The sequence below is a fragment of the Eptesicus fuscus genome, chromosome 6, assembly GCF_027574615.1.
Source record: "Eptesicus fuscus isolate TK198812 chromosome 6, DD_ASM_mEF_20220401, whole genome shotgun sequence".
NCBI lineage: Eukaryota > Metazoa > Chordata > Mammalia > Chiroptera > Vespertilionidae > Eptesicus > Eptesicus fuscus.
The window spans coordinates 55,866,740-56,010,918 of record NC_072478.1 but is presented as its reverse complement, the minus strand read 5'-3'; the positions used below and the strand labels follow the sequence as shown (position 1 = coordinate 56,010,918).

Below are 144,179 nucleotides of genomic sequence, written 5' to 3'. Positions count from 1 at the left end.
AGCCTATCAATTGGAAGAAAGATAGCAGAGGTTAGAGACTGGTCCCCAAATCTGGCTGTGTACCAGAACTAGAGGGTTTCTTAAACACACCTAGGCCTGGGGCCATCCCAGAGATGCCGATCCCATAGGACCCTGGAATTGTTTCTTTGTTTGTTGGTTTGTTTTTAACATGCAGGTTATTCTGATGCAGCCTAGAAGATTAGCAGCAACCAATCCTCTCTCAGCACCCTCAGCTCTAGGGCTGTAAAACATCAATGATGAGAGAGAATCATTGATCAGCTGCCTCCTGCATGCCCCCCACTGGGGATCAAGCTCACAACCCGGACATGTGCCCTTGACCAAAATGGAACCTGGAACCCTTCAATCCACTGGCCCAGTGGTCGGCAAACTGTGGCTTGCGAGCCACACGCGGCTCTTTGGCCCCTTGAGTGTGGCTCTTCCACAAAATACCACGTGCGGGCGCGTGCGTACAGTGCGATTGAAACTTCGTGGCCCATGCGCAGAAGTCGGTTTTCGGCTCTCAAAAGAAATTTCAATCGTTGTCCTGTTGATATTTGGCTCTGTTGACTAATGAGTTTGCCGACCACTGCACTGGCCGATGCTCTACCCACTGAGCCAAACCAGCTGGGGTGAGAGACACTTTTTAAAAAAGTCATTTCAAACAGCTCCTTGAGCCCATTTTGTGGAATCTGCGACTGGACCCACACTGGAGATTTAACTCCATGTTCCTAGTGCCGAGCCTGCCCAGGTGCTGGCCCCAGCCATCCTGCTTAGAGACCCTGGAGATGAGAGGCCCAGCCAGGAGAGCCAGCCAAACCCGCTGGAAGCTGGCCCTGCCACAAATGGAGCCGGAGGTGGGATTATTGCTGCAGGAATTTTTTCTTTCTGAGAGACTGGAATGCAGTAGGGATAAGAGGTTCTGGAAAAAAGACAGGTCACCTATAACCTATGTGACCACTACACTGTAATCATCACTTTCATCGTTCTGGTGGCGAAATTCTCATTGGAGATGTGAGTAGTGGTGATATACCAGACACTTCGCAGTTGATGCTGCCAACCAAGAAATAAACAATTGACAACAACAGATCGATCGCCCTTGCATGGAAATGTCAGCCGCCCTTGGTGTTTATTTTTGTTTGCGGTATGTGTGGCATGGGCATGTGGCGCTTAGGAGGGAAACATGGAGTTTCACTTCCGTTCCCGCGGGCCTGGTAAATACACTGCTGCGTTAGGTGCCACCCGAGTGATGCTGGACAACCCAAGTCAGTCAAGAGTGAAAACAGTGCAGTTTCTCCTTCCTTTAGGATCTCTGGTGCAGACACCTCGCCTAGAAGAAATCTGAATAGAAAATATTTCAGAAGGCTGTTTCCATGGATGGGTAGACAGGTATGTGGTAAGTCAAGTTCAGAAATTTATTTTATCACTGCAGTCAACTAAAGTAATAACATGCTAAGTCCTCTTTATTCTTCCCTAGTCTTGCTTCAATTTCCACTTTACCTCACTAATTTTATAAACTCATTTTAGATCTGTTGTAATTAAAATTGAGTCAGTGGCTCACACGCATAGAACATTCACTTACATAGACCACATATTTTGCCCTACATGAAAATAAAAAATACAATTGTATCAAAATGTGTGGGGTGCAGTGAAGACAATAATTAGAGGGAAATATATAGCATCCAATGCATGTATAGGAAGAGATCTAAAATCAATAGTCTAAGCTTCCATCTGAAGAAACTAGAGAAAGAAGAGCAAGTTAAACCTAAAGCAAGCAGAAGAAAAATAATAAAAATTAAACAGGAATCAGTGAAATTAAAAATAGGAAATCATAGAGAAATAAAAAAGCTGGTTCTCTGAAAAGATTGATAAAATTAATAAGCTTCTAGCCAGCCTAAGGAAGAGAGAGGGCACTATTAATATCAGAAATGAAAGGGGTCATCACAACTAATCCCATGTACATTAAAATAATAATTAAGGAATATTGTTAATAATTCTATGCTCAGAGATTTGATCACTTAGATGTAACATACTAATTCCTCGAAAGATGCCAACTCAAAATCAACACAAGGAGAAACAGATCATCTGAACAGGCCTACGTCTTAGTCAGGGTTCTTCAGAAAAACAGAACAAATAGGTGGTGTGTATGTATAACTTACATATATATGATTTATTATAAGGCATTGGCATAGATAATTATGGAAGGTGGAAATTCCAAAATCTGCAGGTGGGCCAGCAGACTGCAGACCCAGGAGAGTGTAGGCCACAGCTCTAGTCCGAGGCTGTCTGCTATAGAACCAGGAAGTGCCAGTGCTGCAGATGAGGTCTGAAGGCAGTCTGCTGGAGAATTTTCCCTTGCTCCAGGGTGGCCATTCTTTCTGTTATATTCAGGCCTTTAACCTGATTGAATAAGGCCCACCCACATTATAGAAAGCAATCTGCTTTAATCAAAGTCCACAGACTTAAATGGTAATCTCATCCAGAAACACCAGAATAATGTTTGACCAAATATCTAAGCACCCCCATGGCCCAGCCAAACTGACACACAAAATTAACCATCACAGTCTAAATGCCAAAGAAATTGAAATAATAACTACTAGCAATAATGTTGAAAAAAAGAAAGCACTAGCCCCAGATAGTTTTACTAGTGAATTCTACCAAACATTTAAGGAAGAAATAATGTCCATTCTCTACAATCATTTCCAGAAAATAGAAATGAAGGGAGTACTTGCTAACTTATCCTATGAAGCCAGCATTATCCTGATACCAAACCTTGAAAAGATATTCAAGAAGGAAAACTATATCTCTCATAACATAAATGCAAAATTCCTCAATAAAATATTAGTAAATCATATCTAACAATGTATAAAAAAGTATATGTTACAAACCATCAGAATTTATACCAGATATATAAGGCTGGTTCAATATTCAAAAATCAAATAATTAAACTAATCTCATCAACAGGCCAAAGAAGAAAAATCATATGCTCATATCAATTGATACAGACAAAAACAACCACCTGAGAATATCCAACATCCATTCAAGATAAAAACTCCCAGCAAACTAAGAATAGAGGGATCATCCTCAACTTGATAAAGGATATCTACATTATTATCTAAGCTGTTATCATACTTAATGATGAGAAACTAATGATTTCACCCTAAGATTAGATCAAGGTAAGGATGTCCTCCTATTCAACATCATACTGGAAGTCCTATATAGAGCATTAAGACAAAAGAGGAAATAAAAGGAATATAGATTGGGAAAGGAGAAATCAAACTGTTTGCAGATGACATGATTGTCTATGTAGAAAACCCCAAGGAAATTACAAAAAAAAAAATATATATATATATATATATATATATATATATATTTTGTAATTTCCTTGGGGTTTTCTACATATATATATATATATATATATACATATATATATACATATACTGGACCTAGTAAATAGTTACAGCAAGTTTGCAGGACACCAGGTTAACATACAAAAGTCAATTGCTTTCCTATATGCCAGCCACAGAATTCAAAACAACTTTGAAACTGAAATTAAAAATACACTACCATTTACATTAACATCCCATAAATGAAAATACTCATATATAAATGTAACAACAAAATATATCTAGAAACTATATAAGGAAAACTGCAAAACTCTTATGAAAAAATTAAATACCTAAACAACTGAAGAGACATTATATGTTCATAGACAGGGATACTCAATATACTGTTAAGATATCATTTCTTCCTAACTTGAACTAAAGATTTGATGCAGTCCCAGTCAAAATGGCAGCAAAGTATTTTGTGGATATTGACAAACTGATTCTAAAGTTTGTATAGCAAACACAATATTGCAAAAGAAGAATAAAGTCAAGAACTGACATATTATCCAACTATAAGACTTACTATAAAACTACAGTAATCAAGGAAACATGGTAAGGGCAAAAGAATGGGTGTAATAGAGAACCCAGAAACAGACACACACACATATAGTCAACTGATCTTTGGCAAAGGAGTAAAGGCAGTTCAATGGAGAAAGGATAATTTTTCAACAAATGGTGATGAAACAACTGAACATTCCTATTAAAAATAAATCTACATAGAGAACTTACACCTTTCACAAAAATTAATTCAAATGGATCATAGACATAAATGTCAATCACAAAGCTAGAATATATATATATAACTTATATTGCCTACTCTACAGTCCTTGCCACCGCACCACAACTGCCTCCCAGGTGAGCCAAAGAACAGACACAGTGAATCTGTCATTTTGCCAATTCTTCAAGAGGGCTTTCTTACCTCCCTTCATTTTTTTGTTAATCCTCACCCAAGGATATTTTTTCATTAATTTTTAGGGAGAGTGGAAGAGAGAGGGAAAGACAGACAGAGACCTCGACCTGAGAGAAACACATTGATTGGTTGCCTCCTGCACATGCCCTACCAGGGCCCAGGCCCGGGAGGAGCCTGCAACCAAGGTATGTGACCTTGACTGGAACCAATCCTTTGGTCCACAGGCCAACGCTCTATCCACTGAGCCAAACTGGCTAGGGATCTTACCTCCCTTTAAGTGAAGTTTATAAACACCCACTATGAGTCCAAAGAATGTCAGAGGATAGGGGGAAAAAATATCCTCTCAGACAGAAGACAGGTAGATGTGTTCTCCTGAATCAAAAGAGAAGAAATAATTAGGTTATTATCACACACCTTTATTCAGTTTCTGCATTTATTACAGTAAAGCCTGGAAGAGTTAAATCTTTCTTTCATTTCTTAGAAAACCCCCCTAACTAGTGGTATTCTTTCATAAACAAACTGATGATCAGAAGCCAAAATATGTGAAGTGCTCTGATTTCACAAAAGGAAAGTATTAAATTATTACACTGGAGTACTAACATTTTATTTTCTTTCTCCAAGAAATTGGATTGATCTTGCTCTCTCCCCTAAGTTTCAGATCCATTAGTCTTGACCATAGGATGGGCACCCATAGGCATATTTGTTGCTATTTTTCCTTAAACATAGCTCAAAAATCTAAATAAAGATTGGAGCTACTAAAGTCTTTTGAGTTTGCTTGATTGTGGATGAGTTGAAATTGTAGCCGTAAGTTCCAATTCAGAACCTGGAAAAAATTAGGGCAAATAAAAAATAATTTAGGCAGCAATTGAGATGGTACGTTTTACTGGCCTTTGACCATACTCTGAGTCAAACTGTCAGTGAGCATAACTGTTTTATAACTTTAAGTGGGCTCGATCGATGGGAATTCTATAGACAAATGAATTATTAATAAGAATTTGGGTTATTTTAATATATCAGTAAACTTTACGTTATTTTGAAGCAATAAAATATTAATTAATATTTCACAATTCTAATGTTTTGTTTAAAAATATTCTGCACCTTGAATATTCTTAAATCCAGTTCTCACTGCTCGCTTTATACATATAAAGACAAGGAAGCAAAAAGATTGTCCAGGGTCAAAGAGAAAATGTGTAGGCACTGAAATTGAAGTCCTGGTTCCACATCCGGGTGTCACATTACCAAACAGGGGGAGATAAAGATGGATACTCTATCCAGGCTGAGCTAGAAGGTGCCATTCCAATGACTGGGGAAGAAATTGAGTTTGCAAAAATCAAAGTAACATAAGAGGCAAGAAACAAGATAGAGGAAACTCAGTTTTCATTGTGCAGAGGTGAGAACACTTGGAGGGCATTTGAAGTGTTCTCTTAATATATTTAAGAAAACACCAATCTCAATAAGGACATTAAAACTATTAAAAGGTAGATCTCTATTTGAGAAGTCAGTATGTAAAGACAAGATAAATAAAAATTCTTATTTAAAAACTGAAGATTCATCTTTGTCAGACAGACTGGGTTCAGATTCCAAATCTGCCATTGGCTAGCTGTGTGACCATGGGCAGATTTCTTAACCTCTCTAAATTCTCTTACTAAGAGGACCAAATGTAGAGAAAGCATTTATCATTCTGCTTGGCACAGAGCATGCATTCAATAAAAGGTAGCTGCTGCTGCTACTACTATTACTGTTATTATTGTTCTCCTTCATTTCACCATATCCCCATTTGCCTATTTATATTTTCATCCCTCACATTTTATTCAACTACATTATAATCTAGTGGAATAATGGAGTCAGAAAACTGGCACACTCAATTCTAAGATCAAAAGTTTCAATTCCCTCAAAACCTGGAGTCCATGCTTTCTGTGATGTGTTTCTTATGAAATAATGGTTTCACTGGAAATGACCTCATCGCTTACTTTTCTAAAACGATGGAGCTTATCTGAACATCTGGTGTGAACTTTATCCCTTAACCTGGATTGGTTTTTTAATCTCTACAATTATCTTTTATCCTTTTATCTCAGAGAGAATATGTATTCTTCCTCCTCTGAAGTTACCTTTCCCTAAGATTCCATTATCCTTGAAAAAATTACTCCCATATTTTCCCTATTCCCCTTTCTAATTACTGTAAAAATATCGCAAGATGTCTTTAACATTAAAAAAAGTGGTACATACAAATATCCAAGTATCCAAGAATAAAAATTCACCCAAAATCTTACCACCTAGATTCGCTGTCATTAACATGTAACCATTATTTCAGATGTCTTTTTATATTTACACATAGAAAGAAAGAACAAGAAATAGATATAATTCCTAGAAAATTAAGCTACTAAGTTTATTTTTACTTGAAATCCATAGAAATATAAAAATGAAACTGAAGAAACTGAGGAACTTCAGATAGATGTTTCCTAACCAACATGAATGCTATTTCCTAAACAAACAAAAAACAAACAAAGAACAACAACAACAACAAAAAACACTCTACAGTTTTGAAGGGGAAAATAAGAGAAGTTTGAGACTTTTGCTTCTAGCCCATATGGAATTACAGGGCCTTAATTTTTCCTCCTGTCTTAAAGAAGAATGGAATGCAATCAATGAAATAGTTGATTTCATTGTCTTAGAAATCTCTCCTCCGCACAACAGGTAGAGCAGAGGAGCGATTTCTAAGACAATGAAAACAAGTAAGGGAAGTCCTATGATTGTCCCATCTCACTTCCTAGAGAGTCTCCGGTTCTCAGAACGATAGTGTGGACCCAAACAGAGTCCAGTAACCTCTCTGAGATGAGATGTCCGAGTTCATAGCTTAGGGAGGCCTAAGTGTGTAGAAGTCATGAGACAGAGTCACGGGGAAGAGAAATCTTCAGAGAAAAAGACTTCTACAAGGGATTCCCTTGAATCTTTACCTAAGTACTGATCAGTTCATGTGTTGAGGAAACTATCATGTCAGGGATAGAGCTACTAAAAAGGAACAGATGGAAAACTTCTTGAAAACCACACATATTTGTTAATAATTCATCTTTCCACCAGCCAGAGTGGAAAGACCTCTTAACCCTTTGCACTCGCTTGCTTTTTTCTCGATTCCTTTATTCTACTCGCGATTTAATATTTTAAATACCCCAGATTTTACAAAGCACGGCAGTAGAATAAAAAACTGGAGTTTCTTTTCATACAAACTTATTTATTTGGATTTTTTTATATTTCAAATTATTGATACATTCAAAGAGTAATTTTAATCTCTATAATTTTTCATGGTGTGATATTTTTTGAAACATTCACCCACATGAAGACCTGGCTTACATTCACATGTTTCGCAAATATAAATCGTCTCTCTTCTTCCTCCTTTGATTTTTCTGTTAGAACAAACAACACAATCTTTGTGTTTTTTTGTTAGGGTGAGGTGTGATTATATGGAGCTTTCCATCTAAACGTTGCTCTAAGTTAGTGGATAATAATCTACCCCTGGAAGTTAGTGTACCATCTCTGAATTCTCCAACAAGATCATGTACTAGTTTCCTAATAAATTTCACATGCGTTATCGGTTTTTCATTTTTTCTTTTTTGGCATCAGTTGAGACGGCATTTACATTTTACTTGTCCTTTCATGCTAATGAAAACAAGAAAAGATACTGGAAAAATAGACAAAAATCCTCCTTCCCCCCGCGGTGAAACTATGTGTCAAGTGTGGCTCGACGTACAAGCTGCTACTGATGCTAACCGTGTCGAGTCATACTCGACATCCGAATGCAAAAGGTTAACACTTGAAACAATCTACTAGAGCTGTCAGAGATTACTGGGCTCAATAATAGGGCCAAGGTAGCTAGAAGATGACCTCTAGGTGATTTAAATATATATTTTTCTGAATGCCTGAGAATTTTTTATTATGGTTGAATTGATTCAGTGTTGATTTTTATATGTCAAATTTGGCTAAAATATAGTATACCTTATCAATCTGCATACTATGTGTCTTCTATTTCAGGGAAATTCTATATTATACTAGTAGCCCTGTGCACGAATCGTGGGCCAACAGCTCACCAGTAGCTCACTGCCGCCCTCCAGTAGCTCTCTTCCTGCTGCCCTCCTGTAGCTCCCTCCCCCCACCCCCCAACCCTGGTCCCCCCACCTCATAGCTTGCTGCCCTGCCCCCTCCTGTAGCTCTCTGCCACCTGCTTGTAGCTCACTGCCCCACCCTCCTGGTGATCTGTGATCTGGTCATTATGCGGTTGGTCATTAACGCTTCACAGCGTAATGACCATTTGCATATTACATCTTTACTATATAGGATTGTGTACCTTCTGTATTTATCTGTGGGATTCTCTACCTCAGGAAATAGCTTTGTAATGGATCATTTTTGTCTTTCCTCCATAGCTATTATCTTCTCTATAATTTTTAAATTCTTTAAAATAATTTTTTTTTGCCTCTGCATTCATATATAGTAATTATCATGTCTTTTCTGTATTTTAGCCAAATCTATGTTATTCCTTGAAGTTACTAGTTTATTGATATTGAAATGGAGTTATTGTTTACTTCAATTTTTTCTTAGCTCTTCAATCTCCACTTGCAATTTTTTGTGTGCTTATTATTTGGATCTTGCATTCTTTGTTGTATTTATTCATGTTCTCATAAGGTTTTTGTACATCATGAAATACTTGTGGAGAATTACTTTCTGTTTGATAGGTTATGTTTTCATACAGATTGGGTTACTCATCTCTTTTGTGAATTATATATTCTTTTCTTCCTATAGAATGTTTGCAGGGTTGTGGTGCTGCTTTTTGTTTTGTTTTGTTTTATTTTATCTTGTTTTTACATAAATTGGGAAGCTTTCTCCAGACTTCTTATTTATTCTGGTGGTGAGTTCTACTTTATTCCCTTTGTACTTAATTTGGGAATTGTTTGTCTTCCCTTTTGCTTCCATCAAACACATTTCAGAAAACTCAAGAGGAGAATGATCTATTGTATTTACCCATATTTTTATTCTTTTTGTTGTTCTTTCTTCTTTTCTGATGTTCCTAACATCTTTTCCTTCCTGCCTGCTTTCCTTTCATCCTTTTTTCTTCTTTCTTTTCTTATTTTTGTTTTAAGAACTTCTTTTAGCTATTCTTTAAGATAGGTAAGCTAGTAACAAATTTTCTTTTTCTTTTATCAGAGAATGTCTTGCCTTTCCTTTATTCCTGAAGTATATTTTATTGGATAAAGAATTCTGAATTGGCTCTGGCCGGTATGGCTCAGTGGTTGAGTATCCTCCCATGCACAAAGAGGTTGCGAGTTTGACTCCATGTCAGAGCACATGCCTGGGTTTCTGGCTGGATTTCTAATAGGGGGTGGGGCATGCAGGAGACAGCGAATTGATTTTTAAAAAATGCATTTTATTGATTTCAGAGAAGAAGGGAGAGGAAGAGATAGAAACATCAATGATGAGAGATAATCAATGATTGGCTGCCTCCTGCACCTCCCCTACTGGGGCTTGAACCCGCAACCTGGGCATGTGCCCTTGACCGGAATCAAACCCAGGACCCTTCAGTCCGAAGGCCAAAGCTCTTTCCACTGAGCCAAACCAGCTAGGGCAGTGGTTGGCAAACTGCGGCTCGTGAGCCGCGGTTTGCCGACCACTGAGCTAGAGGTAATTAATGTTTTTCTCTCTCATTGATGCTTCTCTCTCTCTCCAGTCTCTCTAAAAATCAATGGGAAAAATATCCTCGGGTGAGGATGAACAGAGAGAGAAAGAGAGAGAGAGAGTGAGAGAGAGAGAGAGAGAGAGAGAGAGAGAGAGAGAGAGAGAGAAGCAGATGCCAACACAGGATTCAGTGTGCCAGAGATTAGCTGGATGGGTTGGGGAACACCTGTGAGAGAAAAAGAGGAAGCCAGAGGAGGCTGAGTGAGCCTTTTGACCACCCTTAGTGGTGATCCCTGTGAAGGAGAAAGGGAGGGAGCGGGGAGGGGAAGAGAGGCGTAAGTCAGACCTTAGACTGTAATGCACGTCTGAGAAAGTTTTGGCAAGCCAACACTGTCTATTCGAGGAGCCTCGAATCTCCATGGAATGAGTGTGCCTCAGTATCCTTGCCACACTCTGTCATTGACTGGGAGCAGCTAACAGGGAAGCATGGCCTCCTCAGACCGTATTGGACTTCAGAGAGCAGCTGGGGCCTTCAGTCAGTTATACTCCCTGCAGTAGGGCATCTGAGAAGTGCATCTCTATGGCTATCACGGATGGAATTGCCCATTTATCTCTGCTTTCACTCAAAACTTCACCAGAAGGATGGTAAATTCTGAAAAGGCAAACCCCCCCAAAAATAAAAGAGAATGGGAGGAAAAGGTGATTTATGTCAACAACATGTTGGAACTGGAAAACCAGATGATGACTGACCTAGCGGACCAGAGAAAGCTGAAACATGGGCCAGTATGTGCAGAAAGCTCACAAGAAACAGAAGAATTGCTCTCATGGAAACTCAGATATTGAAGGCAACAGGTAACTTTGAAGACAGAAGTGCAGGGTAGATTGAAAACAGGGAAAAGGATCACAAATGTTTAAAAAGAACAGTTAAATTCCTCTTCCCCTTCCTTATGCCAGACGGTCCTGAGACTTCCTCCTCTGAGCCTCAGCAGAAGGCTGGAGATCACCTGCTGGGAAAACCTGACCCAGACAGACTGACTGACTCTGGACTTGGGGTCATCAGGAAAGCCTTGAAGGTAAGGGTGACAAGTCTATCTCCTGAGAGGTGAGATGGACCCTCCAACTTTCTCTTCTCCGGTCCCAGAATTCTGCAACCACGCTTAATCCTTCCCAACCCCAACTCACAACTGGGGAATTTCTTTCAGGCGAAAGGGACTTTACGGAAGCCCCTAAAGAAAGAACTAAGTCTCTTCTAAAATTACTCCCCAGTGAAGCTCACTAATTTCCAAGCCCCATCAATGCATATCAAGTTCCAATCCACTTTCAGCACCTCACCCTGAAATCTGAACGGAAAGCAAAGGATCATTACATGTTTGAAGAAAGTCTCTAGTACTTAAGACAGAGAAAGAAACAAACTAAAACAACCATGCGAATAACAAAATGAAAGGAGCAGGAAAAAACTTTTAGACTTAATAACTCAGTGAAATAGGAGGATACATTACATCCATGAAACAAGAATATATACAGTATATATGTGTGTGTGTGTGTGTGTGTGTGTGTGTGTGTATATATGTATATATATATATATATATATATATATATATATATATATATATATATATATTTACACAGGGAACATTCAGAGAACAACAAAGAAGTCCTTCATATTATCAGATAGCAGAAAATAACATTTCCAAAAGAAGAATATTGAAGAAAATTTTCTCAAAAGGAGGGGAAAAAAAACATGGGAAAGAAAATGAATAGATTGTTAGGCAGTCACATCCAAGTACTTGATTATGTAAATAAGAAAAGGGAAAATGGAAGAGAGGAAATTGTTAAATGACTCAAAAACTTTTTCCCCATTATGAAGCACATGGTTTTCCAGATTGAAGGGGCCTAGTAAGTGCCAGCACACTAAAGGGACAATGACCACCCCTGAGGTAAATTGTTGCAAACTTCCAGAACATCAGGATAAAGAAGAGCTTCCAAAGTGTCCAGAGAGAACATACAAATGTTTGAGGATCAGACTGGCATGACTTTACATTTACATTAGCACCAGAAGACAATGAGGCAATTTCTTTACACTTCTGATGTAATCATTTCCCTCTTAGAATTATGTGTCTGGCCAAATGATAAAACGGTGAGGGTAAAATAAAGATAGTTTGAGAATACAAGGTCTCAACAATTTTCCTCGCAAGCATACCTTCTCAGAAGGCTAACAGGAGCTGTAACCTGACAGAGCGAGGACATCATCAAGAAACAGTGCAGGGAATAAGGGCTCCAGACGGGAAAGAAATTCCCAGAATGGATGAGGAAGTCCTAGACTGATTGCTGACCAGAGCCCAGGGTGCACACAGTCCAGGCGGGAGCAGAAAGACACAGGAATATAGGAGAGACATTTTCAAGAGGAATAAGTGTATAGAACACTTGATATGTTTAAATATATTTTAATGAGGTTTTCATTTCTGGGAAGCATTTGGAACTGCTACATAAAAAAATTATACAAAAAGGAAGCAAATTTTAACTCCAGAAAATCAAACAGAAGAAAACACAAAACAATTTGTTCAAGAAAGAAAATATAATCATTGTATACTATACATATAGCTCAGCTGTGAAATAGTTACATAATTATAATATGACCACTGAATATTGATTTGACTCCAAATGGTGAGGAAGAGGAGAGGAGGGGAAGTGAATAGTTGTAATTCATTTGTACATATGGATGATGTGTGTCGGAGTTGGGTTGTAAAAGAACTAAACCCTTCATTATAGTAAATCAATGCATAGTATCTATATCTGAAAAATTATGAAATATCATCTAATACAGAGATCATATAAAATATCTGAGAGTTGAAAGTTGCTGCCTCAGGGTAATGGGAATTAGGATTAGATGGAGCAGATAAAATTAACATTTGAAAAAAGTGAATAGTTTGAATATTTAGTCAAAATATGTCACCTACAAGAAGAAATCAACTGATGACTTCAAACCTCTCCATGTCAACATTTAGTACTAGAGGGAAATAGAGCAGTGCTTACCAAGTATTTAAGAAATTACAATCTAAAATTTTATTCCCAGTTAAACTGTCTTTCACGTATAAAGGCAACAAATAACTTTTTTATTAAGTTTATTGGGGTGACATTGATTAATAAGATTATATAAGTTCCAAGTGTACAATTCTGTAATACATCATCTTTATATTGCACTGTGTGCTCATCACCCAAAGTTTAGTCTCCTTCCATCACCATTTATTTACCCTTTTCAAGCTTTCCTCCCAACCCCCCGTCCCCTCTGATAACCACCATACTGTTGCTGTCTGTGTCAGTGAAGTTCTTTGTGTGTTTCCTTTGTTTGTTCATTTTGTTGGTTTCTGTTTTATATCCCACATCTGAGTGAAATCATGATCCTTGACCTTTTTCCCAGTAGGTATTTTTGAACATATAAAGACTCAAGGAATAAAGATCCCATGATTCTCTTGAAGAGGTCAAACTTCAGCCAATCAAATGACAAAGTAAAAACACTACAGTAAACAGATTGACAGAAAACATTCAATCCATCTAATTGGTAAAAACTAAAGCAAATTGAGAGGATAAAAGTTTAGAGCAGACGATAAATGTTATCAATCAAAGTATAAATGAATTAACTAAAAAAGTTGGAGGGAAGGGGGCAATACAATGAAAGATAAATATGCAGATTTCCCCATCTTGTATGACCAGGGGTAAAAAGATAAAGATAAATCAAGTAATGCAGGTATAATTTACTTTAAGGTGTAACAAGAAACACTAAGAAAAATAACACAATCACTTTCCTCTTTGACCAAACTTTAATCAGGCTCCTCTTTCTGACTAGTCCCTGATTTTGGACTCTGTGGCCCATTTAGTCCAGTTTCAGCAAGAATCCTGTTGGGTCAGTTTTGGGAAAATTTTACACTCTGATATCTGATCAAATTCTTCATCCCCTGTGCTTGGTATCTTATCACTCTGGCCTACCTTCAGCAAGAATCCTGTAGAGTTGGTCTAGCAAGAATCCCCCTAACCTTAATCTTTCCTCTTAGCAATTTTCCATCCACTAACCCTTTGCCCTGTTCCTTGGGTATCGGTTGCCACTTTTTCTTTTTTTTACCCCCCAAGGTCAAAGTTTCAAGTTATTAGTGTTCACTCAGCAATAAAAATTCACATGAAAGAATGAAATAAGCAGGGTGGAGAGAATGCTGCTTCAGCAGACAATCCATGCTACTCTAAGGGCAGCGGGAACTGTGAGAGAAGAGGTCAGTGTTTTCAAAACTTCATTCAGATGCTTTTCCAATCAGGTGACCCAAATGGCTAGCAGAGAACATTGGGCAGATCCACGCCAGTCTTATGGAAACATAGGCAGCTGGATGCCATCTTTCCTGAAGAGAACATCAGCTCAGCCCATTGTAAACCTAGAACTGAGCACGCCGCTACATTGCCACACTAAGTTCATGTTTCTCTCGTTTCTCCGGTGGTTCTGCCTCCAAGTCTGGATTCGGGTCTGGGTGGTGGATTTCAATGAGAAGAACATAGATGAGGCCTCCAATGGCAGCACCAACCATAAGGCCACAATAGGAATCCACCAGAAGTAATTTCCAACTCGGAAGACATCAAACCCCCATCCTGCCAAAGCAGTGAAAAGTCTGGAACTAGGGTCTCGAGCTGGATTTACGGCGCAGCCACAGTTCAATCCCAAAGAGGAAGAAAAGACAATAATCAGGAGGCCGACGGCAATGGGCTCTAGGCCTTTGGGGACTCCCCCGTTTCTGGAGTCAAAGATGACGAAGACAATCATGAGGAGGAACATGGTGGGCATTACTTGGTCTGCAAATGCATTTGCCAGAGACACATATGGAGCTGGGTACATTGCAAAAATGTGTGCTGATGCATTTTCTCCCATGATGAGCAGTTTCCCAACCGCAAAGGACATAGCCCATCATAGTAAATACCAAAGAGGATTGCAGACCCTACGAAGGCTCCCAGGAACTGGGCTCCCACATAAAAAGGAAATTTGAACCATTTCATCCATCCAAAGCGACACATTGCAAAAGACACAGCAGGGTTGATGTGGCCACCAGAGACACCCCCGTCACATAAATGGTTATAATGACCGCCATTGCAAATCCACCATTCACAGTGAGGACTCCTCCAAAATTTCCTCCACTGAGGATGGCTTGGGCAACACAGCCACATCCGAGGACGATCATTATACATGTGCCCAAGAACTCGGAGAGCGTTTCTTTAGCCAAACTGCTCTTCAACACCAGTCTCTGTTAAAAGCTTTTCCTCCTCCGTTCCTTCTCAGACTGCATCATGCGACTTCTCCAAGGACCACTCTTTCCACCAGTACCTGCTGCTTCTGCTCCCTACTTCACTCACACATTCCACTTTTTCTTACTGTATTCAGAGTTGAGCCCCATCTCTCTCCCCTACTACAAAATCAATTGTAATAGTCCCTCTGAATGAAGTCAGGCTGACTGTCTTTAACAAGTGTCATAAGTGATTTTTTCTTTAGTTGTAAGAGGTAAGGAAGGAGAGATAGAAAATATGCTAATTTTGCTATTACTTATAGTGGCTTCAAGCCAATTTCCTAAAAGTCATTCTGCAGATTGGCCTTAGAGCAAATTGACTTTTGGTGAATTGATACAGTGAATTAGCTTCGGACAAATTTACTTTTAGTGAAATGGCCTGCTTCTGCTAGATTAGGAAACCAGTAAATATACCTAAAGAAATACAGAGTATATATTAATATGTATTAATTAAATACATATATAAATACATACATTTTTGTACAAAATTGTAGTACATAAAAACCACTAAAACGAACACATAAACCTTCCAAGTAATCAGAATTATTACACACATACAAAGAGAGGAAATAATGAAAAAAATTTTAAGCAGTGAAACAGGAAGTACCAAAAATGGCAAAAGCAAACCCAAATTATATCTGTCATAGCAGAAAGTACAAATGGGCTAAAATATCTTGTTTTAAAAAATATGATTGGATTGAAAAACACAAACTAACTTCGGCTGCACTCTGGATTCAAGGCAATATAAAGGAGAGTTTATTAACAGTTGTAGAGCTAAGTTGCTTAGATTTAAATCTATGTCATTGCCGAAACCGGTTTGGCTCAGTGGATAGAGCATCGGCCTGCGGACTCAAGGGTCCCAGGTTCGATTCCGGTCAGGGGCATGTACCTTGGTTGCGGGCACATCCCCAGTAGGGAGTGTGCAGGAGGCAACTGATCGGTGTTTCTCTCTCATCGATGTTTCTGACTCTCTATCCCTCTCTCTTCCTCTCTGTAAAAAATCAATAAAATATATAAAAAAAAATTAAACCTATGTCATTTGGGGGCAACTTGCTTCATTTCTCAGTGCCTCAGTTTCCTCCTTGATTAAATGGGGATATTAAAGTTAACTCAGTGAATCATTGAGAAGATTTAGCAAGTTAATATATGTAAAGCATTTAGAATGGTCATATAGTAAAAATTCAATAAATATTGGCTCACTACATGAGACATATCTAAAACCAGATGATTTAGAAGGGTTGAAAATAACAGGATGGTCAAAGTCATATCGATGAAGTGCCAACACAAAGAAAATAATGGTTTGGAATTTAGCACCAGAAAAATTTGAAGACAAATAAGGGTACATTATAATGACAATGAGTGCAACACTAATATTCCTAAAGTAAAAAATACAGGAAATATAAGGAGAAATTGGAATGAACCAACAGGGGTAGAAACACCAGGTCATGATGATTTCAATGCCATTTAAGCTGTTCCAGAGCAAGGGAAAGAAAAGGTTTTGAAACCAAAATAAGTTCCAGATGAATCAAAGATCACAGTGTTCTAGAAGAAAAAAGAAAAAAATGTAAAAAATAATCTCAAAGTGGGGAAGTAGGACTAAATCCAGAAGCCCTTAAACAAGATTGATCATTTCAACTTCATAAATATATTTTTAAAATGTCTACATAGCAAAAGTCAATAAAACATGTGAAAAGATCAACGATTTACTGGGGGAAATATTTCCAATACTTATTATAGATAAAGGAACTATTTCCTTGCTAAGTAAAGTACTCCTACCAGTCATAAAGAAGATGAAAATACATTTTTAAAAAGCTGACAGTTGTACAAAGGATATGGATAGATAGTCCCAGGGAAGAAAACACAAATGGCTGTTTGTTAATATATGAAATGATGCCTGCCAATAGCTATCTTTGACCCAGAACTTTCACATGCAAAAATGACATATTTATAACAATATACTTGTTCTATCACTGTTTTTAAAAATAAAATAAAAAAGAAATAATGTAAGTGTCAATCAATAGGGCCTATAATTGGTCAAATAATGCCCCTCACCTCCTGCCAAGATGTCCACAGATCTAGGCATATCCTAATCCCAGAGTCTTTGAATATGTTACATGGCAAAAGGGAATTCAGGTTGCAGATGGAATTAAAGTTGTTAATTAGCTGATTTGAGACGGAGAGAGTATCCTGACTTATCCAGGTGGCCCCATGTCATACAAGGGTCCTTAAAAGTGGAAAAGGGCTGTAGGAGAGTCAGTGTTAGAATGAGAGCATGAGAAAGACTCTATTGCTGGCTTTGCAGATGGAAGGGGGTGTGAGCCAAGGGATACAGGCAGCTCCTAGGAGGTGAAAGAGGTAAGAAAACTGATTTCCTTCTAGAGCCTCCAGAAAAGAACAAGTTGTCCTATGACACCTCGATTTTAGCCTAGTGAGGCCCATGTCAGACTTCTGACCTCCAAAACTGTACTATAATAAATCTGTTGTTTTCAGCCACTAAATGTGTGGAAACTTGCTCCAGCACCAATAGGAAACTAATTCCCAAGCTAATTAAAAGTTATGGTAATCCATACAATGGAATACATACAGCTTTTACAGGAGAGTGAGAAAACTCTATCATAGAACAATCTCTGGAATATAATAGCAAGGAATGGAACAGTACACACAAGGAATTAGGAAGACTAGTTACTTTCAGGCAGAGAGTGTAGGAGGCAGGGACAAAGGTGGCAGGCAGGAAAACGTTTTTCACTACATATCCTTTTATAACTCTTAAATATATAATATTTTATTTAAAAACTAGAGGCCCAGTGCACAAATTCATGCACCAGTGGGGTCCCTCAGCCTGGCCTGCAGGATCAGGCCAAACCGGCTCTCCAACATCTCCCAAGGGGTCCCAGATTGTGAGAGGGTGCAGGCCAGGCCAAGGGACCCCACCAGTGCACGATCAGGGCCAGGGAGGGATGCAGGAGGTTGGCCAGCTGTGGAGGGATCGCGGGAGGGCTCTAGGGCATGTCCAGCCCATCTTTCTCAGTCCCAATTGGCCAGACCCCAGCAGCAAACTAACCTACCGGTTGGAGTGTCTGTCCCCTGGTGGTCAATGCACATCATAGAGAGCGGTTGAGCGGCTTTAGCATATCATTAGCATATTACTCTTTGATTGGTTGAACGGATGACTGGATGACCGAGCAATTAGCATATTAGGCTTTTATTATCTATAATAAGAAAAGCCTAATATGCTAATTAGACCAGACAGCTGAACGACCTTCTGGACGTCCTTCTGGATGCTTCCGGATGAAGCCAGGGCTGCGAAGGCCGAGGCAAGCCACCGCAGCTGCGAGAGCCAAGTCCCTTGCACGAATTTCATGCATCGGGCCTCTAGTATAGGATAAAATGTGATTTTATCAAGGAGGGTGTTCTTAACCCCTCAGGAAGGGTCATCCTTTTGTATGATACATCTGAAAACTTCCTGTGTTCTCCTTCATAACCAGATACTATTACCACCTTACCTTCACACTTTGTAACCATGTAATATACTAAAACCAATAATTGTTGGTCCCAGAGTTTTTACTTAATGTGTGTCTTACCCAGTAGACTGTCAGTTCCATGAGGGCTGGGACCAGTTTGTCTTTTAATAGTACCTAGGATAGTGTCTAGCATTTAATTAGACTTTAGTAGACATTTATTGAATAAATGGATGAATTAGTTAATACTAGTAAATGCCGTCAAGAGTAAGAAAGCGTATAATTTAATCAATTATAATTTCCAAAAGTAAACATAATTAGCCCAAAAATGTAAAATGAAAAACCAAAAGCATACAATAAAAAATATGATTCAGAAATATAGAGATGTCTAGCTATAGATAACTATTCTTCTTGTATTAAACTCTATAAAATCACAGCTACATCTCATTCTCTAGCTTTCTTTATCCAGAGAAAAAAGTTTCAACTATTTTTCAGCTCATGGTGTTAAGATCCCTGGACAGTGTTCACAGATTGAAGCCATTTAACACAGGGTTTGCCTTTTTACAGCTGTCTGCAGTTTCAGCTGTCAGTGGAGAGGCCTGTAATTCACAGGCATTCCCCGTTTGCTCTCTCTACCTCACTGTGTCTCTTACAACTTCTGCTTGTTGCTGCAACACTCAGCTTCTTTCTTTTTTTTTTTTTCATGACCAGAACATAGAAGCTGAGAGAGGGAAAGAGAGAGATTACTGTCCTGTAGGCCTGGTAACCTCGTGACTGCCTACAATCAGGAAAATTGTACCACATTAACCATTGTTTAGAGAGAATGCTGTTTGTTCATCAACATCATTTTTGTTTTCCTCCGGGGCATCCAGCTAGGCTATCTTTCCCATTCTCCTTTGCTGTTGGGTGGAGCCACAGAACTGAGTTCTGGCCAATGAAACATGGGTCAGTCGTGGGTCTAGTGGCTGGATGCAGAGACCTCATGAACTCCGGGCCCCTGGAGGATGGCAAAGCCACTAAATTGGAAGCAAGCCTGGGTTCCCATTGGAGCTGCCATGTGCAAGAAGGCTACCTGGGAGATCCATCCAACCACAGACACTGGGGCTCTTTTTGTTGTTTTTGTTTTCGTTACTCCTCACCTAAGGATATTTTTCTCACTGATTTTTAGAGAGTGAAAGGGAAGGAGAGAGAGAGAGAGAGAGAAAGAGAGAGAGGAGAGAATCAATGTGAGAGAGACATATCGATTGGTGGCCTCCCACATGTGCTCCCCCTGGGGCCCCAGGATTGAACCTGCAACCCAGGTACAATGTGCCCTTGCCCAGGAATCAAACTTGGGACCCCCTAGGGCCAACGTGCTGACCACTGAGCAATGCCGGCCAGGGCTAACCAGGGATACTTGTGTTGGATAATTTCCGGTCAAAAACTATTTTTTTATTCTTTTGAACCACCTAAATGTTGGTTCAGAAACTGGCTCCTTGAAGTGGCGTGCTGCCATATAGCAGACACCTAAAATAAGGTGGTGAATGGTAAGAAAACTGATGGTAGTAGCTGGAATGATGGATACTCTGCTATAAAGTGGCAGTATCACAGACTTTGAAAAATTGTCACCTGTATTATCTTGAAAGAAGACCATGTGCTTTCTGAATGGAACTTGGGGGAAGTGGTGGGAATTTGAGTGCAAGTGTGTGTTGACAATTAGGTGTCTTTGGTAATGTTTTATAGGAAAGAAATGAGTTTAGGAAAGAACTGGCGGTTTTCAAGCTGAAATGAAAGGGAATTAAAAGTCAAGAAATCCATAATTGTTGAAATATTAGGATAGATGATATCCTAATATCATCTATCTTACCGTTTAGATTCCCAAGTAGTAAGAAATACGTCTTTGAGTATTAAAGCCAGGGATGTTCCCCACGTAAACCAAAACTCAGCCTTGGGACAAAGATCATATTAGGAATGTGGCCTTCCTGTAAGTTCTACTAGATGGACATGGGGTAGAGGCCTTTAAATTGAGGGAGATTGGCTTATGGTGAGGAGACAAAAAATAAAGTTAGTGGTATGAGGAGCTAGCTAGAAGCTTATTAACTTTTGAAAGAAATTTTGTTGTCAAAGATATCAAGACCATCTTTAAAATGTAAAACAACTTTTGAGCCCAAAAGTTAATCAAACAGGAAGCAATCTACAAAACTGGGAAGGCCCTAAGGAGAGCCTGGTCCCCAGTGCCCACTTCAGATGTGGCCAAAGGAGATGATGGACAAAATGGGTGGAGACAGAAGCCAGGTAGAACAATGGCCAATGGCGCTCCCAACAAAAAGCAGAGTCAAGACGTAATCAAACAGGGCAGAGAGCTCTCAGAAGGTGTGTACAGTGGGGTTTTATAACTGTATGGACCAGCCCCTACTTTGTGTCTTCTTATCCTTTCCAAATAGGAGTATCTATTGCAGGTGTGCCATCCCTATCTCTTAATTGTTTGTTAGGGAGGGGAGAAGGACAGGGACAAATAATCTGTCTTTGTACAACCACGAAGAATTACATCTGCACCTGGTGGAGAAAAGGCTCGCATCACCAGGAGATCCTGGACCTTCAGCCAAATGCTAGGACTGGTTGGGATTTTGAACTCCTTTGAGAGAAGGTTGAGTATATTCTATGTATGGGACAAAGTTAACAGATCCTTGGTGAATAGAAAGGCGGTTCTATGAATTCACCAAACCTAGTTTTCTTTTCCTTCTGGACATACAGCTAGACTATATTTCCCAGCCCTCCTCCCTTGAAGTTGGTGGGGCCAGGTAATTGAGTTATGACAGTGAGATATAGGCAAACATTACCACTTCTAGGTATGGTTTATAATAATCTTCCATATAATCATTCTTCCTTTTGTTTGCCAGTAGCAGAGTTCCAAGGAAGGTCTCTGATACCCTAGGGCGGGGTTCACAAAGAGTCTACAGGCTGTGGTCTGAGGCTGCTCTCATGCTATAGACTTGAGTAGTTGTGACAGATACTGTTTGGCCTGCAAATCCTAGAATACATACTAGCTGGTCCACTACAGTAAAAACAACCACTGGATAAGAAGGAGACTGACTCCTCAGTCACAACCAACACTTTGGAGGACAGCCAATAGATCAGGAACCCCCGATGAACAGTTGCCTCAGCTAGAGATAGCTTTTGTTGTAGTCAGACACTGAGATTTGGGAGTAACAACATTTTCATTCATCCTACATACAATTATGAAGGTATACAGGTATAGGGTGGGGTGAAAATAGGTTTACAGTTGTGATTTGTATTATTATTTATGAATGATTATATAATTTTCCATATATATATATATATATATATTTACTAGAGGCCCGGTGTACGGATTCGTGTACTGGTGGGGTCCCTTGGCCTGGCCTGTGGGGATCAGTCAAAACTGGTAGTTCTATATCCCCCGAGGGATGTAGTAGTGTGCAAAGTGGCAGGTGGCTGGGGAGGAGCCTGAGCCCAGGCCGGGCACTGCGCTGCTCCTGCTCATCCAGGCCCCGCTGCATCTGCCACTGCCACTGCTCGGTAGGCTCACTGCCACTCCGCTGGGGTCTCCGGGCGCCTGTCCTAGGGTGATACCGGTGTGCCCATGACCGAGAAGCGGCTGTGGGTTGGCGCCCAGTCAGTCCTGATGCCGGTCCCCATCCTGTCCTGGTCTGGATCGGGGAGGGGCGCACAGGGGGAGTGTCCGCAGGAGAGGCTCATGCCGCTGCAGCTGCACTTGCAAGCCATGAGCTTGGTGCATGGCGCCTGTCGGTCAGCTGAGCAGCGCTCCTGCTGTGGGAGTGCACTGACCACCAGGGGGCAGCTCCTGTGTTGAGCGTCTGCCCCCTAGGGGTCAGTGCACATCATAGCTACCAGTCGTTTGGTCGCTTAGGCTTTTATATATATAGATTGATTTCAGATAGGAAGGGAGAGGGAGAAAGAGGTAGAAACATCAGTGATGAGAGAGAATCATTGATAGGCTGCCTCCTGCATGCCCCCTACTGGGGATCAAGCCCACAACCTGGGCATGTGCCCTTGACTAGAATCAAACCTGGGACCTTTCAATCTGCAGGCTGATGCTCTATCCACTGAGAAAAACCAGCTAGGGCCCCACCCTGTTTTTGTCTTTTTTTTTTTTTTTACCTTGCATTGCATAACTAAAATCTCCTCACTCACTGTGGTACGTTGGAACATGGCTTCTGCCATGATTCAGTTATACACCCTAGCATCTACCCATTGGTCTCTCCCCAAGCATTTATTGAGTGTTTATTGGGTGTAGGCACTTTGCTTAGGCACTCAGGCACTCTGACGAATAAAAAACACACTTGGACTCTGCCTTCATAGAACTTAGGGTCTAATGCAGAAGAAAGTGGGAAGAAAGTGGTAGAGGCTACCCCCAGTTCATGACAGCCCACATTGGGCCTGCTTCACTCACTTACCTGCCTGGCTCCTGTGGCACTTACAGTTTTTAACCCCCAAATCAGAGTAGGTGAAAAGACAAGGTGACTGAAGTGCAGCAATTAAAAGAGAGAGCGTGCCAAGATGTAGCTGAAGACTTAGTGAAGGGACAAATGTAGAAATATTAACTTAACTTGCCTACCAGGACCCATAGATGTCTCAGTAATCAAACCTCCCTAGGCCTTATCTTGTAAGCCTTTAGGGATCTTTTGACTTCTTGCCTACTAACTGGAATCTGTGGCATTTACCTTTCTGTATCATTTAAGCCAAAGCCCAAAGGTATGGCTGTGACTTTTTCTTCCTAGACCTCCAGATCTCCTACATATTTTTTCATTTTTTCCCTCTTCTCCTCACTACCAGCCACCATTGTCTCACACTTGACCTCCTAGAAACCTCTCTCCCTTGCTTCCATTTTTATTGGAACATTTCAGTCTGTGTGTGATTTCCATCAGCTCTTCCGGTCAAGTCAACACTTCGTTACTTGGCCCTCAGTGCCCTGCAGGTGCTAGCAGTTCATTTATAGAAGTAGTACACACTAGATATTAAGGATTTAAAATTGTATTTTCTTAAGTTTTAAACACTTGAAAAAGACTAATTTTTTTAAAGTAGAAACATTAGAAATACAAGTGAGCAAAAACAAAATATATGTTAAACTAAAACCAAGCATAAATCACTGTTAACATTTTAGTGCTTATCCTTTCAGATTTCTAGTCAAGCAAATGTGCATATTTTAAAAGATTAGATTATAGACCACAAATTCTCTTATAATCTTTCTATCATTTAATATGTTATGGAAAATTCATCAGCACCACTAAGAATAGAGATACAATATCACTTAGAATGGCCATGTAGTATTCCATTGTATGGATATACCATGATTTAACTAATCCTCTACTGTTGGACATTTGGAGTGTTTTCATTTGTTGTTAAGGTTAATTTTATGGGTCAACTTGATTGAGCCATGGGGTTCCCAGGTTAAACAGTATTTCTAGGTGTTGTCTCTGAGTGTTTCCAGATGAAATTAGCATTTGAATTGGTAACTCAGTAATGTACTAGTAGATTGCCCTCCCTAGTGTGGGTGGGAGGCATTCAATCTGTTGATGGCATGAAGAGAACAAAAGGCAGAGGAGGGAGAAATTTGTCCCTTTTTTTGTCTGTCTGCTTGGACTGGGACATATCTTCTGCCCTTGGACTGGGATTAATACCATTGGCTCTTCTGGTTCTCAGACCTTTGGACTAAATTATATCACCAGCTTTCCTGGTCTCCATATATATACTAGTATATATATGGCAGAATATAATAATTTTTACATATCCTATTGTCCTACTGGTTCTGTTTCTATGGAGAAACCCTGGCTACTAGAGTTTTTGTTTCTCTTGCTGTTTATGCTGCTATTTTAGACAAATTGTCTAGTACATATATTTCTTCCCACCTTATCTGATTGTCTCCTTTAGATGAATTCTTAACTCAAAGGGCAGGAATGTTTGTAAGGTTTTGCTTAATATTGTTTAATCAACTCTGAGACATAAAAAATAAAATAACTCTTAAGTAAAGATATATCAAAGTGACATCTACATTTCTGGCCAATGTTTCTCAACCTGTCATATCCAATTGTTTGGTTTACTTGAAAATGTGATTTCTTAGGATTGGCATCTTGCCCAGCCAGGTGGAAAGCTAGGGGTTCATTAGGGAAAAGTTCTCCTGTCATTCTTCCAGCTTTCTGACAGGAGCAGCCCCTACATAAATAGTGCCCAGCTTCTCACTAATATCCCCGGGGCACTCACAGTATTCCCAGCTCTGTTTTGATTAGTCAGCTATTTCCTTGAAATGGTATGAAGTCAAAGCAGGGCTACCAGGCTGCCAGCAGAGTGACAATAAGTGAAATCACCAAAGCTTAGACTGTAGAGCTGAAAGAGAATCCAAGAAACCATTTGGCCCAATGCTCTGGTTTCAGGCAGATAAGAGATTCCATTAGCAGAAGGGTTTCAGACCTAGACTGCTTTTGGCAAGGAATGGTGTCTCTCTAGTCATTGTGTTAAGATAAAACAGAAAAAACACGGTAAGGAAAACAAATGGCACTAAAGTTAAAGTGTTACGCTGTGAAGGAATAGCTTAGAGTAATAACCGCATCCATACAAAACGTTGCCCTGTTTTTAGTTTGCCTCCAGCACCATATTTTCCCCCCATAAACTGGAATAGTGATTGCCATCAATTCACTTAGCATAGAGCGTTCTGTCTATTACCACGGTGTTAAAATTTTTGTTTTTAATTTTATTTTCTCTACAAAGAATGTTTAAAAACAAGGGAAAACTACCATTGTAACAAATATCCTACCATTTTGAAACAACCACTTTTATCATCTTGGTGCATTTTGGTCCTTTTGGAGTATATTCCAAAAAAAAAATTGAGTTTTAATCATAATATACCTATACAGTAATTTAGGTTGTCTTTCCCCCTTAATATTTTTTTTTCTTTTTTTTTTTAATATATTTTATTGATTTTTTTCAGAGAGAAAGGGAGAGGGATAGAGAGTTAGAAACATCGATGAGAGAGATACATCGACCAGCTGCCTCCTGCACATCCCCCACTGGGGATGTGCCCGCAACCAATGTACATGCCCTTGACCGGAATCGAACCTGGGACCTTTCAGTCCGCAGACCGACGCTCTATCCACTGAGCCAAACCGGTTTTGGCATCCCCCTTAATATTGCTTCATAACAATTTTCACGTGATTAGTAATCTATAAAAATTATTTTTTTAATGACTGTAAAATACCATTATTTGCCCAACCATAGCATAATTTACCCAATCTTTCTCAATTTTTAGTTATAAATAACATAGTGATAACTTATTTAGTTATAAATAACATAGTGGTAAAGATTTTCATGCATGGAACATTTGCCATATTTTGGATTATTTTTAAAAGAGAAATAAGAGCCCGGCCAGCATGGCTCAGTGGTTGAGCATTGACCTATGAACGAGGAGGTCACAGTTAGATTTCTGGTTAGGACACATGCCCCGGTTGAGGCTTGATCTCCAGTGTGAGGCGTGCAGGCGGCAGCCAATCAATGATTCTCTCTCATTATTGATGTTTCTATTTCTCTCTCCCTCTCCCTTCCACTCTGAAATCAATAAAAAATATATTTTAAAAAGATAGATTACTAGAAATTAAATGTCTTGTTCAGTGTACATGGATGGTTAAATAGTATACAATGAGGATACTCGTTTCACCCCATAGTGGGGATTTTTCCAAATGATTTAATTTTAGGACATCGAAGAGTAGAAGTGGACTGGATTGTGAAATTATAAAAACAGAGAAATGGATAAACTTTCTGCATGATATTTCTTATTTTTAAGTAGATGTAGTCATAAATTCTTCTTAATTTGTTGTAGCCTCAGGAGCTGACTTAGTCCCTCTCCAACACTTTCAGTTGGGCAGGTAGTACCATTATTCCTTCTTATTAATTTTCCCCTCAAGATTATGCGACATACAAAACCATGCTGGTACTTAGTAAGTGATCAATAAGGCTCTGTTAAATGGGTGAATGAAAGAATGTGTATGTGCTTTGAACTTGAGCAGAGAAGGGTTCAAATCCTATTTCTGCCACTTACTAGCTGTTGTGCTTGTTAAACAAATAAATTGCTGTGGGAAACAATAAAAGCTGTGTTCTAGGTAAATTCCGCAAGCCAGTGCCAAGCCCTTTTGTAGTTTTCTTATGTGAAACCTTACATTAAATTCTTAAGTAGAAAGAGCAATGCCCCAAACATAAAATCAGGGCAAAGTTTTGTATGGATGTGGTTATTACTCAACATGAAATCTAAAGGCTATGATGTGATACAATGAGAGATTCTTTACGGTAGGAAACCACTGCTTGCTAGGATGATTTTTGAGAATCAGCTTTTATTTCCTTTAATTGTTGGCAACTCTTGCAACTGCTTAACCTTTAAATGCCAAATCACTTAATGACCTCATCTACTGAGGAAGGCAGTAGGGAGTGTGGAATGGACACCATGCTTGGTTTTTGATAAGATGAATTACCTTGGCTGGGCAAATAACTGCTGACCTGTGGCATTTCTTTCTTTCTAATATTTCTATAGTGTCAGCACTTTCAGGCACCTAACAGGTGTAGCAAACAAAGGCAACAGCTTTGATCCAACTCCATTTCAATAAGGTGAGTCTTTAATAGGGTGTGTTGTAGGGAGCAAGCATAGGAAGCCACAAATGACAAGTTATTTCTGGGTTCTAAGGTTATTATTAATGGCCCAGTGAAATGGAGCTCTGAGGGTTAGTTCACCTGCTATAAGGAAGATTTTCAAAGGGAAGAAACTTTATAGACTTTTCTTGGCCTTCAACCAGGAAAACTTCAGTTTTGTTTTAAAAAATTAGTGTTAGAAACAAATTCGGGAGCGGAGTTAGATGGAGAATAAAGCAGAAAGACTGTACACCTGAGGGTTTCAAACAGTGAAGTCCAGCCTAATCGTTTGCTAGTGGACTGCTCACCCCTTCCTACCTCGCATGGTTCTGTAGGCAGAGGATGCAGGGAAGGTGGCTTTAGAAGCCTGGGCAGAGTATGGGAACAGCACTGAAGTCAGGATCACATGGCATCTCTAGAGGCCTGATAGAAGTAAAGGAGTCAATTTACCCTCCAACCTAAGAACCCTTGTTGCTTTACTGGAGCAGGAAGCTCACTTATCTTGCATCCCTGCCTTCTTCCTCTAAGGCAGAAGCATATGTCGATGGATGTGCCATTCTCCCTCATGAGCATCACGCTCCTCCCACCCCTCACTTCTCCCACTTCCCTGCTATTAAGACCGGAAGAGAGAAGTTTGTAAGATGGTGTAACAGTCTGGGTTCTCCAGAGAACCAGAACCAGATATCAGAAACATAATCTATCTATCTATCTACAAACAAAGATTTATTTCAAGGAATTGGCAAGTCTGAAATTTGCAGGGCAGGCCAGCAGGAATGAGTTGATGCTGCAGTCTTACGGCAGAAGTTCTATTTTCTCAGGAAAACCTCAGTTTTGCTCTTTAGGTCTTTCAACTGATTAGATAAGACCCACCCTGATTATCAAAATAATCTCCTTAAAGTCAACTGATTTAGCCACATCTACAAAACATCCTCACAACAGCACCTAAATTAGTCATTACCAAGTAACTGGGTACTGTGACTTTGCCAGCGTGACACATAGAACTGGCCATCATGGACAGTCTCAGGAATATACATTTTTAACTGAGTTATGAGAGACATACTAAGTGGCCTAACAATCCTCCTTTTTTTAAATTCCATTATATTACTTAAAGAAGATAAAGTTAATAAGATTAATTCACACCAAAATGTAGTTGACTGATACCTCCTCCTGGAATCTACCAGAGAAAATTACACATTAAAAGAGTTAAGCTTATTTAATCACATGAATATTTGATTATGGAAGAATTTTAAGTGGTGTGATTAGCTGGAGGATTTCATCTGTGTCACCCACTGGCTCTTCCTATATTATGGGACATTGGGAATCTTCAAAGCATCTTAATTCTATAAATATTGAATACATTCACTGAATTCCTTGAACCCAAATCAGTTTCTTCAGGGTACTTCTTAGTGGACTTCCCCCCAGACTTCAGTATGCCAAAAAATGCCCTTGAAAAATGTTAACCTTGTTGATTTCAGCCCCTGCCCCCACCCCCCCCTTCCTAGCAATTCAGGGTTGGCAAACTTGAGTATGTCTAAGAATATATTTTTTAACAGAAATCCACCCTAGTTGACTCATCCTTTGAGAAACACTGTTCTAGGGCAAGATACAGATACTCCCTAGAGACCCAACTAAAGGAAAGGTATCCCCAGTCCCAGCTCTGCTGTGAACCTCCCTGAGGAACTGTGGTGAGATCAAAGAAGCAGCTATCAATTACCCCTCCCTCCAGGTATGTCAGGTGTGAAGTTGACAGACAATAGGTAAAAACTAGATGCATAGTCTAATATTTTTTAATTTTTTCTTTATTGATTAAGGTATTGCATATGTGTCCGTATCCCCCCATGGTCCCCCCACCGCTCTCCACTCATGCCCTCACCCCCCTGGTGTCCGTGTCAGTCTATGGTATGTATGGTTTATCACTTCTCAGCCTTTTGGCTAAGATCAAGTGTATGGTATGTATGGTTTACCCACCAGGGCTGTCTGAAATGTAGCCAGAGGTTATTGGGCCTTCCTAATAGGAAACAGGGATGTATGTATCTCATTTCTAAATGTCGTTCCGGCACTACCATTCATTCCAACCATCCCTGTGGGTTACATTTAGGGAACTTTTTCACTCAAAGATCTGACTTGTTGGACACTTGACTTCTCTGTTTGAGGGGATAGAAACCTTTTTAAGAATATGAACTGTATCTTCTTTACTCTTTTATCCCCAGTGCCCAACACAGTGCCAGGCATAGAATAGGAGCTCAAAAATACCAATATCTTCACATTTAGATGAGGAAGATAACGAAGGAGCATTTGCTTGCTGCCAAGGTAACATCTGGAAAGACCTCTGATGCAAATGGCACATGTTGATGGGAACCAGTCATGACCTCACACTTCATGGTATACATCAGGAGAAAGAAATTGGCTGCCTTTTTGCTCTTCCTAGAAATACAGGAATTGGGTTTAATTATTTCTGATTAATCCCAATATGTTGAAAAGCAGTATTTACTCAAACTTTAAAATGCCCGAGGAGGCTGACCTTGGAAAAAAAATATACAGGCATTAATTTCAATTATATCCATGAAGAATGATACCGCAGACTTGTACCTTCCCATTTGCTTTTAATGATGCCAGTGCCTCAACTTTAAGTCACAAAGGTAGAATTTTCACACAGAGGACTCTGGGTATAAAGACATATATTTTGCCAACATTTCCCCATGTTGGTATTTGAAGGAAGAGAATCAATTCTATAGTTGTGAGGAATGGGGCACTTTTATATGTAGGAAAGCATTGCCTAAGCAAGTTCTACAATCCCCAACATGTCCATTTTTAGCTGGGAAGGATAATCAGATGGAATATTTGAATTCTTTGATGACAAGGTGACAGGCCACATTTAGCGAGTTTCCTCAGTAACAAAAGGGGCTCCCAGGACACACAGCTGCTCAAGACAGCGTATGTTTAGCAAACAGTGATGACATTATTCTTATTTTTTTTTTTTTTTTTTTTTTTAAATGTATTTTATTGATTTTTTACAGCGAGGAAGAGAGAGGGATAGAGAGTTAGAAACATCGATGAGAGAGAAACATCGATCAGCTGCCTCCTGCACACCCCCCACTGGGGATGTGCCCGCAACCAAGGTACATGCCCTTGACCGGAATCGAACCCGGGGCCCTTGAGTCCGCAGGCCGACGCTCTATCCACTGAGCCAAACCGGCTTCGGCGACATTATTCTTAATAATAAAAAGTTTCTTCCTTTCTCAGGTGCCAAGAAATAGTCAAATGTTTTGGGCCAATTCCAACTCTTTTTGGTCAGCCCTCTCTCCCCCCTGGTGGATGTTCTTTTAGCAGCAATGCAAAACAAAACAAAAAAACATGTGGGCTGGGAGATGCGCCCTCCAAGAAGCAGAGGGAGTGAACATACCAACAGTTCCTCCGTTAGGTGTGGAGGCAGCTGTTGAGCCTCAGATACATAAATAAAGGCAAATTTCAAGATCAAGAACACAGATAGCAATGTATCATGTTCCCCCAACTGCCTTCAGTGTCTCCTATCTTATTCAACATCATTTTACTGTTGTTTCTTAGAATAAATGTAAAATGGCCTTGAACTGCACATGTCTGTTCTAGAGTAGGTCCCAGTTGCTGTCTTTAGGATTAATAGAGGAAATCCTTCTATTTTCCTCCAATCTTCAAGCATAAAACTTGGGTCTCTAAGATCCCCAGGAGTGAAAGTTTTATGCTTTGATCACCAAAACAAAGTTAGGCAAAGTTTATTTTGTGAAGTGATACATAATTATTACTTACACATGTATTTTTATGTATTGACAATTACACAATACTGGGAAAATGTCTTAATAATAAAGTATATTTTAAGATAAAGAAAAGAGTGATGAATTTTTCACAAATAGTGTGATGTCTTCTGGAAATGTGGACAGGAGAGAGTACTACTCCCATTTTTAAAATGGGAGCAAGGGAGCTTTTGTAATAGGAGATCCAAACCAATCCCTGAGGCATATCACGGGTGAAATTCCATGCTTAGCCATGTTGTCAAGGGTCTCAGGACACCTGGTGGAGAAAGGACCAGACCATACAGAAAGAGAATTAGTGGCCACATACCTGATGTGGTGATCTGAAGGGCCCTGAAGGACTGTCTCACCGCCGGCTAACAAAATACCCGTAGTTCCACTTTCAAAGTCAAACCATGGCCTCCAGAAAGACCATAATGTGCAAGTATTTACTTGGGAGAGGTGTTACATAACTTATTAATTCCACACTTGGCACGAATAAGATGAGCAAATTGTACTGTACCTTGAGAAATGGCTCAATGTAAAACGAGATTTTGAAGATGAGTAGGGGATCCTGCTTGAGTTGGGGGAGAGGCAGGAGACTGGCAAGTCAAGGGCCAAGTGTGAAGCGCCTGAACCAGGGTGGGTAGAAGTTAAGAGACAGAAAGGGTGAAGTGTCAGGACCCTGGCACAGTACTCTCTAGATCATTTGATGGTAAGTTCTACCAAGTGAGGGTAGAGGGTTTTAGAATTTGGAAACCAGGAAGACATCTCACCATTCAGTTGGGGGAGGCTGAAACAAAAAATTCACCTTAGGGGGCAGGAATGGTGTTCTTTATGAGAAGGGCAGCTCTGCCGTAGGGGAGGTTCGAGGGGGTGCATTTCAGTTCTCTCTGTTTACAAGTCAAGAACAATGTTTCCCAGATGGTGAAATATGATGCATTCTGGAATAGGATGGATATTTTTTTTAATAATTATATATGTTTAATAACTATTAGAAAAATGTAAGCATATCAAACGTATGACTTCATGAACATTACAACTTAGGAAGAAGCTGAAATAAAAATTTTAAGGAAATTTAAAGGAAAACATTAGCAGGTAAGAAAAAAAATCACAAAGACATATGAACAAGGTGTGTAAAACACTGTTTTAGAAATATTTAGACATATGGTCTCCTTAAGAATTATGGTATATTGATGAGCAACTGAGGGAGCCATTTATCTCTAATGTAAATGACTGGGAGGAAATGAAAATGGATCTTCAAGTGATAGCATTCTGATTTCCACACCATTTTTTGGAAGTAATCAGTAGGCAGCACTTCAGAGGCAGTATTGCAAGGTGTGGTCTTTGGAGTCAGGGTCCAATTTGGACTTCACCAATTACTAGGAGCGTGACCTTGGATAAGACACTGCATCTCTCTGAATCTCAGTTTGCTGACCTTAAAATGGAAATAATATCTCCTTCTCAGGATTATTATAAGGGTTAAATGAGATGATGAATGTGAAGTATTTTGCATGCCTGAAAAACAGTAAGATCTCAAAAATGTCCAGCATGGTTGTTTGATAGTCTTATCTCTTTCTTGCTTGGCCCCTTTTTTTCATTTTTCTTTTTTAAGTACCTTTAACTGTCCTTTATCACATCTTTATAGACATGTTATCTACTACTGCATACTTTGGTTTTAAATGTTATCATATTACTGTAAAAGATCAAGGAAAAGTAGAGGTTACTTTCAAAGGAACTCCTGATTGCCCCTCCCCCTGGGTAATGTAAGCATGACTATTCTCTGCTTTTTATGCATCTTTAACTGGTTTGTTCTACTTGTAGAGGATCCCACATAATCTACCTCCTTCTACTGCCAAAATTCCAGGAAGGCTTCATGAGGATCCTTTCCCCACTTGATACTTCCATAACAGCGAATCGACCTTGTAACTATGTGACACATTCTTTAATTTGTGGCTCATCCACCTCTTTTGGAAAGACATGTGAAATAGAGTCCTCTGTTTCTTTATCTAGATAAAGTGTGCCGATGGCTGGGGCCACCTAATACCAGGAGACAGTCAAAGGAGACATTCCTGAAACAATTCTTTCTAGTGCCAAATTGACTGGCCTTAGCTTTCTAGAGCTGAATCATAACACTCATTGTTTAATGTATTAGTCTAACCAAACAGTAGCCTGGATTACTAGATAACGAAGGCAAGGCTGTTCTATGATATTTTGAAACAGCCTTTAAAAACCACTTTACAATATACAGGTATTTTCAATACCAAAGACATACATCATCATCATCATGCTGACTACCACTGTTATGGTTTGGTCAGCAGAATGCTCTTTGTTGACAGCATGCTCACTGTGTGACCTGTGTACACTTATCCTGTTTCTCAGTTTCCCAGCTGTAAAACAGGAAGCCCATATGAAATGCTTGGTTGGGTGTCTTTGTGGTGGCCATCCCACAGGGATGGTATGCACTCCCAGGCAAAATTGAATATAAGCTCTGAGACTGATGATGCTACACACATACCCAGAAGGGATGAAAAGACTTGCTATAATGAGGTTTTTGGGGGAGAGCATGGCAGGCCTCCCAAGCTGGTCCAAAAATGTCTTGAGAGAACTGAAGAGTAGTGGGGCAGGCTGAGAATAGGACCTGTTGTGGTTTAAATCTTCCACTGGTACCAAAGTAGGGAGCACTAGCTTTCTTATCACCTTGCTCAAAAGGAGGACTAAGGCTTAAATGCTGTCAGCAGTAAAACACCAAGAAATGTAGTCAGATTCTTTATTACAGCCTGTGGCAGAGCAGGTGGTCAATGATGTCCATGAGCCCCTAAAGTTTTCCTAAGCATAAAAGAGTTTTGTGGCAATTTTGATCTAATAACGAGACAAACCATTTAGACTTAGCTGCTCAGTCTTAGCATATAGATTTGCTCTATAATGAAAATTTCTTTCACCATAACCTCACATGGCTACACGACAGATTCTGTGGTCCCTGGGCACCATTTATTGTCGTATAGAGCATAACGCTATATGTATTCACGTTGCTCCCAAAAGACCAACTCAGCATGCCTGTATGAGCACTTCATTAACAACGGAAAAAGCTAAGGAACACCCAGGGCCACTAAAAGCTGGAAGAGACGAGGAAGGATTCTTCCCTAGAGACTTCAGAGGGAGCACAGCCCTGTGGGCACCTGGGGTTTGGATGTCTGGCCTCCAGAACTGTGAGATGATAAATTTCTGTGTGTTTTTTAAAGCCACCTAGTTAGTGGTAACTTGTATGGCAGCCCTAAGAAATGAATATAGTACTATTATCCTTATTTTGTAGATAGTGAAACTGGGTGCCAGAGAGGTCAAGTAACTTTCAAGGTTTCACAGTCTTCCATCAAACTCGATTGAAAACACACACACACCTAAACCTGTTGTGGTTAATCATTACTCCATATCCCAACTGACACATGCTATGTGTTGTGGGCATCGCAGAAGAAGACACTGGTCTCCTTCCTCATGACTCTTAGAATCTTTTAAACACCATTTCTAAAAATATAGAATTGGGTGGATACCTTCATGTGGTTTCCTTCATGTTTTCTGCTAGGGTTTGTTGAGCTTCTTGGATCATTAAATTTAGAAAATTGTGACCATTTTTTTCAAACAACTTTTCTGCTCCCTTCCTTGATCTACTTTTTCTGGGAAAGCCAATTACAAATACAGAAGACTGCTTGACCTTGTTCTACAGCTTACTGATGCCACTTACTGATATTCATTTTTTTCAGTCCTTTCCCCCCTCTGTTTTATTTTAATAGTTTCTATTGCTAGGTCTTCAATTTCACCATTTGTTTCTTCTGCAGTATTTAATCTGCTATTAATTTCATACAACATGGTGTTTTTTTTGTTGTCATTGCCTCAGCTATTATATATTTCATCTCTAAGAATTGTATTTGGGTCTTTTTTTCCTCTTCCCTTTCTCTCCTCATCACATTTATGCTTTTGTCTACCTTTTTGAATATATGTAGTATTGTCATAGATGATTTAATGTCCTTTTCTACAAACTCTGTCATCTATGTAATTATATTTTATAATTATATTTTATCAAGTTTTGTATTTGTTTAAGGTGGGAAAGTAAATCTGATCCTTGTTATTCTATTGTGCTTACAAGCTGAGGTCTTTAACATTGTTGGGACAACAGTTGAAGAGAGCTATTTGCCTTATGTCACTGGGGTTTGGGCACTAATTAACCAACTATGGAAATATTAAAACTTATCATTGAGTTTATTCCAATTTGGTGAAAACTGATGTTGCATGTAATTGGGCAAAAGCTATGATTACAGCCCTAGCCAGTTTGGGTCAGTGGATAGAGCATTGGCCTGCAGATGGAAGGGTCCCAGGTTTGATTCCTGGTCAAGGGCACATGCCTGGGTTGTGGGCTCGATCCCCAGTAGGGGGTGTGCAGGAGGCAGCCAATCAGTGATTCCCTCTCATCATTGATGTTTTTTTTCTTTCTCCCTCTCCCTTCTTTCCTGAACTCAATAAAAATATATTTTAAAAATAAATAAAAGTGTTCTTTTAAAAAAAAAAAGCTATGATTACATGATTAGAACACAGACATTGACTATGTCGTGAGGGTACTAAATTTTTGTTTTCAATACTGTAAAACATTTTAATATCACTCTTTTTTTCTCATTTTATATTCCATGACAGTTACTAAATTCTCATAAGGTTGATGGCATTTCCTATACTTTAATTCCTGCATGCCTCAGAAATATGCCTCAACTATTGGAAGAAGTTTTAGTGTTAGCTCCTAGGTGTTCACATTTTCATTTGCAAATGCCTAGTATAGTTTCCCTACTGAAATCCCACAGATTGCGTTTCCTAACTCTGGTTAGTATCTAGCAAATGCTTAACACCTCTAGGCATATTCCCAAATTGATAAATGAGAAAGGACCTGAAAAATCTTCCCCTTTTGCATAAAGCTCTATTACTTGTTTATTTGAGATGAAAGTACTTGCTTATTGTTTGCTGTATGGTGACTCCTTTGGGGAAAGGAGTGTGTCTTGTGCATAATGTAACCACAGAGACTATGCTGGGTACATAGCAAGTGCTGCAAATATTAGTATAAATAAGCGAATAGACTGCTGTTTATGCTCAAAAAATGAAGTTCTTTGGTTAATTTGCCAATATCTCTCAGAATATACAAACCTGTTAATACATTTTCAGCTGAACAGCCAAAAAATTGAAAGGCAATAAAAGTGATAAAGTACAACCTCAGATGTTAAAGGTTAGATCGTTAAAATGTATGCATTGGGGCCCATCTGCAGTAGCCTGTTAAAGTCTAGATGCAAAATCTAAAAAGTCTCAGTTGCTAGCATCAGACTGAATTCCCAGAGGTGAATTCTTATCTTTAAAGATAAAACGTGATTCTAGTAGTATCTGTTTTCATGGTAGCATACAAATTTAGCATATCTTAATTAAGATTATATTCCACAATGAAGACTCTTTCTTATACATTTTGTGATATATATATATTTTACCATTAAATGTTACCGAGGAAGAGGAAGTACACATTTTGGCACAGACTTAAAATATTTGCTGAACTTTGCTTGTCAGCAGCTGGCTGTTGCTGTGTACTTTGTGTCCTGTTAACCAAGCCCAAATTTGAAAGAAAATAACAGATGTTCAGTTAATTATTTTTCCGTGTGTGTGTGTGTGTGTGTGTGTGTGTGTGTGTGTGTGGTCTGGCTACCTTCCGAAGACGTCAAACATAGGCATCGCTAATTGAGGGTCATTTTGTTTGCTTCCAGATTAATCAACTGGCAAAAATGGAATTAATCTTACTTACATGGCGCATTTGGAAAATAGTTTACAGGAAAAAATTTGAATAGCAATGATGATCAGGAACTAGACTATGTTTTGTTTGTGTGCGTAGGGTATAAGCAATGAAGCTATGTAGCTATGTGAATCTTAAGTGATTAACGTTAATGTGCTGTATGATGGGAAGTTGGCCAATTGGTCTTTCACTTTTGAAAGTTTGGTCCCAGTAGGTATTCCAGGTCATAGGTGTAAATGAACAAAATGATTTTTATATTCAATTTATTACAAATTGTCTGTTATGTGTATGACTCAGTTCTACATAGAAAACTTTATTTTTTACAAAGTTGTATGTCTTACTTAAGGTATATAGCTTCTTTCTCCTGGTGGAATAAATATTTTGGCAAATGTTGGAGGCATCTATGCAAATCTTCCAATTATATCCTTTTTACAACACTCACTTGATTAATGCCAGAATAACACTCCCCCCCACCCCCCACACACACTTACTTCAAATACTGGGTAACGAAGAGCCCTTGCCATCAAAACATTTCATTGCTATTTCATAGCTCATTGAAAATTAAGTTTAAAACCAAAAAAAAGCTGTTTTAAAAAGCACTGAGGTGCTGCCATCAACAAGAAATGTGATATATCACTTTTTAAAATGGGAGAGAGATAGATCAGAGGGAAGAACCACTTGTCTATAGTCACACAGCAGCTCCAGCTGGAACTAAAACCAGGCTTCTTGACACTTAGCCTCTTTCTTGTCTAGTAGCAATAGATCTGGGAATTGCTCTAATAATTAACTTTATTTATGAACTCAGCTGAATTTAAATTAGTTAGAATAACTATATAATAGTTATTTCTTCTGTTTCAATGCTAGAGAGTTGCATTAGTGAAAAATCTATAATAGTCAAACAAGCATAGAGAGTACCTACGTAACAAAATTTTATTTCAAATTAGTATTCAGAGACAACTAACTAGCTAATCCTCAACAATACACTCAACTATAATATTTATACAGGCAAACCTACTTGAGAAGAAGCTTAAATGTTTTGCCACCCTCGAATCACAGCTTGATACAGAGCAAATCGAGGTTAAATGAGCTATGAATGTGGTATAATGAGTCAGATATTTTTCAAGTAAGCATCAGATCTTATTAAAATTAGTGTTTGCCACTTTAAAGTAGGCACCATAAAAGACTACACACTTATTTCAATTGATGACACCATTGTTTGGTGAATTTTTGACACTTCTCTTTTGAAGTTGTCTTTGAAAATTACAAAATAAGCAGACCAGGATCAATATTACCATCTCACTTTTACCCCAAATATAATTAATTACCTAGATTAGTCACTCACACTCATGTATATAATGTATTTGTCTTAATCATATTCATCTTAAAATCTTGCCATCATTGAGCACATTATAAAGAATGAATTTTAGACACAAAAAAAGAATGAGCTACAAATTCAACAGAAATTTCTATTTTAAAAATTTGAGCATTGACAACATAACTGTCTTCTATAGAGAATCCCCCCCACACACACACACACTTTAGATATTTATGTTATAGTATTTTTAAAGTCATATATTTTATACCAAGCAATTAGCAAATATTTATTAACTATGCTAGAAAAATAATATGGCTTAACGAAAAGATGTTGGCTGTTTGAGACAGATTAATCTGCTTTGCTACAGATTCCATTATCTTGAGAAATTATTTAACTTTTGAGTTTCAGTTTCTTAATTTGCAAACTGGGGATGATAATACCTAATTTACAAGGTTGTCATGAAGATTAATAGAGATGAGTTACCCCCAAACATCTAGAACTCAAAATGTATCATAGGACAGTTGCTTTAAGAAGACCTTTCATTTTGGCCGGAAAACAACCCTTTCTAGCTGAGAACTATCATCTCCATTTTGCAGACAAAGAACCTGGGTGTCAGAAAGATTAAGTAGCTTGTTCAAATTTCCACAGTCATTGACCAAACAATCTGTTGTGTTTAATCACTGCACTATCCTCCACCTGATGCCTGCTAGGTTTGTGGGCAGCCCAGACAAGTAGAAGACACTGGTTTTCCTTATGATGCTTAGAGTCTTTGCCCAGCCAGCCTGCGTGGTTCAGTTGTTGAGCGTTGACCCATGAACCAAGAGGTCACTGATTTGATTCCTGGTCAGAGCACATGCCCAGGTTGCAGGCGTGGTCCTAGTAAAGGGTATGCAGGAGGCAGCCAGTTGATGATGTTTCTCTCTCATCGATGTTTCTATCTCTCTATCCCTCTCCCTTCTTCTCTCTCTAAAATCAATAAAAAACATATTTTTTAAAAAAATTAGCATGTTATTCAGTTTCTATTTGTGAATGCTGGATTTCAGTCTTTCTGGGGAAGGTTAGATGGAATTGAGATCCAATTATATCATTTAATTTGCCTGTAAACATGATACATCTATGTTTTAGCTGAGTTCTAAGAAATAAGGAGGGAGAAGAAAGATTCTACCTCTTTGCCTGTAAATACTATCTCTTTAAGAAACCCAGAAACTATTTTGTTCCCATTGCCAGGCTTGACTCACCTGTGTTGAGAAACACCTGTATGCCTTCAGGGTAGTCTCTTTTGAACACTTGTATAAATTAAAATTTGCCTTTAGGGATTCCAAAGTTGCATTAAAGCAGAGAGTCTCTACAAATCAGCTCTAGTTGTTCTCAAATGGCAGAGGCCTACGACAAGGGTTTTAAAACAGCCCTCCTATTTCATCTGGACGAGCCGTTCACCAATGTTTATTGATTACCTACTTTGGGCATAACACCATCCATGTGTCTTTGGGGATCATCAAGGAAGTGGACACACAATTCCTACTCTCAAAAAGCCAGCTACCCATCTAGCTGGGGAGGCAGGTAAGTTGGATTTATCAGTTGTATACTGAGCATGCTCTTGGAGGTGGATGCCAGGATGTTAAAGCCACAAATCCCAGTTTGACAAACATTCAGTTCAGCAAACTTGTATTTTATGGTTTATCACAATGTCATTCACTGCACCTGTCAGTGAGGGTTAAAATATGAATGGCACAGTGTCCCTCCTCACGGGGCTGCTGCCAGAACATAGAGTGACTTTTTTTTTTTTCCATTTTGTTATAGTTTCTTTTCTTTTCTTTATTTTTTTAAATTTTATTTTATTGTTTAAAGTATTATGAATAGTACATATGTCTCCTTTTTTTCCCCCCATTGACCTTCCCCCAGCCTTCCCTACCCCCTGGCATATGCCCTGATCCACCCCCCCCCCGCCCCCCGCAGTGTCTTGTGTCCATTGGTTGTGCTTATATGCATGCATACAAGTCCTTCGGTTGATCTCTTTCCCCACCTCCCCAACACTCCCCAGCCTTCCCGCTGTAATTTGACAGTCTGTTCGATGCTTCATAGAGTGACTTTTAACAGAGGAGATGGAAATCCCATCCAAATCCCTTTGAGTGGAGTTTACAAAAGTGTGTCCCCATTTGGCCAATTAGAAAAAGCGGTTCTAATTCTTTGAGCCAGGTAAATAGGGTTGCTCTTATGCATTGGAACTGTGCTGCCTCAGGTTGTTGCTATGACTTTTGTTAACCTCTTGGACTTCCTTCAGATTCCCCAGTCCCAGTGCTATGCTTATTATTTCAAGAGAAAAAGGTATCTCTGTGTTTTCCACATCTTGTTAGATATGATGGCAGAAGATCTGAAGGATTTGTCATAAGAAGCCCTGGGCAGTTGGAGGAGTTTTTGCCAATTTGTGCATTTCAGTGCTATGACTTATGGGCAAAGACAAGAGGGTTAGAGTACCTGAGAGCAAACACACAATTCTCCAGTGACCCCTCTGGCAATACATCAAAGGTTCAGCAATATAGCCCCAGGCAACAAATCGAGGCCAGCCCGAGCTGATGGGGGAGCCTCTGCTGTGCTCAGCTTTTAAAAATACCTGCACTACAGTGTGTGGCAACTGGCTCCTGCTGAAGTGCATTTGCTGACTCCAAACGGGCCCCATTGGTATTCAGCCCGGACCTGTCCTGAGGAGTGCCTTTGGGGAGGTCGCTAGGATTGGCAAAACTTTCTTTTGAGTCAGGGTGTAACACTGACTTCAAATAAATGGAAGCTTAGTGCTAAGAATCTTCAGCCTTTTTACAAACCTTGTTATAAATTACCTAGGATTTGTTGCAACTACCAATTTTACTAAGTTTGTATCTTGAAAATAATCTTTGTTTTGTAGTGTTATCACGTTTGGTTAGAAGATAATTGGATTTCTAGCCCTCTTTTAAAACTAGGATCCAATAGCTATGTGGAAAGCATGAGATTTGACCCTTTTTTGTGTGCATAGTCATGCGCCGTGAATGACAGGGATATGTTCTGAAAAATGTGACATTAGGCAATTTCATCATTGTGTGAACATCATAGAATGCACTTACTAGTATACAACCTATATGGCATAGCCTACTACACATCTAGGCTCTTATTGTCTAGCCTATTGCTTCTAGACTACAAGCCTATATAGCATGTTGTTGTACTAAATACTGTAGGCAATTATAACACAATAGTAAGTATTTATGTATCTAGACATATCTAAATATAGAAAAGGTAGAGTAAAAATGCGGCATAAAAGATGATTTATGGTATAGCTAGGTATAAAAGATAATTTATGGCATAGCTGTGTAGGACATTTACCATGAATGGAGCTTTCAGGACTGGAAGTTTCTCCGGGTGAGTGAGTCAGTGAGTGAGTGGTGACTGAATGTGAAGGCCTGGGACATTACTGTACACTACTGTAGAGTTTATAAACACTACACTTAGGCTACGCTACATTTATAAGACAACATGAGATTAAATCAAGTACAGGAGACAATGATGCAAATAAGAGTTACGGTAAACATGAGATGGATGAGGCTGCTGCTGAGGTAACAGTGTACTATTGTACAGGAAACATTTTTTTTTATAAGTAGAAAGAGCACGCTCTAAAATAACGATAAAAAGTATAGTATAATAGATACATAAACCTGTAGCATAGCCTTTTATTATCATTACCAAGTGTTATGTACCGTACATGCTGCACTTTTATATGACCAGCCCAGTAGGTTTGTTTACACCAGCATCACAACAAACACGTGAGTGAAGCGTTGTGCTGCGACATTAGGATGGCTATGATGTCACTAGGTGATAGGGATTGTTCAGCTTTGTTATAATCCTATGGGACCACTGTTATAAACGCAGTTTGTCGTTGACTGAAATGTCGTTATGCAACACATGATTATACTTGTTTATTTGAATCATCCTTCACTAAGTAAATAATAATCTCATCAAATGAGAAGGATAATTTAGGCTCTTGAAAGAGAATTAGGTTGTTTGTTGTAGCAGTGTTTGTAGTAGTGGGGAAATTGGAGGTAACCTGAGGATCTACTGCCAGGTAGTGAATTCACACTGAGGTGTACTGTGCCTAGGTGAGAAACAATGACGTAAATGTACACATAACAACACAGATGGACCTAAAACTTGCAGTGCTTCACGGGAAAAGTAAGAAGCTATATATGTATCACAAACATTAAAATGGTTGCCCATGATGGAAGGAGAGGAAAGGGAATGGAATATGAAAACGAGAGGGGATAAATAGCATAAGAGCAGGACTTGCATAAACCAGAGATTAGATGGCTCTTCTGTTCCTAAGGATCAACAGCAACAATGAAAACACAATGAGATATCTACTTTTCTCCTCTGGAAAGTTTCAGAGGGTATAAAGAAAGTCCCGGGAAGCTGTACTGAACAGCTTTGTCATTGAAGTCTTCTGATCAGCAAAGTTGGAGAAGCATTGCTTTAAGGTCTAGAGCAATTATTAGAGCATTTGATGACAACCTCTTTTGAAAGTGAAAATGCTTTGGGGGACAGGGACACAAATGAGGTAATATCTGGTTTCTGCCCTCAATGAGCTAAGACCAGCACATCAAGAATAAAATGTAGAATGAGTGTGTAGAAAGAAGCTCATTCTAACTGGAGGGGCAATTTGGAGACAGGAGATATTGGAGTGCACTAGAACATTTGGGGGAAAACCTCAACCAGGTCCTGGGAGGTCTAATATTTGTAGGATGGGTAGTATGAACAGTCAAAAGGGGGGCATTTTGACATTCCAGGAGAAAGAATGTTGAGCCAAGTTTCAGCAGTGGGAGCCAGCACAGTGTAGGCAGGATGCAATGAGATAATCAACATGCAACATGAAGGATGTGTTTTGGGTTGGCATGAGAAATGCAATGGGAAAGGCTGAGGAAAGATTGTGAAGGATTTTAAAGTCCAGGTGTGGGGGGAGGTTTAGACTGGGCCCAGAAGAACAATACTTAGAGATCATGTAGAAGAAAGAAATCCAAGGGGGAATGTGAGGAAGTGTAGCCAGAGAGGGAAACCCAGAGGAGGGAATTTCCAGAAGGTGGGTCGACTCTTTGGAGTGCTGCTGAAATGTCAAGTAGGAATAACAAGTTCACCTGGATTACACATAAATCAATCAAGATGCACTGATGGATGAGCAGGCCAGGTAGAATCTCCAGTTTTATTTTAAAGTAAAAAGATTAGTTGTGGTTATTTAATTTTAAGTGAAAAAGTTCACCTTTCAGAGATCACAATGCAGTGTAGTGTACTTCGAACAACAAAAAATTTCACGGACTACATCAAACCAGTTGCTGAATTTGACCCCCCCCCCCCGACTTGGGCACATGGAAGTGTGTCAAAATAAAAAACACACAATGTGACTTATTTACCCAAAATATTTTATGATAAATTAATTTTTAAAAATGTGGGAAAATGTACAAAATGAAACAGTGAATTCAACAAATTAACCAGACAACAGATATTATTCCATTCTGTGGATGCCACACCAGATGTGACAAATATTAATCAGATGGTAATTATTGTGTGAGACAGTTATGATGGGAAACCGGAGAGCTATTTTAACTTCTTTGCTAACTAAAAACCATCTTTCTGTTATTTAATTCAGCAAAGTGAAGTTCTGGACAATTATAACCTGTTGCTGAACAATAGCCATTGTCAACCTCAGGACAACACTCCTGCTGTGAAATTGAAGACAAAGGAGTGCAAGCCCAACTTAAAACATTAATATGCATGCATATGTGTAAGGCTCATTTTTTTCTTCTCATTTGTTTTGCAAAGTTATATGTCTTTCCAGGGTGCCCCAAAGATGGGCCATTTTAAATACGTAGACTGTCACGGGCCCCCTAAAGGTCATACGTTGAAGTTCCTAACCCTCAATACCTCAGAATGGGCTGTATTTACAGATAGGGCCTTTATGGGGGTGATTAAGTTAAAATGAGGCTGTTAGGATAGGCCCTAATCCAATTTGACTAGTGCCCTTATAATAAAAGGAGACTGACACAGGGGGAGGGTCATGTGAAGACACAGGGAGGAGACATCCATCTACAAACCAAGGAGAGAGGTCCCCTCAGAAATCAACCCTGCCCACACATTGATCCTGGATTCCAGAATGGTGAGAAAATAAGTTTCTGTTGTTTGAGCTACTTAGTTTATAGTACAGGGTGGGGCGAAAATAGGTTTGCAATTGTGAGTATGTGAAAAAGTTTATTCTTGTATTATTATTCATTAATTATTGTATTATTTTCCATATGAACAACTGTAAACCTACTTTTGCCCCACCCTGTATTTTGTGAACTTAGTTTTCCTTAAAGAAACTAAATGTATCCAGATGGTCTGCCTCCTATAAGCCTGTTCAAGTCTTTCACTTTAAGGATAATCTATATTTTCAAATATTTGGAAGAGAAATTCAAATTCATTTTCCTGTTTGAAAAATGTTTATTCAAAAACTTGATACAGCCAATTATGTCATTTTAACTGCAATTTGTATAGGCATTTGGAGTATTAAAGATGCCTATAAACAAAGTTAGATCCCTACTGTATTTGTCTGTTAGGGTTGTCATAAAAAGTACCACAGAGTGGGTGGCTTAAGCAACAGAATTAATTTTCCCACAGCTCTGGAGGCTGAAGTCCAAGGTCAAGGTGTCAGCAGCGTTGGCTTCTGATGAGACCTCCTCCTTAGCTTGCAGATGGTGCTTTCCCTCCGTGTCCTCACATGGTGGTTTCTTTGTGTGTGCATACTCTGCTTATATCTCTTCATCTCCTAAGGACATCAGTCCTATGGAATTGTGGCCCCACCCTTATGTCCTCACTTAACCTTAATTCCTCTTTAAAGGCCCCATCTACAAATACAGCTCAGCGCCTTAATATATTAACCTGGAGGGGGACACAATTCAGTGTTACTTTTCTTTAAAAAAAAATAAATAAATCTATTCCAGAGTGATTGAGGACTTTAATGTGAAAGACAAAACTTTAAAACTCACTAAAAGTGAACATAGATACAAAGCAACAATTTTTAGACATTGGACATCAGGCAGCACAGGTCAGCAATCCCTGAGAGAATGGAAACTAACGAAGTAAGCCCTGGAATTACCCCAATTTAGTGCTTTAAGAAAGTTTCCAGGCTGCAGCGCAGGGAGGAGGAACCCAAACAGAGTCTGGTGGCTCCCACAGTTAAGGAGACAGAGTTAGGAAGTCAGGGGGGCCGAGGCAGCTGAGATTGCAGGGCAGAGGACCAGGAACGTTGCTGCAAACAGAGGAGAGACCTACGTAAACCGAGTCCCAGAGGTGCGCAGAGGTTTCCCCTCGAATCTTCAGCTGATGCTGCAGCCTGATCAGCCAGCTCAGGCCTGTGCTGAGAGCCAGGGAAAGGAGCATCAGAGAGGAGCAGTTGGAATAACCTCCAGAGATCACTCAGGGCTAATGCAGCCAGAGTGGAAAAACCTCGTCCTACACAGGGCAACAGAGAACTCACTCAGAAAGGCATTGCTTCAGAATGGGGCCAAATTAACCCTAGGCGAAAGGCTGCTCTGGTCCCACCTAAACAAGCCTGAAAGCAAGCTTTGAGGAGATCAAACTGTTTCCAAGTAGCTTAACTGCATCCCAGAGCAAAGTTCAAGAATCCTTAAAGAAATAAAGAGATAGCCAGTGTGCACAGTGTGAAAATTCATAATGTCCGGCATCCAATCAAAACTTCCAGTCATGCAAAGAAGAAGGAAAATATGATCTACAAGGAGGAGAAAAATCAATCAATAAAAACAGACCCAGTGAAATAAATTACAGAATTAGTGGATAAGGATGTTCAAACAGCTATCATAAATATACTCCAGATGTCTTAGAAAGTAGAGGAAAACATGAGCATGTTAAGAGTCTTGAAAGAGAAAAAGAAAAAAAGAGCCAAGTAAAACTGCTAGAGATAAAAAAATATAATATTTGAAATGATGGGATTAACAGAGAGTAGACACAGTTTTAAGAAAAAAATTAGTAATTTTGAAGACATCAATAGGAACTATCCAAAATGAAACAGAGAAAGGGGAGGAGGAGGGAGAACAGAGACTTGTGGTGATCATTTTGCAATGTATACAAATATTGAATCATGTACATCTGAAACGTATATAATGTTACATGTCAATTATACCTCAATTAAAAAAAATCAACGAAAGTTCCCGTGGGTTCTTTTTTGAAGCCCTTCAAGACAATCATTAGAAACTGCAAATACAGAGGACCTGATTTTAATGTACTCATGAAAAGACAGCAATTTGTATTTAACTGAGCGGGGGAGAAAGAGAGAGAGGAATACAGAAGATTGGAAGTGGCACATGTTTCCTACTTATTCAGAATAGACTTCAGGTGATTTAATTTCAAATCACTGATGATTTTAGAACTGGAACAACTCACAGAGGTCATTTTATCTATTTCCTTTGTTTATAAATACAAGAACTGAGAACCAAAAAGTTAACTAAGTTAACCAACTTGTCGAGGATGACATAAAATGCTTGTTACAAATTGTCACTAGGATCCAAGTTCCTTGATTTCTAGTCTAGAGAGCTTTCCAACAAATCAGAGGAGGGGAAAAAAATCTTTTTTCTTCCCCATACATCCCTATACCCTGGGGAAGTGGTCGGCAAACTGTGGCTTGCGAGCCACATGCGGCTCTTTGGCCCCTTGAGTGTGGCTCTTCCACAAAATACCATGGCCTGGGCGAGTCTATTTTGAAGAAGTGGCGTTAGAAAAAGTTTAAGTTTAAAAAAATTGGCTCTCAAAAGAAATTTCAATCATTGTACTGTTGATATTTGGCTCTGTTGACTAATGAGTTTGCCGACCACTGCCCTAGGGTATTCCCAACAAACAAAATTATTAACCAAAATACTTATCTCAGAGAAGAGCCGTGAAAATGTAAATAGGTTGAGGGGATAAAGAACAGTCTGGTTTAACTGGTGTATGAGGTTTGGTTGAGGAACTGAGACAGCAGGGTCTCAATGCATGGTCTGGGGACCTGGGACCCTTTCAAAGAGGGTGAGGGCCCAGCTCTTTTCCTCATTCATACGGAGATGTCATTTGCCTTTTCACACTCCTTTTCTCTAAGTACATGATGGAATTTTCAAGAGGTTACAAGACCTGTGAAATCACAACAGATTGAATGCAGAGCAGATAGGCGAATACAGCTGTCTTCCATTTAAGCCAGATATTTGAGAGATTTAAAAAAATGAAACAATGCCATTCTCCTCACTAACTTTTAGTTTTAGAAAATAGGTGGGCTTTTTTTCCCCCCATAAAATGTGTTGTTTATGCTAACATCTAATGGGTTTGTTATTTTAAACCTATGAACAAATATTTAAAAAATTTATTCTGTTATAACCTCTAATATAGTAAATAGTGATAGATACAGCCCATATAAATGAAAGGTTTTTGGGGTGAATAATTTTTAAGAGGGAAAGGAAAATGCAAATGTCTGAGAGTCGCTGTTATAGAGAATTTCTGAAACTATGTTGAAGAATGTGTCACTCACAGGCAGCGCCTTGTCACTGAAGAGTTTTGAGCAGGGAGGTACGAGATTAGAGGCAGGCTTTTGGAAGAGTTATCTGGCAATTTGTGGGTCGATAGACAATGAAGGGGGTGTGAAGATAGAAGAGTCAGGCTGTAAGAGTACAGTCAGAGCAGTGAGATGGTGGGGCCAGATAGGAGAAGCAAGCAAAGGTTAGAGCAATAGAAGTCACGACACAGACAGAGGGACTCCCAGGCACTGGAGAGAAAAATGACCAGTGTGTTCCCTACTTGACCAAGAGAGTGGTCAGGCCATTAACAGAAATAAGGGCGTGTTTTTAGGTACTGTGACTTTAAGCTTTGACATGTTCACCTCGAGATGAAATAGTGAATTTGACCAGCAGACAGTTGGAAATGTGAGCTTGGCGTTTGAGAGAGGTCCGTTCTTGCTGGGCACGTGGACGTGAGTGATGTTTGAGATTGTGGGAGGTGTAGACATTCCCCAAGGAGATACTGGGAGAGATAGAGATTGGGAAGGCACAGTAGGGAAGGAGGCGCCAATCCTAAAGATGAGGGAGAACTCAGTTTGCAGTGTCTCAGAAGCCAGAAGGGCTGCATCTGAAGGAAAGGAGAGTGGATGGCAACCAGAACACTTGTGGTTGGAGGCTGAGAGAATCTCAGTGATTTAGAGATGAATCAGGAACCTTCCGTGCAGTTTTACCGAAGTGGTGAATGTGAGTCAGATCACAGGGGGCTGAGGAATGAGTGTGGGCTGAGAAAGTCTAGAGAGAAGTTTGGCAGCAAGAGAATAGAGTAAGAGAAGGTGGTAACCTGCCCGGAGAATGGATCAACTCTCCCAGGATGAAGACATTCAGAGAAAGGACAAACATCCCAGATAAACTCGCTGTTTGAAGTCAAAAGGAGGAAGCCTGGAAAAGAAGAAAGGATTGGTTAGTGTCTAGAAAATGGGAGTGGCTAGAATCTAAGAAAAAAAGAATGTGTAACTGTCAAGGACAGCAGAAGTAAGGGACACCTGGACAGGGGAGATCGGGTCACAGCATACGCCAGGATTCTATTCCTGCCCTCCTCCCCCAAAACACACACACACACACACACACACACACACACACACACACACACGCGTGCGCACACACACACACACACAAAGCTTATATGTGTAGAAACCTTTTACAACAGTAAACTTCTAAGAGCAATTTCCTCTGAAAAGTAGAACTTAGGGAGATTTTATTGTTGTATATTCCTCTGTATTATTGGAAAGTTTTTCATTTTTAATCATGAGGCTATAATTTTTATAGTTGAAATTATTCATCATTTTTAACAATCTGTGCCAAGGCCACAATTTTGAACAATCTATCCCTGAGAATGAAGAAGGAAACATGGTGTCTCTCACTTACTACTCTATATATTTATACCTTAGAATGTCTTAATTGCATTAACTTCTTTTATAATTTACAAAGTTTAAGAATTTCAGAATATCGTCACAAAGAGGAAAAACAGTTGTATTCTGTGGTGTTCAAAGTTTGGTCCTGGGCATGAGGATACAAAGTCCCTGCCGTTGGGGAGGAGAGATGGGACATAATGCAAAATAGTTTCTAAGTTCCAGCTGCACAGAGAAGAAGCATCATGGGACAGATTGTAAGGCCATTGGAACTGATAAGAAAAAAAGTAATTTGAAACTTTCAACAACAGTTTTCAGTAGGCTTCTGGGGACGCCAGGATTTAGACGTTCAGGAAAGACTGGCTGCTGATGCAAAGGAGGCAATAGTGCAAACAACTCATCTGAAATCATTGTTGGGACAAAATGTTATGGAAAAGTGGTTAGGGCCGGGCTGGTGTGGCTCAGTGGTTGAGTATAGACCTATGAACCAGGAGGTCATGGTTCAACTCCAGGTCAGGGCACATGATCGGGGTGCGGGCTCAGTTGATGTTTCTATCTCTCTCTCCTTCTCCCTTCCTCTCTGAAATCAATAAAAATATATTTTACAAAAGAAAGAAAGAAAAGTGGTTAGGAGTGTGTGCTCTGGAGCCATAGTGTTGGCTCTGAGGCCTGGCTCCATCTCATTAGTGCTGGGTAGTCGTAGACAAATTACTTAACCTTAAATGGGGGTAACCATAGTATTTCCACACATGGTCTCATGAGAATTATAAACGTTTACTAGGATGCCTGGCATATGGTCTGCACTTCATAAATATTAGTGTGTATTAATACTCATCAGATTACATTTATATCTATTATATTTTAAAATATAAATGTAGTAACCTACTCTGTATTGTGTATGCTAATGGTACAATAACATATCATGAATACTATATAAATTCATTACCACTAAACACTTACTGAGAACACAGTGCTTGCACATGTGCCAGAAAATGAATATTATCCTTTCCTTAAATGCTAGTTGGCAAAAAAAATATAAAAAGATACATGACAATGCAGGTCAGTGTATGCCACATTCCAAAAACATGATCTGGACCAAAATGGTTCTGGAATTTGAAGGTTAGGGAAGTCACTGAGGACAGAAACAATTAGGAAAGACATTGCAGAGATAAGATTTGAATGGACTTGAAGAATAGGTAAGACTTAAATTATTAAGTAAGTTAGGAGAGGAAGAGGCATCCTGGGGAGGAATGTGCATGGTTTAAATGTAGCATGGTGTCTGGTGTGTTTCCTGGACCAGACAAAGGACATTAGTAGTTAAAACTGGTGTTTAGTTAACAGTAATGTATTGTTGTTGTTTCTTCTTAATTTTGACCAATGTGCCATGATAATGAAAGAGGTTAACATTAGGAGAAACTAGGTGAGGGGTCTATAGGAACTCTGTACTATCCTTCCCAGGTTTTCTGTAAATCTAAAATGATTCCAAATCAAAGTTTACCTTTAAAAATGTAAACAAATATAACTGGTGCTCAGAATGTGGTTAGGAAAATAGTGGTAACTTAAGGGGACCAGGGGGTCAGGCCTAGGCTGTAGAAGACTTGGAGTGCCTGCATAGGAGAGCTGAGCCTCAAATGGGAGCTCTGTTCCCAGAGCGACTTCGATGTTACCATCAGCATTGGTTTGTATTTGCTCAACACCACACTCCCTAGACAGCAGCACAAATAACACACTAACATTTCCCCTCTCGCACTCTCCTCGGTTATTAAAATACGAATGCTCGGTAAAACGACAAGCTGTTAGGAGGGGAGACACAAATGAACTAATGAACCCTCCCTTCCTCTCCCCAGCTGAAGAGCATTCAGGTCCTGAATAATGATTATCACTTGGCCTCGCTCAAAAGCATCGTCTTGGAAGCAGACCTTTCTTTATGAAAAGTTTGTGCTGGAACGGGGCGCCACTGCCACTGTTCAGCCAGGAACAGTGCCTTGGAGGATGTTTCTTGTTTGTAGCGAAGCATTTAAAACACCCTCCAAGTTATGAACATTTCAAGGCAATCGGGCAATCCTTGCCTGTGAAAGTTTGTGTGTAGGTTTAGGTGACGGTGCACAAAATAGGTGTGTGTGTGTGTGTGTGTGTGTGTGTGTGTGTGTGTGTGTTGCTTAGCAACATCTGCCTTATCCCGTTTTGTGCAACAGGAAGAGCCCTTGTTGGGATGTGGATGTGGTCCGAAGGCAGGGAGGATGCCAGGTGGATGGAGCCAGGCTTCATGGGGGAGACCTCCTCCAGTGCGATGGGAGGCTGGGGCTGGGATCTTCCTTAACTACAGCCCACCGGGCCCTGTTCTAAGCATTAGGACAAATGGCTGAGCTTGGGAGTGTGATCTAAAAGAGATGTGGCCTCAGAGCTGGGGGCGGGGGGGGGCCTGTTGGGTTGATGGGAAGAAAAGAGCTGAAGCAATAGGAGTGTCGTGGCAACCACAAACAAATGTCCTGACATCAGAATGTGTAGGACCCACCTGTAACCTCCTGTGGCAGAGGTCCAAGCCACAGCATTAGTGAGCTGGTCACACTTCCTGGCTTTCTCTCGCTCTCTCTGGCTTTTTGCAGCAGGACCAGTCTCTTGAATGGAATAAGTCCCCAGTGTTCCTGCCCAAGTAGGGGGTCTAGGGGAGGCCTGGGGAAGTAAGTTGTGTAAGTAAAAGTGAGGCGATTGTGTTTGTACTCCAAGCTGGTAAAGTGGATCATTCCAAACGCACTATTGACCTGAATTTCTACAAAGTGAGTCATTTCCCTTATGGCATTTCTTAAATTTTCTTAAATGTTTTCCCACAACACCTGCAGACAGCCCAATGTTTCTGGGACTATGAGAAGCAAAGCACACCGCCTATCTATGAGAAAAATGGACTGTCTTTGCATGTAATATAATCAGAGCTACGAGAACAGGAAATCCGCGTGCGCTAATCTGATTCTTGACACTTCTTGTTCCTTACGTACCGGCATGCCACTGTCTGAAGTCATCTCGCAGGGCATGTGCAGGAGTGACTGGGTTGGCCATTCCATGAAAGCAAGAGTTGTGCCTTGCTTCCTGACGTGTAAGGGGGCCTGGTAGGTGCTCAGTAAATATTTATTGAATAAACAAATGAATCTAGTGCTCGAAGGGACATGACGGTATCCAAACACTACAATGTAGGAGTGAAGATTGATGAGAGTTCATTTCTGTCTATTGAAAACACAATTAGGGAGGGAGACGTTTCCTGGGAGAGGCTTGCGGAGAGGAAGGAACACATTAATACAAATGCACTGGGGAGAAAGCTTGTGTGATGGAGAGCTTCACTATAGGGCCTGTAAGCTACATTGAGCCAAAGAACATTTGCTGACTGATGGGGATCCCTACCTAGAGGAAACCGAGAGCTTGAAAGGGAAGGAAGTCTCAATTTTCTGGGCCTGGTGCTAGATATTAGAGCACATTAACAGTGACAGGCATAGGGGACAATATTTTTTCCCCTTTTTATTGAATTTCTTGGGGTGACGTTGGTTAATAAAATGACATAGGTTTTATTGAATTTCTTGGGGTGACGTTGGTTAATAAAATGACATAGGTTTCAGGTGTACCACTCTATACTACATCATCTGTATATTGTGTTGTGTGTTCACCACCCCAAGTCAAGTCTCTTTCCAAGGGAGCCATCATCTTAAGACCTATTTCAGATGGTACCTTTTCCTTCCTTGTGGGTTAGTTGACTTTGTATAATGCATTTCCAGGAAGTACAGCAGGTTCTTAAGTAAAATAATTTTGTCTGTGAGGAATGTGCACGTTCTCCCCCGTCTGCGTGGGTTTTCTCTGGGGACTCTGGTTTCCTCCCGCATCCCAGAGATGTGCAGCTCAGGGGAACTGGCATGTCTACGTCACTCCAGTCTGAGTGAATGTGGGTGTGGGTGCGCCTTGGGATGGAAGGGCATCCTGTCCAGATTGAAGGCTGCCTGCCTTGCTCCAGCCACCTAGACCCTGATCTGGAAGAAGTAGCCTGCAAAAGAATTCTCTCACTTGTTTGTATGCATCTTTCTTAAATGTATGTATAGCTCACACTTATTTCAATGTTTAATATTAGAAGTGTTTTTGGGTCTTTATTTAGAAGTTTGGTGATGTTTTTGTGAACAGAAGTATGCTGTGGAAACTTAATTCTTCATATCAATTACCCATAGCCTGAGGTGAAATTGGTTTTGTTATGTGTCACTTAATTAAAGTCACAGTTTCCAAGAACCTTTCGAAGACCTTAAGGACTTACTGTAACAGAGAATTTGAGGAAAGGAGTTTTATGCTCTTCCCTCTATAACTTTAGGGGCCACACTGTCAGGAAGGCTTAAGGTCTCTAGACTAAGTGAGCAGAGACTACAGAAAACCTGTGAAGATGGTACAGAGTTCCTATATACCCCTCACCTAGTTCCTCCTTATGTTAATCTCCTTCATTATCATGGCACACTTGTCATCAGTAAGTTGGTTCCTGAGTCTTCTGAAATTATTCCAGTAGCATGTGCATTGATTTTTCTCATCAACATTATAACAAAATGACAAGTTGATCCACAGTAATCCTATGCATGGTTGCTCCAGATTAGGCTTCTGATATTTCTCCAAAAGGCCTGGTTTCTTTTCACCAGGAAATGGTATTTACAGACCACAATCCGGATGTTGAAGGTGTTCATTAGTAATTGTTTCTAGGACTTTCCCCTCAAAAGAGCCAGAAAATATGTATTTTTAGATGAAATACATCATGAGTTCACACTGATATTCCCATTTCAAAAATAAGACTAAAGCATCTTTAGTTAAATTTCATTGCTTTTTTTCTTTTGGTGAAAATTGTGGTTAGTAGCAAAGTTAAAGTAATTACTTTTATTATATGTTTTAATGATAACTTCAGAGTAAAAATGCCAAACATTACTAATAATATTAAATACTGAAAGTAGTTTAAGATGTATTTAGTTTTTTGTCCTTAAATTATATACCAGTAGGAATTTACAGTCAGATTACCGTAAATTTAAAGTCATTTGAAATAATTCCTCTCTGTGTGTTTGTCAGTCTTGATTTACAGTTAGGTTTACCTGTTTCATTTTTATTTTAGTTTTTATTGATTTTTAAAAAAATTACTTTTGCTTTATAATTAGGTAAAACATTTCCATGGTTCCAAAGTCAAATCCATAAACATGGTCTGGTCCTAGAACTCTAGCACCATCTCTGTTTTCTCCACCTTATTCTCTCTCTTCGCTTATGTGCAACTGTTTTTTTTTAAAGTTTTGGTTTATCCTCTCACTATTATTTTGTTATGAGCAAATATATATATAAGTAGATATTCATATACATCCACTTTCTTAAAATAGATAACATGCCTAATTCTCTACCTTACTCTTTTTATTTAACAAAATATCCTAGAGATGACTCCCTGCAGCATATGGAAAATAGTCCCGATTCCTTATTACAGCTCCAAAGTACCCCATGATGTTAATTCAACCAGTCCTCTAGGAAAGTATATTTAGGTTGTTTCTAGTCTGTTACAAAGCTAAAGTTTTTGAAAATGAGGGAATGCCTGGTAGTGTCCAGTGAATCTAAACTACCCAATAGAAGACAGAAATCAGTGGATTTGGCAACATGAAGGTCAATGAAATCCTAACCAGGGATAAGTTGTATTATACCCAACTTATCCAGCAGTATGCACTGATGCTAGCAAAACCAGAATCCTTTCACTGTCATGATACAGACAGGAATCAGATTATAGTTGGTCATGGGGTGAATGTGACAAAAAAAAAAACGGAGACAGCAGGAAGTATAAACTACTCTTTCAGGAAGCATGGGCGAGAAGAAACAGATCTATAACTAGAGAAATTTGGGAGCAAGAGGAGTTTTATTTTTGTGGCTCTGTTTTATATGTTGATGAATGTGTAGATGTGTTTTTAGGATGAAAGCTATTAGAGCATGTTTATTGTTTGGGGGAAGGAGCTATAGAAAGCAAAGGTTTAAATGAGAGGAAAAGAAGGTGTTGCTGGCAGAGAAATTCTGTAATTCTTCATTTTTGAAGAGAAGACTCTTGAGTTTTTTGAAAGTATGGTTGGAAAATATAAACATGTGACAAGCATCTTTTAAAAAATTTCATTTCCTGAAATGTACAGACTCTCAAGTTACCACTAAAAGGCAGCTTTCACGGGCTTGGTTCTTGTCCTCTTGGAGCTTATAGTAAATGAAGATTTGTCTTTTATCCTCACCACAGCATTCTATTCTCCTTGGTCTGTCACTATCACTAACCTCCAGCCCCAGCCACAAGCTTCTCTTGTGCCTACTGTGTAGTGGCCTTTGAACTGGCCTACCTGTTTCCACTCTTGAACCTTCTGTAGCTCCCACTTTTCTACAGAGAAGCCAGGACAAGGTGGCTCAAATCCTGTCTTTCCCCTGCTTTAAATCATTCAATGACATCCTATTGCAGTTAGAAAAACTCCCAAGTCCTTGTGAAGATCTAAATGATGATCTTCTCCAGCCTCCATCTCATTGTCCACATCTCAGCTCTCAGTTCTTCCCTCTGGGAGGCCCACTCTGGCCACCCTATCTGAAACAGAACCCTGCCCATTCCCTAGAGCCATGGTCTACCACAGAGTTGTTTTATTGCCCTCACAGCTTAAATGATCACATCTTAACGTGTTGTGTGTTCCTTTGTTTATTGTTTGTCTCTCCAGTTAAAACATATGCCCATTGAAAGCGAAAGTAGTACCCCCAGTGCCTCCAACTGTGTCCAGCATCCAGTAGGCACCCAGTATACATTTGCTGACAGGATTAATATTATGCTTTGACTTTTGCCAGGACCTTCTGTAGTAATCGCACCATTTTTTTTTTTTTTTACCTTTTCTTCTCTCTCCTTTGGTTTTACACAAAGCATGGCTTTGGGGGTTAATACAACTGCAGAAACTTTGAACTGGGCAAAATTTGAGTTTGAGCTCCTTAAAAACAAAATGCAAACTTTAAGAAGCTTTATTTAGGCAAAGTGGAGTATCCCTGTGTTAACTGGAAAAAAACCTGATCACCTTGTCTCAAGTGGAAAAGGGCAACCTTAGCCTTTCTTCTGAAAGATGAGCTAACTCGGGGTATCTGCTGATGTGGAGCGGAAGAATCCTTCGGGAAACCAGCAGAAGGGCATTCTCTGAGAGGGAATGACCCAAGATCAAGGAAATTGCAGCTGGTGGCTGTCCCACTTGCTGGTGCCTGAAAATTTCTAATTCGGAGGTAAAATATTGACAAGCCAATTTGGCCACACGTCTAAAGGCTAAACATCCCAACCCACTTTATATAACATACAGATCATATTCTGAGTTCCATCTCTCTGATTTCTGGGTTTGGTTCTTTCTCTCCATACTCAGGAGAGGAAGCAGGTGTCATTTATGGACCACCCTCCAAAAACTCCTGAACAGAGACAGTGCTCAAATGTGGTTGCTTCTGTAGGATACCCAAGCCTTATAGATTGATCGCTATTTGATCATTGTTGTTTTTCAAATAAGATTGCTCATCACAGCTGCTACAGTTGGGTAACACAGGCTAATGAATGTCGTACAAAGAAAGGTTCTTTAAAAAATCTTTTAGACAAAAAAATAGATTTACTGTTTTTATTTATACAATGGGCTTCAAAGGCGACAAAAAAAAATCCTGTCATACAAGATATCATCAAAAGAAATAAAAGGAAAATTTAATGCAAAATTTCAAAGCTTCATTTTGTCAGTCTTGTCTGTTAATCACAAGAGAAAAATCCAACCCTAATTTATATGAGACTTTGTTTCTGGTGCTCATTTCTAAGTGCCCTAAGTTCTGTTTTGGAGGCAAAACTTCTTAGGTGGGGTCATGTTCACAAGCCCTTGAGATTTACTTCTTGGTTTCTGGCTCAGCTCCTGAAATCATTCTTCTTCTTCTTTTTAGGGGGGTGAGGGGTAGAGGAAGTCAAACCGTGTTTATTGAATGTACACTATTACAGATGTCCCCTTTGCCTACCTTCTTATTGTCTCATTCAAACCAAAGGAAAGCCATTCTTTGTCCCTATCAGTGCTGTGTTTTTAAGTATCTGTTTGTGTTCAAAATAAAACCTAAAAATACTTACCTAAGGCGTGTCTTCCTTATGAGTGAAAACCTATTGATTCCTTCTTTATAACCAGGAAGGGGTTGGGGGGAGGGATGTTCTACTTTCCTCATTTTCCAGGAATAAATTTTGGAAGAAGAAATTATTGTAAAGGATTTTTCATACCTCAGGAAAGTTCTACCTTAACTTAGGAGAGCTGGTGTGTCTCAGCAGCAGCTTAGTATTACAGTTAAGGTGACAGCCTCAGACAAAGTGTGGAGGCTGCTTCTGCACGGCGGAATCGCACCAGGACAGAATATTTTTACGTGGAACTTCTTTCCTGAACAAAACTTTACAGTAGTTTTGTGACATTCCTAACTGAATGCCCAAAAAACAACTTGTAATGAGAAAGAACTCATGGGCATGGATGACTCATGGTGATTGCAGGGCGGGGGGCAGGGGAGACGGTGGAGGTAGAAGAGGGTCTAGGGGGTATAAATGGTGATGGGAAAAATAAAATAAAGAAGAACAAAACAAGAAACTACTTGTATATTCTCTGGGGAAATACTAAAAGCTAACATACACACTAAGACCTGACATCTTTATGGAATAAGGAGAGGGGGATTATTAATATGCCAAGTACTTCAAAAGATTACTTGCCTCAGTTCCTAAGTCTCCAGCATTACAGTCAAAGATAAATGACAAATATAACAAGGAAAACAAAAAGCCTTCTGTGGCAGGGACTCCTCGTTACCTGCCCAGTACTCAGTGGTGTGCTGGTGCTTAACTAGGAAAAAAAAAAGAAAAGGCCTTAACTTGTGGTGTTTGCCAATTTTTTGTGGTGTAAACACTCCCACTGTGACCAATTTCAGACTATCGATATGTTTAACAACCACCTTGTAAAAAACCTAAATTTAACCATCGGCTCTCACAAACCAGAGCGAGCCATTTGGAGCACATTGCTGCATTCACCCTCCCCTTCTCATCATTGGCAGGAATTCCATTCTGTTGCATTGGCAATTTTCTAAGATTAAACACAAAAACCATGACATTTTCCATCCACTCTTGCAAATAGGACAGGCCCTAAGACAGTGTTTAATGATGTGGTAGCCGTAGTCAGATAGATGTCATGGTGGTGGTGATGGCCTGCCGCACATGGTGGTGGCAGTGGTGTGTTCCTTAAAGGGGCTTCAGACTCAGTTCACGCCTTAGTCCTTATCCCCTCCACGCTCCCCCTCCCCCCTGCTTTTTTTCCCTGCCTTGGAAGGCAGATGTGACGACTGGAGCTACAGCAGCCATTTTGTAATCAACAATGAGGGAGAGGCCAAGGGAATCACAGGGATCTTGGCCTTGACATCTTTGAGTTGCCTCACCATTCCTGGAATTCCTGTTTTTGATCTCTTTTTCCAAGAGATGAAATAAATTCCTATTTTGCTTAAGCCACGATCATTTAGGTTTCATATTAAAGGCAGACAAAGCCAGTCTTTCAACTTGGGCAAGCTTGCCAATGGGCACAGGTCTAGTAAAGAGAAATTGCTACCACAAGCAAAATTGTTTAAGAATATTTTTAAAAATTGATTTTAGAGAGAGGATGACTGAGAGAGAGAGAGAGAGAGAGAGAGAGAGAGAGAGAGAGAGAAGAAAGAGAGAGAGAAGAGAGATTTGCACTTATGCATTTGTTGGTTGATTCTTGTATGTGCTCTGAGTGGGGATCAAACCCACAACTTTGGCGTATCGGGACTATGTTACTGGGCAAGACTAATAATTTTTTCCTGGAACTTATATATAGTTATTAAAACTTTTAAAGACTGAACAGTCCACTAAATATTTTGTCAGTGTGAGTCTGCCTAAATACTTGACTTTGGAGGCAGAAATTGTATGCTCAGCACAGTACTATGAACTTTCAATGCAAAGAATTTTGGCAAATTTATTGAACATATACAATGTACCAGAGGCCACGCTAAGCACCTTAGAGTAGTCCTCAAACTACGGCCCGCGGGCCACATGCGGCCCGCCAAGGACATTTATCCGGCCCGCCGGGTGTTTTTGCCGCCGCTGCCTGTCCTGCTTAGCAGCCGACTTAGCAGTGTGCATAGGAATTTGTTCATAGTTTTGTGTGTTTTTTTTTTTAAACTATAGTCCGGCCCTCCAACGGTCTGAGGGACAGTGAACTGGCCCCCTGTTTAAAAAGTTTGAGGACCCCTGCTTTAGAGGAATCAGCCTACTTGCTGTGTGATCTTGGGAAAGTTACTACACATCTTGGTGCTTCCGTTTCCTCATTTATAAAATGGAGATAACATAACTGTATCAGAGGGCTGTTTGGAAGGATAAAGTAGTGCTCAAAACAATGCCTGGCAAATAGTACTCACTGAGTAAATGCTAGCTAGTATTCTCATCATCATTATTCTCAATATTATGCCCCACAAACCCTGTTCGATAGGCACTGATATTACTAGCAGGTGAGGGTAATGGCATCCGTCTCACAGGGAGACTCTGCGGCCAGAAAGAGAAGATGCCTCTCAAATGCTTAGCATTGTACCAGGTAAATGCGCAGTAAACTCTAGCTATTGGGAGCTTGATATGTATTATTATGAGCTTCATCTATGCAGCACTCCAATCAGGCTTTTTTAGAGACATTTGTGCCAAAATATTGTACGGGTGAAGAGAAAAAAGTAGCTTTTTGTGGGAAGAAAGGCTAGTCATTATTCATCCATCTTTGTAAATGAGCTTATAGGGTTTGATAATATAGGGTGTACCCCAAAATGTATACACACGCTGTGAATGATTATAAAGGCAGTGTTTGTTAAAATACATTTCATTTTCAAAATGGAGCTATTAGCTGTTAAAGTTTGTACACATTTTGGGGGACATCCTGTGTATAACCAATGGGTCAAGCGATGAGTGCTATGTGACATGCATAGGTACAAACGCAGTGTACAGGGCACAGCAAGAGGAAGGGAGCTGAGAGGGCCTCAGGGATGAAGCTTCAGGGTAGAGAAGAGATAACTCTGGATTCGGAGATTTGGAATTGGACCTGATTCTGCCACTTAGCAGTTTTTTGACCTTGGGCAAATTACGTAACTTTTCTAGACCTCATCTCCCTCATTTGTTAAAATGAGAATTTTGAGCTTGACAAACCCATACATCCCAGCTTTAAAACATATTTTTGTTTGTTTGTTTTCTATCTGGGAGTGTCAGCCTGTGGATTGAAAGGTCCTTGGTTGGGCTTTAAAGAACAGATAGGATTTTGAAAATTGGAGAGGGCAGGATCCTATACCAAATATGAACAAAGGATACAATATTGAAATGCTTTGGGGGAATATTGTTGCAAATTTGCCAGTGTTTGTGTGAAAGTATGAAGGAGACCAGGAGAAGATGTGGGTTGCATTATACTTGAGGGACCTTGGGTACCAGGAACTTGTCTTCTACCATCTCAGCCAGCCAGCTTTCTCTGGTCACACCACTAGATCTTGGCATGACCCCAAACCGTCCCAGCTCCATAATTTCAATTTCAAGCATGCTATTCTCGGTCTGTTCCCCAGCTTTTGGGAGTGGTTCCCAACTCCGGCAATTATATATATATATATTTAATTGTTGGTTGATTCTTGTATGTGCTCTGATTTCAGAGAGGAAGGGAGTGGGAGAGAGAGATGGAAACATCAATGATGAGAGAGAATCATTGATCGACTGCCTCCTGTACATCCCTTACTGGGGATCGAGCCTGCAATCCGGGCATGTGCCCTTGACCGTAATCGAACCCAGAACCCTTCAATCCACAGGCTGACACTCTATCCACTGAGCCAAACCAGCTAGGGTTTTGGACCCTACTGGGACCTTCAATCCATTGATCCCATCACCTTTCCATCGTCCTCCAGTCCTTTCTGTTCTCACCTCCTTTCTTATCACAGTCCCCCACCGTCACTCCCTTGCTTACACCCTCTGCTCTGTAACACTCTTTTTCTCGATCACACCCTCCTGCCAAAACCCAGCCCTGGTTAAACCCAGCTTTACCCGTACTGGCTGAGGAGTCTGGAGAAAAATCCACAACTATGCTGGGTGGTCTTGCTGTACATTCATGACCACTAACCTCAAATAGATTTAAAAGCGCTGCCCGGGAGGCTGACCATGCTTCCAAGGTTCATATGCTCTCAAACTCTCCCAGAAGAAAACCGTTTCCTATCTGCTCCTCTCTCTTCCAGCTTCCCATATCTCTCCCACCCTCACCATTCTCAGGGGTCTGTGGCGATGTCACCAAGATAAGAGAAGCAGAGAGAGGGGAACGGCCCTGTGTTTCCAGCTCTGCAGCCACCAGCCTGTGTGCACCTGGGCCCACACACTCTGCCTCTCCTCTTGGGACTGGCTCCCCCTGGCTCTCCTGTGAAGGGATGAAGGAGAGCCAGCTCCAGGGTCCTCACCCTTGCTCTCCCTCTGCTCAGGAGATTGGCAAACCTCCTCCCAGGTCACGTAGCACTCTCCCTGTCTTTCTTCGGGATCTCTTGCCAGGGAGGTTTTCCCTGCCCCTATAGAAATATCAACCTCCCCCTTCCCAGCCCCTCTCACCCTGCCACTTCCATCGTGTGTACCACCTCTTAGCATATTTGTGTACAGTCATGCACCACTTAAGGATGGGGATACTTTCTGGGAAATGCATCCGTAGGCGATGTTGTCACTGTGCAAACACCATAGAGCACAGGTACACACACCTAGTCGGTGTAGCCTTCTGCACAACTAGGCTATATGCTCTAGCCTATTGCCCTAAGGCTCCAAGCCTGTACAGCACGTTACGATACAGCATGAGATTAAACCAAGCACAAGCGAAAATGGTGCAATCAAGAGACACAATAAACATGAGATGTAGGGGGTTGCTTCTTTACAGCAAACTTTTATTTATTATTTTTAAGTAGAAAGAGTACACTCTAAAATAATGACAGAAAGTATATGATAGTAAATGCATAAAGCAGCAATAGAGTTTATTATTATTATCAAGTATTATGGACTGTACACGATTGTAAGTGCTATCTGTAATAATAAAAGTGTAATATGCTAATTAGACCGGACAGCTGAATGACCTTCTGGACATCATTCTGCACGCCCTTCCAAATGAAGCCACAGCGGCGGGGCCGAGGCAGGTTAGGGGCGATCAGGCAGGCAGGTGAGCAGTTAGGGGCTATCAGGCAGGCAGACAGAGTGGTTGGGGCGATCAGGCAGACAGGCAAGTGGTTAGGGGCAATCTAGCAGGCAGGCAGAGTGGTAAGGGGCGCGATCAGGCAGGCAGGCAGAGGGGTTAGGGGTGATCAGGCAGGCAGGCAGAGTGGTTAGGGGTGATCAGGCAGGAAGGCAGAGTGGTTAGGGGGGACCAGGCAGGTAGGCAGAGGGATTAGGGGTGATCAGGCAGGCAGAGGGGTTAGGGGGGACCAGGCAGGCAGGCAGAGGGATTAGGGGTGATCAGGAAGGCAGGCAGAGGGGTTAGGGGGATCAGGCAGGCAGGCAGAGGGGTTAGGGGGATCAGGCAGGCAGGCAGAGTGGTAAGGGGCATCAGGCAGGCAGGCAGAGGGGTTAAGGGTGATCAGGCAGGCAGGCAGAGGGGTTAGGGGTGATGAGGCAGGCAGGCAGAGGGGTTAGAAGCGATCAGGCAGGCAGGCAGAGTGGTTAGGGGTGATCAGGCAAGCAGGCAGAGTGGTTAGGGGTGATGAGGCAGGAAGGCAGAGTGGTTAGGGGCGATCAGGCAGGCAGGCAGGTGAGCAGTTAGGAACCAGTGGTCCCGGATTGTGAGAGGGATGTCTGACTGCCGGTTTAAGCCTGCCTAAACCGGCAGTCAGACATCCCCCGAGGGGTTCCAGATTGCGAGAGGTGCAGGCTGGGCTGAGGGCCTCCCCTGCCCTCCTCCCGCCGTGCACGAATTTCATGCACCAGGCCTCTAGTACTTTTATATGACCGCAGTGTAGCAGATTTGTTTACACCAACGTCACCATAAACACGTAACACATTGTGCTAAGACATTATTAGGCAACTAGAGGCCTGATGCAGGAAATTTGTGCTAGCATAGGCCCTCGTGGCCTCAGCTGCCTCGTGGCTCTGTGGCCTCGCCCCTGCTCACTGGTCTTTCTGGAAGGTCTTTCCAGGAGGTCATTCTACCATCCAGTCTAATTAGCATATTAGCTCTTTATTATATAGGATAGGAATTTTTTGGTTCCATTATAATCTTTATTTTAATTTAATTTTTATCTTCACTCAAGGATATGTGAATTTTAGAGAGCAAGGAAGGAAAGAGAGAGAAACATCAATGTGAGAGAAACATTGATTGGTTGCTTCCCGTATGTGCTCTGACTAAGGATCAAACCCGAAACCAAGGTGTGTGCCCTGAATGGGAATCGAACCTGCAACCTTTTGGTGTATAGGTTGATGCTTCAACCAACTGAGCCACACAGCCAGGACTTGGTTCCATTATAATCTTATGGGACCACCTGTTGTATATGCAGTTCCTTGTTGACAGAAATGTCCTTATGTGGTACATGGCTGCATTTATTCATTATTTGTCTTCCTTGATGAAAGCAGGGATTTTTATCTGTTTTGTTGGCCACCATATCCCCTATGACTTAAACAGTGCTTGATTCATTCATCCAACAAGTGTTTGATGAGCTCCTATAGGTGGTAGATACTGCTCTAGGCACTGAGATATGGCAATGAATAGAACAGATCCAGAATCCTGCTCTTTTGGCTGAGTAGTTAGGTAGTGATACGTGAAATATCCATGCCGAGCAGGGAAAGAGGATATGAAGTGTGTATGTTTTGGAGGGGTATGTGGTGCGTGTGTGTTAAATTTTAGATAGAGTGACTAGCGTAGTGCTCATCGAGAGAGGAGCATTTGAGTGAAGACCTGAGAGAGGAAAGGCACAGGGGACATGTGAGCATCCGTGAGAAGGGCTTGCAGGGGAGGAAGCAGCGGTGCCAGAGTCCCAGAGGTAGCAGTGTGCACAGGTTGTTCCAGGACTTGTGCAGAGGCCAGGGTGACGTGTGGAAGTGAGCAAGGGAGACAGTTGGAGGCCAGGGCAGAGTGGTAAAGAAGGAAAGATCATGTAGGGCCTGTATGCATTATAAGAACTTATATTTTGAGTGAAATGGGGGAGCCGAGGGAAGATTTTATTGTTTTGATACATATTCATATACAACCCACTTTCAAGTTTTCACAATTGTTCCAATAATGTTCTTTTTTTTTTTTTTTTAAAAAAAGTCCAATTTTCTATTACTATTTAAAGAAATAGCCCCGCCAGCATGGCTCAGTGGTGGAGCATCGACCTATGAACCAGAGGTCACGGTTCAATTCCCATTCAGGGCACATGCCCAGGTTGCGGGCTCGATCCCCAGTGTGGGGTGTGCAGGAGGCAGATGATCAATGATTCTCTATCATCATTGATGTTTCTGTCTCTCTCGACCTCTCCTTTCCTCTCTGAAATCAATAAAAATATACTTATTAAAAAATAAATAACTTGCACAAGGGGCAAGATCAAATTTCATAGCATTTGGAGTGTTACTAGGATTGCACTAAAAAAGATCATCTATTGGTTTAAAAATTAACAGTTTTATAATGTCATTTTATAGTCCCCCCCCCCTCAATTCATGATTCACTCAAGGATCATACAGTGCATTTAGATGTCATGCCTTATTGACATGACATCCCTCCTAACCACTTTTCTTTCTTTCTTTTTTTAAAAATATTTTTATTGATTTCAGAGAGGAAAGGAGAGGGAGTGATAGAAACATCAATGATGAGAAAGAATCATTGATCATCTGCCTCCTGCACGCCCCACACACTGGGGATCCAACCCGAAGCCTGGGCTTATGCCCTGACTGGGAATTGAACTGTGACCTCCTGGTTCATAGGTAGACGCTCAACCACTGAGCCATGCTGGCCAAGCTGGCATGCCTTTTTAAAAAATAGCTTTATTGAACTAAAATTCACATACCGTATAATTCACCCATGTAAAGTGTATGATTCAATGGTTTTCAGTATATCCACAGGATTATGCAACCATCATCACAAACTAATTTTAGAACATTTTTGTTACCCCCAAAAAGAAACCCCATAGCCTTTCGCTATCACCACCTCACTTCCCCCATTCTCCCAAACACAGGCAACCACCATTCTTTTTTTTTGTCTTTATAGACTTGCCTGTTCTGGATTTTGTATATGTAGCAAGTGAAAACATACAATTTCTGGCATCTTTCACTTCGCATAACCTTTTTAAGGTTCATACAGGTAGCATGTGTCAGTACTTCATTCTTTTTTATGACTGAATAGTGTTCCATTGCATGGAGATAGCACCTTCTGTTTATCAAGGGAGTGTTTTGAGCAGAGGCGTGACCTGATCTAAGTGGCATTTAACAAGGTTCACTCCAGCTGTTGTTGGAAGGAGCAGCATGAACTGTGTTAAATGCTGCTTTTAGGAAAAATAAGATGAGGCCTAAGAGTTGACTAGTAAGTGCTCAAATAGTTTAACGAAGGAATTAGCAGAAATATTCTGATCTATAATTTGTAAACAGTATTTGTGTTTTATGGGATTTGTTGCATTTTCTTTCGATAATTAAACATGGAAAGCAGAAATAATATAGTAGCCAATAAATAAGAACTTCAAATGTAATGTGGATATGGAAACGTATATGAACAACTGGAGAGTACCATTTATTTGCAGATGTGTGATATTTTCTTTGTTTGCGTGGTAATGATTCTTGTGGTTCATGTAAAATTTATTCCTCAGAATAATACTTCGTCTCTAAACATAACTCAACATTATGGTAACTATCCAAGGTTTCGTGCCAGCTTCCAGAGAGCTGGCCAAGAGAGAAATCAAGTCTTAACAAAAAGGTATTTTCAGTGTCTATGCTGATCAGGTAGATGAGAGTTAGTTTGTTTTTAACGGGGAGGAGGGTATCATCGAAAAGACTGTAGAAATCAGATAAAAAATTTAGAGTGCTGTTGTGGCATCTGTCATTAATTGGAGCAACGAGGTTACCTACTGGAATCATTGGATCCCCCCGAAATGGCACAGAACAAATATATTGATTCAGGGTTCGGTATAAATACATGCAATAATTACTAGGCTGTCCAGTTCTGGATATGTGCAACTTCTGGGACTTGCAAGTCATTGGGGAATAGGTGAGGGCAATGAAAACGAGACAGAAAAAGGCGACTCTGGAAAGCGAATTGCCATACATGCGCTTCCCGTTTACGGTAGGTTCCGCTGGGCGCGGTGGACCTGTGGATGAGCATTTCAGAAAATAAACACTGACAAAGAACTTCCCTGGCAGATAATGCGCCAGGTCCGCCCGCGGGGACGAAAGGAGGCAGCGGGAGGGAAGTCAGAACGCACCGCACAGTTTTTAATCCTTTGACTCAATGGGGCGGGGGCCGCTCCCCCCGCGGTCCGCGCTCGGGCCGGCGCGGCCAAGAATTTGGAGAGGATCCCTGGTCGCGCGGTGGCGGCGGCGCGCGGGTGCGCGTGTGAGCAAGCGAGCGGGCGGGCGGGCGGGCGAGTGCGCAGGGTATTGGCAGCCGAGGAGTGGAGGCTGGGCGGCTCCGACTCCCTGACGCCAGCGCGACCAGATCAATCCAGGCTCCGGGAGCGAGCGGGCAGGCGGGAGGAGGAAGGAGAAGCCGTGCGGCTCAGCCCGGGCCGAGGCGCGGGGAGGGACCCGGCGAGCTCAGCGCGGGGCAGCACCCGGCCGCCCGGACCGGGGCCCTGGGACCCCGCTCGCTCGGCCACTCGTGCGCCCGCGAGGACGGGCGCGCCGCCAACCCGGTAAAACGAAACAGACCCGAACCCAACTTTCTCTCCTCTGTCGCGTCTCCGCCCTCTCCCTTCAGCGCCCCGGACCTCCCGTGCCGCCGCCGCCTCCGCTGGGGCGGGCGCGGGCCCGCAGGGCTCCCGCTGTCCCCGGGGCCGGGTGCGGGCCGCGGCGGGGAGGGGGCTTTTCCCCGCGTGGGGCGGATCGGGATACCCCCCCCCCCCCCCCCACCACCGTGATGGCGCCTCCGGGCCGCTCGGAGGAGCGAACCTGCCACCTTCTCCTCCGTTCGCCCCAACCAGCCGGCAGGGCTCAGCTAGGATTCCCTTCGCGTCTTTGTTGGGTCTGTGGTGGGGAAGCCGCGATCCACGGCCAAGAGCCTCGCCCCTGGCCCTGCTCGCGGCGGGACCTCCCGGCCACCCTTCCCCTCCGCCCGCACCCCGTTTCTCTTTCCCTTTCTGCAGCCCGGCCGAGGCCCGTCCGCGCGGCGCGCCGGCCCATTGTGTCCCGCGCCGGCTCGGGCCACCCTTTTGGGAGCTGGAGGGCGGCCGCCGGCGCTGCCCTTTACGCGCTCGGAGCCGGTCTCGCCCGGGGGACGAGGGGGGGGGGGGGTGGGGGGGGGGGGAAACACCGGTGCCCTGGGTCCCTCGGCGTCCCAGATCGGTCCCCTCCTCTGCCCCAACGAGCCTTTTGGGGGTCGAGGTCAAGGAAAGTTCGTTCCGAAATTCCCTCTAATGTATTCAAAGGTTTGGCGGCGGCGGCGCGTAATTTTTTTTTTTTCCCCTCTTCCGCCTACACCCCGTGCGCCTCCAAGTGTCGTCTCATTCCTTTCCCTTGACCGGATTCGATTGCCTCACTGCAAGTGAATTTGTGAGTTCGCTGTCGAACAACTGCTCCTTGACTCCGATCCCTGGCTCTGGGAGGGTTTCTCGGGGTTGTTTCTTGGAGAAGGTGGGGGTGGTGGGGCTGAGACGCAGGGAGATGTAGGCTGGTTTTTCTAGTTGCTTCCTAAACGTGAAGGCTCGAGGGAGAGCGTTTCCTTGATGTCCTTAGGCAGGGAGGAGGGACCGATGCCCGCCGGATCTCACAGCTGCAGTAGCTGCGGCTTTTGTTTATTTGGAAGCGCAGACGATGTTTTAAAATACTCTGCGCGAGGCGGCCGGGAAGGCGCTTCCCTCCTGGAAACCGGGCGCGTCTCAAGAACCGCCTCCCGAGAAAGCGTCGTTTTCCCGTGAGTGCGGCGGCCACCGGCCTTCCCGTCGTATCGGAACTTTCAAAGTAGGTGGCATGATTCAGAAGTGGCACGGTTTCTGGGTGTCTTTCCTGTTGCGGACAAATGGCAGCATGCCTTTAGTTCAGAACATTGCTCGCTCTCCGCCGCCTGCGTGTCGTGGATAACATGCCTGCCGCGTTCGGTAACACCAGGAGAACGCTGCTCCCTGCCCAGGTTGGTTTTTCACCTTGCTGCTAATGACCACTTGGCGTTTTATTGGAGGTGGGTGAGCTGCAGTGCAACCACCGTTGGGAAAGCATCGAGGCGGAAGCGGTGTTCACTTGCCCCAGCATTTTCAGTTAGTAATTCCGTAAATATTGTGCATCGGTGTTCCTGCCATGTAGGTGCCCAGGCCTAAATATGTTGTCCTGATGTAAGTGTTTGTCCTCCCCGCGCCCTCCCTCGTTCGCATTCGCAGTTATTTGATATTACCGTGCAGGTGGTGTACGTTTGTGTAATGTTGCCAATTCTTGGGAAACTGTAACCAGGGTCGAGAGAGATGATTTTCTTAGAGGTGGGTGATGCCAGAGCCTAGGGGATCCAGGCTAGATCGAGTTTCTCCTGAAGGTGGGGATTTGTCCTTGCTTTAGTTTTGACCCCTCCAACCATAGGTATGTAACCAAATCCACTTTTCTTTTTTTTTTTTTTGCAGTATCCTTTGGTTTTATACCCTTGAAGAACTGATGACCTTTTGCATTAGAGAAATGACAGTTTTAGGCAATTAAAAATGTTAACCTCTTACACCTCTTGAAACTTAATTTTGTTCTGCTAAGTTCATTAAAAGCATTAGGAAGAAGTAAGCCTCATTTTCCCCAAATACACTTAATAGTTAAAACGTAAATTCCAGGTTGTAATTTTGATTTCTAGTAATTCTGGGTTAAAGATAAAAATAACTTGGTTAGATTGGGGAAAGAATGAACTTGAATGTAATTAGACCAGTATATTTAAGCTGCAGTCGCCTACATAATCAGGGCCAAGTTGTGCGTGTGTGTGTGTGTGTGTGTGTGTGTGTGTGTGTGTGTGTGTATAAAAGATCTCATTTGTGTAGTCTTACAAGGCTAATGGAGGCATCATTGAGGCTTTATAAATAATGTAAGTTGTGTATAATGTAGAGTCCCCAGAGGCAGCAGAGAAAGCATCATTACCAGCCTTTTCAACCTGCTTGAGATCTTAAATTGATTTACAGCACTGAACTGGTGCAAAATGATACATCAGGATGACATGGGGTCAGCCTGTAAAAGTCTATGATGTCAGCCTATTAGTTCAGTCATCATAATTAAACCATATTACAGGGGCAGCTAAGCAGGAGTCTGGTGTTATGCTTCAGATACGGGTGGTACATGGATTTTTGTTTATAGTGGAAGGGCTGAACCAGCCAGGAATGCTGGTGTTTTTGAAAGAGGGGAAGGCTTACAGAGCTCTGAATTTCTGAAGCAATTGAAGACAAATGCAGCAGGGGTGTTCAGTCTGCATCGTGTAAGTAGCTTTTCGTTTGCCAGTGGAGAAGCAGATGCCTTGGAGGTGCTGATGTGAGGACCTTGGCAGCTCTGATCCCTCTCCTGAATCATGCTTCATGTGTGCTTGAATTTAACTTGGCCTTGGGGACCTTCTAAAATATCAGAGGACCACATACTTACTGAGTTGCTCTGTATTGATGTATCAGCTGACGTGTTATTTCTTTAACTAGTCATAGTGACTAGGTCTCCACTGAAAACAAAAGATACTTGAATTGAACATATGAACAGATCAGGAAAAGACCCTATTTTTTTTCTTAGATTTTTGGCAGTCCTTATTCAGTTTATGGGTCATCTAGGTCTGTGCTGCCCAATAAGGTAGCCTTAGCCACATGTGGGTATTTAAATTGAAATTAATTAAAATTAAGTAAAAGTAAATATTTATCTTCTCAGTAGCACTTTATTTCAAGTGCTCAATAGCCCCATGTGGCCAGTGGCTACCATATTGGATACCTGTATGGAACATGTCCATCATGGCAGAAGGTCCCATTGGACCGTGCTGGTCTGGGATTTTACTTCTCTTCCCCCTCCTCTACTCATCTTTCAGTTACTTCTGTGCTTGTCACATCTACTGATGAGTTTGTGGGGTCAAAAAGAGAAAGGGACATGTCAGTTTTTGCTACTTGTTTGGATGTGCCAGTGGCAGCTACTGGATAAAATGAGGTAGACTTTCCTGTGGATTATATTTATCATTGATGTCCTGGGTTCTTCTTTGATTTAGAGCTTTGGGTGGGAGAAATAATTATAGCTATTTTTTTCCCTGAGTTTTTACTGTTTCCTTGTTTTTAAAACTCCTATCTCATTTAAGTCTCAAAACTTGACTAAATACTGATGTAAAGAAAAGAAAAACTGTCCTGCCTCAGGCTCCATAGCTAGTGATTATGATATGAGCAAGGCAATCTGACTCTAGGGCCTCCCAAATAATCATTGTTCTGCTGGACTTTATTACTCCAGTATAGGTATGACTTCGCTTTTATTTTTAGGCCTTTAGACAAACTTTGTGCTTTTCTTGGTTATCTCCGTTTAAGTGTTTGGAAGAAAGGAAACAATGTTAATCCGTATGGAAGCAGATCATAATTGGAAGAGTAAATCTGATGTAAAAACCAAATTAGTTTTATTTCTGCTTTTCTAGATCATTCCTGACACTTTCCCCTTGTGTTTTTTCTTGTATAATTACAAGCTGATGGTACTGAAGAAGAAAGTTCTAGTAGTTCAGTTTATCTCATCAGTATTTTCCTTCCCTTAGCTGGTAAACACTGCACCTTGAGATCAAATAGTTCATTGCGAACTCCTTTGGGAAAAAAATATTTTTTATATGTAATGTCTACCTTTGTGTAGTTTTACAGTTCACTTGTTCTTAACTATTTTTTTTGGGGGGGGGTTAGGGCTGTTTAAGAATCTGATGAAATCAGGGGGCCTTTTATACCTTTTCACTCCCGTCCTCCAATCCAAAAATGCTTATATGCTCTGGTAAGCTTGTGTGTACACTTAAGTACACAAATTGCATGACATTTCAGGTGAAGGACATCATGGGACTGCCGTGCCAAGTGCATTTATAAACATTCAGATTTGTAATTTCCTTTACAGAGAATAGAGCTATTTAATGTTAAAAAGTTGCTTTGAGGATTTTCTAATCCATTTGGTTCATATCAAGTTGAGCAACCTAGGCTCAGAGAAGATAGCTGACTTCCCTAAAAGTCACCCACCTAGTGATCAGAGGGAGAGCCAGGACCTGGATCACTCTTCTTGTTAAGTTCTTATTTGTCTATTTGTTTTTCTTTCTTTTTTTTTTTTTAAAAAATATATTTTTCATTGACTTCAGAGAGGAAGGGAGAGGGAGAGAGAGAAACATCAATGATGGGAATCATTAATCGGCTGCCTCCTGCATGCCCCCCACTGGGGATCGAGCCTGCAACCTGGGCATGTGCCCTTGGCCGGAATCGAACCCGGGACCCTTCAGTCCGCAGGCAGAGGCCCTATCCACTGAGCCAAGCCAACTAGGGCTATTGGTTTTTTCTTACTGCACTCGCAGTGTTCCTGCAGCTTTGTTCTGAGCATATCCAATGTACCGTAATCTGGGGAGGGGAGAAAGAAGAATTTTTCGGTATGTTGTTGACTTTTTGTACATAGCATTGTTTGAGCTGAGTAGGAATCAAGTCTGACAACCTCAGAGAGGTATTTTTTTTTTTTTTTTCCATTTTGGAGATGGAAAAGAAAAGTCCTGCATCTGATTATCTGATTTAATCAGCAGGGCCTTACCAGAAGATGGGTGATTCCAGATTTGTACAAAATTCCTATTAAGTCAGGCAGTTCATATACATTTCCTGTCTTAACTAAAAGACAAATCACATTCTTAACCAAAAGCTAAAAGTTTGGGATATTTACGGAGGAGCTATGGGGCACTAGAGAGAGAACTGGAAAGATCTGAGGAGAAAAAGGATCATGTAAATATAAAAAGGTAGAGAAGTTTGATATTAAATTACAAAATGACATTGAGGCTGATGAAATGTTCTCTGTAATTGTACTTCTACATATGGTTTTTCTTTTTTTAAAAAACTTACTATTACTGATTTATGATAGTGGGTAACAACTCAGGAACAGCCAGATGGAAGAAATGCATAGGGCAAGGTCTGGAGGAAGGGGTGCAGAGCTCCTGTGCCCTCTCCAGGTATGCCACTGTCACCGCACCTGCAAGTAGTCAACCACCAGGAAGCCCTGGTTTTACTCTCTGCTCCCAAGTTTAGTAGAGCATGCTTTGATAACAGATGGAGGCATCTCCATTTTGCCCCACACTGAAACCTCTTGACTCTTTTTTTCTTAAAAAATATTTTTATTGATTTCAGAGAGGAAGAGAGAAAGAGAGAGAAACATCAACGATGAGCAAGACTCACTGATCGGCTGCCTCCTGCACGCCCCACACTGGGGATCAAACCCACAGCCCAGGCATGTGCCCTGACCGGGAATCGAACCCTGACCTCCTGGTTCATAGGTCAATGTTCAACCACTGAGCCACCCTGGCCGGGCTCTCTTGACTCTTTATATTCCTTTTCTGCGATTACCTGGCAGGGCAACTTTCAGTCTAATCTGGTGATCTGTCATCGGATTTGCCACAAAAACACCTGAAATATTTTTAATACTTATTCTGGAGCAACTTTCTTAAAAAAGAAAAAAGCTAAGCTAGTTAGCATGCATGTACTTAAAATCTAAATGTAAATCTTCATTTTGGTGTACATTATTAAGATGGTATACAGCTAGTCCTATAGTAAAAAATACAGCATTTACAGCCGCTGCTTGCTGACTTGCAGAAATGAGCAGGCTCTGAGGAAGAGTCATTTGCATAAGGGAAGCTATCTTTCAGATGGGAAAAACCAAAACATTCATAAATAGTTCAACTCCAGTGACTACATCAGCTTGGTAGGAAGGTACTAAAACTGCATTATTTTGGCAGTTTAACATCTTTGTAATAGTTGTTCTAAGCTAAAATTAGAACTTAGGGATGATTCCCTCTTGAAAATAAAGCATCAAACCCTCTACGATTCACGGGAATCCCTACCTGGCGAGTCTCTTCTCTGCTTAGTTTCTCATGTTCAGATATAGAGCCTTATTCCCTGTAAGAATCCAGGTCTGTGGTGTGGTAGACTGGTTTCTTAAACTAATTTTCTTGACAGTAAGCTTCAATTTAAGGGAACACACACACATACAACAGCTAATTATGCATCTGTATGCTTTTGAGTTCAAAATGCAAATAAATACAATGTCATGTTTGGGAAGAGGATAGAGGAGTCTAACTTTTGATTAAACATGTATTTATATACATAATTTTTAATGCTTATTTGTAGTTTCCCCTTAATTTTAGGGCGGCTGTTTTATAGATTTTTTTTCCCCCCTGCAATCTCAGATAGTTAGGGTATAGTTACTCAAACTATTGATTCATTTTCCTGTCGCCTATCTTTTGTGGTTTCTTTGCACTGTTCTTTTGCAAAGTGGAAGTATTTCAGACCTTTATCGCTTTTTTCTTTCAGTTTCAAACACCACAAGAGAAAAGGGAACTAATTATCTTTTAAGTGTTATCATTAGGCATTAAAATCAAATCATTATTTAGTTAGCTAAATGCGAGATCTTTTGTTTAATTAGAAAGAATGTGTCATTTTAATGGGAGAGGGGTTTTAAAATATGCTCTTATTTAGTCATTTGGATGCAGTATTTCATAAGTCTATGCTTCGTTATTCGATGAATATTAGTTCTGAGTGGCTCAGTCATTGGTGAGAAGACACACAAAATGGAAAAATTAAATGCAACAACATTGCGAGAGTTGTGGCCAGGTGATACAGAGGTAAGTTGTACAGACAACTCAAGGGAGGACCACAGCCACTAGCCACACGGGGCTGCTGAGCACTTAAAATGTGGCTAGTGCAGCTGAGAACTGCATTTTAAATGTTCATTAACTTACGTTTAAACAGCCACCTGTGGCTGTCGTATTGGACAGCACAGATCTAGAGGCTGGTGACCAGCAGCTCTGCCTGACCACGGTAGGCATTCCTGCTGGCGCCCGGTGCGGTGCGGTGGGAGAGAGATTCGGAAAAATTAAATTGAGGTGAGACTTTGCGGGCCTTAGAGTGCCAGAATAAGGGCACATTGGAAATCACTGAAGGCGTTTGAACATGCAGTTTGGATTGGAGGGGGTAGAGCCCATAATGCCAGGAGATGAAGAAGAAAGCTATTTGAGTTATCCGTCTGATGAGGAGGGTTTTGTGAGTAAAAATGCAGTTGGTGGTTATTTGGCTATAGAGCAATGGGAGGGAGAGGAGGCAGAGATTATTCTTAAGTTTCCACCCGGAGTGCCTGTAAAATGAATAAAGCCTTTACTTAAGGATGGGGAAGGACTACTTGTAGAAGGGATATAGTTTGTGTGGATGATAAATTAGAATTGACGGGTTGAATTGAAGGTGGGGTATCCAGGTATTCTACAGGCAGGTTGGAGATACAAACTAAGCTGGAGCTTAGGGAAGGGCTCAGAACATTAAGTACAGATGGTTGGAAATGATGGTTGCACTTCCCAGGTGTTTTGAGAGAATCATGAACAGAAACAAAGAACTGGTAGGTTGACTCTCCCATTGAAACCCACAGTTGGGAATTAGGAGAAGGGGGTGGTATGTTTGAAGTAGACGAAAGAAGGAACTGGAAGAAAGGTATGGGGTTAGGGGAAGCTGGGGGAAGAGGGATCCCAGAACTAGGGTCAGAGAGGAAGTGTCTCAATGGTTCGTGGTGAAGGAGAAAAGGTCGGGTAATCACGTGAATGCAGTTGAGGAGAATAGACTTAGTATTCTAGGAAACGAGAACTAGATTCTGAAAATTCTCTCGAGTGACTTATGTTTCAAAAAAGATGGGACCTCTTGATACTTGAAGGTTGAGGGAAAGAAGTTAATGGATGGGAAACAAAGATTGGCGGAGTTAGTGATCTTGAGCAACAGGGGACGAACTATTAGCCATAGTAAGGAGGGAGAGTTGTCTGAGAGGAAAGCAGATGGCGGAGCTCATGCCAGCTTGTGCTGCTTTTCCCAGCAGTGTGGAAGGCAAGTCCCCTCATTGGGACAATGAGGTGAGGGACTCAGCAGATGGTATTGGAAGCTTAGAATAATGGAGAAGTTTTGGAAGAACCCTTGTGGGTGCTATGCCAGGAGATCTATGGAGAACTCGAAGTCTAAACAGTAGGGGAAGCTTGGGGAAAAGCTTGATGTGGCTGTAGAGAAGACTAGGTAATTGTTGCTTCTAGGGTAACTTGGTGGCTCCATAGTAAGATTGGAGGGAAATGTTGGTAGAGTTTATTCTGGCCTAGGGGTAGCAAATCGGTTAAGAAATGAGGCTCTAGAATCTGGATGTTTGGGTTTAAGTCCAAGCCCCAACACTTCCTTGCTTTTTTATAACTTTGGGAAAGCTACTTACCATTAGTGTTTGTGCCTCACTTTTCCTCATCTGGAAAAGAGAGGTTATAGCACCAGCCTCAGGATTGATTGCAAATGAAATGAGTTATACTTTCATATTTCACTTATTCTAAGATGCTGCCAATTGTGAGACATTATTTCATGTGCTACTGAGGAAAAAACTGTCAATTAGACATGACATACCGTTGATGATCACTTTCCTGGTTTTGGAGGTGATAATGGGAGGGGCATCTCAGTCGTTGAAATACAGACTACACAGAGGACGTAGCATGGGACGTGGCATGTAATAAACACTCAGAAAATGTTAGCTCTTTCTAAAAATCACTGTAATTTTAGAGTCTAGAATGTTAATAAGAACAGTATTGAATCCAGTCTAGATCAGCGGGTCACAGGTTATATACTTAGTCCAATGGACTAAACTAATTGAGAAGGGTGAAGCAATGGGAATGCCGGTAATGGAATTGTGAAATACCAAGTTTGGGAATTTGTAGATGGAACATTTCCCTGACAATCGTAGGTAAAGGTTTTTAAGAGAAGTGTAGAAATTGAATGAATGCCTGTTAATGATTTTTAAGTTATTTAAATTGCCGAGAGCTTTAAAAAGTAAGTATTCTGAATTTACCCATGCCTTTTCTTACAGCATTCATTAGTGTTAAAAAAAAATTTTTTTTTTCTCATTAGAGTAATATATGCTCAGTGCAGAAAGATTCTGGCATGGGTTCTTGTCATAGTGTCAGAAGGAAAGAGGGATTGGTTTGTGCCATTTCCAGAGGTGGGGAGGTATTAATAGCTGGTTATAGAGCCCTTCTAGACGTGGCTCCCAAGGCAGAAACCATAGAGGAAAAACTTAGGCATCTGACAGCATTTATGTGACCACAGATGACAAAGCGCACAGTCACAAACACAGTCTTTCAGGTAACGAATTTGCAGCCAGTTACTGTTCTTGGTAAGAAACTTTTTAAGTCAATAGGAAATACCGCTCTTAGAGAAAAACTGGTAAAGGACACGGACAGGCGATTCACAAACAAACAAAATGCAAGCTGCGAATAACCATAAAATGTGCTGCTGTGCCCTGCGTCAGACTCGTCAGTGTATTCCTCTCTGTGGACCAGGAAGTCGCAGTCTGGGAAAACTGGGCTATCAGTTATACGCGGTTTCTTAGTCAGCGTGCACGAACGATGAACCTGGAGACACCAGTGCTTAACAGAGCACATGGAAACGGGCCTCCTCCTCCTACCTGAGTTGCAGTATTGGAGTTTCTTGATAGTGACATCTCCTCGTTCATAAGAGACACAGTGTTGGTCTTGGAATATGGATTTGATGATTGAGATGGATTCGTTTATAAGGTATTAAAATAAAGTGAGAAAAGTTCCCCCATGTAGTAAAACCACTTATAAAGGGGGGGAAATTTTTAAAGAGTTAGGTATCAGCATTTAATTTGCTAGATTTTCTCTTAAGAATAATGGTTAGGGTTGTGGGGGTTAGAAAGGCTTTGCATATGCTGCCATAAACAACTGGTTGGTGGTGGGACCCTTACCTAAGTTAAGTACACTCAGTCTCCCCTCAGCTCTGAGTTCTTGCCTAGCCACTAGACAGAATTGAATTTGTCAGCATCTTCTGCCTCACCATCTTATTTCTTGTAAACGATCTGCAAATATCTTAAAGTTCGGGGGGGAAAGGGCCTTTTAAATCTCATCTACAGGCTCAGCACTTGGCCTGTTACCACGCCCTCTGGCCCCCCATTCTTAAGTCCTTTCTGAAGGATTGACTGGAGTAGGGCCCCTACACTGGGATGCATTGGTCAGAGCTGTTCCTCAAACTCTTTAAGTTGAGTTGGAGAGAGAGGATGAACGTCGGGGAAAATTGGTCTTAATTTGATCAGAGAGCGTAGTTTTTCATGCAGGGGAATAAGAGTAGCGCAGTGAGTGTTGCTGCTGGAGAAAGTAGACCTTTAGCCCTGTGGAAGCTCAGGACGGTTGATTGTACAGAGCTTGCCAGCTCATCCAGCGCAGCTTCCTGTTTTGCTTATTGTCCGTTGCTGGCTTTGCAGTCTGGCATAATTAATCACAACCTCTTCTTTATTTTCCCGTTGCTCATGTTTGTGTGCTCAGGACTTCTATTAAGTCTGTTCAGGCTTGAGGGAATGTTTGATTGGTTTTAAATGTTTTTCTGTTAACTGTGAACCAAATTAACTTATTTAAACAACTGGCACCCACACTGTATTTATTTACACCAAAGAGTTTTGTCATGTTGCACAGGTTGAGGGTGTTGCTTTGTATTGCCAGGGAGCCTCCTTTCCAAACGGTGCATCCCCACTGTGGGGGTTCTGCCTTTGTTTGAGCTGATATGAATCCCGTTCAGCAGGTGTTTCATGCCTTCCTACTGTGCGCCCAGCACTGGGCTCTGTTTTGGGAGGGACAGAGAAATGTATGTCAGTTTCCGCCCTGAAGAAGCTCTCTTACTCCTAAGGGGAGACTGCGATGATAGGAAAAGTTAAATGAGAAGCCATTGTTATTAATGTTATATCTTCTCAGCTGGAGGGTATTTCTCTTATAATGGGGATAGTCTTTCAAAACCAAGGGATGGGGACAGAAGCCTGATGTGGTTGGTAGAGCTCTTGCTTCCTGCCCATTTCTACCTTAGTTAATTCTTTCAGTAAGTTTTTGAGTGTATTTATAATTACACTTCTGTTCATAGTGTGTCTCTCATACAGCTTGATAAAGTTGGGATACGGGACCATAAGTGTGGGACTTGCACTGAGGATCTTGTACCTTTGAGGGACAATACAAACCTGCTTGTCTCATCTAGCGTCAGTTTTAATGGCTTTTATTACACTTACCTTATTAATTCTTTGGACTGAGTTCCATGAAGGCATATGGACAGTGTGTTTATGATCTTTGTGTTAGTACAGTGGTTCTCACATGTTGGCACATAGAAGTACATGAACAACCACCTCAGAAATGACTGGGCCTGTCCCTAGGGGATCCCATAAGGGTTTCTTTTCTCTCTCTCTCTCTCTCTTTTTTTTCTGTTGGAGATCTTTTAAAAAAGTACCACGGGAAGTCTCATGTATAGCAGTATTATGAATATTGCCATACAAAAAAAAAAAAAAAAAAGAATATAGCCCTGACACACAGTAGATACTTGGTGAGGAAACTTTTTTCATTTTGATGTTTTTTTAAAACATGCCGGGGAAAGTGTATGTTGTAAGTTCACTGTGGTTATGCACTATGTCTTTTATACCCAGACGTACTAGTGATGTTTGAGGGTTACCTTTTTTTTCCTTAGGGGAGAAAAGAGATAGGAAGAACAGGTTTGTGTGTTTGACATGTTTTCCTTTTTGTAGAAATCGGCAATTCCTTGTGTCCTGGAGTCTAGAGGTGGAGTTGAACAAAGCTCTAGAGGCCCGAGGCACTTAGATTACAAGGAAAAGAAGAGGGGAAGTGGGGGAGGATGGAGCAGTGGTCCATCAGGCAATATGAAATTAGTGGTAGGAGGGGAGTTGCTCCAGCATTAGTGGGTGGAGGCCAGGGCGAGGCTGAGGTTGAGAAAGCCTGGAATTGAGGTGACAGGGGGGTCTGGAGGCAGATAGGACATAGAAGTGGCAGTGTCACTGACTTGTTTCTGCCACACCAGGACACCCACATCTCTCGAATTGAGAGTACTATTTTTTTGCCATTATTTGTAGATAGCATGGAGGTTGCCAGCTATATCGGAGCCATGAAAGTGAATATTTAAATATATTAATTGTAATAACCATGATACTTGAAGGAGTTCTTTAACTTTTCTCTATCTCTGTATTTGCTTCAAAAAAAAAAAAAATGAGGCAGTAATTTTTATTTCATTTTGTTTATGTTTTCATAAGGAACCCTAAGAATAATCGGTGGGAATGTAAGGAAAGTGGATTTCTTAAAAGGAGCTTAATTTTAATGTTCTATGACTCATCATAAGAAAAGAATATTAAGAGTATTATGGGTGGGATGGGAACCAGGTGGAAGGGAGCTATGGAGGGGAAAAAAGAGGAACAACTGTAATAATCGGAACAATAAAGATTTATTAAATTTAAAAAAAATTAAAAAAAAGTATTATGGGCTGTTGGTGTGAAGTAATGGTGTCATTTTCCATATATCTTGTTGAGGTATAGTTTAATACTTCTTATCTGTAGTCTAGGCTCTTTAGATTAAAATGAACTTAATTTTGTCATTGCTGCTCTGATAAAACTCTTGGTTTTTCTATGTTCTAGGAAAGTGTGAATAAATTAAGGAGGAAAACAACAATGAAAAATAAATAAATTTGGAAGGGAAGGAATTGGATGGATTAAAATAAAACCATAAACCCTGATTTGGTAGCTCAGTTGGTTAGAGTAGTGGTCGGCAAACTGCGGCTCTCGAGCCACATGTGGCTCTTTGGCCCCTTTGAGTGTGGCTCTTCCACAAAATACCATGGCCTGGGCGAGTCTGTTTTGAAGAAGTGGCGTTAGAAGAAGTTTAAGTTTAAAAAATTTGGCTCTCAAAAGTAATTTCAGTCGTTGTACTGTTGATATTTGGCTGTTGACTGAGTTTGCCGACCACTGGTTAGAGCATCATCCTGATACACAAAGGTTTAGGGTTTGATTCCCGGTCAGAGCATTTACAAGAATCAACCAATTAATGCATGAGTAAGTGGAACAACAAATCAATGTTTCTCTCTCTCACACACACACAAAATTTTTTAAAAATCAATAAATAAAAATTTAAAAATAAAGCCACAAACAAATCCTTGCTTGTTACCCCCTCTGCTCTACGCATGAGACAAAGGAGGAGGTTATTTAGGGGAACTGGGTGGTCGAGGGGTTGCCTTGGCAAGCTCCTTAACCTTTCTGCACCCCAATTTCATCATCTCTGAGACAGTCTTTACCGCCTAGGATTCTTGTGAGGATTAAGAGAGTTAATAGGTATAAAGTGCTCAGAACAGTGCCTGGCACTTCGTGGTGGTGGTGGCAGTGACATGAGAATGGCACATGATTCTCTCTGAACACTAGACTTGTTTGAAAATTGATGGAGACCACGGGCGAGCTGTTACGTGAGGTCTCCCATAGAACCACCTGCATGACAACGCTCTCCCTTTGAAGTTGGCGGTGATGGTGATGAGAGTTTGTTGGGTCTTCAAACGGATGTTTCAGGTGTTCTGTAAAGGCTCATTTGCATTTAGTCTGAATTTCCAGAGGAAGATAGAGTGACTTACATGATAAAATATGTTTGTAAGTTTTTATAATAAAATCATTACTTTTAACTGTCATCCACTTAAAGATTTTCCACAGAAATATTTGAGTCTTGAACAGGTGTGTTTTTTTTTTTAGATTTATTGTGTTCTCAGGCTTATAATAGTTTTATTATTAGTGTTAGCAAAATGTGATAAGGAATTGAAAGCTTTCTCTGATAAAGCAAACTATATTCCAAAAGCAATGGCTAATTTTTCTTAAGGCTGCTTTGGATTATCCATTCCATAGTTCACACCCATCGATGCCACTGGTCGGTAGTTGAACTCATTGGGATTTCCATGGCACAGCAGGTATCTCCGATCCCAGGATGCAGGGGAGAGGTCGTTATGGCAGAGAAAATGGCACAGGCTGTTGGCCATTCTCCCTGCACGTGTGTTCTTCCTCAAGCAGCCTGGACATGTCATGGGGCTCCTGTCAGTCAGCTTTATAGTATGGTTCTCCCGTCCCTTCCCCACACCCTTTACAGCTGTGACCTCGGTGGTGGTGGGATCTATATTGTCCTCGTTTTCTTTCCACTGCACCTTTCTGTTGGAGGTAAGCACTGTACGAACTGTTCCATTACATAGTGAATTAGTGGAGACGAAAGCTGTCTTAGCTGAACGTGTAACGGAGGACTGGGGTTCTGAAGTCTTCTAAGAGCACCCTGTTAGGGTTTTCCATCCTGATCGGTAAGTGAGTCACTGTGGAGCGGTGAATGGCCAGCACGGTCCGAGGCAGCCCGGGTCTGGAGTTATGGGGCAGGTCTCGCCGGATTCTGCAGGTGACGCTCGCTTGTGTCCACAGCACTGTTTCCCTAACCCGGTGAAAGAGGTCGCCTTTGCTGCTGCCAGCTCTCGCTGTAAGGAGCTCGTCCCGTTCTGGAGGAGGCTGCCCCTCTCCGTTCAGTTTCTGCTCTGAGGTGGCCAAGTGGACGTGGGGAAGGCCAGTCCAGTGTTCGGCAGATTGAAAACAGGATGCCATTGATTGTCATGTGGAAGGAGAGTGAAACCTGGCTGATCTCCGTGTTTGTTTCAGTGATTATGTAAACTTTGATTTTTCAGGCGTTATTTTATTTTTCTAAGTAACAGATTTCTGTACTGGGAAAGGGACAGACAGGACCAAACTGCTCTTGAGATGTTTGACTAGCACAGAACATTTTCTTGGGTAAGATGCATGCACTGAAAAATTTGAAGGATGTTTGAATTGTTAATGGAAATTTACTTTTTGTTATGTCACGGCATTTTGTAAAATTGAATTTTATTATCATGTGCCTGAATGACTTAATAAAAAAGTACATTCCAAGCCATATCATATTCACTCAGAATTAGGTCATATATTCCAACCCAGTATACATAAATAAATTACTCCGTTCTGTACAGAAACAATTTCAGTTATTTTTTTCTTTATAAAATGGTAAGTCTTTCTACCTCTTGGTCGTAATACTGTCTTCTGGAGCATTGTAGACTAAATCTCTTACCTATGTTTAGTTTTTATTTCTTTTTATTATAGGGGTTTTAACATTGAAAACGGTAATTGATTATTTAAAAAACCAGTTGGCTCTCTTACACTCCCCTCCTATCTCACTCCTAAAGGTAACTCATATTCAGTTTTGTTTCTATTTGTAAAATGAGATCATACGATATCTGTTGTTCTGCAATTAAAAAACACTGAACAGCCCTGGCTGGTTTGGCTCAGTGGATAGAGCATCAGCCTGTGGACTGAAGGGTCCTGGGTTCCATTATGTCAAGGGCACATGCCTAGGTTGCAGGCTCAATCCCCAGTGGGGGGCACGCAGGAGGCAGCCAGTCAATGATTCTCTCTCATCATTGATGTTTCTATCTCTCTCTCCCTGCTCCCTTCCTCTCTGAAATCAATTAAAACACACACACACACACACACAAACCCACTGAACAGTTATGGTATGGTTTTCTTTCCATGTTAGACATGAAAGTCTGTCTTCTTTTTTATTTTTTTTTTAAACAGTTACATCATGGTCGGATGTACCATCCTTTGTTAGACATCTGGGTTATCTGGGACGTGCGTAACCTTGAGCATTGATGAAGCTGATCTGAGGATGCTGCTTCCCTTGTAGCTCTCGTAGGTCCTGCCTGTTTTCTTCTCACCTCATACTGTGGGGCTTGGAGGTGTGGGGATCCACCTCATTGTCACCCCAACCATCCTCCCACCAGCCTCCAGGAAAACACCCAGCTTTGAATATCCGTCAGCTAATACCACTCCCTTCCCTTCACGTACGGCCTCACTCCCCATCATTCAGTCTCATTCCTACAAGATTTTAGCTTCTAGTTGTGACTCCCTCCATGCTGCTCCTCTGATCACTCTTGGTCTACTTCTCCCGTGACCTTTGATCCCACCTCAGATACTCAGTCCCATAGTTCTTCTAAAAATTAAACGGATTTCTCCAAGTTTATGGTTAATTCTTTTGTTTATTTACGTAAGCAGGAAAGTGTATGTGTTCATGGCTCTGCCTTCAGACTATCTCCAGCATCTGACCCCTTCCGCGGTCACAATCCAAACCTGGATCATCTCAAACTGCAACAATTGCCGCAGCTTCCTAACGGGTCTCCCTGCTGCTTCCTACTTCCATCCTTTCCGTCTCTTCTCAGCCCAGCAAGCCCTGCAGTCCTGTTAAACTGTCAGTCAGAGCATGACTTACATCTCTCTTCACATCTCCCAGTGGCTTTCATCTCAATTTAGAGGGAAAGCTAACAAGTCCCTACGGGTTCCTATGTCTGCTCCCCTCTCCTCTCCGACCTCATCTCCCACGTCTCTCCTCACTGTGTTGCTGTCCCATTGGGCTCCTTGCTGTTTGAACCGTTCAGCCACGTTATTGCCTCCGGGCCTTTGCACGTGCACGTCCCGCTGCTGCTTGCCGTGTGCTTCCCCAGAGATCCGCATGGCTCTCCCTCCCCCTTCAGGCTTCTGTTCGGATGTCACCTTCTCGGTGAGGCCTTCCATCACCCCTGGGATGCAGGTCTCCTGAAGGCATGGCCTTTCTAAAAACGACTGCTTCTGTCTCTCTTGTTCAGTGCTCTGTCCCAGTGCTTAGCATCGTGTCTGGCACAAGATCGGTGTCTGTCAAATGCATTGAATGACTGTAGTGCTTATCGGTTTTCCTTTTTATCGTTTTTTTAAAAAATAAAGTTAGAACCTCACTGAACAGATAAAAACTAAGAAACTTTTTTCTTGTGGGGTATTTTTTTTTGTATATGCAAAAACGTTAAAATTAGCTTTCTTATTTGTGCAACTGCTCTCAATAAAATGTCACATTTTTCAGCATGTTGTAATTTTCAAGTCAGTTTCACGTATTTATATTTAACCTACCCAGTGGGGTGTAGGTAGTGGAATCCGCATTTTGTGGGAAAGCAAATCGGGGCGCAGAGAAGCGTTTTGCTCGCAGTACAGCAGCTAAGGGGAAGGTTGCCATTGCAACCTGCTCCTGATTCCGAGGGAGGGACTCTTGTTTTCTCATTTAGGAACATCTTAAAACGACAGAAACACGGTAGGGGTTTTATTTTGAAAGTCTGGAGAAAGGCGCCCTGATTTCTTATTCCAGATTTAGCCTGCCTTTTGTTCCCATGTTGGAAGTACATAAAATAAATGGTTAACTTGAACGTTCCTGACAATGACAGATCAACAAGTTTTATTTCTCTCACCTGTGGAGGAAGTGGCCTCCGCCCAGTTTTACTGAGTTAGGAGGGAAGTGATTTTTTCAAGTGATAAAAAAGAAATAAAATTCCATGCTCTTCCCAGAGGAGGCGTTCAACAATTGGGAGAATGGTGTGAGACCATATGTTGGTTTGTAAAAGGATATAACTTGTAAAGATGTTTCCTTTGATGCCTGTGATGAATATGGATGTGTTTCCCTTCTAGAGGGTCCAGATTAAATTATTCAATTAGCTCTGCGCTGAAGGGTCTAAATATAGGGAGAGGGTTCAGGCTGTCCTGCCTCGTGAATGTCCGCTCACCCCTGCAGATGTGCAAGTCTGCTGTCATAAACAGCACCTGTGAGTTCAGTGGAACAAGAGACAAATGTTCCAAAAAATGAAACAGAGGAGGATTTTTTTAATTTATTTTTTTAAACAACGGGTAGTTTTTTTTCCGCCCATTCCATTTCCCCTGTGAATTTGGCATGTGCATTTTTTTTTAAAGACCTGACTAATAGGCATTCGTATCTGTTCTGGTTTGTAGATCAGCCACTGGCTAGAACATGGGTCTTGAGAAAGTTACTTAACCTCTGGACTCAGGATTATTAGCAAAGTCGAGATAATGATACAGACGTTAGAGAACTCCTGTAAGGAGTCAGTAAGATGTTTGTAAAAACAATCAGTATAATGCTCGTGGAAGTAATAGCTCAATTAAACTAACTTCACTCCCTTGCTCATGATGCACCATTCATAACTGGCCCCTCAATGGAAATTTACCACATTTAGCATTCTTCGCCATCTGTAGAATTGCTGTGCTATGATAACAATGACTCAAAGAGAAGTCTTTTTTTTTTTTTCTTAGAGACAACTACGGTAGACTGCTCCCCTCTTGTAGTCAATGCAATTAAATCCTAAAATGCCTCTGGTCTTCCATGCCCTATGTTTGAGGAGTGAGCACTTGCCGGGCAGTGACTCAGCAGTGTTTGAGATGACTAGAGGAGAAGTTTGTCAGGGTGAGGTACGTGGGAGCTGGCTCTCTCGAAGGCCACCCTGTGCTAAAGGACAGTTGTCCCACGACAAGGCTGAATTTGAGAAAGGGGTTCAGTGGGACTAACTTTTGGAAGAAGTGGCAAGGGGCTCTAGAAAGAAGCCAAGTTTGTTTGGTGACCTTGAGGACAGGAAGAACACTTTTAAGTGCCGTCAGTCTCCTTAAGTAAACAGCTAGTTCTCCAATGAAACATAACAGAACTGACACTTGCTGTTCTATATGGGATCCCTCTGACTAAGAAAAATTGACCAGTTTCCCTACACACAGCCCAGTTTTATGAGGATGGACGGACAGACTTGTGTATGCAGAGCAGGACCCGAAAGCATTCTTGTCGCAAAGAATGTTCTAACACAATGAAGACATATTGAACAGCATACTTGGCACTCCTCAACTATAAACCTACACTGTAAGCCACATGCAGGTCTGACCTTGGAGACTCCTGTCATTGTGGCATCCTTTGCTTCGTTTTCATCAAGGGGGCGCTACTTTTGAAATCATTTGACTGAAATGTCACAGCTGGTGATGAACTGACAAGCGGTAGGTAAGCTAGAATTCAGGGTCTACGTGGCACTCCCTTGCTTTTCGATTCCTGAGATCCCCATTCACTTAACACTCTCTTTTTTTTTTTTTTTTTTTTTTTTTTATTTTTTTTATTTTTTTTTTTTGGGTTTTTTTTTTTTATTTTTTATTTTATTTATTTATTTTTTTAAATTTCTTTATTGATTAAGGTGTCACATATTTGTCCTCATCCCCCCATTCCCATCCCACCCCTCTCCCCACGCATGCCCCAATCCCCTGTTGAACTTAACCGTTGGATAGGTTTATATGCATGCATACAGGTCCTTTGGTTGAACTCTCCCCCTCCCCCCACCCTCCCCCTACCCTCCCCTATCCTCCCTCTGAGGCCCGATGGTCCGATCGATGCCTCCTTGCTTCTGGTTCTGTTCTTGTTCCTCAGTCTATGTTGTTCATCATTTCCCCTAGATGAGCGAGATCATATGTCACTAGATATATACTAATAAGAACTGAATGTGAGATGAGCAATAATAGTTATGCTGACAGGCAAATGAATCAATCTGTAGCGAGCTTCCCCCTGGACCAACAGTTCTTTTGAGACCCAATTTCAATGTCCAGTAGTTCCTTATGTGTACATGTCAGCACTGACCCCTCAGCTCTGGATGGTGGACAAATGGTGGTAATGGAGGTCCGACTCCCTCTGGTTTGGTCTCGGCCGAACCCAGGGGCACGGCGTCACCCGGACTAAGGGGCACGTGGCCTCACCCATACCCAAGGGGCGCGTGGTCTCACCCGGGCCTGGGACCCAGCCTCACCCGGATGGATCCAGGGGCGCACGGCCTCACCCGGACCCAGGATCTGGCTTCACCCGTACCCAGGGACGCTTGGCCTCTCCCAGACCCAGGGGCACGTGGCCTCACCCGGGCTTAGTTGCACAAGGCCTCACCTGGTTCCAGGGACACATGGTCTCTCCCGGACCCAGGGACGCTTGGCCTCTCCCAGACCCAGGGCCACTTGGGCTCACCCGGGCCTAGGTGCACGAGGCCTGATCCGGATCCAGGGACACATGGTCGCACCCGGACCCAGGGACGCTTGGCCTCTCCCAGACCCAGGGCCACTTGGGCTCACCCGGGCCTAGGTGCACGAGGCCTCACCCGGATCCTGGGACACATGGTCTCACCCGGACCCAGGGACGCTTGGCCTCTCCCAGACCCAGGGCCACTTGGGCTCACCCGGGCCTAGGTGCACGAAGCCTCACCCGGATCCAGGGACACATGGTCTCACCCGGATCCAGGGACGCTTGGCCTCTCCCAGACCCAGGGCCACTTGGGCTCACCCGGGCCTAGGTGCACGAGGCCTCACCCGGATCCAGGGACACATGGTCTCACCCGGACCCAGGGACGCTTGGCCTCTCCCAGACCCAGGGCCACTTGGGCTCACCCGGGCCTAGGTGCATGAGGCCTCACCCGGATCCTGGGACACATGGTCTCACCCGGACCCAGGGACGCTTGGCCTCTCCCAGACCCAGGGCCACTTGGGCTCACCCGGGCCTAGGTGCACGAAGCCTCACCCGGATCCAGGGACACATGGTCTCACCCGGATCCAGGGACGCTTGGCCTCTCCCAGACCCAGGGCCACTTGGGCTCACCCGGGCCTAGGTGCACGAGGCCTCACCCGGATCCTGGGACACATGGTCTCACCCGGACCCAGGGACGCTTGGCCTCTCCCAGACCCAGGGCCACTTGGGCTCACCCGGGCCTAGGTGCACGAAGCCTCACCCGGATCCAGGGACACATGGTCTCACCCGGATCCAGGGACGCTTGGCCTCTCCCAGACCCAGGGCCACTTGGGCTCACCCGGGCCTAGGTGCACGAGGCCTCACCCGGATCCAGGGACACATGGTCTCACCCGGACCCAGGGACGCTTGGCCTCTCCCAGACCCAGGGCCACTTGGGCTCACCCGGGCCTAGGTGCATGAGGCCTCACCCGGATCCTGGGACACATGGTCTCACCCGGACCCAGGGACGCTTGGCCTCTCCCAGACCCAGGGCCACTTGGGCTCACCCGGGCCTAGGTGCATGAGGCCTCACCCGGATCCAGGGACACATGGTCTCACCCGGATCCAGGGACGCTTGGCCTCTCCCAGACCCATGGCCACTTGGGCTCACCCGGGCCTAGGTGCACGAGGCCTCACCCGGATCCTGGGACACATGGTCTCACCCGGACCCAGGGACGCTTGGCCTCTCCCAGACCCAGGGCCACTTGGGCTCACCCGGGCCTAGGTGCACGAGGCCTCATCCGGATCCAGGGACGCATGGTCTCACCCTGACCCAGGGACGCTTGGCCTCTCCCAGACCCAGGGCCACTTGGGCTCACCCGGGCCTAGGTGCACGAAGCCTCACCCGGATCCAGGGACACATGGTCTCACCCGGATCCAGGGACGCTTGGCCTCTCCCAGACCCAGGGCCACTTGGGCTCACCCGGGCCTAGGTGCACGAGGCCTCACCCGGATCCAGGGACACATGGTCTCACCCGGACCCAGGGACGCTTGGCCTCTCCCAGACCCAGGGCCACTTGGGCTCACCCGGGCCTAGGTGCATGAGGCCTCACCCGGATCCTGGGACACATGGTCTCACCCGGACCCAGGGACGCTTGGCCTCTCCCAGACCCAGGGCCACTTGGGCTCACCCGGGCCTAGGTGCATGAGGCCTCACCCGGATCCAGGGACACATGGTCTCACCCGGATCCAGGGACACTTAACACTCTCTTGAGAGACCACATGGCAGCTCTTGCTAGCGTGTCACTCAGTCACACCTGAGAGACTGGGAGCTGTGTTGTGAAGGCAACAGTACCTGCCTAATTGCATCAGTAAAAAGGCTTGTCCTCTCTCCCACCTTCAACCCCCGATTTCTCCAGATTTGGGAAATTACTCTCTGAAAAAAAACAAAAAAAAACCACGTTCATGAGAAAACGGCAAACTAGTTATTGTGCCATCAATCACATGTTTAGAAAGTTGGGAAATGTTTGGCAATAACCAAAACAAGGCTTGATAGTAAGGGGTTCAGTGAGGTGAAATTTGACTCCAGGTGTTGTTGACAGCAGAGCTTGGCTGATGCTTTGATTTGAAACCGGGCGGAGTTCTGTGATCCGCAGTGGATCTTCACATTGCCTTCTCGCATAGGAAACTTGTTTAAGTACATTTTCTTTTTCTGAGGACTCTGTCGAAGTAGAGTTCCTTTTAGTCCAACTGCCAAGCCATGAAGTAGGTTGTTTGAAAAGTGCTTTGGAATCTGTAAAAGAGATGGAGAGCGATTTTATCCATCCTCATTTTTTTTTTTTCTTGTTCTAAGTCCTCCACTCTTTATTTTGGTTGGTGATGGGCTACCTTTGGTTATTTTGGGGTACGTTTCACCTTTGAAATGGAGAAATGTCAGAAGTCAAGAGCTCTTTTAAAACAGGAGAAAGGAACAGGCGCTTCACCTGTTTTCTCCTACAATGCCAGTACTCCAAAACCAGGCTAGTTAGGAGTGGGGATAACTGGGGAAAAGAAACATTGGAACTTTGTTGAAGCCAATTCAGAGAGCATTGCTACTTAGGGGTGTTTTCTGAGACTGAAATAGCTAGAGAAAACCCATCTCTGTTTTTGTGTTCATTGTAATGGCATTATCCTGTGTAGCAAATTTTAACTTTTTTTTTTTTCTGTCTGCCTTAAGTGTCAATATGTATCATTTTCCTTAAGGATCGGTAAAATAAGTAATCTTTCATGCTTTTATTAGGAACTGTTTCGTGTTGGTACCATTTTTAGTTGTACTCTTCTTGTTCCAGAGTATGGTCAGCACCTGTCTTCATTATAGTAGTCCCGTAGTCCCCACTTATTCGTGGGGGATACATTCTAAAGACCCACCCACCCACCTGCATCGTGGATGCCTGAAACCTTAGATAGTACCAAACCCTCTATATACTATGTTTTTTTCCTGTACATACATGCCTTTGATAAAGTTTAATATATAATTTGGCACCGTAAGAGAAACCAAGTAAGTTAAAAAAATAGTCCATTTTGGAATAATGAAAAATTACATTACAGATCTTCTGGCATGTTCATTTTTTCTACCCTTGTTGATGTTTAATTTAGCTGTGCATGCTCATCAGGCCTTGAATCCTCTCTAAACTTGGATGTTAGGATAGATGACACATACCTTTTCATAATACTAATTAATATTGCCACCAGTCACTTTATGCAACACGTCTTTTCCATCTCCTTAGCATTCCCTATGGTGATGTGTTGTAGATATAAAAATGCTAAACTATAAATATATGGTTTGCTTATGATTTCTCTGAAGCCCTGCTATAGCTCTTCTTTGGAAACTCCAGTCTTACTTTTTCTGTTTATTCATAAGATTATCTGTTTAAGCCCTAGCCGGTTTGGCTCAGTGGATAGAGCGTCAGCCTGTGGACTGAAGGGTCCTGGATTCGATTCTGATTCCGGTCGAGGGCATGTACCTCAGCTGCAGGCTGCTCCCCGGTCTGGGCCCTGGTCGGGGCGAGTGCAGGAGGCAACCAATCAGTGTGTCTCTCTCACATCGATATTTCTCTCTGTCTTTCCCTCTCTGTAAAAATCAATGGAAAAATACCCTTGGGTGAGGATAGAAAAAAAAAAGAAGAAGAAGATCATCTGTTTAAGATGAAAGCTAGTGGTATGAGTCAGGAAATGTGCACACGGTCTATTTACTTACGTGGAAATACTCGTCTCCCCCCAAAATGGGTCAAATATTTTTATAGAAAGATAATTTTTATACACTTGTCTTTTTTTCTTCAACGACTCATCCAACTATTAACCATTTTCAAAGCAAAGTTAATCAATACCCTGTGATTTTAGTTCCTTGGTTCTTTTGATCTTTATGCTTTGATGTTTCACCATTAGAGTTAAGATAGAGTAATGAACCAAAGAACAAGAAATGAATTTTAAAAAGTGAGTTGCTTGCGTCATTGAAAATAGATCATTTATCTTCTGTTTTCAGGGTAGTGAGATTCTGATTTTTTTTTTCACCCCAGTCACATGTTGGAGCCTATATTTTATGTTTATTTTTATTGACTAATCTAATTATTCTCTCAATATTTAATGGGATCGCTTATTTGGTCTAGCTCACTGAATCCCATGCCCGTGCAAGATGTGTACAGTGGCACTGGTCTGAAGCTGCAGAGGACATTGGGTCATTGTCTGTCTCCTCTCCTTCTCATCCTTTTATTAAAGGTACTTGGTTTGTAACGCTTGGTGGCTACTCTTCTCCCCCCCCCCCACCCCCGCCTTCTTAAAAAATATATCCTCAGATACAGATCAAAGTAATTTCCTTTTAAAACGTTCTGTGGGAAATTGGGATCTGAACGATAAGAAGTGGCAGAGGGTGTGTTTTGTTGCTGTTCACACAGTTGGATAATTACGGGTGTCTTCCCTGGAAGAGGATGAGATGAAGAAGTGCCCGCTGTGGTCCAGTTGGCTACTTGGGTTTCCTTTAAATATAAAGCGAGTTGCACAGCAGTTAAAGGCTTGTTACATTTCTTTCTTTTCTTTTCTTTTTTTTTTTTTTCCTTTTAACATTAAGGAGCACCACATAAGTTGCAAAATTAAATATCCAAGCCAAAAGGTGTATTTTTCTCATTGGGCTTCTGGCAGGGCTCAGAGAAACCCTTCTCAGGAACAGGACCCCACAGGGCAGGGCTCTGAATTGAGAATCCTGTTTTAAACTCCCATTTCCATTTCTTCTGAAACCAGATCGCACTACAGGTCCAGCCTGACATTGTAAGTAGAGATTGTGTGTGGCTTGAGCTCCTGAAATGGAGTTTTGTTGTTTTGTAATTAGCAAATCACATATAGAGGCTTTAAACATTTATTTTAAAGCTATAGTTTTTCATTAGAGAGTGTTTGGAAAGTTTAGAAAAGTAAGAGAGAGAGAATACTAACCTTCCAACTCAGCCACTGTTCATATTTTGGTGTATCTGCGTAGTTGTTTATGTTATAGATATCACTTTGCATTCTGCGTAAGGGGTTTTCCCAGTTATTATGTAGTTTTTATAAGCATAATTTTAATGGGTTATATAGCAGTCTATTGAATGAATTGTACTGTAGCTTACATAACTATTTTTCAATGATTAGATACTTCTTTTTCCCCCATAATAAATAATGCTCTGATGAAAACCTTTGTACAAAAACTTTTTACCTTTTCTAGTTCAGAATATTTCAGACTAAGTTTCTAAAAGTGAAACAAAGATCTCAATATTTTAAGGCTAGGGGGTTCTTTGCTAGATTAATGCTTTATTTTATTTTTTATTTTTTTGTCAGTGTGAAATGTTTGTATTTGGAGAATCGGGAAGGAAATCTCTGTTTGCTGACTCATGTTTTTATTTTGCACTTTAAACTGATAAGGCCACTTAACTTTTGACATAAACTAAAGCAGGAAGTACAAAAAGGGGCAGAAAAAATGAGTTGTCTTGCCAAGGACAGAGTATCATGGACTCATTTGAATTCCTAATGGGAGGTAGATGACCTGTTTGACTTGTATAGCTGAGAAAAATGCTTACCTCAAAAAGGCACAAATTAGTGATCAGCCTGCATTTTGGGTCATCTGTGCATTTATATGCAAAGGGTTGTGATCTTGGCCCTTTAATTTGTGAGTGACATCAAGACATTCACCGCCTAACTGGCCCCTGCAGTATTTTGACGCGGTATGTTTGTTTCTGTTTTTGTTTTGTCTCTGTATAGACAAGACTTCCTGTATTGAGGATATCACCTTAGCTGTCTTTCTAAAGCATAGATCTAGTCATGTCGATGCTCTCATTTAAAACCGTCCACTAGTCTTCAGAATGAGATGTGTCACAGGCCCTTCACAATCTTGCCCCTGCCCTTCTCATCAGTCTTGTATTGTCTCCTACCATCTTGAACCCTAGCATTTCTCTTATGTGTCTATTAAAACTAGCAGTTTAGAAAAGTGGTTAGCCCTAGCCAGTTTTGCCTAGTGGTTAGAGTGTCAGCCTGCAGACGGAAGGGTCAAGGGTTTGATTTCGGTCAAGGGCATGTACCTGGGTTGCAGGAGGCAACCAATCGATGTGTTTCTCTCACATCCACTTTTCTGTCTTTCCCTCTCTCTTCCACTCTCCCTAAAAACTAACGGAAAAATATCCTCGGGCGAGGATTAACAACAAAAAACGTGGTTAAAAGAAATTGAGGCTGCCGAGCCAGGCAGCATGGGTTCAAACTCTGACTCTGCCACACAGCTGTGTACACAAACAACCTCGGGCAAGTTAACTTTCTACATTTCACTCTCCTTAGCTGTAAAATTAGTGTTCACTTTGGGGGTTTATTGCAAAGATTAAACTAGTTAATAGATGTGAAGTGCTTGAAACAGATTCTGTCAGGTAATGATTGCTCAAAATGTTAGCTCTGTTGTTTCACAGAATTCTACGCATCCTTTAAGGCCTGTCTGATCCCTCCTCGTTGACGAACTTCCTGAAATCCTGGAATTAATTGTTCTCTCTTTTTCTGCTTTTCTACGTTATTGACGCCTGTTTTAGAGCTTTCACCACATAGCATCATAGTTAGGCACTGGCTCTTGCATGGGAATGTGAGCTCCCTCAGTATGTAGACATCTGTGCCTCTGCCCTCGGAGAAGCACAGTGCTCAGTACAGCGATGTTGGATGAATGTCCGTTCGAATAGTTAAAACATGGGTGTGAGCCCTAACCGGTTTGGCTCAGAGGTAAGAGCATCGGCCTGGGGACTGAAGGGTCCCAGGTTCGATTCCCGCCAAGGGCACATGTCCGGGTTGTGGGCTCGATCCCCAATAGGGGGCGTGCAGGAGGCAGCCGATCAATGATTCTCTCTCATCATTGATGTTTCTGTCTCTCTATCCCTCTCCCTTCCTCTCTGAAATCAATAAAGAAAAAAAAAATCACACTATTTAAAAAAAATAAAATAAAATAAAACACGGGTCTGAAATGGTGGTTCTTAATCGCCTGCCACCCCCAACACATGTGTTAGTGTAACAAACCCTTCAGTGATAGAGCTCCGAGTAACCTCAAGTAATTTTTCAATAACTCACCCCCTCTACTTGAAAATCATTGGCTAAACTATAAAGAAGCAGTTTTTGGAATAGAAGAAAATGACATATAGAACAAGAAGAAATAAATCCCCTTCATAAATTATGACTCGAGGACTAGACAGAAGTTGTCTTTCTTGTTCTTTTGCAAAACTAACTTTTAGTAAGTGATCATGTCAATAGGTACACTCTGACCAAGTGTGACTTTGGATAATAGCATCATTTTGTTTCCTGTTTCCTTTCCTGTTAAATGAAAATAATACCAGCGTGAAAAGAACTGGTAAATTTGGGTAAAACTCTTTACTTTAAAAAAGGAAACTACTGACTGCTACAGCCTATTAAATAATATTTATATTGGGTAATATTTATTCATATTAAATATTGAATAAAGTCGAAGCCCCACACTTGGCCTTCTGATTTCTCCAGGGAGCTAAACATTTGTTGAGAATCTGCTATGTGCCAGGCATTGTGCTGGACTCCAAAGATAGGAAGACAGAAGATTGAATTCCTTATTTTATTATAATGAGAACGATGTGTAAATGACCACAGAGTACCTAGGGGCATGCACAGTTTGCTGTGAGAGCTGTTCATAATCATTATCTTTTTTAATTTTGAGGATCAGTAATGATTTTCCCCTTTTATTTGTTATTGATAGTAAGTGCCTTCTCTTTTATTAACCATTTTTTCTAGAGGTTTATTCAACTTTATTAGTCTTTTCAGAGAACCAACTTTGATTTTATACGTTTTCTCTATTCTTTTTATTTATTTTTTAAATAACTACTGTCATTTCCTTCTACTTTCTTTGGATTTAATTTAATGTTGTTGTTTTTTCTTGTGGTGAATACATAGAACATTGGTTTTCAACTTTACTTTTCTTTTCCAATATATGTATTTAACAGTATACAAGCATGGTTTGAGCCATATCCTATGGTTTGTCATATTTTCATAATCATTAAGTTAAAAAGGGTTTCTAATTTCCATTGTGGTTTCTTTTTGACCCATGGATTTTTTAAAAGTATAATTATTTTCAATAACAACATATTGTTAATCTTCTGTATCTATTGATTTTTGTGTTATCAGTTACTGTGTTAATCTTTCACTAGATTGTGGGTTCTCTCTTTATTATTTTTATTCTGTCAGCTTCTGCTTTATGTATTTTGAGACTGTTATTAGGTGCATAAAATTTGATATATTCATGGTGGGGACTGTGTTACATTCATGGTAGATTAACTCTTTTAACATTATGAAATGTCCCTTTTTATCTCTGATGATGCTTCTATTTTGAAGTCTATTTTGTCTGATTGGCTAACTTTGCCAGCATTTTGGTAAAAATAACCCCATCCTTCCTATCAACCTTTCTCCATTCTTATATTTAATCGGTGTCTCTGGTAAGTACACTGTGGTTAAGAGGAGCTCTCCATCCTCACCCCTGTCTTTTACTTACATATTTAATCTGTTTATATTTAAGTAATTGCTGATACTTTGGGGATTAGATCTAAATTGTATTGTTATTTATTTGTCCCATCCATTATTTGCTTCTTTTTTCTCCTTTCTTATATTCTTTGTATTAGTCATATTTTAAAAAATAATTACATATTTTAAAGCTACTATTACCTTTTTATAGTTTTTTCATCATTTCCTCTAGATGAACGAGATCAAATGTCACTAGATATATACTAATAAGAACTGAATGTGAGACGAGCAATAATATTTATGCTGACAGGCAAATGAATCAATCTGTAGCGAGCTTCCCCCTGGACCAACAGTTCTTTTGAGACCCAATTTCGATGTCCAGTAGTTCCTTATGTGTACATGTCAGCACTGACCCCTCAGCTCTGGGTGGTGGACAAATGGTGGTAATGGAGGTCTGACTCCCTCTGGTTTGGTCTCGGCCGATCCCAGGGGCACGGCGTCACCTGGACTAAGGGTCACGTGGCCTCACCCATACCCAAGGGGCGCGTGGTCTCACCCGGGCTGGGACCCAGCCTCACCCGGATGGATCCAGGGGCGCACGGCCTCACCCGGACCCAGGATTTATAGTTTTTAAATTATTCTTTCAGTGGTTGCTTTATTATGACATGACTTCAAAGCTTCTATCAATAATAATTTAATTCTTTACCGTAGCCGGGTACTATAGGGAGCTTAGAACACCAACTTCATTTAGCCCTTTCTGCTTTGTTGGGTTATGCATCTTAATTGTATGTTATAAACAGCAAAGCGATTCCTATTATTGTTTTGTGACATCAGTATTAATTTAGACTTACCCTTACTTACCCTTCTGGAACTCTTCATTCTTTCCTGCAGTTCCTTGTTTCTTTCTAGGAACTGTTTCCTTCTGCCTGATGAATTCCTGCTGGAAGCCAGTTTTCTCAGATTTTGTTTGTTGGAAAACATCTTTATTTCACAATCATTTCTTTGCATGATTTTTTCTACGAAGATTCATGCATGGGGGATGGGTCCCTCAGCTCGACCTGCACCCTCTCCAATCTGGGAGCCCTCAGGGGAGCCCTCTCCAATCCAGGAGTTTCTGTCTGTCTTTGCAATCATATGAGCGAATTGTCTGAGACCCCAACCCAGTTTGGTTTGTTGCTCACAGAATAATAGAGGCTTTTTTTTCCCTTTGCTCCATTGGTGGAGACTTCCTGGAAGTTTTAGGATATCTTCCCTTTAATTTTTCCTAGACACTCTGATTTTACTTAGGTGTCTCACTTTTGCTTTCCCTCCATTCCCCACCACAACAGTAACTTGCTCCAGGCTCACTTTGCTCTAGTGTCTAGGAGATCCACCTGCCCCCAGAACTACGATTCCCAGCATTCCTGGTGCTCCCCGTGCTCTTGGTTTTCCCTTCCTGCTCTGTCTCTGTTCCATGGCCTTCCGCTCTGCCAAGTCCTCCAAGCAGCCAGCTCTCCCTCTCTGCTCTCTGTCTGGTGGCTTGGGGAGCCAAGTTCTCCAAGCCGCTCCACTCTCCGCCGGCTCTCCCGCTCTGCTCTCCACCCTGCGCCTGTGTATGCAAATTAACCCTCCATCTTTGTTGGGTTAATTTGCCTATTCACTCCTGATAGGCTGGTGAGCGTTGCGGAGGTATGGTCAATTTACATGTTTCTCTTTTATTATATAGGATACTGCCTCTGTCAGTCTTCTCTTTTCTCATCACCTTGATCCATTTTAGTATTAACCTTTTGCACTCGGATGTCGAGTGTGACTCGACACGGTTAGCATTAGAATAAAGGAATTGAGAAAAAAGCAAGCGAGTGCAAAGGGTTAAGATGATTCTAAGCAGTGTTTTAGTATTAAAACTGTCATTTTTGCCCTTATGAATCTGAACTAAAAGCCTAGTGTATTCACCAGGCCTCCTTCTTAGCTGGCCCTCAACTCCATTTTTATTTTTTGTCTCCACCATTAGACTATTGAAATCTCTGCTTGGGTCTTTAGCCTCTTTCAGTATCGCTACTAGGCCTCTTGCTACTCATAGCACAGGCTTTGCAAATGCCTTGAAAAGAAAGGCAATGAAGAATGCTCAGCTCACTTCATTGCTTTTTCCTTTTCTCCAATATCTTGGCCACTCTGGTCCTGAGTACCTTGGTTGCTTTTTAAAAATATATATATTTTTATTGATTTCAGAGAGGAAGGGAGAGGGTGAGAGTAACATCAATGATGAGTGAGAATCATGAACTGGCTGCCTCCTGCACGCCCCCCACTGGGGATCAAGCCGGATACCCCAGCATGTGCCCTCACCAAAATCAAACCATGACCTCCTGGTTCATAGGTCAACACTTAACCATTGAGCCATACCGGCTGGGCACCTTGGTTGCTTTGTGATGCCATTGAAAGCTAGGCTCCCCACCCTAGTTTGTTTGCATTTTATTCAGCTTCTAGAGTAATTTTTGGGAGGAGGTTGGTTTGATACATGCTACTGCATCTTAGCCAGAGTTTGTGTAAAGTTATCCTCTTTAATCTTTCTCATCTTTGTACTTACATCTGGTTAAGGGTAACTAGAAGGTTTAAATGAGACAACTTCACTAAAGAATTTGGTAAAGTGTGTGTTCATGTGCATCATTCTGTTCATGCCCATAGAAAGAAAATTTGAAAAAGTGTGAAATAAATTTCTTACCTTACATATCCTGTGGCCAATTGACATAGGCTTGTCCATTGAATAAGTACCCTAAATTGTTGCTACATTTATGTGGTAAAAATAGAACTACCTCTTCTTTTAGCATAAAAAATACTTGAGGAACAAATGAAAACCTTTGTTTTTGTTGATTCAGGTGTGTCTTAAAATACACTCTTAGTGCTATAAGTGAATCTAAATATAAAACACTATAATATCTGGTGAGAACTTGAACTGTTTTGTACTAAGATGTCTATTGCTTATATCTCAGAAATCATGTAAACAGTAACATACTATTTATTTTTTATGTATGTTTATTTATTTTTAAATATATTTTTATTGATTTCAGAGAGGAAGGGAGAGGGAGAGAGAGACAGAAACATCAGTGATGAGAGATAATCATTCATTGGCTGCCTCCTGCATGTCCCCTTCTGGGGATCAAGCCCACAATCGGGGCATGTGCCCTGACCAGGAATCCAACTGTGACCTGGTTCATAGGTCAGTGCTCAACCACTGAGTCACGTCGGCCTGGCAGTAGCACACTGCTTTTTAAACTGTGTCTCAGTTTATTCATCTGTAAAATGACAATGCTTTTATTACCAACTGAAAGGATTATTTAAAGGATTAACCTTTTGCACTCGGATGTCGAGTGTGACTCGACACGGTTAGCATCGGTAGCAGCTCGTATGTCGAATTGTATTGAATGTATCAATAATTTGAAATATAAAAAAATCCAAATAAATAAGTTTGTATGAAAAGAAAGTCCAGTTTTTTATTCTACTGCCGCGCTTTGTAAAATCTGGGGTATTTAAAAAATTAAATCCCGAGTAGAATAAAGGAATCGAGAAAAAAGCAAGCGAGTGTGAAGGGTTAAATGCTGTGTGTTAGTCTGCTTGGGCTGCCTTAACCGAGTGCAGCAGGTCCTTGAAATGACATCATTTTGTTTAATGTTCTGTTGTAACGTTGATGAGATGCCATACAAGCTCTTGTTTGTATCAGTTAGCCTATGGTAAAAATCGGATTCCTTACACATTGTTTTGCTTAAAGTCGCAGAACCTATCGAGAACATTACATGAGGCCATAGTGTACTATAGATTGTGTGGTTTAAACAACAGAAATTTATCTGTCACAGTTCTGAAAGCTAGGAAGTCCAAGATCAAGGTCCCAGCCAATTTGGTTTCTGGTTTTCTCTTCTTGGCTTGCAGATGGCTGCCTTCTCTCTGTGTCCTCACATGGCCTTCCCTCAGTGCATGGGGGAGAGAGAGAGATACTCTCCCTTCTTCTTGTAAAGCCACCATTCCTGTCAGATATGACCCCACCCTCATCGTCTCATTTAACCTTCGTTATTTCCTTAGAGGCTCCCTCTCCAAATATAGTGTGATATTGGGGGTTAGGGTTTTAACATGAGTTTTAGGAGGAACATAGTTCAGTTCATATCATACTTTAATACATAAAAGCACTTAACATCGCACCTGGCCCATAGTCATTCTTTAATAACTTGTGGCTTGTGGTAGAGATGACTTTAACCTATTTTTTTTTTCTTTTTTCTTTTCTAGGTACTGACTCTGGGTTACCTTGGAAACACTAGGAATGGTCCTTTCTACTTTTCAGCACCTCAAGACTGAGAAGCTAAGGAGAGTCCTATGTCAATAAAGGGAAATCCCTCCTCTGGTCCTTTTGCATTTGGAGGCTCCTGTATTTTACCATAAGCAAGGAGTGTCCTAACAGGTGCCATCACCATGAACGTGACAAGTTTATTTTCCTTCACAAGCCCAGCCGTGAAGAGACTTCTTGGGTGGAAGCAGGGCGACGAAGAAGAAAAATGGGCAGAGAAAGCTGTGGACGCTTTGGTGAAGAAACTGAAGAAGAAGAAAGGGGCCATGGAGGAACTGGAGAAGGCCCTGAGCTGCCCGGGGCAGCCCAGTAACTGTGTCACCATCCCCCGCTCTCTGGACGGCAGGCTGCAGGTTTCCCACCGGAAGGGACTGCCTCACGTCATTTACTGCCGAGTGTGGCGCTGGCCCGATCTTCAGAGCCACCATGAACTGAAGCCACTGGAATGCTGTGAGTTTCCTTTCGGCTCCAAGCAGAAGGAGGTGTGCATCAATCCCTACCACTATAAGAGAGTGGAAAGCCCCGGTAAGTGAGTCTCTTTTTGTGCTGATGCGTTTAGCAGATTCGTGTGGTTTTAAGACGTCGGAATAATTCCTCTTCAGTGGTATTTTGCTATGACATACTCCCTGTAGAGGATGTGTATGAATTATGTTCTGCTGTGGAATCATTTGATGTGATTACTTTATAAGCTATTTCTAATTTTTTTATGTGTTTTACCTTTTTAGGGGGCGGGGCGTCTATAGTAAAAGATACACTACTTTAAAATTTGTATGGTCTTGTTCTCAAATTAGAGGCCACATTGTAGACATTTGCTTCAGTTGGAAAGTGATTAGGCAATCTTAAGCACTTAAGTATCTCATTGTCAGATTGGAACCGATTTTGTTGATGGATTAATGGTTAGCAAGAGTTCCAAAATGAGTCTGTGCATTAGAGTCACATGACCTCCCTCCCAGAAATTCTGATTCTTGTATAGCCTAGTAATCCATGTTTTTAACAAGATGGTGCTGATGTAGTTTATTAGATTGTGTTTGCTAGGTCATGTCATAACATGGTTCTCAAATAAAAGGCATTCTTTTTTTTTTATGGAGTATTTAAGACATACAAACAGAGTTTAAAGACTGGGGAATAATATAATCAACATCTCTGTATCCATCACCCAGTTTAAGAAATAAGAGATTACAAATAAAACTGAAATTACAGTTTCTACCTCTCTGATCCCATTCCCTTCAGTAACTGCTATTCTGAATTTGATAGAATTTTATGGTTATCACTAGAGGCCTGATGCATGAAATTCTTTCAAGGGGCTCGGCCCTTGCAGCCGCAGCAGCTGTCCTGGCTTTGTCCAGAAGGTTGCCCGGAAGGTCATCTGGACAGTCGTTCCGCTGTTCTGCTGTCCGGTCTAATTAGCATATTACACTTTTTATTATTATAGATTCCTATGCATGCTTTTTAAGTATAAGTAACAGTATTAGTACATATGAATCCATGTCGGTATCTATTTTGTATACTTAAGATTATCTATAATAATAAAAGCGTAATATGCTAATTAGACCGGACAGCCGAATGACCTTCCAGACGAAGCCAGGGCTGCGAGGGCCGAGGCAGCCAGGCCTGCGAAGGCCTACTCTTGCACGAATTTCTTGCATAGGGCCTCTAGTTATACAATGATATTGGAGGATCCTTCTATAATTTGTTACATTTATTTACCATTAGGTTTTTATGACTTCTCTTTTATACACTGTAGGATTACGCTTTTGAGTTCTGTGAAAAATCCCCTGGAGATTTTATTGGAATTTCATTTGGGGTAGGACTAACATAGTCACACCCTGTGCATAATCTTTTCTAAAGTTATGTAAGTCTTTTAAAAAAATTTTCCCCATAAAGTTATTGTACATCTTTTCTTAGGTTTCTTTCTAATCACTGTTTGGGTTCTATTGTATCCTTTTGTAAGTTATATTTTGTTATAGTTGGGACTGCACTTGCTTTTTACCAACAACCTTAGGTTTATTTCTAATCACTGTTTGGGTTCTATTGTATCCTCTTATAAGTTATATTTTGCTCTTGTTGGGACTGCACTTGCTTTTTACCAACAACCTTACTGGAATTCCCCTTATTCTAATATAAACACACTACTTACTGCTTGTTATACCTGCTGTGATGTTAATTTTAAAAACACACACACAAAAAACTCAACTCGAAGAAACATGGTCTTCTTTTAGCTAGAAATTGAGATGGAGCGAGGAGTTTTGGAGAGTAAAAAATAGTGTATAAGTAGTACAGTCATGTGCTGTATAACGATGTTTTGGTCGACAACAGACCACCTATATGACAGTGGTCTCATAAGATTTTAATGGAGCAGAAAAATTCCTGCCACCTAGTGAGAACTCCACTGTCCTTTCACTATCATAGCGGTGTGTTTCCCTCCAAACATCACTCTTTGACCCAACCATTGTATCAAGGAGTTACAGAAGCTTTTAAGGCCTACGACCTGAGGAGGACCTTTGTCCGGGCTGTTGCTAAAACTGAAGGAGACACTGAGAAGACACTGATGCAATTCTGGAAAGATTACATCTATGATGTTCAAGGTTTGCTTAAGAACCTTGCTTGGGTTTAAGGTGATGTCACCAAGGAGTCTTGAATGGCATCTGGAAGAAAGACACTCAAGAGGTTCATTCATGACTTCAAAGGATTTGCCCAGGATGAGGTAGTTGCAGGAATCAACAAGGCTGTGGTTGAGATGGTAAACAAACAACTTGAACATGGGTGTGGATGAGGGTGACATTGAGGAGCTCCGGGAGGAACTGGCTAATGAGGAGTTGTTGGAAGTGGAACAGGAATGCATAGCTGAAGAAGAAGCAAGAAAAAAGAAAACTGCAGGAGAAAAAAGAAGAGCCCCCAAGAAAATTCACAGTGAAGGGTTTAGCAGACGCATTTGCAGACCTCAGCAGGTGCCTTTAAAGGGGCCTTAAGAGATTTGTACTCGAACACCAAAAGGTTTGGATGGTGCATTATCTGGTTACAAGAAAATCTGTGATGAGGAAAAGAAACAAACCAAACCATCATGGACGTATTTCTGGAAAGAGCGACACCTCCGTGAGAAGAGCGTCAGTCAGGTCCTTTAGGAGGTGTTCCAGAAGAAGGCACTGTTATCCTACGAGATGACAGTTCCATGGGTGTTATTGTCCCTGAAGCCCTTCTAGTGTGACAAGGTGTGGAGGTGGAAGACAGTGATGTAGGTGATCCTGGCCTTGTGTTGGCATAGGCTAATGTGTGTGTTTCTGTCTTTAACTACAAAGTTTAGAAAGTAAAAAAAAAAAAAATTAACTCTAAAAATAAAGCTTATAGAATAAAGACATAAATCAAGAAAATATTTTTGGACAGCTGTATAATGAGTTCTGTTTTAAGCTAAACATTGTTTCAAGGGTTGAAAAGTTAAAAAAAATTAAAATGTTTATAAAGTAAAAAAGTTACAGTAAGCTATGTTTCATTTATTATTGAAAAAAGGAACGTTTTAAAAATAAATTTAGTGTAGCCTTAGTGTACAGTATTTATAAAGTCTTCAGTTAGGGGATAGCAATGTCCCAGGCCAGTGGTCGGCAAACTCATTAGTCAACAGAGCCAAATATCAACAGTACAACGATTGAAATTTCTTTTGAGAGCCGAATTTTTTAAACTTAAACTTCTTCTAACGCCACTTCTTCAAAATAGACTTGCCCAGGCCGTGGTATTTTGTGGAAGAGCCACACTCAAGGGGCCAAAGAGCCACATGTGGCTCGCGAGCCGCAGTTTGCCGACCACGGACCTAGGCCTTCACATTCACTCACCACCCACTCAGAGCAACTTGCAGTCCTTCAAGCTCCATTCAAGGTACATGCCCTATACAGGTGTACCATTTTTTATCTTTTACACTACGTTTTTCCTGTACGTTTTCTGTGTTTGGATTCAGACATACTTACCACTGTGTGACAGTTGCCTACAGTATTTTTTACAGTAACATGATATATAGACTTATAGCCCAGGAAAAATGGGCTAGACCACATAGCCTAGGTGTGCAGCGGGCTGTCCCATCTGGGTCGGTGTCAGTGCACTCTGTGATGTTCACACAATGGCAGGATCTCCCAACCATGCATTTCTCGGAATGTAGACCCGCCATGAAGTGAGACATAACTGTAGGTACAAATAAGATTATTTAAGTGCGTGATGTTAAGAGTTTCTCTTTCTGCAAGTGTTTGGACAGTTATGGGAAAGAGAAAGTTCGTGCAGCTTCTGAAGACGTTGGCCCTGCTGATGATGTAACAGGTGGCTCTTTCCTTGGACGTTGAGTAGCCGTAGAATCAAGGCTGCTCATTAGTGGTGGGGTAAGTGTGGGTTTTCTTTTTCTTTACCAGAGGAAATGCTGACAGCGGTTAAGGAAGTCATCTGACTGTGGTTGTGAGGAGACCATTCAGCTGCTATCTGCTGCTATTAAAATGGCTTCCCGGAGACTTCCTGTCATTTGGCTTTTTTTCTTTTCTTTTTTATGTTTTTCACATGGTTCTTGAAAATTATCTTCCGTACTTTGAACTTCATTAACTTGAAAGGCCATATTGAACCTGAGCTTGAAATTCTGAGATTTCCATTTTGATCTTTAAAGTAACACCCTGCAGTTAGCTCCCAGGTGCTTTCATTTTCAGCATAATGGCTCCCAGCTGTTGGAAGAATGAAATGCACCTAAAATCCTCTTCACCTGTTGCCGGAATGTGGGTTTCTGACTCTGGCTGCTTCAGTCACTGTGTCATTTGTCACTTGGTGAATTTTACCTTGGAAAGGAAGTCTTTACATTACAGGGATGGAGAAGGAATTGGTGGTTGCCAGGGGCTGAGGAGGGGAGGGGGTGTGGCTATCAAGGGCAGCAGGAGAGATCCATGGGTGGCTGGAAATTCTCCGTGTCTTGGCTGTAATCAGTGTCAGTATTCTGCCTGATGTTGTTCTGTAGTTTTGCAAGGCGTTGCCATTGGAAGAGGCTGGGTAAAGGGTAGGCCGGATTTCTCTGTATTATGTCTTACAGCTGCATGTGAATCCACAATTATCTCAACTTAAAAAGTAGTGGTTCGGGAAGAAGCAGGTAGTTCAGCTCACGACTCCAATAGTCACACCCCTGCTTTTCCTCTCGACAGCACTGTGCTTGGACACGCAGCAGAGGAGCTCTGTGCATGCTTCTTACGTTCACGCACAGACGATTAAACAGACATGACGTACTCAAGGATCGAGATGTAGTGCAGTTAATATTTTTTTAAAAACAAAAGTCAGTATCTTTTCTAAAAAATGTGTTTCTTTATATTGGGAATGTTTTTACTTGAACCAGTGGTGACAGAAACTTCTGTCTTATTCAGGTGATTGGGGTTTTCTTTCTTCTGTGTTGTTGTTTAAGTCTTGTGTTAGTACAGCCACTTGGAGAAGTATTAGTTTATCTGAGTGGCGCTATCTAGGAGTCTGATAACTGAAGTTGTAATTCAGATACCAAGATAGGATCACTTCAAGTGCTTTGAAGATTTGGGGTTAATTAGCAACAATTTTAACTATAAAAATTAAAATAAAACATTAGGATATGTGTATTCAGGGTTCTCCAGAGAAACAGAATCAGTAGGATACAGATAGAGATAGAGATAGAGATAGAGATACAGATACAGATACAGATACAGATACAGATACAGATACAGATACAGATAGACAGATCGATAGATAGATAAATCAGAGGAGATTTATTATAGGCTCTGGCTCACATGAGCATGGAGGCTGAGGCATCTCACGATCTGCTGTCTGCAGGCTGGAGAGCCAGGAAAGCTGGTGGTGTCACTCCTGGTCCTAGTCCAAGGCCTGAGACCCAGGAGCACCCATGTCCCAGGGCAGGAGAAGATGGATATCTCAGCTCAAGCAAAAAGGAAAAGCAAATTTGCCTTTCTTTGCCTTTGCCTTTTGTGTTCTCTTCAGCTGCTCAGCAGGTTGCATGATGCCCACCTGCCTCTCTACTCAGTCTGCAATTCAAGACCCTTCACAGACACATCCAGGAATAGCATTTACCATCTCGCTAGGCATCCCTTAGCCCAGTCAAGGCGACACACACAGTTAACCATCACTCTGCGTTCATCTACATCTAAATTTCTCTTCAAACATTTATGGCACATATACTGAGTCTGCCCAAGAACGACTGGCATGTAATTACAGCGCAGTGTGCCAAGTTGTATAATAGAAGCATGGACAGGGGATGCAGTTAACTCTTATAAGCCTGAGAGTGGCCGCAAAAAAAGCTCACTCAGCTCACACATCTGGGCACTGTGTTCCAGTCTATGTGGTGGTGCAGACATACATGTATGTTTCATTGTACAGAGGATTTAAATCAGTTTATAAGAAGATATACAATAAAGTAGAAAGTAGTACTAATAAAGTAGACCAGGGAAAACAAATTAAAATGGAAAGTCAAGGCTAAGAGGAAAATGAGCACATGTGTGTTGCATAAGTAACTGCGGTGCAGATATACTGCTGTGGGTAGTTACTATACATTTGTAGTCCTAGTCTGGATGGTTCTCTAAGACTCGTGGTGAGGGAGGTGTGTATGACATTGAGATGAAGGAAGAATGTTTTAAAAGCTCCTAAAAGGTACAGATCCAGGCATGGTACCTGCAGGGTGGGTGGTGGGGAAGAGCCACTGAGGCTGTTTGCAGAGGCTTCCTCGGGAGGGATGCCTGCGTCGAGGAGAGTGTCCCACCTGAGCACTGACTCTTGCACAGCCATCAGCGCTCCAGTCTCCATCCAGGTGGAAGTTCTGTTTCGACAAAGCATTTAGTAACTACTTCTGTCTCTTATCCAAGTTCAACACACAGCCAAGTGGATGTGGAGTTTATTTATTTATTTTTAAAATATATTTTATTGATTTTTTACAGAGAGGAAGGGAGATGATAGAGAGTTAGAAACATCCATGACAGAGAAACATCTATCAGCTGCCTCCTGCACACCTCCCTACTGGGGATGTGCCCGCAACCAAGGTACATGCCCTTGACCGGAATCGAACCTGGGACCCTTCAGTCCACAGGCTGACGCTCTATCCACTGAGCCAAACCGGTTAGGGTGTGGATGTCGAGTTTAGATGGTGAATTGTTCTCCTAGATACTGTCATTGGTGTTTGGCTTGTGTTTGATAATTTCATCATTGTCATTTACAATAATACCAGAACAGATGATATAATATAATGATGAGTAGGATTTTATACCCAGGTATATATGTATGGACTGTGTGTGTGTGTGTGTGTGTGTGTATACACGTATATATATATACACACACATATACACACATATACAGTATATATATACACACACACACACATATATACACACATGTACAGTATATATATACACAGTATATATACATACACACATATATATATTTTAACATGAGTTGTGTGTGTTTTTTTTAACATTTTATTGATTTCAGAGAGAGAAGGGAGAGGGACAGAGAGATAGAAACATCAATGATGAAAGAGAATCATTGATCGGCTGCCTCCCACATGCCTCACACTGGGGATTGAGCCCACAACCCAGGCATGTGCCCTGACCGGGGATGGAACCGTGACCTCTTGGTTCATAGGTCGACAATCAACCACTGAGCTATACCCAGATTTTTTAGTGGATTCCATATTTTAAACCTAAGGCAGAATGTGAAGTTTATTCTGATTTTTTAGTACATTATTTGGGGCATTGGTTTTGTGTGTTTTATTAATTGATGAACATATGGAAAGTTTTAGCAGTTACTAATTGTTACTTTTACATAAATTACATACATGGAAGCGGACACCTAGACAGTTATGTGATTTGTTTCTGGGTTGAAATTTTCTGTTGTTAAATCTACTCCAATTTGAAATTTTAAGACTGTTTGCTACAGATTATGCTAAGCATCTTTCTTCTACTTTTGCTTTCCTGACCTTTATCCTCTGCTTCATTCTTTTTTCTGTCTCTGCAACATTAGGTGGACAAGAGAAGCTATTTTCAGACTTTGCTGGTTTATTTAAAGTTCAGCACTCTTCCATCCACCATTGCTGGTGTATAGCGCCAAAGGAACCACAGCCCGTGTTAGAAGCAGAACACACACACACACACACACACACACACACACACAATGATGAAAAAGAACAATCTTGAAAACCATAGAGAAGTATTTGTCATGATAAATGAAAGAAGTGGTGTATACACTTGATTGCATTTATGTGAAAATAAAGAAAAAGCCAGGCTGATACTTCCAAGTCTACCTTTGGGTGAGATACTATTGAGACCTGTGAGTTGTGCTTTGGGGCTTATTTTGCCCACAGGTGGATCATCCTCAGACAGTGATTTCTGGTAGGGTCGGGAATGTCTCGCGTGGCTGGAGTGAAAGAGTCACGGTGACTTGCCCCGTGCTGACAGCGCCCAGGGTCTTGATGGACACTTGGGAAAGTGAGAGAAATGGAAAGCAAGGCGGGCTTATGCGGGATCTCAGACTGAGGATCCCGGTTTTTCCCCCAGCCTCCTTGCACTAGATATCAAAGGGCTCACAGTAAAGACTGGAGATGTCTTTCTCTGAAATGTATGTCCACCTCTTGTCTTTTTCCATTTCAGAATGCATATGTTCCCGTGAAAAACTCAGCATCAGGCCTCTGCCCCGATATTTGGGGAAATCAGATTCCTTTGGGGGAGGGAGGGGACAGGGAAGCAAAGAGAGGAGATTGATTGCAAAGAGCTGAGCTCACGGACTGTGGGCAGCTGTAAGGTCCCCTGAGCACTGCGTCAATAGTCTCAAAGGGCCTGAAGAATGCTCTGGAGAGTTAAAAAGCCCAAATGTTGTTAATTTGCCAGCTTGGCTGTGGATTAGCGTAGTTCTTAGATGCTAGTTTTGGGGTTAGTTTGAGAAGCTGCAGACTCCCGTTTCCCTGCCTTTAGCCTGTCTGGGCCTCCACAATGTCAACAGCAGTCTTCCCGGTGTGTGGGAGATGGGAGAGCAGCACTTACCTGCGTCTCACCCCTTCCCCTTTCATCAGCGGGACTTCTCCATCCCTGTGACCTTCGGCTCTGAAGCCTGCAGTGCCCCTCGGTGCAGGTCTGCCTTTCCCAACACTGCCAGGGCTGCCACGGGTTATGCAACCAGAAGTAAGTAACTTCCCAGATAAAAGATCCAGAGTCTGGAAGCACGGACTGTGTTTAAGTACAAAGATCTAAGTCAGCAAAGGGCTGTCTAGCAATTTGCCCCCTCCAGTTCTTCGAATGGTCATTTTTATGCTCCAGAATCTTAGCACACCTTAACAGTGGAAGATCCGGTTTGCGTTCTACCACATCGCTGCCTCATCTCTAAAACGGCTCTCCAAGGCATGCTGCTGTTCTCCATTCTTCACTCTTTCGCACGAAAAAGCCGTTTCTTGCCTAAGGAGTAAGTGGTCTGGCTCATGTAGCCACATCACTGTCGCCTGACCATCTGCCTGCTTGACTGTCTGGAATCTTCCGTCACAATAAGGCAGGAGGAGAGCCTATGCTTCTTATAAGTGACTAGAGGCCTTATAAGTGACTAGGTGCATGAAATTTGTGCACAGGGGTGCGGGGACGGGGGTGGGGGGGGGGGAGGTCCTCTCAGCCCAGCCTGCACCCTCTCCAGTCAGGAACCCTTGGGGGATGTCTGACTGCCCTCTCACAATCCTGGACTGCTGGCTCCTAACCGCTCATCTGCCTGATCACTCCTAACTGCCCACCCTGCAAGCCTGATCACCCCTAACCACCTCTGCTTGCCAACCTGATCGCCTCTCACTGCCCCCCCTGCTGGCTTGGTTGCCGCTAACTGCCCGCCCTGCCAGCCTGATCACCCCTAACTGCCCCCGCTGCCAGGCTGGTTGCCCCCAACTGCCCCCCTCCCCGCCAGCCTGGTCTCCCCCAACTCCCCCCCATCCCACCCCCCCGCTGACCTGATCACCCCTCACTGCCCCCCCCTGCTGGCCTGGTCGCCCCACACAGCCTGCTGTTCAGTCGCTTGGTCATCCCTCACTAACCCTCCTGCTGGTCTGGTCACCCCATGTAGCCTGTTCGGTCGTCCGTCTGATTGTTTTGATTGTGATAATCCCTGGCCTTTTATATATATGGATATTTGGGCAACTTCTTGTAAACTAAAAGTAAACATATATAAGACAACAAAGTGGAATTGCCTTGTATGTTATTTCCTTTATGTTTCCCTATAATTTCCCTAAATCACATCAAACTAGCTCTGTAGCAGATTCAGCAGTATTTTTTCCTGTGACTGTATCTTTCTTTGAGCTTCTATAAAGTTTACCCAAGGTCTAGTGGTGTGCCAGACAGGTATTTATGTAAAGATCAAGTTAGGAAGCAGTTGTGGGCAAATGCTGTTGAAATATGTAACCTGTAGCTTTTAATTAGGAAAAAAGAACAACTAATTTAAAAATGAGTTGTTTTGGGGAAAAAAAAAAATACTGATGGAAGCATGTCATAAGGACTCAGGGGTGAGCCCCTGGCTAAATCAGATGGTTGATCCACACAATAATGAAGGACAGAAATGAATTAGAAACCCTTGGGGGATAACAGCAGGAATCCATGCTGGTCATAAGTAAATGGGACAGGCAGGGAGGGCTTTTGCTCACTGTAGAATGCTGGTTGCCAACTGGTGAATGTGGAGCTTTTAGGAAATTCAGGACAAATAAAATTATTTAAAGGACATACATATTTCTCTTTCGTCGTAAGTTTAACTATGGTCTGGAAGATCTCAGGTCAGAAGGCCTGGATTAAAATTTTGGCACTTGATAGCTTTGACTTGGGCCAGTTTCTTGTCCCCTTTGAGCTTGTGTTTCGTACCCTGTGACACGGGAGAGAACATATCTACCGCCCAGGGTTGTGGCAAGGATTACATTCAATAATGCATGTGAAAAGACTACACGCACTCCTAAAACATAATGTGGCCAAAACAGGAATATAAGGAATTTAACTTCCATACACATCTTCTTTAGAATAAAAACAAAATTTGTAATGTTAAGTTTTCACCAAACAAATCTTCAGAAAACTAAGGGTAATAGTTATAATAAAAATAATAGTAAGGATAACAATTAAAATAGCAACTTTTTATGCTGACCACATGCCAGGCACTGTGCTTATCACTTTCCAGGTATTCTCATTGAATCCTGATCACACCTGAACGAGGTAGAGGTACCCACAGGACCACTGAGATGCAGCTAAGTTGTCACACAACTTGTCACTGGAGAGCCAGAGTTCAAGTTCAAGTCTAACTTCAAAATTCATGCTCTAACCCCACACTGTGCTGCTTCCCTTTAATCAATTTTTTTTCTCTTTCCCAAAGGGGCAGGGTACCCATAGTTTTTAGTAGAGGAGCATGTGATCTGAAATGCATGAATTGGGGGTTGATCATGGGAAATTGAGAGCGTCCACACCTGTGCTTCAAGCTTTCATGGAGCCTTTATTTATTTCCCATTGGTCAAACTTTATCATTGACAACTAGTGTCTATTTCACGGAATATATTTAACAGAGTCAAATTTGAATTCCGAATGGGAACTAATTACATTCAACTGCAATTAGAAGTTAAGCCACGCTGCCAGGTGTGACTCCTGGGGATGGTTATTTCCATATCAGTAGTCTTAGTATAATAGTAACTATCCCTCTGTGCTTACCAGAGCCAAGGAACTTGCTAAAACATACCTGTGTGACATTGAGAGAGGCTGCATAGCACAGTGGTTAAAGCACCTAGGTTCTGAAGCCAGACTGCCCGGGTTTGAATCGGTTATATATACATAGGTGAATCACTTCACCTCTATACCTCAGCATCCACTTTTATAAAATGGAGGTAATGATAGTGCCTTCGTCACCGTTGTTAGGAGGATTAAAGTGGGTAGTAATTGCTACAGCACTAGGCATATATAAGCACTATATAAATGTTAAATTAAAAAATCTGAGAAAATACTTTTCCATTTTACTAGTGAGAGGGGAGGTTTAAAGAATAAATTGAAAATGTGCCCAAGTGAGCAAAGGATATGGAGTATGACACTAGCAGATGGAAGCTGCGAGAAGCTTGGGAAGGCTGGGTGAAGAGTGGGTGAGATTGGGGCAAGAACCTGGATGGGGTTGTGGGGTCGTAGAGGATAGACTGTGGGTGCGTAGCTCACAGACAAGAGCTGTTTCAAGGAAACCTTCCGTGGGGTACACAAAGAAGGAATCTGACCTGGAATGATCTAGGAAGTCGGGCTCTCAGAAGTTGAGTTTGATTTAGATTCTCTTTGACGTACCGTATTTTCTGGCGTATAAGATGACTGGGCGTATAGAAGATTTTCCTGGGTTAAAAAGTCGTCTTATACGCCGGAAAATACAGTAAATTTCATGGCTTTCTTAAAGCTTCAAGATGCTGTTGTTACTGAATACAATTTATTTCTCTTACATTCAAATTGTGTTTACATGTTTGTCTTCTATTCATGTATTTGTGCTCAAGAGTAATTGATGTTTGCCTAGAAAAAAAAAATACTACAAAGTTGCTACATTTAGGCAAAACTATCTTAATTTTTAAAAGATGCCCCCCACCCAAAGAAAACCCAACCAGAAAAGTGGAAGAGAACTTTACAAACAACTTCCACAATCTCTTCCCAGTTTTGTAGCACTGAGTAATGTAGTCTGGTGGTTATGACCTTGCTTCAAACCCTGGCCCTCAGGGTAGCAGCTGTGTAACTGTGGCTGTGCTACTGAGCTGGGCAGAGTCAACTTCCTCCTGTGTTGTGAGGGTTCAGCCATCTCTTGGAAACTCCAGGTGGGGAGGGACAGTGGCTGTCCCTCTGCGGTGTCCTGCACAGTGCCTCGCCTGCACTCCGTGTTCCGTGGGTGTATGTGTCGTGCACATATCAGTGAACTTTATCTAATACTAGAGGCCCAGTGCACAAAATTTGTGCACTCAGGAGTGGGGGAGGCGGTTCCCTCAACCCGGTCTATGCTCTCTCACAGTCCGGGAGCCCTCAGGGGATGTCAGTCGGACATCCTTAGCACTGCCGTGGAGGCGGGAGAGGCTCCTGCCACCGCCTCTGTGCTTGCCAGCTATGAGCCTGCCTTCAGGCTGAGCAGTGTTCCCCCTGTGGAACACTGACCACCAGGAGGCAGCTCCTGCGTTGAGCAGGATTGGGCTGAAACTGGCTCTCCGACATCCCCCGAGGGGTCCCAGATTATGAGAGGGCGCAGGCCAGACCAAGGGACCCCATCAGTGCACGATCAGGGTCAGGAGGGATGCGGGAGGTTGTCCAGCCGGGAGGGACCGCGGGAGGGCTTCAGGGCGTGTCTGGCCCATCTTGCTCAGTCCCAATCAGCCAGACCCCAGCAGCAAGCTAACCTACTGGTCAAAGCGTCTGCCCCCTGGTGGTCAGTGCACGTTATAGAGACTGGTCGACTGGTTGACTCTCTGCCCCCTGGTAGTCAGTGCATGTCATAGCGAGTGGTTGAGCGGCCTTAGCATATCATTAGCATATTACACTTTGATTGGTTGAACGAACGACCGGACGACCGGACATTTAACATATTAGGCTTTTATTATATAGGATTATTTCAGATCTCCCCTGCCGTCGCCTCACCACCAAAAGCAAACAAAAAGATCAAGTGACACCACTCAGATATATATTTTTAATTTAACCTCCATTAAAGGTTCTGAGAATCTCAGTGTAAAATTTTTCTGATATATCCTGAGATCGGATTTTACTTCCTACATATGCTGCATGTGATGCTGTTAACATCTAAGTGGTCTTGTCCTCTCCCCCACTTGCTACTTGAAATGTTTCTGTGCCTGTCACTGGACACACGCTGTCTGGGCCATCTGTCTGGTATCGATATTACACTGGGCACAGCTGCTTTGCCCGCTTGGTGCCTTTCCCCCGTCAACCTGTCTTCAGATGAGAACGGCTGCAGCTGGACTGGCTGTCGGGCCATTCTGGATTAGCCCCGGGCCACCTTCCCACTCTTAGGTGACCTCAGTGGTGTGTCGTGAGACCCAGCCGAGGCACAGTCAACACTGAACTCCGTATGCGGTGGAGCTGCCGATGTAGGTGGGGCAGCATTATCATCAGCCAGAATCTCAGTGTAAAATTTTTCTGATATATCCTGAGATCGGATTTTACTTCCTACATATTTTACTTGTACAGCCAGGCAGGAAGGGCCCTGGAGTTCAAGTCCCTTGCTTTTGTGTGTGAGGAAGTTGAGACTCTGAGAAGTCAAGTGATTTGCTCAAAGTCACAAAAGTAATTATTATCATAGCCAGGACCAGAACTCGGGTGTCTCGACTCCTTACCTAAATGCCTTTTCCGGGTCTTCAGAACCAAAAGGTGTTCGTGTGCCCCTGGTAGCAGACAGCTCTTTTCCATTATGTCTCTGTCGATAAACGCAGGCAAGGGCCTGGCAACGTTGCTATAGAACTCTCTTCTGTGTTCAAAAAAAGTGTGTCCATAAACATTTGGTGGGTCACTTGTGGGCCTTAGTGTGGTTACTGGACAGCTTTACCACTGACAGCGTGGTGATCCAGTTTCAGACAGTACTTCCCCATCTCCAAAAAGCTCCCCAGACTAGTAGGTGCCCGGGATGCCCTCCAGGATCTAGAGGGTGTATGGATGCTCTCCAAAGCTCAGCCCCTCTTTCCAATTTTAGCTGTTTCTTTTTCATTCCTCCTCCTTGTGCCTTGGCAACCCAGAAAAGCCGAGTCCAACAGCAGAATCACAAATGCCTCCTGAAACTCGCTTCCTGGAATGAAAATATCTCCTGAAACTTTCTTCGTTTGTTGTTCTTTTTTTTCTAACCAAAAAGGGGTTTTGTTTTCTTTTAACCTAAAAAGATGCATAAACACTTTGAAAAGCAGAGGTGCCTCACTGAGGAAAGGCAGAACTCTGATTTCCCCCTCCTGAGAGGTCAGGAAAAGAAAGGAAGAACGGCTTTTCCTCCTTGTAAAGGCTCTCAGCAATCGGAGATTTTCAAGGGACTGAGGGAGGTGTGGTGAAATCCCCCAGGAGGAGCCTTTTCTCTTCCCGAATACCGCTGCGGAGGGGGTGTGGAACTAGCTTAGGGTTTTTACCAGGATTAGAACTCCCAAAAATATAGGAGCAACACACACAGTCTGGTTTTAAAATGATTAAAAAAAAATAAATAGTACGGGTGTAAAGAAAGTGTTTTAATATTGACCTCTTCTTTCAAAGGAGATTCTTTGCATTCAAATGAACCAGTAGGAGCCGCCCTCAAAGGGAAGCCGCACACCGCAGTCCTTCTCGGACGCTGCCAAGCAGGAGTGGCCCTATTCAGGGCTCTGAAGACAAGGGCCCCAGGAGACTCCACGCTCCCAGATTTCTGTTTCCATAAAATAGAAATAGCCTGACACACGGAAAGAAAAGATTAAGAGGAAGGCATTCCTCACCCTGTCTTCCTGTTTCTGACCTGAGTCAGGCCTAGAGTTTGCAAATCCTCATTCTATTTTTTAAAAATAGTTATTACACTATTATTAACCGTATTCCCTGTGCTGTACTGTGCCAGGCCCTTGCTGTATTCATCAACACAGCCCTAATGGAAAATAGCCAGCTGCTACCCGGTGGTACCTAAATCCTCATTCTTTGAGCAGGATCGTCACCCCCCTCCCCCATACTCCATTCCTCTTCCCCAAGAAATAAGAATCCCACGTAGGTGTGTCTAAACGTGGATGATTAGTCTGGATGCTTACTCTTTCCTTGCCCACCAGTCGAAAACAGATGCCTTAATGATCTCTTCCCTGAAATATTGCTGAAGGGAAAGGAACAAGCAATTGTAATCGTGTCCATGTGAATTTTGTGTAATACAGTGATCCCCTGAAATCAACCTGATATGTTTCTCCTTGCTTCTACATAAATCCTCTTAGTTCTAGAGTTTAGCTTGATATCTTATCTCTCTCCCTCCTTGCCATCACCAGCCACTTTTTACTGCAGTTTTCTGAGAATTGTGACACTGAGGAAATAGGAAATCCACACATTCCAACCAGGGTGTTACCACCCCTCCCAACGCAGTGTGCCATACTGCATGCCCAAAGCCATGGGTAACATGGACCGTCTTCCTGGAGTGTCAGTTTTACTGGATTGTAAGTTATGTAAAATATTTTTGCATTTGAGAAGTAAAGAGGAGTAGAGCATAAAATATATGTGACTTTGGTGAGAAAGAGCAAAATCTCAATGCCATTCCATAATTCCAGGGGAGCTGCTAGGACCCCTGATTAGGATCCTCTCCTCTGTCACTGACATTTACTTTGGTGGAAAATGTTGAGAAATCCTGGGGACATGTCTCTCAGAAAGATTGTGTATCTTTCTCTTCTGCTTACTAACTCTTAACGGGGCCATATAACACCCTGTATGTCTCCAATGTTATCTCCACTTTAACATGAGGCTTTCTGCAGCTCTTTACCTTCAGTATCTTCATTTGGTTTTCACTGTAAGAGCTGGCGTATCTGTGCTCACGGACTGGAATTCCTTTCCTGGATGGGGATTCTGAGCTGGGAGACGTACATTTAGAGCCCCCAGAGTAGAGCTAGTAGGAACAACTGTTTTAGTTGGGAATGTACTATGGAGAGCTCAGAGGAATGGATCCCGAATCTTGAAGATGGGATTGGAAAAGGAATAGATAATAGGACATTTTAGCCATTAAAAAAAAATGGTAAAGGACCATTTTAAATTGCCTCTTTACATTCCTTTTATGAACGTTTTATTGAGGAATGCTTGGCATAGAATAAACAACACATATTTAAAGCGTCCAGTGTGGAGAAACCAAGATGGCGGCATAGGTAAACACCTAAACTGCTGTCTCACACAACAATTTCAAAATTACAACTAAAAGACAAAATGGACATCATCCAGAACCACAGGAAGGCTGGCTGAGTGGAAATTCTACAACTAGAAGGAAAGAGAAAAGCACACTGAGACTCAGAGGAGCTGCAGGAGGCAGAGGTACTGAGACGCACATGCGGAGAGGACTGGCAACTGAGTGCACGGCTGGCTTTCTCAAGCGGGAGGGAGACAAAAGCTCCTGACTGCACTGAACTCCAGTTCCGGGTGAGACTCTGGGGACCCAGACTCATTCGGGGAGAAACTGGACTGTCTGGCAGCGGGCGGAACTTGAGGGCGGCCTTCTCTCAGAGGTGCTTGCAGCGATTACCCTGGGACACTGAGACACAGGGGCCTATTAGGGCAGGGCTGACGGGAAACCAATGCTGTCTGCTCCGCCCTGAGTCTCTGCCCCATTCAAGCTGAGCACAGAGGCTTTTGCAAGTCTTGTCTCATAAGGGTGTCTCCAGCACAGAAGTTCTCCCAGCGTAGACACAGCTGATCCTCACAGCCAGTTGGCCTGGAGGTCAATTCCTCCCAGTGATACCAACAACAATCAAGGCTTAACTACAACAAGACTGTGCACACAGCCCACAAAGGGGTGCACCAAGAGTGTCCACTTCAGGTAACTGGGGAGGCTGAGCCACTGGGCCCTATAGGACACCTAGCACACAAAGCCACTCTATCAACTCAGGAAAGCAGCCAAAATGCATAGACAAAGAAACAGATCACAAATGAAAGAAATGGAGGAAAACAAACGACTGGATATAGAGTTCAAAACCATGGTTATAAGGTTTTTCAAGAATTTTCTAGAAAAGGCCGATAAATTTAGCGAGACCCTCGAGGATATGAAAAAGGACCAATTAGAAATTAAGCATACACTGACTGAAATAAAAAATATTATACAGAGATCTAACAGCAGACTAGAGGATCACAAGAATCAAGTCAAAGATTTGAAATACAAAGAAGCAAAAAACACTCAACCAGAAAAGAAAAAAGAATACAAAAATATGAAGATAGTGTAAGGAGCCTCTGGGACAACTTCAAGCGTACCAACATCAGAATTATGGGGGTGCCAGAAGAAGAGAGAGAGCAAGATACTGAAAACCTATTTGAAGAAATAATGACCGAAAACTTCCCCTACCTGGTGAAAGAAATAGACTCACAAGTCCAGGAAGTGCAGAGAACCCCAAACAAAAGGAATCCAAAGAGGACCACAACAAGACACATCATAATTAAAATGCCAATAGCAAAAGACAAAGAGAGAATATTAAAAGCAGCAAGAGAAAAACAGTTAGTTACCTACAAGGGAGCACCCATACGGCTGTCAGCTGATTTCTCAACAGAAACTATGCAGGCCAGATGGGAGTGGCAAGAAATATTCAAAGTGATGAATAGGAAGAACCTACAACCAAGATTACTCTACCCAGCAAAGCTATCATTCAGAATTGAAGGGCAGATAAAGAGCTTCACAGATAAGAAAAAGCTAAAGGAGTTCATCACCACCAAACCAGTATTATATGAAATGCTGAAAGGTACTCTTTAAGAAGAGGAAGAAGAAGAAAAAGTAAAGATAAAAATTATGAACAACAAATACATGTCTATCAACAAGTGAATCTAAAAATCAAGTGAATAAAAAATCGGATGAACAGAATAAACTGGTGAATATAATAGAATCAGGGGCATAGAAAGGGAGTGGACTGACAATTCTCGGGGGGAAAGGGGTGTTGGGGGTGCGGGAAGAGACTGGACAAAAAGCGTACACCTATGGATGAGGACATTTGGGGGGGGGGATAAGGGCAGAGGGTGGGGTGGGAACCGGGTGGAGGGAACCTATGGGGGAAAAAAGAGGAACAATTGTAATCTGAACAATAAAGATATATTAAATTTAAAAAATAAATAAGTAAAGCGTCCAGTGTGGTTAGTGTTGGTATCTACCTCTGAAAACATCACCATAATCTGGATCATGGACTCACTCATCACCCACACAAGTTCACTCCTGCACCTTTGCAATCTCTCCCTCCAGCCCTAGCCTCTTCCCCAGGCAACTACTGATCTGCTTTGTGTCACCATACAGTGGTTTGCATGTGCATGAAATCATATAGTTTGTACTCTTTGTCAGCCTTCTTGCAGCATATTACCCGGAGCTTCATTTATGTTGTGTGAATCAATATTTCATTCCTTTTTGTCGCTGAGTAATGTTCTGTTGAATGGATATGTAACGGGATTACAAGTGGATACTTCCTTAAATACACACACACACACACACACACACACACACACACACACACACACACACACCCTCAGTCCTAAAGTCAGCTTTTTAAAAAAACTTTTTATTGAATTTATTGGGCTGATATTGGTTAATAAAATTACATACGTTTCAGGAGTAAAAGTCTGTAATACATCATCTATACGTACTGTATTTTCCGGCGTATAAGACGACTTTTTAGCCCAGGAAAATCTTCTATACGCCCAGTCGTCTTATACGCTGGAAAATACGGTATATTGTATTGTGTGTTCATCACCCCAAGTCAAGTCTCCTTCTGTCACCCTTTCTCTCTCCTATTAAAGTCAGCTTCTTAATGGGAAAACAGTAGAGGCATTTTCACCAAAGTTAAGAATAAGTCAAGGAAGTTAACTATCTTTACTACTTTTTAACATTATATTGGCAGTATTCACCAATGCAATTAAACAAGAGAAAACAATTGAAAAGGGAAAATTAAAGCTGTATTTGCTGGTGACATGATCATTTATCTGGAGAGCTCTCTAATGAATCAATGGTAAAACTAACTCAGACAACAAAGAAGTCATCCAGGTAATAGGATATAAAAAAGTAACAGAAATATCATAAATATCATAACCATATATGTCATTACCAATTAGAAGATATAATGGAAGAGAAAACCCCATTTAAAATAGCAACAGAAAAGATAAAACACTTAAGAATAAATTTAAGCCAAAGCCGGTTTGGGTCAGTGGATAAAGCGTCGGCCTGCGGACTCAGGGGTCCCAGGTTCAATTCCGGTCAGGGGCATGTACCTTGGTTGCGGGCACATCCCCAGTGGGGGGTGTGCAGGAGGCAGCTGATCGGTGTTTCTCTCTCATCGATGTTTCTGGCTCTCTGACCCTCTCTCTTCCTCTCTGTAGAAAATCAATAAAATATATATTTTTTAAAAAGAATAAATTTAACAAGAAATTTAAAACCTATAGTCAGTGTTATAGATTGAATTGTGACCCCCCCCCCCAATTTATATGTTGAAGCCCCAGTCATAAGTACCTCAGAGTGTGACTGTATTTGGAGATAGGGCCTTTAAAAAGTTAAAATTAGGCCATTGGAGTGAGCTCTAATCCAAGCTGCCTGGTGTTCTTATAAGAAGAGGGGATTAGGACATACAGAGAGACACGGGGAAAAAGCTATGTGAGGACACAGCAAGAAAGTGCTCATCTGCAAGCCAAGAGGAGAGGCCTCGGGAGAAACCTTGACCTTGGAATTCCAGCCTCCAGAACTTTGAGTAAATAAATTTCTGTTGTTTAAGCACTCAGTCTGTGGTATTTTGTTACGGCAGCCCTCACAAACTCATACAGACCAGAACTATGGAACACTCCTGAAACACACAAAAGTAGACTTGAGCAGACCTTCCTAGTTCTTGACTAGGACACTTCAACATAATCAAGACATTCATTCTTAGTAAGTTAATGTATAAATATAATATGTTCCTAATTAAAGTACCAATAATACTCTTTTTTTCTTCTGAAAGTAGACGAAGTGATAGGTAAAGTTCATATGGAAAAGTAAGCATGCAGCATTGAAAGGAAGAACTGTGAGAGGGGACTAGCCCTGTCTATAGTAAAACATACTATAAAGACTCTATAATTAAAACAGAGCGGTACCGGGGCACAGACTAGAATAGAATGGAATGGAATGCCTAAAAATAGATCCTAACATGTATGGAACTTTATGAGAAAAGTGGTATCTCCAGTCACTGGGACAAAGATGGGCTTTTTAATGGTGTTGGGGCAACTGGCTAACCATTTGGAAAAAGATGAAATTAGATCTGTTCCTCCTACTATAAATAAAACTGAACTCCACATGGATCAGAGCTCTAAGTAAAATAAGAAACTTTATATGCACTCCAAGAATACATGGATGAATTCCTCCTTACGATCTGGGTGTAGGAGCGAGCTTTCTATGAATCAAAATCCATGTACAGTAAAAGAAATTATTGATAAATTTGCAGCCAAAAAATAAACTTGTACGGAAGCAAAATCAAGACAGCTTGTGATAAAATATTTGTAACATATAAATATATCATGGGTTGACATCTCTAATATATATTTTTAAATGAAAAATGACCCCAAAATGGGCAAAAGACACAAGCAGACAATTCACACACACACACACACACACACACACACACACACACACACGATATTAAAATGTCCTCTGAAATATCAACTTTCACCATATTAAGAGAAATGTAAATTAAAATTGCACCAAAATACCATTTGTCACCCATCAGAGTGTCCAAAAAAAATCAAAAGCTTGACAACATAGTCTGTCCTGGAAGCTGTGGGGAAAGAGTCACCCTCATATGTTGCTGGTGGCAATGCAAAATGCTGCAACCCTAATAAGGGGGATTCGACAATAACAAAATAATACCTGCATTTACCCTTTCACCCAGTGTTTCCATGTCTAGGAATTTATCCTGGAGACACACCTTGAACAGTACAATATATATGTGCTGGCTTATTCATTGCAGTATTATGTCTGATGGTAAAATATTGTAAACTAAGTAAATGCCCAGCCGTGCGAAATTGGTTGAATAAATGATGGTATTATTAGCTGTAAAGACAAATGAGGAAGATCTTTATAAACTAGAGTGAAGTTAATTCTAGGATATAGTGGAAAAAAGCATAGTAGGCTGACTCTCTTTTTTAGGAATAAAAATGAAGTAAGAGAGCATATATTTATCCTGGCTGGTGTTGCTCAGTGGTTGGCGTGTTGGCCCGCACACCAAAGGGTCTTGCGTTTGATTACCGGTCAGGGGCACACACCCGGACTGCAGGTTTGATCCACGGCCCCAGTGAGGGGGGCGCGCATGCATGAGGAAGCCAATTGATGTGTCTCTTTCACATTGATGTTTCTCTCCCTCTCCTTCTCCCTCTCTCCCCCACCCCTCCCCTTCTTCCCTTCCATTCTCTCTAAAAATCAATGGGAAAAAAATGGCCTTGGGTGAGAATTAACAACAAAAAAAGAAAAGTGAAAGAAAGAAAGCATATATTTATGTATTTTATTTTTTTTAAAGGAAGGATAAATCAGAAAAAAGTGAAATTGATTATCCTCTGAGGAAGTTAGGTGGAGGGACTGAGTAAATAATTGTAATATATATTTACTAGTATAATAAGATGCTATACCCACCATGGGTGGGTTTTACAGACATAATGCTGAACCTAAGAAGCTAGATACACAAGTCTATATGATTCCATTTATATGGAGATTTGTGTGTTTTAGTATAGATGTGTGATACATCAGTACATTTTTTAAGTTTATTAAACGATACCTGTACCTATGTCAGCAGTGGCAAAATCATCTTAACAGTCAGAGGTGAGGAAAAACATTATTTTTCTTGTCAAGTTCATCTATAGGATGCTGATTTGTTGTAGCTGGTGGCTCACTTCTCCCAGGTCTTTAGCAAAAGCTGGTCAGTCTCACCTGCAATGTCCACTAAGGATAGCACTGAGAGCCAGACCACTGCACACCACACATCAGAGTTACCGGAACACTGTGCAGAGTATCAGCTCGGGGTGCAGGGTGTGTGTGTGTGTGTGTGTGTGTGTGTTGGGGGTTAGAGGTCCTCTGAGGGGTTAAGATGGAGAATTGATTCATATTGTTATCTGGTACTACCTTCGTAGGGAGGGGAACAGAGGCCAATATTTGCCCCCTTTTAAAGGTGTACCAATCAGAAATGAGGCAATAGCTAGATGACCAAACAAGGCAAGTTGTAAAGTGGTAACTTCGGCTGCAGCAGCTAAAAGAAAAAGAGAAGGTTTGATTGCATAAGGCAGTGGACTATTTCATAGCATGAGTTTATTTTGGAATATAGATTTCTTTTGGTGTAGGGGGAGCCTTTAAGACTATCGGAAATTTTTTGTTCAACAAAACAAAGTAGATTACACTGCAGGTGGCTATTGAAAGGTAGAAGGAGGAATTATTCTTTTAATGACTTGGTTTGGGCAGATTCCAACACTGTGCTTAAAAGAAAATACATTTATTTATTATATTAACAAGGTATGTTTCTAAGGGAAATCACATTGCTACAGGATTATAGCAATATTATGTAAAATTTAAGATGCAGCGTATGAGAAACTTGTAACATTTTTCAGCTCATGAATAAGTGACGATCCAAGTGTTAAGAGCACTTTTTTCCCACCCTGTAGAAATGTTAGAAATTATGGATAAATTCCCTGGAAAGCCCTCAAAAATCTACTTAATTCCTAAAGCCTCTAAGTATTGTTTCATTGGGACAATAAATTCTGAATCCTAACTCCCAGCAACAATAACAGATTTTAAATGTCTTCCTCTCTCCTCCCATGCAGTTTACCAAATGGGTTGTTTTTGTCTTTCTAGCCAAGGCCACGGAGCAGCAGGGATTCCAAGGGCCTTTGTTACTGGGGAGAGCCATCTGGTGACCCTGGCAGGAAGCTAGGCTCTAACCCTGGTGAGGGCTCTGTTCGCCAGCCCAGCCAGCCCTTCCCCTGGACTCTGGTTGCACTTGTAGGGGCTCTGCTGCTGGAGATTTCCGACCGTGCTAATTATTAACTCCTTCGGCTCCGCACACACACAGCTTTGAGGCATGGCCTGTTTTCTTTCCTTCTCTGCTGGTATAAACAGTTTTGGCCTTCAGTATTCACCTAGCACCGTGGTCAGCAAACTGCGGCTCGCGAGCCACATGCGGCTCTTTGGCCCCTTGAGTGTGGCTCTTCCACAAAATACCACGGCCTGGGAGAGCCTATTTTGAAGAAGTGGCGTTAGAAGAAGTTTAAGTTTAAAAATTTTGGCTCTCAAAAGAAATTTCAATCGTTGTACTGTTGATATTTGGCTCTGTTGACTAATGAGTTTGCCGACCACTGACCTAGCAAAATGTGGATTGTATAAAATGTCTTTTTTTTTTTAACCTACCAGGTAGTGAATAGGATGACTGATAAGTGGGTAAATACATTAAGATCCTTAGAGAAAAGATGTTCCTAAGGTACAGTCATGTATCACAGAACATGTTTGGTCAACAACAGATCACACATATCCTATATAATAAAAGGCTAATATGCAAATCATCCAAATGGTGGAACAACTGGTCATTATGATGCACACTGACTACCAGGGGGCAGACACTCAACTCAGGAGCTGCCCTCTAGTGGTCAGTGCAATCCCACGGGGGGGGGGGGGGGGAGCACTGCTCAGCTGGGCTCATGGCTGGTGAGCACGGCAGCGGTGGTGAGAGCCTCTCCCGCCTCCACAGCAGTGCTAAGGATGTCCAACATCCCCCAAGGGCTCCCGGACTGCGAGAGGGCGCAGGCCAGGCTGAGGGACCCCCCCCCCCCCCCACTGAGTGCACGAATTTCGTGCACCAGGCCTCTATTGTAAGATTATAATGGAGATGAAAACTTCCTGTCACCTAGTGACATCATAGTGGTCGTGATGCGGTAGCAAAACGCATTCCTCACATGTTTGTAATGACGCTGGTGTAAACAAACCTCCTGGGCCGCCAGTCATATTAATGCACATGCCATTACAGTGTTTCCTGTTATTAAGCGGCATGTGACTATATGACTAGGAGGACACAACATAAAGTCTGTCCCACAAAATATCCTGTTTTGTCCAATTAACTGTCTACATTGGCATTTGGATTTATACTGTTCACTGTATTTACCCTCTCACCTTTACTCACTTCCTTTTGGTTTAAAGTGAGTTGGGTCCATTTAAAACATGTATGGTGAATAATTCATATCATTAATAGGTATTATTAACTCTTAAATGTCAAATCTGATCAGCCAGGGATATAAAGTGGACTCGTCAATGATGACATATGTATGCTCTTAATTGTGCTTCGGTGTTTAGTAAATGAAACAATTGAGAATAGGGGAGCCATAACTTGTTAACCTACATGGACGTATGTTGCAGACTTTCCCTGGACAGTCTGTCATTGCCGCTCATCTTCAGCATAAGTCTCCAGTGATTCTAAAGGGACGGTATTTTTTTTTTTTTTTACCGCATTTGTTCCTGAGTGAAAAATGGCTTTTCATTTGGATGGCGCTTTTGAGTTGGCAGCAGGGCAGGGTTCAGATAATTTGTTACGTACAGGTTATGCTGCGACTTTATTGCGATGTTGTTATAGATTTTCATCATTCTCATTTTTGTCTTTTCCTTTTTTTTTTTTTCCAGTTCTTCCTCCAGTGCTGGTCCCAAGACACAGCGAGTATAACCCTCAGCACAGCCTCTTAGCTCAGTTCCGCAACTTGGGACAAAATGAGCCTCACATGCCACTCAACGCCACTTTTCCGGATTCGTTCCAGCAACCCAACAGCCACCCGTTCCCTCACTCCCCCAACAGCAGCTACCCCAACTCCCCTGGAAGCAGCAGTAGCACCTACCCTCACTCTCCCACCAGCTCTGACCCGGGAAGCCCTTTTCAGATGCCAGGTAGGTTGGACTGTTGGGGGCTGCTCTGCGGTCAGTTCCCACGGTGTTATCGCGGTGTGGGGAGAAGCTGGTGTGCCTGGAGGGGGAGTGTGTCCGCTCTGGTACACGGCCCTGTGCTCCAGGGCTCAGGACTCGACTGGTTGAAAGGAGACCTCGTAGCTAAGTAGTAGGCACGTGTCTTGTTTTATTCGCCAGGCACAGATGCTCCAATGAGTTTTATGTTTTCATTCTGAAGGGCTTGGAAACAGCTGCATCTTTCTGGGCGTGGCATCATTGCTAACAGTCTTTGCGCTTGATAAAAGAAAGAGAAAAATAGTGTGTTGCACACATTTGCTTTGGGAGAAACACAGCCTCCCTCAGCATTGTTTCATACGTGGAATAAAAACCCCTGCTGCAAGTGCAACCTCAGAAAAGACATTTCCTGAGGGATCACAGTCCCCTTCTTAATTAAATTCATTTAAGGGGTGATGTAATCCCAAGAAACATATACTTTAACAACAAAGGAATTGCAACAGATGTACTGGAAACCATCTGCTTGTTTAACTTAGCAAAGACAGAAAACAATTATCCTCCTTTTTCAGACTTAACTGATGGTGTAATATTTATCAGAATAAATGATTAATTAGGACATTTTGTTTGTCAAGTTAATAGGTTAATAAGCCAGCACCTCAGAGAACAAAAATGATTAGTAACAAATTTCATGCCAGTAGACCTCAAGAAACACAGTCTAAATAAAGATGTTCTTGGCATCTGTGTACTTGACCTCTGTGAACGAGTGGGCAGGCATGTTCATTGGGCCACTGACATTTTTTGAAAGTAAATTTGAATTCGACATCAGTGCGGGTGTGTCCTCAAAAATTGAAAAGTGTCCACACTTGATATTGCTCTCTTTAGTTTATATATCTGTTGCTCCCTTTTATGTTAAGCCTGGTTACTTTGCGTTGTTTTGCTTGTTTTTCAATCCACAACTGTTTCAGATGAGGGTGGGAGATTGACTAGTTTAAAAATCAAGCTAATATCCTCTGGTGACTTCCTGTCCACTCCCTTTCAGACCTTGTGTGTGTGATGAGCAGGATAATAGGGAGGAGGTAACTTCAGAAGGCTTTTGAGCAGTGGCAAACCGGGGTGGGCCCAAGGGTGAAAAGCCTGAAGGTGATTGCTTTAATGTACACTTCTTCCCCGGCGGCCAAGGGACGAAGGCTCAGGCCCCGGAGGGGAAGTATGAAGAAGAGGAGGTGGAAGGAGGGACTTGTGGGGACGGTGGGCACCACCAGTGGTATCTGGTCCCTCTCGGTGGTGCTGGTGCCACAGGTTGCCCATGACGTTTTCACCTGCGAATTTGAAGAAATGTGTTGTCTTTCGTCTCGGAGGAGGCTCTTTGTCTTCCTTCCTGAGTGGAAGTAAAGCCAAGTCAGTGTTCCAGGTGCAGGGAAGAAGCTGGATTAAAAGAAGCCGGAGGAGGGTGAAAAAGGCAGCCGGATAAGGTCCCCGCAGCCCTGTCTTTGTGCTCCGAGCCCTTGCTCGTTAACAGCTGGCCCGTGGGAAGCCACTAGATGCTGTGATTCAGTCCTGAACAGTCACTCTTGGAAATCGCTGCGGAACTCTAGTGGAGCCCAATTAGTACTTGCATTTGATGGTTGCCCAAGTGGTCGAGGGGACTTACCTAAGTCAGCGTGCTTCCCTAGGGCGAGACTTCGTTCCCTGCTCTGCCCTGCGTGCCCCAGGGGCTCACGCTAGCCAGGGAGTAATTGTTTTGGGGGGAAACCATGCTCTTTATTTTATTTAAGAATACAGAACACCTGTGTTAGGGTCTTTGTTTCCGAAGTCAATATTGTGTGCTGCCTCTTATTTGCCAGTTGGCTATGACTTTCCCGAGGAAACATGTATGTAAATTCTGAAATAAAAGATAGCTGCGATAAACTGATTTGTTTCCTCTTTTGCTGTTAGGGATTTTAAAAGTAGTGATTATTGAAGAGGGTGGGGAGAAGGTAGTCCTGACAGGTCGCCTGAAGTCTTGAAAAAGTAAGTTTAAGTCTGGAAGTTGAGTAATGAAACTCAGTGGCGACTCCTAAGAGCCCACCAGTTTCCTGTTGGAGACCCGGAAGCCCCTTGCGTCGAGCAGTCCTCTGGAGCTTTCAGAGGTTTTCCATCGACCAGTGCGAGGGGAGTGCGGAGGTCCTCTCAGCGTGGGTTGTACGCAAGGGGGTATAATGCTCGTCCGATGGTGTTACAGTGGCACCATCCCGGGCTGGCAGGCCACTTCTGGAACTGGCACTTAGTGCTTTTCCTCCCCCTGAGTTTTGACTAAAATTGTGTAAGATCACGAGATATGGTAGTAATCTTCAGAAAGTGCACAGCAGCCCAGTGTCTGGAGCCTCCAATCTTTGGAAAGGGAGGTGGAAACAGCAACTTAATCTCTTACGCATTTCAGGACAGAAGAGGATATATATGTTTTAAGTGTGTGTGTTTGTTGAGGATTTAAAAATTGTGTTTTTTGGTTTCTTTCTTTCTTTCTTTTTTTTTTTACTTTGTAGCTGATACGCCACCACCTGCTTACCTGCCTCCTGAAGACCCCATGACCCAGGATGGCTCTCAGCCAATGGACACAAACATGATGGCGCCTTCACTGCCCCCCGAAATCAACAGAGGAGGTAAATGAATTGCCACTGATTCCCTTTTGAGAGCCTCAGGTTTATCTGCCCAAATGTGGCTTTCTCTCACAAAACTGCATTCGTCTTTAAAAAGAGAGCTGTTTGAGGAAGATACAGCACAATAAGGAGCTCTGTAGAAACAATTCCTTGGGTTACAGATAAGTCTTTTCCATGAAGAACAAACACACTGATTTAACTAATGAAGGCCTACGTGTAATTGAGCAGTCATCTGTTTAGAGCTTCCATACTTACTAGTAATTCTGAATTGGTGAAAAAAGAATATTTTAAGCAAAGGACAAAGGGGCATTGAGAAATGATGACCATAACAATACTGAAGTGGAATTTCCACGGGTGATTTCCAAAGTTATAAGTTCATGTCACAAGGCTTTGGAGAAGAAGGTTCCTTTGTACTTAGGGTGGATAGTGATCAGCCGCCTCTATTTTCCAGCCCTCCTCCATGCACAGGGGCAGCTGGCACAGACCAATACGCTTGTTTCTGGCTTGCTGTTTGTGTTTGTTTCTAACCTCGCTGCTAAAAGGAGTTGAGGCACATGTCTTTCCTGTCCGCACCCGGAAGAGCTCTAAGCAGAACGAACGTTCTTTCCCTCTCTAGTAGAGGGCGGGTCTGTTTGCAGCTCTGCATACTCCTTGGCCATGACGGAGGGGAGGACGCCATCCTTCCTCCAGGGCTGCAGTGCCAAGTCGAGTGGCTTAAGGCAGCAGGGAGCCCAGGTGAGTGAGTGCTGGGAAAATCTCCGAGCATCAGTAAGAAGTCACGGCCACGCTGTTGAGTAAAGCCGCTCCCACAACCTCTCCTGGAGGACAGTGCTGCAAGGTGCACTCGGCGCATGGCCTGGGTCATCGAATTTGTGCAGACTTTACACAAATTGGAGTTGAAATGCAGTTCAGTGACTAGATATGTCTTAGGTCATTCTCATCAACTTTTTTATTAAAATTGAGGACACCTCACACTTTGTCAGGCTTGTTTGTATTTTTGAAGTTCTTAAAATTTGATGATGAACTAGGCCTTTCTTAGATATGCAGTGTGATAAGCTGGAATGTACACCTTTTTTGTTGGCTCTGATGATCTCTAGAACATCCTCTCAAACATATGATTATGAGCCAACAAAGGTTGTGGTTGGAGAAAAGAACTCCTGTCTCACACATCTTTGGGATTTTTATTTGGGGAACAGGATTGCAGGAAAGGGTGGCATATACAGTTATGAGCATGCTGACCTGTAAATGTTATTGTTAAGTCTAAAATGTCTGATTTCAGGAAATTGACCTTTAAATTGTTTTAAAATTTTTTCCTTTAAATAGCTTTAAACATTTTCCCCATTAGAATAAGTTTATAGTTAATATTTTCATGAGGAAGGAACGTTGGCCTTTTTGTTGTTGTTGTTGTTGTTGTTGTTGTTGTTTAATTTGGAGTGGTTTTCCTAGAGCAGGGGTCAGCACACTACAGTCTACAGGTTAATTCAGACTCTTCCTGTTTTTATAAATAAAGTTTTATTAGGACACACTGTGTTCATTCATTTCATATTATCTGTTGCTGCTATTGCACTACTAGGGTACTGTTGAGTAGTTGCCATAGACATCAGATGGCTTACAAAACTTTTCTGGCCTTTTATAGGAAAAAATAAAATCGTCAACCTCCAACCTAGATGAATGTATTTTGAACAACACTGATAGTTGATAAAGCCTTCTGTTTATGATGTTGCAGCCCTGTTTAAGATTTGACACTTGTAAATCACTAGAATTTTGCTCTTTGAAATATAGCAAATTGACAAGGGATAGTTGCTTAGCAAACAGGGAAGATGGTATATGTTTTCGGCTCACCTGCTTCAGTGTATAAAGCAGTTAATGTTTGTGTGGTTTTCTTTTCTTTTTTACTAAATTTATTGGGGTGACATTGGTTAATAAAATTATATAGATTTCAAGTGTACTGTTGTCTGTGTCTATGAGTTTTTGTTTGTTTTTCTTGTTTGTTCATTTGTTGCTTTCAGTTTTATATCGCCCAAGAGTGAAGTCATATGGTTCTTAACTTTTTTTGTCTGATTTATTTTGCTTTAGCATGATATTCTCAAGGTGCATCCATGTTGTCACAAATGGCAGTATTTCCTCTTTTCTGTGGCTGAGTGGTTTCTTAATGATCATTTTCCTTGTTTTCTGTACCGAATTCTAAAGTAAAGTGCATTTTAATATTATGGAGGTTGATGTTAAGAACACAGAAGTACTTGCCTCCAATTCGGATTTTCTTTCCTTTTTTTTTTTTATGATTATATATTCAAGACCATAAACCTCAGATCATTACGTACTGGCATGCTGGCTATATATGGTTTGTATTCCTGGAATCTGTAACGCAGTGGTATAAGAGGTTTTACTACAGAAGGAACTTATCTTTAGAACCTTCTAGTTGCAAATATTTAGAAGCATGTTCTGTTTGGAGATTTGTTAGTCTTAAGAGATTTGACTTAACAAGCTGCATCCTGTCAGTAAAGTTGGGTAATTTCCATTGTTGGCCCATTCTGGGAATGGAGAGACAAAACACACCTGCTCTGCATGACTTAAAGCAAATATAAGGAAGTGAGCATGAAATCTGGATGAGAGAGATATGATTCATTCTGTGCGAGTTGGCCAGCTGGCACGGTTTCTTCCTGAGTTTGAGGACTGGAGCAGAGCTGTAGCCGTGATGGTTATTGGCAACTTAACGTGAAGTAAAGGAACTTCTTATCAATAATTAGAAGCTGATTTCCATTGCTCTGAAAAACCATCGGCATGCTAAGGCTTGGTTGAAAGTAATTCCTTTCCGTGCCAGCACCTTTGGCGCAATTCCCGCCCTCTGTTGTTCTCTTCCCCCTGTTTCTTCAGCTCACTTACCACTTGTGGCCTTTCTTCAGATGGTGAGCCAGGGTCTGCAATGGGGGTAATTTCCATTTTGGCCTGTTACAGAGCATGTTGTGAGTGTTCCCCACACACTGCGGGTATTTTGGTTATCTTAGCTGGCATTTTGGTTATCCAACAGGAATTAGAGAAAATTGTTTTCCAATCAAAGGACAAAGTTGCCCTTAGTGAGGAATACTAAGACATCCTAAGATACAACCCATACCCTAAAATTGCAGTTGCTCCTCCGTATCTTCATTCCATGGTCCTGAGCCAATGTTACAACACAGTTTCAGTTTTTGAGAGCCCAGGGCACTCACCGCGGTTGACTGTGAGCTTCTCTTTCTTACAGATGTTCAGGCAGTTGCTTATGAGGAGCCAAAACACTGGTGCTCTATTGTCTACTATGAGCTCAATAACCGCGTGGGAGAAGCGTTCCATGCCTCCTCCACCAGTGTGCTGGTGGACGGTTTCACCGACCCTTCCAACAATAAGAACCGTTTCTGCCTTGGGCTGCTCTCCAACGTTAATCGGAATTCCACCATTGAAAACACGAGGCGGCACATTGGAAAAGGTGAGTTTCCACTTTAACCTCTTTTGTCTGTTGTGTTCCTGTCCCCCCAGAGCCGCTTAGCCTTTCCTGTAGCAAAACGAGTGTAGCAACGCCGGATAATGTGTACTTGCTTCAGTTTGTAAATATTTTCCCAATGCGCATTACCAGGAAGTCCACCTTCCAGTCAGCGGTTTCTGTGGCCCACCAACGCATGATAATTAGTCGTCATTAGCAGAAATTGTGATTTGCTATTCGGGAGCACTGGTCTATCTTGTGTTTTGCTGCAGAATAGGATCGCTGTTAAAAAATTACCACCTGAAACGAAAAGCAAATTAAAATAAGTAAACCTAATGTATTTCAGACAAATACCATAACTCACTGCGGAAATAAAAAAGAATGAAATAATCCCAAACAATTTATGAATATATAGTACCTAGCTATATATCCTCAGTCTGGGCCAGGTAGGGTAGCCTGATTGTAAGCAAACCCAGAACTGTTTGTAGTAGACTTGATTGTTTAGTAGCAGTATGAATGAAACAGTTCTGAAACTTTCAGATTCGATTATAAGATTAATACTGAATGTGTGATGTTGAGAGCCTGGGTTTTCACTGGGAAATAAGAGACGTACACGTGTGGAGGACGGCAAAGAAATGAACCCTGTGGAAGTATCAGTGTGAAATCATGATTTTCGTTATGTGTTCATGCATGTTTATGATCTTATGTGTGTGTGTGTGTGTGTGTGTGTGTGCGCGCGCGCGCGCGCATCTGTATATGCAGATAGTTTCTAACCTGTCTGCTGAAAGGACCAAGAGGCAGAGATACCCAGGAGCAATAAACACTTCTAGTGAGCCACCTCTAACACCATTTCTCACTAGGAGGAACCAAGGCTCCTTGGAGAAAGGGCTGATGACTCCAAGGCTGGGACAGACAGGCACCAAGTGAGCCTGGAACATTTTGTTGTGTCAGAAAGTAAAGAAATGCTTATGAAGATGATGGGCGCATGTCACGGGAGCCAACTGTAGGATAATTTGAGCACCAAAATAACAAGTACAGTAATGAGTGTTAATTCACTGAAAAGCAATAGTAATCCAGAAATCCATGCCAGTAATGAATCGATAAATGAACGGGGAAGGCTGACTGGTAAATGTAGACTGAGTGCTAGAGTTGGACAGTCATCATTTGGTAGCCATCAGGCAACAATCATCCATGGATCCTAAAAATAGAGAGAATTTTTAAAATGAGAATCAGGATATGTGCATGGTCTTAAAGTGTTTCCTCACAGACAGTCCATTCGTTTCGAGGGAGAATAAAGATCAGTGATTACACAGTGGAGGAATTGGACAACATCTTCACTGGGAGAGCAGAATGATCATCACCAGTGAGAGACAGATGGGTATCATACACCTCCAGATGTGATACCCTGAGAAGGAAACCTCACCTTTGCAGAGTTCCAGCTGAGAATGCAAATCTGCATCTAATAATCAGGAAATGTCAGACAAATCCCAAATAAGGAGCATCCTGTTAAAAAGGGTGAGGAGGGACTGTATTCTCCCAAAATATCAATGTCAAAAGACAAAGGTGTGAGAATGTTCCAAATTAAAAGAGGTTAAAGGGACACACGATAGCTCAGTGTGATAACCTGACCCTGGATGTGATCCTGTACCATCCAGGGAAAACATATTATAAAGGACATTATGGGGATCAACAGGCAAAATTAGAGTATGAGTGGTAGATTAAAGTAGTATATCAGTGTTAAATGTGCTGGCATTGCTAATGTATTGTGCCTGTGTAGGAGAATATCCCTAGGCTTGGGAAATGCACACTTAAGTATTTAGGCGTAAAGGGCCATGGTGAAATCAATGGCTCAGGAAGAAATTTTATTTACACACACACACACATCTCTCTCTCTCTCTCTCTCTCTCTCTCTCTCTCTCTCTCTCACACACACACACACACACACACACACACACACACACACACACACGGTGCAGCAAAAGTAGGTTTACCGTGGTAATACAATTAAATACAACAATAATTAAAAAACAATAATACAAGAATAAACTTGGTTACTCATAACTGTAAACTTACTTTTGCCCTGCTCTGTATAAATATCGATCTAAAACAGTCCTATGCTGGAATATATATATGTATATGTATGTATGTATGCATGTATGTATGAGTAGGTATGTATAGAAGAATAGAATGGAGGGACATACAGATGATAAAGCATGTGGAGTAAATTGTCCCAATAGATAAATCTGGATGATGGCTATATGGCTGTTCTTTGATCTGTTTTTCTATTTCCGTACATTTGAAATTATTTCCAGAGTAAAAGTTTTTTTAAAATGACCCATGAAATTTAGAACAGTGGATAAAACTAAAAGGTTATTTAATAGATGCTTAAAAGACATTTGAGATAAAGTTTAACATTCAGTGCTAAAATAAGCAACAACTCTCAAAGCAGGAATTGATAGATAGTTCCTTAACCTGATTAAGGGGAAAGGAACCCTAAGCTACACGTGTAATGATGAAATGCTAGAACTCAGCATACAAATACCTTTCTGTGGTCTGTAAACCCCTGAGATTGTAGATAAACACAATTTTGCATACATTTGGGTTAGAGGGACATAGTTTTCATTACGTTCTAAAGTTGGCCATTGCCCCAAAGTAGTAAAAAGTCATTGTACTCTGGGACATTCCTATTAAAAATTAGGAAGAAGATGAGAATTCTGGGAATGCTGTTATTTAAAATTGTTCCAGATGCCTTGACTATTGTGGAATTACAGATCATGGCAATAAGCCAAAATGATCATTATTTGCAGATGATATGATTAATTGATTGCTGATATTCTTAGGATAGATTTGGGGGGATAAATTCTTGAAGTGAAATTAGTAGGTCATAAACTCGATATACTTTGCTAAATTACTTTCCAGGAAGCTTTTATGAATCTCCACTTGAACCATAAGTTTATGAGTGCCTTTCCTCCTTCGCCCATATGTCAGTATTACTTATGGTCATTGTGTCAATTCAAATGATATGATTGTTTATCTAGAAACTTCCAATAAATCTGTTTTTAGAAATTATATGTCAGTTTCCTTTAATCTGGCAACAATCAGTTAGAAAATACACTAGAGGGTGAAATGACATTCCCAATAGCAACAGAAAACACACATTTTTTGGAATAATCTGAACCAGCAATATTTGAGATTTATGTTAAGAAAATCAAATGTTATTGCAAGAGAAAGAAAATTTGAATAAATAAGTAGGCATTCTGTGTACCTTAAAGAAAAGGCCTAATATTGTGAAAATATTTTGAGGATATTCATTCTTCCTAACTTAATTTATACTTTTAAACAATCTATGTCAGAATCACAATGTAATGTTTTTTTGAAAGTTGGAAAATGTTTTCTGAATATTATAAACAAGTGAAAATAGCTAATTTTTTTTAGTGGAAGAGTAAAGAAAATATACTTGATGTTAGGGTTAATAAAACATTATGAAACAATAATTAAATTAGTGTGTAGACAAAACAGTGGAATAAATTAAACTCAGACTACACAGTATTTTAAAATTTAATGTATGTTAAGATCAGTAGAGTATTCTTCTAATGGGCCTGCAGTAACAATGCTAGCTTTGGGGTGAGGCTGGAGGGAGGAACCCTGACCTCATTCCATATATGCAAATAGATTAATGCGCTGAAATTTTTTTAAAAAGGCAGACTATTAAAAAGTTAGGAGAAAATGTATTTGATCAGAGAGAGAGAAATTTTCTAAGCATATAAAGCAACAGAAAAGACCACAAGAGGTTTGACTACTTAAAGACTTCAAACTTCCGTAGGTTAAAAAAAACAAACATAGACAAAATTAAAAGGCAAAGGGCTAATGGGGAAACAATTAAATTATATGTGCAGTTCATAAAAAATAAAAATACTAGAGCCCTGGCAGGATAAATAGATGAGAAATATGAACAGTAAATTCATAAGAGAAACACAAGTGGCTAATAAACATATGAAATCATCATATCAGCCTCACGTGCAAATTAAAACAATATTGTTTTTCAGCTCTTAATTAGGGAACTTTTGTTTTTGTTTTAAACTCGGACTCAGTACTGGCACGGTGAGATGAGAAAGGTATCATACACTGCTGGTGAGCAGGGTGTAAATTGATGGAAGCATTCTGGAAACTCATTTGGCAAGGTGAATCAACAGTGTTCAATCCAATGATTTAACTTCTAGGATTCTCTCTTAAGGGTATTATAAAAAGGATCCAGAGACATTTATCATAGCAGAAAATTAGTGTGAACACAATGGCCCAGTAATGGGAGAATCATTAAATAAGTGGTTGTATCCCTACAGTCATGTAGATATTTCAGATGTCTGCAAAGAAAGTTTAATGATCCTCAAAACCTCATACAGTGTGTCACACAGTTAACAATTCTTGTGTCTGGGTCACTAAAGAAATGAAACTGTCGTCTGCTTTATATTTTGGCTTTCTAAATTTTCTAAAATGAATATTTGTCACTTTTATAATCAAGGAAAAAAGTAAAACAACAACAACAAACCTACAGAGCATGCACTTAAATTTTCTCTGCATCAGACAGAAAAATGGGCTTTTGCTCCAGCTGCTATTGAATTGTTGCAAGAAGTCTTAGCCGTTGTGTGCACATGTACACACAACACATAATATTTCCTGTGAGAGAGTAGTTTTAGCATTGACTAAACCATGCAAGAGTTACCTGCAAGGTAGCTAGATCACTTAAAGCCACATGGGATGGGACTCCGTTCTCTGGGTGGCCGGTAATAATCTCCCTAACTGGTGTGGGGCTTCGTCAGATGGTTTTTTCCCCTTTCCTTTTTTTAGAGGCTCGGTAAGATCAATTTCCTACACTCCTGGCACTCTGGATCTCACAGGAAAAGGTTTGGAGCAGATGGTAGTTCAGTGAGATCAGATTCCACACAGTTTGGATTATTTTTCTAGTGTGTGTTTTTTTTCCGGGACCTTACATCTTACAGCTCTCAGCCATACTTCCTCCACCTGTGGTTTCCTAGTTCTTTTACGTCTCGATCCTCCCTTCCCCTACCCTCAACATTTTCAAACAGTTCAGCTGCAAAATAAATGCTAACAAGCTGGTGTGGTGAATCTGTGCAGGATCCCATAATGAAGTCCAGCTTTATTGTGCTGTATTTTTAAAGCGGGAATGTGCTTTCAATCCATGGCCAAACAGGGCATTAAACACTTATTAGAATGAAATTGCTGCACCCTGTTACTGAGTTTTAAGAGACTTTGTTATATTATTTCTTAGAAACCTAGACGTGCATGTTGACATATGGTCACTATATTGACTAATACAGTTAACTAAGGTTCTATCCAGTTGTGCAAGACTGGGAGAATATCTAGTTATCTAATTAGCCAAAGTTCACATCCACCTATATTCATATGTTGCATAAATTCACATGCTTTTCAGCTGTAACAACTGACTCGGTGCTTTGTCTTCCCACAGGCGTCCACCTTTACTATGTTGGAGGGGAGGTATATGCCGAATGCCTCAGCGACAGTAGCATCTTTGTGCAAAGTCGGAACTGCAACTACCATCACGGATTTCATCCCACTACTGTGTGCAAGATCCCGAGTGGGTGCAGTTTGAAAATTTTTAATAACCAGGAATTTGCTCAGTTATTGGCACAGTCTGTGAACCATGGCTTCGAGACCGTCTATGAGCTCACAAAAATGTGTACTATACGCATGAGCTTTGTGAAGGTGAGAGAGCTCTAATTCCTCCGGTGGGGGTCTAACACCCCTGTGCTATGCTTTCTCCCAGTATATCAGTCTGTCTCTTCTCCATTCATGTCCATAGAGCCCACCTTGTTATCCAGGCATTTTTAAACTTAAACAAGGATAGCAGTTATTAGGAAAGTACAGCAGGTCCTCGAATAATGTCGTTTCATTCAACGTAATTTTGTTATAGTATTGACAAGGCACCATAGAAACTTAACTCTTGTTTATATCAATTGCCCTATGAAAAATTGGTCATTTCACTTAAAGTCACAGAACATTAAGAGAGGACTTACTGTATCATTGGATTATACGAGTGTGTGTGTTACATGTCAATAGTAACAGGCTTTAAAACATTTTCCTTATTTGAGTAGCACTATTTTACCTATCGTAATACCATTAGTATGTTATGTATTATACTTAATATACATAGTTTAAATGCTTGGTTGTCTTATAAGATCAATTCAATCAACACACCCCCTTCCTTTACTTTTCATTCTATGCTTTTTATGATGGTAACACCTCTTGCTTTTGTTTTAACAATAAGCAAGCAGTGTTTTTGTAAAAATAAAAGTTCATCAACTGGGATTTATTTTCAGTTGGTCAGTTTTTTTAGTGGTTCCAGTAAACCCTATGAATTTTCTTGTAATTCAAAAGTGAATAAGGCCTTTGCCCAAAGATAAATAGATGCCTTGGCTCTAAGACCGTATTGTAAGGTAGGAGGAGGGAGAAGGTTAGGACATTGCTCACAATAATTGATCTCTTTGCTGTCTCCTCTTTTACCTCCGAGAAATAAAAAAAAAAAATTCAGATGCCATTGAAATGTAAAACATTTAAGTATCTGATTCAATTTCATGAGTCAGTAACTTATTCTAGTGACTGACTGCCTTGTTGCTGAATTCTCAAAGATAAATTTTTATCCTCTGTTACCTTGAGAAACAAAATTAATTATATATTTGGGTGAGGCAACCACCTTTCATGTCCTCTCTTCAGAAGCTCATCTAACTTGTTGTTAAACCTGTTCTGTAATGTGTTTATTACAGAGGGCAATTTGCAAACCTGACTGTGTTATTCATCTTGTGGATCACAGATATCCTTCCCCAAATATCTTTTTTCCTACTTCTTTGAGTTATATTAGCAGACTTTCAGTGTGTTCTCTTGGTGTTGTTTTTCTCGAAACATAATTCCACAGCACTTCATTGCTGAGTCTGGTGCCTTTTTTAGTATTAAAAGCGATTTGTTTTTTTTACCTTTTGAAGAAGTTTACCTATATGTTTTGTACCTATGCGACTACAAAGACCTTCCTTGTCCACTGTTAACATTAATATTTAATTTTTGACTTCGCATTTTGGCTAAAATGAATTTCAAAATGAGGGCAATGCTTTTCGTTGGCTGTTTTTGTTGATATGGAGGAAAGAATCCCTCTCGAGAGGAGGCCATCCAAGTTCTAGCTCAGTCTGCCATTTTAACGATGTGGTTCAGGCACAGGGATTTTTTTTTCTGATCTTCATTGTCCTCATCTTTAAAATGGGTGCATGGAGTCAGGCATTGTGGCAGTCATTGCTGAGGTCCCTGGATGAGTCTGTTATTACTGAAGGACCACTCTTCAAGAATTTATGACTCTTGCTCAATTGACTTTTCCCCCAAACTCATTTCATGTTGATTACCCAATCAATTTTAATTATTTAACTTTTACACGTTTTTAATTATTTACTTTTACACACATCAAAACAACCTTTACACTAATAAAAAGTGTTATAACACAAGGATATGCCTTAAAAATATATTAGAATTTATTCATCTAGCAGAATAGACTGGGTTCTATCTTTGAAGGCGGGATCAGGTCTTACTTATCTTCTATCGCAAACATCCAGCGAGTGATGGGCACAAAGCAAAAGCTCTAGAGAAACACCTGTTCACCTGAGCGGACTTGGATTTTTCAGATATGGGGAATTTACTATGCAAATAATTTATAAAATATATGTTTTGTGTTAAAGTCCAAAACTGGACTTTGAACACTTTCCCAGAGAATTAACACAGAGATGGAAAAGTACCTAAAGTCTCTAGCTTCAAGATGCTTATGGCCTGGTGTATGTTTAATTATAATGTGGTAAGTGCTAGAATGGAGAGTTATACAAGTATAATGGACATAACTGGGAACCTGGATTTGGAGAGTTAAGGATAAATAAATCTTGTTTTAAAACTCCTGCTGACATGATAAAGGGCAGCTGCTTATATATTAGCAACCAAAAAATGTTCACTACCTTGTTCTTTATCATCATAAGGACAGCATACTTTGCCCTCTCACACTTAGCATCTTAGGGGAATGATATAGAACATACTGCTAATATCAATAGCCAGTCTTATACTATTTCTAAGGTGACCAGTTTTGGACTTTAACACAAAACATATATTTTATAAATTATTTGCATAGTAAATTCCCCATATCTGAAAAATCCAAGTCCGCTCAGGTGAACAGGTGTTTCTCTAGAGCTTTTGCTTTGTGCCAATCACTCGCTGGATGTTTGAGATAGAAGGTAAGTAAGACCTGATCCCGCCTTCAAAGATAGAACCCAGTCTATTCTTCTATTCCTCAGGAAACCAGGGCTTATCAGAATGTCATATTCTGTTGGCCACCACACCAGTGAGTTACTCACCTTTGCAATAGCAAAATTACTTTTCCCTTCTGCATAGTGACTTCCTTCTTTGCAGCCTTAGTGTCCTGGTGCAGTAATCTTGAAGTTATCTGGCAAGATCCCTTCCTGTACAAATGAAAATGAAAATCCATACATTCAAGGCAATGATTAGGTTTCTATAATAGCTTTTGGATACTTACATGCTCCTGCCAGTTTTGCTTAGAGATTAAAAGCTCAAGAGCCCTGTGTCGATAGGAGGACCTCCAGTGGTTGAATAAGAAGGAACAGAATGTCAGTCTGTCTCACATACTACCCTTTTCCTTATTTTATTTGGCGATAAAGTGAGAATTTAATATCTATTACAATACTATTAGTAACATAATGGGCAATGAAAATGAAAGTTTAACACGCTGTCTTTATTAAAACAGCCTTATAATGTATTCTAAAACTTTTATTCCCCAAGACCACGACTTATTAATCCAGAATCCATGGATGGGCTTTGGGGAGCTGGGAACACACCCGTTCCCTGAAAGTGCCTGCCAAATTGTGTGTGTTTGTGCGCCCATGCATTTGTCCCGTGGAAAGCATCCGTATTTTTATGTCTGATTATGTGAGCTCTTTTTACTTACTCAGTTTTACCACTGAGTTAAGCAAGTTGAATGACCTCCTACGTGTTGTTTCTAGGGTTGGGGAGCAGAATACCACCGCCAAGATGTTACTAGCACCCCCTGCTGGATTGAGATCCACCTGCATGGCCCCCTCCAGTGGCTGGATAAAGTTCTCACTCAGATGGGTTCACCTCACAATCCTATTTCATCTGTGTCTTAAACGGCCTCAGGCTTCTGCCTCTTGAAAACTGTTGAGCCTTGCATGTACTTGAAGGATGGATGAGTCAGACACGATTGACAACTGACAAAGGAGCCTCGATAATACTTGACCTCTGTGACCAACTGTTGGATTCAGAAATTAAAAAAAACAACAAAAAACACCTTGGTAACATACTGTTGATATCAAGAATCTGTTTAGTTTACATTGTAACATTCTGTTGTAAAAATCACCTAAAATGCATACTTTTAGCAGGACTTTGTGTATAGTTAAAAGAGAGATGGCCAAGCCAGGGACAAATCAATTGGAAAACCGGTCCTAAGAGATTCTTTTGTGTTTGGCACTTTAAGGTCATCGTTCGGCAGAAGTTTAGCATTAATAGTCTTTCTGAAGTGTGTTTTTATCAGGTTTAGAGCCCATGTGGAGTCTTCTTTTCATGGGTTTTCATAATATTTTAAAAATACTTGTTTAGTAATTTTTTTTTAAGTAATGGTTAATCTTGATGATATACATAGTAATCTTTCTAAAATTGTATGCTGACCATACTGCTGTCAGAATAATGTTAGGCATATGCTCTTTGCTAAATATATATGTACAGAATATTTGGAAGCTAAGAATTGATTAGACTAGTGGCTTTAGGGGTATTGGAGGGGGTGGGGGCGAGGGAAATGACAACTACAGATGTAGAATATACTGTAAAAATTCAGTTTGTTGCTTTAAAGAAACAAACTGATAACTGAATTTTGCTGTGTTTCAATTTTTTAGAGATTTTTATCCTACTTTTTTTTTTTTTTTATCATCTTCTAGTTCATTTGCTCCAAAAAAACAGTTATGCAGCTGGTTAATTCATATAATTGTGAGAGCAAATGAATAATTCCTGCTATTCTGAAATTGACTGCAAAAATGTTTCAATACCAATTGTATGGAATGCTTGAATTTAATAAACAGTTTTTATGGAGTTTACAGTTCAAAAATAGGCTTTAATTCTCAAGTGAATTATTTGCCAAACCTAGTAACTCTGTTAACTATTTGGAGGATTTAAAGAACATCCCTGCTTAAATCCATGTTAGACTTTTAAAACTTTTTTGTACTATGTTTGGTTTTATTTTCTCTGCTAATCTTTTATATTCACTATGCTCTCATACATTGAGTACTTTTATTCCAAAACTAGTGGGTTTTCTCTACTGGAAATTTTAAATAAACCTGTCATTATTGCTTACTTTGATTAAACATTTGTTGTTTCCTTTTTTCACACACTAGATTTTACAATCCATAAGATTCACTACTCTTTAGAGGGATTTTTTTCAAAGATTCTTTGCCAAACTTAACAAACTAAATCACTACCATGGAGACAGGGATATTGAATCATGAAGAGAACAGAGTTGCTTTAAATCAGAAAAGAAAGGACCTGTGGAACTTTAAAAATTAAGAAAGACAAATTAGCAAAACCTGGAATTCCTAATCTAAATGTATAAACTTTTTTATGTGAGGAATTATAGCAGCAGCAATTATTGGTGGATGCCATTCAGTCAACCAAAAGTATCCCCAATTTCTAAACTTCAGGTGAAATGCAAAGGTGGCTGTGAAAGGACCTAGCATTGGGGAGGAATGAGAGCCAACACGGCAACAAATCAAAATGATCACAGTGGGTCCTCAGCGTCATTTTGTTCCATGTCACTTTGTTATAATGTTGATGCAATGCTATAGGAACTTAACTTTTGTTTATGTCCATTAATCTCTGGTAAAATTGTGTTCATTATGTGCCATTTTGCTTGACGTCACAGGACTTATTGACATTAACTGAGGACTTGTACTTTTGCAATCTACTTGGCCTGGGATCCTCTCTCTCCCATTCTCCACCTCACCCCCCTAAACCAAGTTTGCCTACAAAGGATGCAGATTTGAAGACTTCAATTCTTCTTTGGCCAAATAGATGCAACTTGTTCTCCTGGACATTTTTATGTCTCTTTCCCAGAATTATGACCAGCCCCCCTTATTCCCTAAACTATGACTCAGTAGAAATGTCCACTGCATCTTACTGTCTCCGAAGACATCATGGTGCAAATGGAGAAAACCCTGAATAGAAGACCTACATTATAACACAAATTCATGCGTGCCTCTGCTGGGTCACTCAGTGTCTGTGAACTTCCATTTTCCTCATCTGTAAAATGGAGATGATGCTGTGTTCTTACCACAAAGTTGAGGTGAGGATCTGCTGGAAGAAAAATATGTGTGAAAATACCTTGGAAATACAGCTGCATGTAAGTATAGGGGTCCCTGTTTTCTTAAACCCTCCCCTGTACTCTGTTTTTCCACTTACCTGCTACGTCATTCCTGGTACAGGTGATCTGGTCCAATGATGGTGATTAGTGAGATATAATAAAAGAAGGATCAATAAATTAAGACTATTGGACTCTTAACAGGTGAAACTGGAAATTGTCTAAAAATAAAGAGCTCAGGCCAGGATTTCTCACCCTTTCCCTAGTGAACAGCTATTTCACCGACCTTGATGGGATGGTGATGCCAGTTAATTGCATGTGGCGATGCTGGTAGCTTGTAGTTCTACCAGATAAACTCCAAGATCATCCAGTAAATTGAAACATACTAGATTGGGCCTTAGGAGCTTGCAGCATGGTGCATAAATCGGCCTTTTATGCTCAAAGGCAATTATTTGTATATTTGGTCAGATCTTAGTGAAGACCATTGTCATCGGCCATAGGAGGCCATTAAGTCTGGAAGTTTTCAACTAAAGGAATGAAAAAGTCAGAGCAACTATTTGAGAGAAGAAAAAAAAAAAAAGCTAATTCAAACAAAACCAAGCACTGTGGACTGTTTCATAGCAGGTGTATTATCAGCCACTAAGGAATGACAGGATGATCAGACATGGAGAGTTCTGGAGCCACCCAGGCCTCACTTTGCCAGCTAGTAGTAGTTGACCTCGAACAAGTTTCGTGACTTTTCTGCACCTGTTTCCTCATCTGTGAAAATAGAGGCAATAAAGCCTATCTTATGACATCACTCCATATAGATAACTTCTATAGATAATTTTCTTTTAATCAAAACAATACTCGCTTACTAAAGGTTTTTAAAGTCCAGGAAAAACCAAAAGAAGAAATGAAAAGTCACCTGTGCTAATCCTCTATGATTAGTTTATCCTTGAACGAGGTGATTATGACAACTTAGCGTAGATATTGGGTGTGCTGTAGGAAATTCGGGTCCAAAGGTTAGCCT

At 41.5% G+C, this 144,179-nt stretch overlaps 1 protein-coding gene and 1 pseudogene across 3 annotated transcripts; one reads left to right on the top strand and one right to left on the bottom strand.

Annotated features, from left to right (window-relative positions):
• Positions 1-14,390: 14,390 nt before the first annotated feature.
• Positions 14,391-15,272, bottom strand: LOC103290503 (aquaporin-9-like; annotated as a pseudogene).
• Positions 15,273-66,827: 51,555 nt separating this feature from the next.
• On the top strand, positions 66,828-142,178 carry SMAD1 (SMAD family member 1). 3 transcript variants are annotated; one of them, XM_008143875.3, is made up of 7 exons: positions 66,828-67,074; positions 100,011-100,593; positions 125,371-125,628; positions 128,163-128,279; positions 131,515-131,736; positions 137,216-137,472; positions 140,808-142,178. In XM_008143875.3, the coding sequence occupies exons 2-7, from the start codon at positions 100,194-100,196 to the stop codon at positions 140,949-140,951; spliced, it is 1,398 nt and encodes a 465-aa protein (XP_008142097.1). In that variant the 5' UTR covers positions 66,828-67,074; positions 100,011-100,193; the 3' UTR covers positions 140,952-142,178. The 3 variants fall into 3 exon arrangements, with proteins under 3 accessions (XP_008142097.1, XP_054573674.1, XP_054573675.1); XM_054717699.1 differs by lacking the exon at positions 66,828-67,074 and adding an exon at positions 68,083-68,507; XM_054717700.1 differs by lacking the exon at positions 66,828-67,074 and adding an exon at positions 69,616-69,809.
• The last annotated feature ends 2,001 nt before the right edge of the window (positions 142,179-144,179 follow it).

What these genes read in the sequence shown, in the direction of transcription:
- SMAD1 (XM_008143875.3), top strand. Translation starts at nt 100,194, where the DNA reads ATGAACGTGACAAGTTTATTTTCCTTCACAAGCCCAGCCGTGAAGAGA. An exon ending in TAAGAGAGTGGAAAGCCCCG is followed by an intron (nt 100,594 to 125,370) that starts GTAAGTGAGTCT and finishes TTTTTTTTCCAG; the next exon opens with TTCTTCCTCCAGTGCTGGTC. An exon ending in GAGGCGGCACATTGGAAAAG is followed by an intron (nt 131,737 to 137,215) that starts GTGAGTTTCCAC and finishes GTCTTCCCACAG; the next exon opens with GCGTCCACCTTTACTATGTT.